The sequence below is a fragment of the Chenopodium album genome, chromosome 23 (genome assembly GCF_948465745.1).
Source record: "Chenopodium album chromosome 23, dcCheAlbu1.1, whole genome shotgun sequence".
Classification (NCBI taxonomy): Eukaryota; Viridiplantae; Streptophyta; class Magnoliopsida; order Caryophyllales; family Amaranthaceae; genus Chenopodium; species Chenopodium album.
Window position 1 is genome coordinate 24,303,410 of NC_137856.1, and position 144,179 is coordinate 24,447,588.

A 144,179-nucleotide genomic window follows, 5' to 3' on the forward strand; every position below is an offset into this window, starting at 1 on the left:
ATTATACCCAAAAAAAAAAAAAAAAAAAAAAAAAAAAAAAAAAAAACTTTGTTTAATAGGAAAAAAATTTGATTTTTAACACCACAAGAAAAACACAAATTTGAGTTTTAACACTACCATATATATATATATATATATATATATATATATATATATATATATATATATATATATATATATATATATAGGGGAGGGATCCGGTAAGAACCCCTAGATATATAAGAACCCTAGATATATAAGAACCCATCTTAACCGTAGGATCAAGTTGTTTTAGACGGCTAAGATTAAAACACCTGTCCAACTTTTTCAACCCCCTTACCCACCTCCCAACCTTTTCTCTCTCCTCTAACTTTCTCTCTCTACTTCCCGATTTTCTCATTTTCTCTCTCCTAAAACCCCCAAAAATCTGATAGAAGTTGCAATTTTGAATGATTTCGCTTCAGGTATGTTTTTGTTTTCGATTTTGTTCAAATTTTAATGAAATTAGCATGATGTTCAAGTGAATTTGAAGTTTTAATTGGTGATTTTTGCAATTTTTAGGGTTCGGATTTAGGGTTCTATTTTTGCAATTTTATGAGTCGATTTTTGCAGTTTATTTTGTGCGATTTTGAGTTGGATTTTTCTTATGGAGTTTGATTATTTTGAGTTCGGTTTAGCAAATTTAGGGTTCGGATTTTTGTGAATTATTTTGTTTGATTTTTGCGATTATTTCGATCGATTTTTGTTCGATTATTTCGATTTTTGTTCGATTATTTCGATTTTTGTTCGATCGATTTTTGTTCGATCGATTTTTGTTCGATTTTTGTTCGATTTTTGTTCGATTATTTCAAATTTAGGGTTCATTATTTCGATCGATTTTTGTTCGATTTTTGTTCATTATTTCGTTCGATTATTGTTCATTATTTTTTTATTCAACTTTTTAATGTCATGTGTAGAACTTAGAACAAAGTTACACTGTGTCTTTGGAGTTGCTAATGTGGTGTAGCAGGGAGATTGGTTAAAATTGTGTTGGTTCCAGGACAAATGAGTTATTTAGTGCCATAATTTTAAGCTGCAGTAGTAGGCGTCTAGGGTCCTGCCTTAATTAGAAAATTGACAATCTGTGTCATGGTTTTCGTTTGGCATAAGCTGGCCAGAATGCATATCTGGAAGATTGCTATACACACAGATCAACCAGATAAATATTATTGCCTAATGGCAGGATGCCCCTTCTTACTTGCTTACTTCTACCTCATTGATGCTGAATTGTGCTCCAACTTAGGAAACACAGTAAGGGCCTCTTATAAATTGCTATCCGATCCCATGTTTGGCTTGTTCATGTCCAAGATAAAACATAACATGTTGGCTGGTGTTGCTTGTTGAATGTGTCTTATCCGTGTAACTGTTGTACAATATCAGAAATCTTATTCTGAATCTAGGCACTTCGTAAAATCCTGTATTGCCTCAACTTTTCAGGAGCAGCACCCACCTTCCATGGAACATGATTATGAATCGATATGCTGGGGCTGTGGATTAGGAGAAAGGATTGGGTTGAGTTTAGACTAGATAATTGATTAATTATGGTACCCTTGTTCTTGTAAATAGAGTTGGTGGCAATGTAAACTTTTGGAATGATGAAATCGCCACTCTGAATGATGGCATCTGAACACTCACTTTTATGTTTACAAAGATTAGCGCTACCACTAGGTATGCTATGATAAGTTCTCAGTATCCAAGTTGGAAATAATTCTTATTCTTCGTTTCTTGGACCACTTCTTTGCAATCTGATAAATTGTTGGCCTTGTTGCTAGCCCATTTGTATCAGCTGATTCGGTTCCTTGATCAAATTGAGGATAGCCAGTGCGTCACAGTCTGAGGCTAAGTTGCCACATACTGGAGTTCCACTCTAAAATGAGATTCTGCCTTATTCTTGATTCGTTTTCAGCATGTTCTAAACTCGTTTTCAGCATGTTCTGAACTCCTTCCCAATGCAATTTCTGGCTTTTAATCTTTTGATCTGCTGACATGTGTAAGATAGTCCGAATATGTATGGTGCCTTAGCTATGGTGTTCCACTAATGAGGCTTGTAGCTGCATTCTCTTACTCTTGTTGTGTTCTTAATTGTTAGTGATATAATTATGATAACATGTTCTAAACTATTTTTCAGCATGTTCTAAACTATTCCTATGTTTAAAATATATTACTAATGTTGGAATGTTACTAATATTTTTTTATATTTTAAAATTGCAGCAAAATGCAAGGCCAAAATGAAGAAAATTCAGAAGAACTTACTATTACTATTATACCAGATGAAAAAATTACTTATGGAAGAAAAAGGTAATTAAAGTATTTTTATTATGTTCTAAGGTTTTCTACTATGTTCTAAAGTATTTCTATTATGATCTAAAGTTTTCTATTATGTTCTAAAGATTATCATATATGTTCTAAATTATTTATATTTGATTTTAAAGGAAAGTTGTTGAAAATGAAGCGGAAGTAATTGACAAAGATGAATTTGAGAAACATGTGCAAAGTCTAAAACGAAAAAGAGGTAGCAAGCTTCCAACAAGGATTCAACCACCTAGAAAAATGCAAAAAAAGGAAGAAGGAGATGATGACAAGGATGAGAATGATGATGGACAAAAGTTGGAGGAAAAAGATGATACTAATGAAGAGATGGATGGACCAAAGTTAGAGGAAAAAGATGATTCAAAAGAGGATGTGAAGGATGATAAGAAAAAGGTTCTAAATTATTTGTTGATGTTCTAAATTATATGCTAATGTTATAAATTGCATGTTTATATTCTATATTCATACTTATGTTCTAAAGTAAATAATATGTAACTTTATTTTTGTAAGTTACATTCTTTCATTTCCAAGTTTATGTTTTAAAGTATATACATGTGTTCTAAATAATCAGCTTATGTTCTAAAGTTCATGTTCTAATTTAAATTTTTTTTCTCCTAATTTGAATTATGTTCTAAACTATGTGATTATGTTCTAAAGTATATGCTTTTAACAAGTACTTGTATTCTAAATTATATGCTAATGTTCTATACTTTGTGCTAATGTTCTAAAGTTCATGTTTTTATTATGTTAAAATTCTTTCTAATGTTCTACTTTATTCAGGTGGTTCAGAAAAAAAATGTGAAAAGAAAGATTGAAAAAGAAAATGATGGTGAGGATGTCAAAGTAATCAAAGAGGAAAAAAATAAGCAAACAGCTTATCAAAGAGTTACAACTAAGGAATTGATGAAACAAGTGTTGGTAAATCTTTCTAAAAAGCATAAGCAAGCAATTAAGAACATTGGATTTGGAGCTTTTTTGAAATTGAATGCACCACATCATGCCGATTCTTGGTAAGCACTAGCACTAAGTTTTATTTTTATGATTTTAAGATCGACTCTTATGTTCTAAAATTAAATTATATTGTTTATTTTTATTTTTATTTCTATTCTAATTTATATGTATTTTGTATTCTAAACCTTTAATTTGAATCTAGGTTGACAAAACAACTTCTTACGAATTTTGATCCCAAAAGATGTTGCTTGATGCTACCGAGGAGAGAAGAAGAAATATTCTTTGATGAAATTGATGTTCACATGACATATGGATTGCCAATGGGAGATATTCCAATTGTTGATAGCTCGGAAAATAAGGAGAATGTGGAATGTGCAAATTTTATGCAAAAATGGAGAAAAAACTTAGACCTTAAAGTGGTATGAATATTTTTATGTGTGCTTGTATCCTAAACTTGTTATTTGGCTTATGTTCTAAATTACTTGTGTATGTTATAAAGTAATTCCGAATATGTTCTAAAAGTAATTCTTATTATGTTTTAAGTTCTAAAGTATTTCTAATGATATTCTAATGTATATATTTATGTTCTAAATTAAATGTCAATGTTCTAAAGTATTTCTAATCATGTTCTAAATTACTTTTATGATCTTCTAAAGTATTTCTGATTATGTTCTAAAGTATATAAGTTCATGTTCTAAAGTATTTCTGATTATGTTCTAAAGTATATAAGTTCATGTTCTAAAGTATTTCTGATTATGTTCTAAAGTATATAAGTTCATGTTCTAAAGTACTTGTCCATGTTCTAAATTACTTGTCCATGTTCTAAATTACTTACAGGGTGCTCCAACAAATGGACAATTGATTAGTAGGATCGAAAAGGTGAAAGCGATAGATAAAGAAAGAGATCAAGTTTCTGATGAATTCATTTACAACTTCATTGTATGTGTAGTTAATAGTTGCATTCGTTCAACGAATAGCAACCAACTATACGTAAAGTATTTGTATAGTTGCAAGGATATAAAGAATATAGTGAAGTTGGATTGGTGTAAATTTGTGAAGGAGCACTTGATTGAAACTTGTAAAAAATGGCAAGATGGAGAATCATACTTCGTGGGGCCTTTAATCTTTCTTATGGTAATTTTTAATTTTTTTAACATTCATTATATATGTTACTAATATTTTGATTATGTTGTAATGTACATATCTATGTTCTAAATTACTTGTCTATGTTCTAAAGTAATTTTGATTATGTTCTAAGTTACATGTCTATGTTCTAAAGTATTTATAATGATGTTCTAAATTATATATCTATGTTCTAATTTATATATCAATGTTCTAATTTATATATCAATGTTCTAAAGTAATTCTAATGATGTTCTTGTAGGTATCCTATTTTGATCGGGTACAAAGAAAGGGGTTAGAGATACCACGTGGTGTTCCACTACTTTCATTCTGGAACCAAGAAAGGTTTTATACAAGATTGAAGTTTGAGAAAGACCTAGGATTTGGAAAGGGAAAAGTACTAGAAAGAATGAAATTGAATTTGGTATGATTTTTGTATATACTTATGTTTTAAAGTTTATACTATATGTTTTAAACTTTATAATATATGTTCTAAAGTTTATTGTACATGTGTTTTTAAGAGTATTATGCATGTTTATTTTATGTTCTAAAGTTTATTATCGATGTTCTAAAGTTTATTACGGATGTTCTAAAGTTTGTAATCTATTCATATTATGATTTGTAGGGTCGAATCAAGAAGAAACAATCGGAGAATAAGGAAAAGAAAGAAAGTGAAGGTCCATCAATGGTAATTACCGTTTTATATTTATCTATCATTATGTTTATGCATGTATTCTAAAATTTGCAAGTTATATTTAAAAAGGAATTGGAAAAAAGGCAAGGGAAAGACAAAGGCAAGAAGAAAGTGCAACCCTTGACAATTGAAGAAAAGCAAGGGAAAGACAAAGGCGACAAGAAAGAGCAACCCTTGACAATTAGTGAAAATCAAGGGGAGAAGAAAGTAATGAAAAAAAAACTCATGCCATTGTCAAAGAAGCAAGGAAAAGACAAAAGAAAGGAGAAAGTTATGGAAAAAGAATCCATGCCTTGTAATTCTATCACATCTACAAATGACATGATGGTATAATGTTTTAATATTTTTTTCATATTTATTTAATAACTTTTCTATAATGTTTTAAATACTCATTACTTAATGTTTTAAATTGTTAGGGCTTTTTAAGCAAATTTGGAGATTTGGCAAAGAGTCTTGCATCGAATGTGAAAGAGATGTATAGCATGTTGGACCAAGCAAAAGATTTCTTTGTTGAAGAAGAAACAAGTGGGAAAATGCATCATCTGATAGACAACATTTGGGGCAAGTATACCACAAAGGTATTATAATCATGTTCTAAATTACTTATGATCTAAATTACTTATGTTCTAAACTATTTTCAGCCTATGTTCTAAAGTGTAATTTATATATATAAATGCCATATTGGACTCTAACTTATATATTCTTATATATATAGCCATTGGAAAATCAAGAAGAAAAAAACCAACCGAAGAAAAGTCCTTCTATGCTTAGTCAAGATCAACATTTCTTCGATGAGCCGGCATTCATAGAAGAATTGGATATGTTGATGAACATAGCATGGAAGAAATTCAATGATGAAAAGACATTGGGACATGGTAATTATATGCTTAATTTCTAAATTATACGTATGTTCTAAATGATGCTCTTAAATCAAGTGTTTATGTTCCAAATCAAATCTATATTATATAGTTATGTTCTAAAATTGTGTCTTATAATTATAATGAAGATTTGACATCAAATGAAGGAGAAAGAGAAAAGAACAACAATGAAAGAAAAAGCAATGACAAGAAAGATGATAGTATCTCCTCACCCATTGTTGGTAATTTCACATTATTTTCAAGCTCATTTCTTATTAATGTTCTTTGAATATAATGATTTGGATAAGAAAAAGTACTAAAAAAATGAAATAGAATATTCGTGTATGATTATGTTCTAAAGTTTAAGCTATATGTTCTAAAGTTTACGTTATATGTTCTAAAGTTTATACTATATGTTCTAAAGTTTATGTTTATGTTCCAAATCAAATCCTTATGATATTATCATGTTCTAATATTGTGTTTTATAATTATTTTGAAGACTTAACATCAAATGAAGGAGAAAAAGAAGAGAACAACAAAGAAGAGAACAACAAAGAAGAAAAAAGCAAGGAGAATGAAGAGAATAGCTTGTTGCTCTCTCCACAAATTGGTAACTTGTCATTTATTTAAATTACATGTTTTAGTTATAAGGTATTTTATACTTATTTTTCAAAGTTCTTATGTTCCATGTATTTCTTATATTCTTTTTCATTCACAATTGCTCTAGATGATCAAATCATTGAAGATGTTATTAAATGTGATTTTCTAAATCCCGAAAGTGATCACAAAGAGAAGCAACAAGAAGAGAAGGAGAAAAACCAAGAAGAACAAGAAAAGAAGAAAGAAGAAGAAGAAAAAGAAGAGAAGAAAGAAAAAGAAAAAGAAGAGAAGAAAGAAGAACAAAAAGAAGAGAAGAAAGAAGAAGAACAAGAGGAGAAGCAAGAAAAAAAACAAGAGGAGAAGCAAGATGAACCCAAAGAAAAAGAAAAGGAGGAAAAAATGTTGAACAAGAAAGTTGAAGCAAAGGAAGGGTAATCAATGTAACTTAGTAATAGGAATATTTAAACGATGGTTTTGGTTTAGAACATATGTTGGATAATTTAGTAAAACTTTAATATTTAAACTTTAATGGTTTGTGTGTTCTAGTTATATATATTTGTTTGTGTGTTACAAGTTTGTTTGGTGTGGTTTGATGTGTTTTTTACAACTTTGGTTAAAAACTAGGAATAGAATAACAAATACATAATTATTTGGTTATGAAGGTTTTGATGTTTGACTTAGATTAATTATTTTTATTTTTATAATGTTTTAAAGTATTTCTGATTATGTTCTAAACTATTTAAGCTTATGTTCTAAATTATTTCTGATTATGTTCTAAATTACTTGTCCATGTTCTAAAGTAATTTTGATTATGTTTAGACAAAAGAATAAGCTTAAAATTTTCTTGCGTACAACGAAGAAGAAAGAGAAAAGGAATGAGGACACACCAAAGACACCAATTCCTCCAAAAAAGACATGCAAAGATATTTCTCCTCCAAACTTCAATTTGTTGTCGCCCTCACCAATAGTTGGTAATTTCAACTTATTTAAATTTTATTTTTCTTATATGTATATTGGATATTAATACTATTTAATTTGTATATTTGTAATTTTTTATAATGTCAAAAATTGTTTTAATGTTCTAAATTTTGTTTTGTTATGTTCTAAATTAATTATGTGATGTTTTTTTTGAATTAAGCTCTTCCAGCTACATTGAATGAAGAAAAGGAGGATAAAACAACCAAAAAAGAAAAGAAGAAGCATGATGAAGAAAAGAACAACAAAGAAAATAAGCAACGGTAATCATTATGAAAACATTAGAAATTAGGTTTAAACTATGATGGTTGTTTGATTATTATTTGATTATAATTGTTCATTGTTTTTTTTTTTTGTTTTTTTTAATTCAATTATATAGGAAGCAAGAAGAAAAACAAGAAGAAGAAGAAGACGAAGCAAGAAAAAAAAGAGGAAAGGATAAGCTTCCAGTGTTCTTGCGTTCACCTTTTATGGTTAATCATGAAAAACTTTTCAACAATGTAGATCATAAAATGATAGCTGAGTATGCTTTTGCTCAAGGAGATAACGCGTAAGATTTCATCAATTTATATTTATATGCTTATAATAATTATATATGCTTATAATAATTATATATACTTATGTTCTAAACATTGTAGTTACCTTATAATAATTATATATTATAAGGTAGATACTTATGTTCTAAAGTACATGTTTCCCTAAATTTAAATGCGGTTTTTATTTAATATATTTTTTTTGTTCTCATTTTAGGGAGGTTTTGTATGCTGACAAAGCGGCAATTGTGATTAGGAGAGATGAGATGGATAGTCTTTCAGCATGTAGTCACATGTTCAACAACATTGCAGATGCTTTTGTTTCCATATTAAATTGTGAAAACAAAAGGCGGGGTGTAGACAAGAAGAGTAGATTTTTTTTCTCAACTGAATGCTATGTATGTTCTAATTATGTCTATTTTCTAAAGTAATTCTGATTATGTTCTAATATTCATATCAATGTTCTAAATTATTTCTAATAATGCTCTAAAGTAGTTCTAATTGAGTTCTAAATTACATGTCAATGTTCTAAAGTATTTTGAATTATGTTCTAAATCTAATTATGTTCTAATTACATGTCAAAATTTTAAAGTATTTTTAATTTTTTTTTCAGCTCATTCTTTGCACTGAAAAATACATCAAAAATACAGAAAGTTTGGAAGATAGAAAGAAAGCTTTGTTTCATCAAATGAGAAAAGAAATGACAAATGCCGAAATAACAACATTTAACAACTTCCAATTGGTAACAAATTTTTTTTTTCAATTTTTATTGTGTTCTAATTATTTTTATTTATGTTCTAAAGTATCTAATTATGTTTTAACACATGTTTGATTATGTTATAAATGTATGTTTGTTTATGTTCTAAAGTATCTGATTATGTTCTAAACACATGTTTGTTTATGTTCTAAAGTTTCTGATTATGTTCTAAACGTAGGTTTTCTTTCCGGCTGTTTTACCGGATCACTATTATTTGTTGTGCTTCAACTTTTTGGAAGGAACTCTCGATGTCATTGATAATAGATTTCTTCCACCGAATGTTTCTATCGAGGATAAATATGGAGATGATTTTACAAAGATGGTAAGGTTTAGAGTTTTGACTTGGTTAATTATTATTTTCTTATTATGTTCTAATGTACATATCTATGTTCTAAATTACTTGTATATGTTCTAAAGTAATTTCTGATTATGTTCTAAAGTACATATCATTAATTTTGTAGTTGAAGGCATTTGGTGAATTTTATGAAGAAATTGATAACAAGAGTGCCGTTTTCTCCACTTTCGAAACAAGAAATATTGAGATGAAATGGAAGAGCAATGCAAACAATCATGATTGTGGAGTATTTTTGTTGAAGCACATGGAAACCTATGAAGGACAATGTCAAAAACAATGGAACTCGGGGCTAGAGAAGGATAATGTAAGTGTCAAGACAGATGATTAGGTTCTAATTACATCTCCATATTCTGATTATGTTCTAAGCTAAATGTCTATGTTCCAAAGTTAATCTGATTATGTTCTAAAGTGTTCTAAGTTAAATGTCTATGTTCCAAAGTAAATCTGATTATGTTCTAAAGTAATTCTGATTATGTTCTAATTTTAATAACTATGTTCTAAATTACTTGATTATGTTCTAAAGTAATTCTGATTATGTTCTAAAGTAATTCTGATTATCTTCTAAAGTAATTCTGATTATGTTCTAAGTTAGATGTCTATGTTCTAAAGTTAATCTGATAATGTTCTAAAGTAATTCTGATTATGTTCTAAGTTAGATAGATTATGTTCTAAAGTAAATCTGATTATGTTCTAAAGTAATTGTGATTATGTTCTAAGTTTAATGTCTATGTTCTAAAGATTACTTGATAATGTTCTAAAGTAATTTTGATTATGTTCTAAGTTAGATAGATTATGTTCTAAAGTAAATCTGATTATGTTCTAAAGTAATTATGATTATGTTCTAAAGTAATTCTGATTATGTTCTAAAGTAATTCTGATTATGTTATAAGTTAGATTTCTATGTTCTAAAGTAATTCTTATTATGTTCTAAATTACATGGAAATGTTCTAAAGTATTTTTTATTATATTCTGAATTACATGTGTATTTTAAGTTTAATGCCTTTGTATTTTTTTTGTTTGCAGTTTGAGCAAATGAAAAAGTTACGAGTGGAGTATTGTGGGAAGATTATAACATCAGAAGTAAATGAAGAACGGAAAAGAGTGATGAAGATGGCTAGAAAGTGGTCAAAGTTGAACAAAAATTGATATATGATTGTGTAAATCTTAAGTTTATATCTTTAGACATATATTTAAAACAATATATAGTACATTTTTTGTATAAATATGGAGATGACTATTTTGAACATGGGTATCATTAGGAATATTAATATCATTTGAAACATTAACCTAATTTGAAACATTATTTTTATAATGTTCTAAAGTATTTCTAATTTGGAATAAGTTGAAGTTTTTCTTTTGTACAATAAAGAAGGAAGAGGATAGGAATGAGGTCACACTAAAGACACAAACTCCTCCAAAAACGACACAAAGATATTTCCACTCTAAGCTTCAATTAGTTGTCGCTCTCACCAACTTTTTTTTTGATATATATATATATATATACATTATACTACCTCCGGTCCACTTTAGTTGCAACTATTTCATTTTTTGGGCTGGTCCATATTACTTTCAACTTTCCTATTTTTTTCCTTTTTTAGTAACTTTTTAGTGATAAAATTACCATTTTAACTTTACTTTTTTTTAAACACCCTAAATACAAAACTGATGGGTTTCAAATCGGTGGGTTTCGGGGTTGATGTTTTGGTTTTGGTGGTTCCGGTGTCGGTGGTTTCGAGGGTAATTGGGTTTCTAGGGTCATTGGGTTCGAGGGTCGGTGGGTTTCTGATGGTCGTAGCTGGTGGAATCGATGAGTTGGGGTCGTTGGGTTTTTGGGGTCGGTGGTTAAGTGGTCGTAACTGGGTTGGTGGTGGTGGTGGGTTGGTAGTCATGGCTGGATTGGTGGTGGTTGATTAATTTGGTTGAATTTCTTTTTTTTATTCCTTATTAATACTTAATTTTATACCCTTATCTTTCATTAAACATGCTTAGGAAATTTTGCCAATGGTGATATGTTCACATCGTAGGTGTTTGTCAATGGTAGATTGGTGGGTTGAAATCGGTGGGTTCAAATTGGTGGTTTGTGGATCAATCTATGGGTTGCATACAATTTTTAAAGAATAATTGGACAAAAAAATAATATGATATTATGTTAATAAATTGAAGAATACAAAAAAAAATATATAAAAAAATTACACAAATTTTTTTTCATGTACAAGTAAATGTGATTATTTCTATAAATTAAATGTTTGAGGTGGTTGTACTTATAGCATATCCATCAACCTGCAAAAAAAATTTTAAAAAAAATTAGAACATAAACACATTAAAAAAAAGTTAGAACATATTTGATGAAGTTTAGAACATATAATAATTTTAATTTATCACTAATTAGAACATAAGAAAATTAAAAAATGTTTACTTACATATCACTTGACTTTCCCTGGACAATTACGACTATCATGATGACCAAGCTCTCCACATGCTCTACATAATCTTTTCTTCTTTTGACTTTGTTCAACAGCTTTTTCTCTGTCACTCTTCATTCTCTTGTCACTATTTGGAACATGGGTATCATTTGGAACATGGGTATCATTTGGAACATTGGTATCATTTGGAACATGGGTATCATTTGGAACATTGATATCATTTGGAACATTAACCTGATTTGGAACATGAACCCCCGTACCTTTGTTTTTTGAAATTTTAGGAGGTTTGATCAAAACTTCAGAAGGTAAACTAGCTCCAATAAGCATTTCAATGTCTTTAACTTTGCTAGAAAGATTGTTACTTCCATTTGTTGTTTTCTTATGTTCCAAATCTATTCTCATGGCTCGAAGTTTTTTGACAAGATCACTTAGTTCATCTTCATTGTTTTGCACTAAACTCACACAAGCATGAATTTCAGTCCACAAATCATTTAATAGCATCTTCTTATCTACTGCATTAAGACATTCCTCCAACACATTACCCTCTAAATCAAAAATGGGCTTCTTATAAGCCATTGTACACCATCTATTTAGAACATAGGTCTTGGGAATTTTCTCTAACATCCTTGCCTTCCACACCCAAATCATATGCCTACAAGGCACACCATCACGTTCAAATTTTTTACAAAAACACTTGGTATCTAAGGTAGTTGGATCAAAAACAACATCAAAAGTCCTCCTCCTAGATCCTTCCCTTAATTTAAAAATATAAATCTCATTGTCCTTCTTCATCTCCTCAACACCACAATTAAAACATCCAATTTCAAGCTCATATTGAAAATCATAGAAAATTGTTGTTGTAAACAACTCGGAAGCATCTTTTTCTAAAGGAATTGGTGTTTTACACTCTGGACGCTTATTCTTCGAATCATTATCCATTTTATTTTGAGTGTGCCTTTGAGCATCCAATGCACATTCAAACCTATAGAAAATATAAATTAACTTTAGAACATAGAAGATAACTTTAGAACATAAAGTGAACTACATTAGAACATATTAAAATAATACACATGAAATAATTATTGTGATCTAAATACTATTAAAACATTAAACTAAAAATTTTCAACATATAAGAAAAAATGTAGAACATAAAAGAGAGTCTAATAAAATAAAAATAAAACTATAAAACATAAATAGAAAAAACTTTAGAGCATTGAAGAAAAACTTTTGAACATAAAAGATTAACTTTAGAACATATTTAGGCATTTACATATTACCTCATGTAGAACTCAATCAAAGTGAGATGGGGATTTGTGAACATAGTGAAAAAATTATTTTCACTTTCTGATCTAGATGTGGTCCTCATGATGCCACCTAAAAATAAATCTCTGAAATACGCTGGAATCCACATATCACGTATGTCGTACATGTTTGCCAACCATCCATGATTGTTCAAATTGAATTCTGAAATAACTTTGTTCCACTTTTCTTCAAATTCTGCCGGCTCAATCTCTAAATGCCAAACACATGCACAAAGCTTTTTCAAAAAATCAGTTTCTTGGGTAATTGCTCGACCTACTTTTTCAGGCACCTTTTTCATAATATGCCACATACAAAACCTGTGTTCTGTAGTTTGAAAAACATTACGAACAGCAAGTTTCATTGCTGGATCTTGATCGGTTATCAAACACACAGGCTCATTATTTCCCATTGCTTTAAGAAAAGTTTTGAAAACCCATTCAAAAGATGATATATCTTCATGAGCTACAAAAGAAGCCGCAAAAGTAACACATTTCTTATGATGATCAACTCCAGTAAATGGACCAAAGATCATATTATATCTGTTACATACACAAATTATATATGCAGAAAATATTAGAACATAAGGGTAAACTTTAGAACATAACGGTAAACTTTAGAACATTAAAAATAAACATAGAGCGCAATAATTTATTTTAATTATTAGACTTGTCAATATTATACTTGTTTAAAAACATAACGAATTATCTAAAACTTAAATAATAAACTATAGACATAATGTTTAGAACATTAGAACATGATAGATATTAGTTTAGAAAACAAGACATAAAGTGTAAAACACAAAAGCATAATGTTTATTACATAAAAACATGATATACATATTGTAGAACATAAGGCATATATGTTCAAAACATCAGTATATTTAGAACATAAGGCATATATATATGTTCAGAACATCAGTATATTTAGAACATAAGGAATATATGTTTAGAACATCAAAACATGATAGATAGTAATATAAGAACATAAAAAATTCTACATTTAGAACATCACCTGTTTGTTTGGAATGTGGTATCAAAGGAAACCATATCGCCAAAAAGTGCATAATTTTTTCGACAAATAGGATCAGCCCATAAAGCTCTACAAAGTCTATCATCTTCATCAACATCATAGTCAAAAAAAAATGCAGTCCAAAGCAATTTCTTATTTTGAAAGTTATCCACAAACATTTGGGCATCTGATCCAGCAATATAAGCTTTCAAATCTCTATAAAAGTTTTTAAAATCTTGTTTAGATGCACCAACATTATCATGTGATCCGGCAAATTCTTTCATCATAGTATAAGACCTTACGGGACCAACATTTACCTGTGTACAAAAAAACAAAAAAATGCTACGATTAAGGATCAACTTTAGAACATAATAAATCATAACAATTAAAACAATATTTGACACATAAAAATAAATTACCTTTGAATTATCAACAATCAATTTTTTATGCATAATATGCATATTCCTATTATTCTTTTGAAATTTAGCACAACTTGGAGTATATAAACAATGATTATGTTCTTCTTTGAAATGACTAACAACATACTTTCCACCATCATATCTCATACATATGTGAGCATTGCATCCTACACGAGTGACTAAACGTTTCCTAGTAATACGAACTTTTCCTTTCTCATCAACGGTTTGTTGAGCAATAGGTTTTTTTGTTGCCCTGAAACCTTCCTTATTGCAAACTCCATATTGAAAAGCAATTATATCTTTGTTATTCTTCTTCCTTGAAGTAGTAGATTTCCTAGAAGTAAACCCAGCGGCATTTGCATATGCTTTGTAAAAACTAAGACCCTCTTCGGGATCTTTGAATACCATCCCCAAACGGGGTTTTAACTCCTCGGGAACACTTGGAATCCATTCCTTAGTGGTACCACCCGGGCTAAATGATCCAACAACATCAGGAGTACGATAAATAACGCCAACTGCATTAGAACATAAAAAGTAAAATTTAAAACTAGAAGGTAAACTTTAGAACTTACTATAGAAGTCATAGAATATGAAGAGAAAGATACATAGAAAACTTTAGAACATACAAAAAAATGTTTAGAACATTAAGAATAAACTTTAGAACATAGTGAATTACTTTATAACATACATAATAAAATTTAGAATAAAGTGAAAAAATTTAGAAAATAATGAATTACTTTAGAACATAACCAGAATTAATTTTGAACATTAAACAACTTTTGAACATAATCAACAAATTCACAAAATTACTTTAAAACATGTAAATAAGTAAAGTTTAGAACATGTAAGTAAAGTTTAGAACATGTAAGTAAAGTTTAGAACATGTAAGTAAATTGAAATTAAAGAATTAAAACAAGGGTTTAAACATATTAAATCACATACTTATAACATATTCCTTTAGAATATAGTGAATTACTATATATCATACATAATGAATTACTTTAGAACATAACCAGAAATAATTTAGAACATTAAAACAACTTTTGAACATAATCAACAAGTAAAGTTTAGAACATGTAAGTAAATTGAAATTAAAGTACTAAAACAATGAAAATTACCTGAATGAGTGATAGAGGAAGAAGGAGAATTATCTTCAACATCATCTAAATCCATGAATATGCAAAAACCTAATTATCAAAAATACAAATTGTAGCAAAAAAACAATTTGAAATTAAAATCCAAAAAACTTCAAGCAAATAGGAAAACTCAATCAAATAAAAAAGTCGAAAAAAAAATCTGGAAAAACAATTGAATAAAAAATGAAATCTGGAATTCGAACAAAAAAACTATGGAATTCGAAAATATGGAATTCGAAAAAACTATGGAATTCGAACAAAAAAAATAAAAAAATCATGGAATTCGAACAAAAAAACGAAAATATGGAATTCGAACAAAAAAAATAAAAAAACTATGGAATTCGAACAAAAAAAAATCAAAAAAATAGTTCTAAAAAATCGCACAAAAAAAACAAACAAATCTAATGAAAAATCAAATAAAAAATCTGGAAATACATCAAAGCAATCAAGTAATAAAGTTAAATCATAATTTTTTAACAATTGATAAACTTACCAATTCTTGAAGAAGCTCGTTGATGTAGAAGAGAGTGAGGAGAGAGAAAATGCTGAGGAGAGAGAAAGTGCTGAGGAGAGAGAAAGTGTTGAGGTGAGAGAAAGAATAACATAAGATTTAGGGTATTTTATCAAAAGTGTAAAAAAAAATTATAAAGAATTACAGAAATGCCATTACTAATGGAGTATTTTAGATGGTTAGATTAAAACCAATGAACGGCTGAGATGGGTTCTTATATAAGATTGGGTTCTTATATAGAGGAGGGTTCTTACATGAGCCTTCCTCTATATATATATATATATATATATATATATATATATATATATATATATATTAACACCAACGAAAGTTTAGAAAATTTTATATTACCACCACTTAATAGTTGCCGTCCAAAATTCCGTTAAGTGGGTCCATTATGCCACATGTCGTCATATTATTAGTTTAAAATAAAAAGAAAAAATAATAATTAAAGGAAAAATAGAAATAAATAATCCTACCTTTGCGTGGTCTAACAATAACAATCATGCATTTTGATTATTATGAGACAATCCCACATTTGCATGACATTTTCTTTTAACGGACCTTAACTTGTTAGTGACCGATTTTTGTAGGTAATATGCCACGTATCAAAATTTAATAGGTTTATTTCATTTTTTTTAATAAATAATTATAAATACAATAAAAATTAAAAAACCAGCCACCAACCCCTACCGTGAAACCCTAGCTCCTACCCCAACAACCACTAAAAACTGATCGGCCGCCCTCCTTAACCTTCAAAAATGGCCGCCCGGAACCAAGGATGTGTTTTCAAAGTGTTTAAGGGGGATTTTCAAGGCTAGGGTGAGGATTTTCGGGTTGGATATGGAGTTTGGGTAGGGTTTTTCGCGACCTGTTAGGGAGGTTGGAATGGAGTTGTCGGCGGTTTTCGGTGGGTATTCGGCGGCTGGGCGGGGTTTCGGCTGGTTTACAGCGGGTAGGTGGGGTTTTCAGGGTGGTGGCTTTGGCCTGTGATGGTTATGATGGTTCCAGGGGTGGGAATTAGGTTAGCGATGATTTACGGGTGGGTTTTGGTCGGCTTTAGTACTGGGGGATTATTCCAGCCGGCCGTGGGTTAAAAGAATATGACTAGGGGTGAGCAAAAATTCTGGGTACTCGATTCCAGAACTAGTTTAGAACCGCCAGGTCCAGATCCAGAACTGGTTAAACTGGTTCGGGTCTGGGTCCAAAAATAAGGACTCGGTTACAACCAGTTCCAATTCAGGGTCCCAAATTATTGGACCCTGTACCCGGTGGGTACTCAGTTAGGGGTTAGAATTAGCTTTTTTTTTTTTTTTTTTTTTTTTGTTAACTTCAATACTCTTATACTCTGCAGCCCAAGTAAAAGATAGGCCTAATATAAACCCTTTTTTTATTATGAACCCTAAAATAATTCACTTTCACTTTAACTTTCACTCTCTTAGCCTCCACTTCACACCTCTCTCTCTTAAAACTCTCTGACAAAACCTTTCTTTCAGTATCATCTCTCAACTCTCAAAAACTCTAATATTTCACATCCATTAATGGAGAAAGGAAAATATGGAGTATTTCTCGAGCAATTTGCAGGTTGAAGATGAAGACTTTGTAGTTACTAGTTGTATTTTATCAAATTTTGCTTTGAATTCTTGTGGTTTGTTAGATCTACATTTATCTATTTTATCCTTTGTATTTTATGCTAACTTCTCAACATTTAAATGTAATAATTTAATTCTTTTTAATTAATTTTTTTTTCTGTTTTTTCATGTTAATTTTGCATTTCAACTTTTCAAAAATTCGTACAAAAATTCATGAAAAAAAAAACCGGGTACCGAGTTTTGTACCGGTTCCGGGTCCAGTTCCGAAAATATAGGACCCGGTTATACCAGTTCCAGTTCCACTTTTTTTGGACCTGGTACTAACCGGTTTCGGTTCCGGGTCTACTTGTTCTAACCGGGTACCCGGTGTTGCTCACCCCTAAATATAACATATAAAGGTGGGATTGTCTCGTAATAATCAAAATGTTGGATTATTATTGTCAGACCACACAAGATGCGTGAGATTATTTATTTTCAATTTTACAAATTTAAAAAAAAATAAAAACAAAAACCCTAAAACTAACCTAGCCACCCCAGCCCCACTGCCGCCACCACAGCCCCACCCTTGACCTTTCCGTTCCCAGCCCCAGCCACTGGAAGTTAGAGAGAGAGAAGGTCGCTTCTTGTTGTTAGTGTCGCCACTAGAAGAAAACTCTGTTGCCGACGAACCCCAAACAACACAAAACGGCCCTAAATCAGCCACATACAGTCGCAATCAACCGATTTATGGTCAAAATCAACCATTTCAGCCCTATATCGGCTGATTTCGATCGTAAGTGGCCGTTTTCGGTGACCGTTTTAAAAGGGTATGAAAAACGGCGGCCGTTTTCGATGGCCATTGAAGATGGTTGCTGGTTTTGAGAGAGGGAAGGGGAGGGAAAGAAGTTTCCGCTGACTGGGGCTAGGAACGGAGCTATTAGGGTGATTGATTGGCGATGGCGCGCTGCAGGAGGTGGGGTTGATGGTGGGGGTGGGGTGGCTAGGTTAGTTTTACGGGTTTTTTTTTTTTTTTTTTTTTTTTAAAAAAAATATTTTAGACCAATAATATTCTAAAACATAGGTATTGTGGACCCCACTAACGGATTCCATCCTTGAATCATTTAAGTGGTGTTAAAATCAAAATTTTTAAACTTTTTCGATAGTGTTAAATAAAAGTGTTATTTTTTTGTAGTGTTAAAACTCAAATTCGTGTTTTTTTGTGGTGTTAAATTCAAAAATCTATACTATATATTAAAAAGCAGATCTAAGAACGTCAATGTGCCACGTAATCCCTTTTTTGTTACGCCACGTCATCTTTTCAATATCTTATGATGCCACAGGATAAGGAGGATCGAGACCTCAACCTCGCATAACAACAATAACCATTTCACCATCTTAGCCAATTATCAAGTATGTTATTAATATGTAAAAAAAAATTTATATAGGTGCAAACCACAAGGTTCAATTAAAATAAAATATACTAAAAAAAAATTTTAAAAAAAAAATCAATTTTAGTTTGACAATGACAACTACAATTTCAAAAAGACTTAAAAAAAAATTATCGATTGCATGTTTACAACAGTAGCAACCCGGGGCAACGCCCGGGCTACTCACTAGTTTTTATTTATTAGGAGTAACTACAAATCTTAATGCTCAATAGTCAACGGACTCTAGTGTAACTATGTATATGGTCATACCAAAAGATAAGATATTTACATATAGAAATAGAAATATACCACAAAATAAAGATATACAAATAAACAGAAAGTAATAGAAAGAGATTGTTTTAAGTATTTTAAGATGGTACAAACTCTTAAATGAACATGGTACACAGTAATATATTGTGAACCACTAATATTGTAGACACTATGGTTCGTTGTTTTATATTAACAAAATAATGGTTACTATATTAAAATAAAGGTTATTATGTAGAAATAAAATAAAAGTCATTATGATATTATGAAGGTTATACGATGTTATTTTATTTTAATTTATTTAATGAATTTCTTTAAATACTTTTCAATATAGATAATAAATGTTAATATGGTTAAATTAGGGCCACTGTGTTTAACATAACGTCATACTTCAAGTTCTCAATTAATAATGTTAAATGTCACATAAGTTTTAATAAAGGTTACTATGTTAAAAATTAAGTTACTATGTAAAAATTAAGGTCATTATGTTCCATATAACGTCAGTTGCGTGCGTATAAGCCTTAAGTTCACTATAATATTATTGTGTACCAGGTCCGCGCAAGATTTGTTTGTTAAGATGGAGAGAGAATTTCCTTTTTTTTTTCTCGGGACCTCGCCCATTGTTTGCACCAAAAACAAATAAAAATTTATTAGTCAAATCATAATTAGCATCCAAATTATTAATTGATATAATTTCGCTTAACATTGTTATTTATTTTGATCACTAAATGTGGTTTTGGAAAATCATTGCGAATAATTTATTTGAGGAAAAATTGGCCGCAACAACACCAACAATGACAAAAGTGCGTGTAGCAGCACAATCTTTTGTGGGTGCACTCAACATCATAAACTATGCACTTGGGTGCACATAACAACATAAATGACATTGGCAAAATTTAGATTTCTTATTATGAAAGGGAAATCTAAAATATTTTTAATGCCTTTTTGTTTAAATATATTTTTGTTTCATTCCATTCTACTTAATTATCTATCTCATGTAATTAAGTAACCACTAAATTGATTTATTTCAAAAAGTTTTCGCCATTATTTTCTATCATCTGTTTCTTCAATTACTTTTTTTTACATCTCATGTGTTAATTGACTTAGTTTCTCTTCCACTATTATTAACTTTTTCCCTTTAAATTATTCTCTCTCAACCTACACAATTGTAGACACCTAAAAATGTCTCCCCAAAACCAAACCCGATGATGAACAACCTTTCACCGCCATTATTGGTCGGGTTGAGTATGTAATCTTTAGAGTGCTTAAATCCATGTTCATTCCCAATACATTTCATAAACCAACCCAATTCCTAACCCATTTCACCAAACCATAACTTATGTTCCTCTTTTTCGTGCCTTTAAACCCAAAATAATTCATTTCGTGTCTATTAAAATCATTCATTTCGTGTCGTTTTTATAAAAACATTTAGACCAGTTTATTTTGGTCCATAATCTGGGTCCAATTGTTAAATGGTTGGATGGGGCTTGAAAAGAGCTTTTCAACGATATATTATAAGTCCAAATCCGAGTTATAACGAATAAGTTATGGCTAAAATACTAAACTGAGTCCAAACCGAACCTAAGCCCACCTTACCTACGACCCAATGATTATGTGGAGGGTCCAAATGATTTAATTCCACTCCTAATCCAATTAGGATTAATTGGAAGCTTCTATAAGTTTCTAAAATATCTTAATTATCCTTTTTGAAAAGATAAGATTAAAGAGTTTGAAATTGAATAAAACTTTTCTTTTTGAAAATCCTAATTCTATTCGAATTGAAAGACGTTCAAAGATAGACAGATATTATTATTGTGCTTCATAGTTTTTATCTGATTCTTATATTGTTGGATAGCTCTTGAAATTATCTTTCCAATGATATATTATAATATTAATTTCGAGCTATAACGAAAAAGATATAAAAGAAATACGAAACTCTATCCAAAACTGACACCGTCCCACTATTTCGGCCATATATTTTATTCTACATAATATTTGAATTCCAATTGGGTTAGAAAGTAGACTTCAAGAGCTTTCCAACGATATCTTATCCATCTTATTCCGATTTCTGGATCAAAAGATATGATAAAAACAAAAACCGCAAAAACTGCTGTCTATCGCAAGAGTTTTATCCGATTCGAATTCTTATCTTTTCTTGATTCGACCCCTATTTTTTCCTTATAAATAGAGTTCATATCTCCCCTTTTCAATCATCAACAAGCTTGATCATCAAATCATTCTCTCTTCCTCTCTTCTACACCAAAAATCATCCTCTCTCCCTACACCAAAAATATTCTCTCCTCTCTCTCTTGCTCTAGCCTAAACTCTAGCCACCCTATTCTTTCATTTTATATCCCTTAAGCACTCTAAGGAGTCCATGCGATACCCGAAGTTCTATACTTAAACCAAGGCGTGAAAGGTATAATTAACTGAGGGTTTGGACCAAATCAACTCAACCTTTTATTTAATTTAATTTTCATTTGATTTATTATTTATTGAAGTTACTAACAATTTATTCATGATGTAGCAATTTAAAGGAACACGCGGAATGTGAGTAATTAATTAATTTAATAACTTATTTTATTTTCTTATTGCTAGTATCATGATTAGGATTATTATTGTTTGATTTGATTAACGATATTATTGTTGAATTGCTTCCAATATTAATGTTTATTCTATTATTTATTTATGATCACCATATTGCATGTTAAAGGGAATATGTATTTGAAAATCACACCTAATAAGATAATTTGGACAACCGGTATAGGTTCCTTTAATCTTGTTATTTAATCAAGTGATCACAATATATTAGAATTATATGTTGCATTAATATTCAACCAATTTAGCTTAATAATAGTTTGGAGCAAATTGAATATTTTATTTGTATGCCTTTGAGATCGCAGGATCGGAATACTTTTCACAATAAGAATCGAGTAGAGGCCAATACGGGCGAATGTGACTCCATGACTCACTTCGTACCATCATCCCCGATCCTCCTTTCGTGGTTCCGAACCATATGGAGTTAGTAATCTCATGGATTATGAATGGGGTGTAACCTTCACGGGTCAATCGTTGTTGCCTATCGTTGTCCCTTTTCGTGGTTGCCTTTTATGATCCGTGAACGGTTTTCCCTACTTTCCTTGTCCCTAATCGTTGTCCCTAATCGTAATGTCAATTCCCACTTTCTATGAGTGCCAAGCATATTCACCACTATGCTTTTACGTAAGCGCACTTCGAACGACGCCTACAACAATTGTAAATCAAAAACAAGAAAATCAATTTGACATATCCTAAAATCCAATTCTAAAATTATTTTTTGAATTAAGTATTTAAAATCATTTTGTGGGGTTTGGTATTAGAAAGTTACCTATATATCCTGAAATCTTATAGAATAAAGGTATTCAAATGATTTTTTTTTTTAAATTTCTCAATTTACTATTTAACTAAGTGAAAAGGGAAAAGGAAACTAAGTCAATCATGTGAGATCGATATTAGGAAAAAGTAATTGGAGAAGCGAACAAAGGAATATAATAGCACAATTTTTTTTTTTTTTTGAAGGAATCCGCTTAATAAAATGGTGGATGTTTAGAAATGCTTAAATGAAAAAAATAGATAGAAAGTAAGGTTAATTTAGTCATGCATGATGGAAAATCATATAAGTTTAAATAATGTTTAAACAATTATATAAATAATAAAAATTCTACTTTTTTCCATGAAACCTTAGTTTATTAGTGTCATTTATGCTAATATGTGCACCCAATTACATAATTTGTGTTATAGACCGCACCCTTAAAAGGTTGTGCTGCTACACGCACCTTTATCATAGTTGGTGTTGCTGCGGCCAATTTTTCCTTTATTTGATTGATTGATGACTCAATTGTAGAATATCAAATTTAACTTTGCTAAATGTGTTTAAATAGTATAGTTTCAAAGTTTTAAATTTTGATTGTATTGTTGACAATTTCAAAATGTCATTGAATTTTTTCTCCTTGTTTGTTTTTTTTTAATACAGTATAAGTTATTGGATAATTATATGTCGAAAATACCCCAATATAATATACAGTAGTGTTTAATGATAATTATTTGTCTAAAATACCCCTTGGCTTATACTTCCATCATTTCTTTTTAGTTGACATCTTTTTTTAGTCACGTTTGTCAATGCACAAATTCAATCATCAATATCTTTAATTACCGATAAGCAAAAATTATAAAAAGTAGATATTGTGAAAGAAGTTACTAAGAGAAACCCGAACCCGACCCGACCCGAACACGAACAACTCGAATTCGACCCCATTTTACCCAAATTTCATATATTGTAATAATATTAAGTTTTACGCTACTTTTGATAGTTTCTAAGCACTACCCGAAAACGACCGGAAATTTGACCTGAACTCGACCTGTTGACCAAAATTCCTAACCCTAAATACAACTATATATCGTCACGAATCTATCAAGATCCCATATGATTATATTTTTCATTACGTATAAATCACAAAACACAGTCAAAGACTAGTGTGTGAATAGCGCTAAAGTCAAAACGTGTCAACTAAAAAAACAAAGGTAGTATAATAGAGTTATAAATAATATTCCCTCCACTATTTTTGGTTGCATTACTTTTGTAATTGCAGACTCGTAGACAATTTTTTTGAGTAGTGAGAGATTAAGAGATTAAGAAAAAAAGTATAGAGGGTATATGTGATAATTAAGAGAGAGACAGAGATAATTGATAGACTAAAAGGGACAGTGATGCATCTAGATTAAAGGTTCTATGCTTCTATTTTAAGATGTTTCTAAAAAAAAGCTTCTATTTTTAGAAAGTAGTGCATCAATCAATAACTTAATACTAAAACTGACACCGGGATTGACACGTGTCACATCCTAGTGTTGTTTTTTCCCTCCAAAACTCCTCTTCTCTTTTTAACTTTTTTTTTTAACATTTGATTTTATAATAATGCAACTCCAAATATTTTATGTTATCTTTATGACAAGGAAAATTGGCTTAAAATAATACCAACTATCAACGGTATGTGCAAAATAATACAAACTCAACTATTTGCTATTAGCGGTACCACCTTTTGTACTATATGTGCAAAATAGTATGACGTTCACCGGAGAAGTATTTCGAGCAATATTTCGTCTATTTTTATTAATATTTTATTTTAATTAATTTTCTGTTTTCTTTTCAAAATACATCATGTTAACAATTTTCTCTTTAAATTTTTGTTTGGCTTTTAATTTTTTTAACCTGTCAATATGTTTTTAATAGCTTTGGTAATTTAACTTAGGGCATGTACTGGAGTTTCAAAACTCTACTTTGCATTACGTACTTGTCCTCCTAGTACTTTTGAGGTGGCTCAGCGCACTTTTGATGGAGCTCTTCGATCTTCCTTGGAGCGTATTGTTACCGCTTCGGGGCCTGGGTTTGGTGATTGGCAGTGGCGGCTTGCCACCTTACCATTTGCGTTTGGAGGGCTTGGTGTTTATTCTGCAGGTGATGTTCGTCACTATGCTTTTCTTGCTTCTCGGTTGCAGTTTACTGGGTTGCAGACACAATTTCTTCGGCATGCTGGCATTATTGGTCTTGGACGAGCCTTTGAGGATGCGTTGTGTGTGTTTTATGGAACAGTGGTGTAGACACCCATTTGTGTCTCCCCAAAACCAAACCTAGTGATGAATACCTGTCACGTCGAAACATAATCGAATGAGGTGAAAGTGTGAAAAGTCAAGTGTTGCGGTTAGTTTTTATTAAAATCTCTCTTTCTGTTTTCGAAAACACCTCTATTTTATGAAAACGTCAAATTCAGTTTATTTTGGTCCATGATAAGGGTCCAATAATGGTGTAGTTGGATGGGGCTTGAAAAGACCTTTCCGACGATATATTATAAGCCCAATTCCGATGAATATTGAGGAAGTTATGGCCAAAATACTGAACTGGGCCCGGTGCTTTATTTTAATACGGCCCAATGATCTAGAGGAGGGTCCAATGTTAATTATCATTCCTAAAGTTATTAGGATTAATTATAGTTTTCTAGAAGTTTCTAGAAAGTTCTTTTTAATTCTAATATTGATAGGATTAATAATTAATTATCTTTAAAGGTTTTTTTTTTTATTATTTGGAATAAAATATTGTTTTATTATCTTAAATACGTATTTTATCTTCTGTACGGATTCCGTAGATCAAGTTGATTAAAGATCGGATTCCGTGTAAAGATAAAAACGCGCTTATACAGGCTGTCGCCAGACGACAAGTCTGTCGCCGCGCGACAGACCCTGTCGCCTCACGACAGACATTGTCGCGTCGCGACAGAGTCCAGTCCTGGCGATAGCGTGGAGTTTTATTCCTTATCAAATTCCGTGTTTTTCCGGATTATTTTCATTATAAATAGCGTCCGAATTCCTGTTTTCACAATCATCAACTCTCATCAATTCTCCCAATCAACTATCATCAACTCCTATCAATTCTCTCTATTCTCTCTCTAAGTAATATATGCTTTCTTTATTTCTCCCTCTTTTTCTAAACTAGCCTTTTTACAAACAATATTCCGCATTCACTAGACTTAGAGTCTCTTAGCCAAGTTCGAAGTTGCCTTCGCCCTAGACGTGCAAGGTTTGATATTTTCTGAGGGTTTGGTCCAAAACTAGTCTAAACTTTATTCAATTTGATTTCAATTTAATTCTTTGATTATTGTTTATTATTTTCATTGAAGTTTACTAACTTGTGTATTTTGTTATTAGAAAGAGGTACGAGGCTTCAAAGTATGTAATCCTATTACTCTCTTTCAATGTAGAAAGCATGTTTATTAATGTTTATGATTCCTAGTATCATGTTAGGATGTTTATGATTTCTAGTATCATGTTAGGATGTTATTTAATGCTTTCTAGTATCATGTTTAGGGTGCCTTTATTATTTCTAATATCATGTTAGTATCATGTTAGATTTAAAGCTTTGATCTTTATTGTTTAGTGACATGCTAGGATTTGTTATTAATCTTATTAGTATCATGCCTAGGATCTTGCTATCATTATCAAGCTTTATTATGTCTTACCATGCTATTATCGTCGTTATTACTTATTGTTTATTATTTATGCTGCTTGATATTTCTATTGTTATTGCTTGATCACGCCTTTTATGCAAGTTTAAAGGGAATTTGTACTTGAAATCACGCTTAATAAGATAATTTAATAATTTGGTTTAGGCTAATGTGATTTTAATTCAAGTGATCGCCAACAATAGATTTATTTGTGCATTAATTTCAACCAACATAGATAAACAGGGTAGGTTTAATATAATGTTTGTATGTTATTCGAAAAGCGCGCATGAATACGAGCAGAACAAAGTAGAGGCCTATTTTATAGGGCGGGTCCTTTCTTTTGTAGATTGGATTCGTACCCTCATCCCCGGACCCTGTTTGGTTCAAGACCTTATGGAGTAGTTGATGGTCCTTTTGGATTGTCTTTTGGGTACAAGTTCCTTAAAACTTGTTGGCGACTCTTCTTGCTCTTTGTCTTTCCCTTTGGAACGCCACCGTACTTTAGTGTATGATCACAGTGGGGTTCAAGTTTGGGGTTATCATAATGCTTGAAATATTCCCTACAAGTGGAGTCTGACATTTTGTGTAATCCTAGTGAGGTCGCTGCCCCTAAACTCATGAGGAAATTGGCAGATATGTATTTCACAAAGATTACCGCTTCTGCAGAATCTGCTTATTCTTTAACTCCTCAACAATCAGCATTATGGAAATCACAGCAGGGTGATCACACCTCTGCTTGGCTTTGGGCGGTTCCTATTTCGGGGTTGGGTCAGACGATGAACGCCAAGACTTATCGCTGTGTGTTGTCCTATCGGTTGGGTGTTCCATTGTTCTCTATCTCGACGTCGTGCTCTGCTTGTTCGAGGGTTTTTGCTGGAGATATTTTCGGTGATCACGCGGTGACTTGTGTTGCTATTGTGGCTATTAAACATCGGTATAATGTTGTTCGGGATACCCTTGTTGATGTTTGCTATCGTTCTGGGATTTCAGCGAGAAAAGAGGTTGACATTGGGTTGGCTGGAGGGAACGACGAGGCCCTCAGACCTGCGGATGTGTTACTTTATTCATGGGATCGTGGTCGCAATGTCTTTGTTGATTTGACAGGGTCTTTTCCTTTGACACAGTCAGGGCTATCTGACTTTATTCCTGAGCGGGTTGTGGCTGATGCTGCTCATCAGAAGCGGGTTAAGTGTGAAGCTCGATGTCAGGCGATTGTATATGGTTTCAATCCCTTCTCCTTTTCTTCGTTTGGGGAATTTGAGAAGGAGGCTGTTGCGTTACTGAAGCGGATTTAGAGGTTCTCGACGACGCAAGATATTGGGGCTCGTGCTGCAGCTCATATCTTCACTAGGGTAGGATTTGCTATAGCTAGAGGAGTGGGGGCCCAGATTGTATCTCAGCTTCCCACTAATTTATTGTAGGTTGTATGACTTTTTGTTTTTGAGATATGATAATAATAATAATAATAATAATAATAATAATAATAATAATAATAATAATAATAATGATAATGATAAAATATAGACAAATATTCCTCGCGATATTTTTCCAGTGACCAGTGTACTATTTTCCACATATATTAAGAAAGGTGGTACCGCTGGTAGTAAATAGTTGAGTTCGTATTATTTTGCACACACCGTTGATAGTTCGTATTATTTTAAGCCAATTTTTCTTATGAGAACTTTTTTCTTTTTTGTTAATATTTGATTTTGATTCTATAATAAAACCATTCCAAATATATTCTTTTATTTTATTTGGTGTTCATAATTTTTCTATACACATTTGCCTAAATAATTATTCCAAGTACTTTTTAATTGTCTTTCAAATGGAGTATTATTAAATTTTGTCAAAAAAAGTAATAATAAATTGATTCAAATAATAGATTTTATAAAAATTACTTTAAAAAACACTTTTTTCAATTAATTTCAATATCACTGTATACTCAAATTAATTATAATTTTGTTTCTAAAATTTTACTACTACATATATATTATTATAAATTAAGGACTTATAGAGTATAGTTTAACTATAAAATAAATGTTGTGTGTGTGTGTGTGTGTGTTTTTTTTGACACAATAAATGTTGTGTTTGACAATTATATCATATATCTAAATCTAAGAAAAGGTAAAACATCAATTAATTTGAGTATATTATTTGATTAATTTTTATGTTTATTAAATTCATTTATAAATAAGTATCTACTAATATGGCCACTAAACCTGATCAACGCAAGCCTGCCCGAAAAAATTCTCGGGTTTAGGAAGCCCAAAAAATCCATTTTTGTTTAATATTTTACTTACCTATTAATATAGATTATGACATTATAATTTCTATATTTGATGTGTATGTTTTGTCAAATTTTATTTGTTGGATATTCTTACAAAAATTAGACAAACCGTGCATGGCACAGAACTTAATAAGATAGTTTTATAAAAAAAACGGAGGACGTACTAAAAAATTGACAATTAACAACAAGAAAAAAATCAATTTATATTAATAAAACCAAATCACAATCATCTAAGAAAAGGTCTAAAAATCCAAATACAAAGAGTGTAGATATACGTATAATTTGGCACAATGATTTATTGCCTCATGCAACTTTTATTTTTAGAGGATATGTCGTCGCTTCATAATTTGTGGAGGAAGAGAATTCTTGTGATAACATTGAACCTAAATGCAAGCAATCAACATCAATTGTAGCCTCACATAACTTGAGGCTATACCAAGTGCAAAGAATACCTTGTCTTTCGAAGGATGTCGTAGAACCCTGTCTTTTAAATGATCGAAAAAACCTTATTATTTAAATGAGATCGAAACTCTTTCTTTAATTTTGAGGTAGACTATCTAGCTCTTCATAAACGGAAGAACTACTATTATGACCTAAAACAAATTTAAAGAAACAAAGATTGGGCTTCTATTGGCAAAATCCGATGAAAATCCCTTCAAAAATCATCAAAGGAGGCCATCATTTAGGAGAGAGGAGAAAAGAGAAAAAAGATAGGTTAGAGTGCTTTTTTTTTTTCCTTTTCTTTTTTTTCTCTTTCTTCTTGAGAATAAGACAAACATACAAAAAAGAAAATTGCAATACAAAAATAGTAAAAGAAGATAAAGTAAGACGACATTGATTCACTAACTAGTGTGACTGGTGAAATTATTCCATGCTATGATAATTTAGAGTAAGGAAAAACTATTTTGTGCTCTAGCCTTTGTCAATTTTTGTTTCTATTACTTAAATTAAACCAAATCATGCATTAAAATTATTTTCATTATACTTTAATTTGTGGAAAGCTACCAGGGAAAGCATCCGTATTCACATTTGCTACCCCTTTAAATTTTTATTTTAAATAACTACTACCTAAATCAGAGTTTTTTAAAAATCACTACCACTTGACAGACACCGTTACTATTTCCGTTACCACCACCCAACCACCGTCCAACCACCACTCCTTCCCACCCACCACTTCTTTTCATCCACCCGCTGTCAATCCACCGCCGCTGTTCAACATCAAACCAACGTAACCACCACTCAACGTCCAGCCAACCGTCCGTGACTCCCTGCCCGTGACTCTGACCAAACCAGCCACCAGCAAACCCCTTTCTTGCTACCGACCAGCCACCACAACGAACCCCCCTTCCCTTTCCCCGTTCTCGCAGCCCCGACCCGCGACTCCAACCGCCCACCCTATCGGCGCCGACGTCGCGTTCCCAACCCCCTCTCTCCCCTCGAAAACCCCCTCAATCCCAGCCCCTCTCCCCTTGAAAACCCTTTCGATCCCAGCCCCTGTCCCCTCGAAAACCCGATCCAAGCCCCTCCTCGCCCCCTGTTCCCTTTTTTGGTCGCGACGAAGGAATTCCCTGCCACCCAAAACCACCCTAAGCGAAACCCTAAAACTCGTTTAGGGTGGTTTTGGGCAGGGAAATAAAGGTTAGGGTTGTCGGTTTTGGGTGGGGAAGGGGAGGGGTTCAATTCCGACGCCAGCCGTCGCATTATTGGGCGCTCGCCGCCGGCAGGGGGAGGGTGGCTGACGGGGAGGGCTAGGTCTTTTATTTTTTGTTTTTTTATTTGTTTTTAATTTTTAATTTATTTACTTTTATTTTTTTTAATAAACTTAACGGAAATCCTAACGGATTCCGTTAAGTGGTAGTGATTTTAACAGTTAGTGTGTTTGTGTGGTAGTAATATAAAATAAAAAAATTAAAAGAGTAGCAAATGTGAACACGGGTGCTTTCCCTGGTAGCAAATGTGAAATTTTCCTTAATTTGTTTGATTTGTGTCATTGACTACTTTAATAATACGTATCAATTATTTGTAAAAACATATAGTCATATATAATACTTCCTCCGTTTTTTAATACTTGCTACACTTCTCTAAAATGGAAATGTCATAATACTTACAGCACACTATAAATGAAAAGTATTTTGGGAAAAAGTTATACTATTTCTCTTATTTAAAGCACATGGCCTATTAGATTGTACTCCAAAAAACCTCTCACCCCAAATTAAAGTGTATTACAACATGTAATCCCGTTTTTTTAAATAGCGTGAAAAAGTGTGTGTTCTAACTATTAAAAAACGGAGGAAATAAAAATTAAAAACAGAGAAAGCCAATAGGTGAGACTTGTCACACTAATGGCTCCGTGAGACAAGCCCAACAAAAAAAGGGGAAGCACAACCTTCAAAAAATGATAATTGAAACATATGACATACCATCTAGCTCAGACAATTAATTATGTCATCCTTTTCGCCAACTAAGGGCATGTTCAGATTTACTGAATTGAGTTAAACTAAACCAAATTGATTGGAGCTGAATTGAACTAAAATGAATAGAACTGAACTGAATTGAATAGAGGTTAATTGAAATGAATATTTTATGAGAGAAGGAAAGTAGGAGCTGAACAGAATTAAATTGAAATTAACTAAGGGCCTGTTCACATTTACTGAACTGAGTTGAACTGAACTGAACTGATTGGAGCTGAACTGAACTGAACTGAACTGAATAGAGCTAAACTGAAGTAAACTGAGCTGAAATGAATATTTTATGAGAGAAGGAAATTAGGAGCTAAACTGAACTGAACTGATTGGAGCTGAACTGAACTGAACTGATTAGAGTTGAACTGAACTGAACTGAAATTAAGTAAATATGAACAGGCACTAAATTGATTGGAGTTTGACTGAACTAAACTGATTGAAGCTGAACTGAACTGAAATAAACTGAGAAGTGAATTGAACTGAGCTGAAATTAAGCTGAAGAGAACAGACCCTAATTATATCATCCAGCCTATATATTTAAGTATATAGCATTCAGACAATTAATCATGTCATTCACACAATTAACCATGTTATTCAACCAATCAATCATATCAACCAGCCTAAACACTTCCAAGATATTATCAAGACAATTAACCTTGAACGCAAATGGTGGTGGGGAAAGGAAACTACCTCCTTTAGAGCGCATGCATTATGTAGTAAAGGGTGATTTCCTGATATTTGCAAAAACACAAGATAAGTTTGAACATTTTAATCGGAAAGGATCGGAGTTAATAAATCGAGAATGCTGAAACATCACATGTCATTATTCGTTTAATGGAATCATATAAATATAGAATCTTATTCCTCATAACATTTTTGGTGAAATTACTTAGATTACAATTATTCTTCTTGATATGGAATTAGATTCTTATTAATATAATAAACTGAAAACCCAACACAAGAATGGCATCTAATCAAATACTAATACATTTTGCTGAATTGAAATTATTTTTACTGAACTGAAATTATTTTTACTGAACTGAAATAATTTTTGCTGAAGTGAAATTATTTTTTATTGATTTTCTATTATAATTCTTCTTAAGAAAATTGAATTTTACTGAACTGAGCTTATTTTTACTGAACTGGAATTATTTTTACTGAACTGAAATTAATTTTACTGAAATGAACTTATTTTTACTAAACTGAAATTATTTTTACTTTATATCATTTTTTTAAGGTGAAGAGAAAAGGGCCTTAGAGTACGTCGTTTTCTCTTATATACTCCAAAATTCCAATTGAGCTAAGTTAGAAAACCAACTAAATCAAAAATTTTAGCTAATCGTTGAGGCCTGAAAATAGGTTTTATACTGTATCACTCTTCCTCATATGAAAGCATGTTGGGTTTGAATTATGGATGAGATATAATGGTCATCACTTAACATTTCACTTGAAAGGAAGGGTGAATAAGATTTGAATCTGTGATTATTAAATCATGCTGACTCATAACCTCCAACATTGCTTCGCAGGCTAAACACAACAGCAACACATGCAAGCCCAACACCAACCCACCCATCTCCTCACCAATTATAGCACCACCTCACCGCCACTTTCCTCCCTCAACTAACCTGCCACAGCTCTCGAATTTCGCACGTGGACGTCTGTCTAGTATGACCGAACCAAATAAAAAAGTGTAGTCTTTGTTTATCTTCTTTATTGTTTTTATCGTTCTTATTTTTATATTAATTTATTTGCCTCAATATAATTACACCCATATTTCCCAACAAGGAGCCCTTTGAAATTCAATGCGTGGTCCATACAGGCGCGTGTACGATGCGCGTACATGCATTTTGCGGAAAGAACATATTATACAAATGTAAACAATATACAGCTGTAGTGAAAAGAATGTACTATATATTAAAATGTAATGAATTTATACCTAGAGTAAAAAGAACATATTTGCACCAAAAAAGAATGATAAGGACATAAGTCCACGTTCTTTGATTGTCTGTGTAATGTACTTTTATTTGTGACATAATATTCATTGCTTATTGTGAAATGTTTTTTGAATTTTGTCTTTAAATTATGGTGGGTATATATAAATAATGTTCATTGACTAATATTATCATGTTCTTTTATTAATATTATAGATATATTCTTTAGATTTTATTTTTTTATAAAAAGAAAAACCCATAAAATTGGACGTTTTTTTACAAAACAGCTACATGTTCTTTCCGCGTTTTTCGCTTGATACACGCGCATGTACCTTAAAATTTTCGTTTGAAATTAGCTTGTTATAACATTTAGCCTTTTGGTTTACATACACTAAAATAGTTAACAATTAACAAATATTTTTTATACACTTTTACACGACTAGTCATTTGTACAAAAAAAATAATCAAACCAATTCATACAATCAGCTATATCGATTAGTTACCAGTTAATTACCAAATTAGATTATAATTTATATTTATCTTTAACATCAAATTATCGTTAATAATGTCCTTAACGATCCACTTAAATTTGTATGTTCTTATGTTTGTTCTTTGTTAATCAATAATGTATTTGCTACAAAAGAATTCATAAATATTTTTGGTAATGTTATATGTAGCCCTTAGCGTTATGAATAAGCATTAAATATATTTCCTTATTTGATACTCCGTAATACTCCCTCCGTCCCCAAATGATAGTCTCTTATGGGCAAAAATCACGGGAATTAAGAAACTTAAATAAAAGTAGTAAAATTACATTGAAAAGATAAATTTACATTGGGTATGTAAAATAGTAGAGAGAGAAAGTAATAAAAGTACATTGAAAAGTAAAATTTACATGGGAAAGTTAAATTTGCACAAATATTGTTGTAATTGGAGGAAATTTTGAAAAAAAAATTGATATTAATGGTACTTGAAAAAAGCAAATGGGGCTATCAATTTGGGACTAAAAATAGGCCATAAGGGACTATCATATGGGGACGGAGGGAGTAGTTAAAAAACATTATAAATCACACGCAAATCAGTGTTATTAATGAATTTATTTCATTAATACTTTTCTCTTTTAGTTTCTTATACTCCCTCCATTTTTTTATATGCATCACTTGGGAATGCACATAGTTTTAGGAGATAAATATAATATTGAGAGTGGATGAATAAATTATTATAATAAAAGTATAAAAAAAAACACTCATAAAAGAAAAGTAATGCATATAAAAAAAACGGAGGAAGTACAATTTTTTTATGGGGCAATGGAATTCATACTTATCCAATCATTTCACTCTACCTTTTCATCTTTCCTTAAATTGTACAAATATTAAATTTTTTCCCAATTCATAAAGACTTGCACTTAAAATGAAACATAAAAAACGTGTAAGATCAAGGAACAACGTGTGGGGCCAAAGGTTACTCGTTGCCTGATCGTCAATTGTTCTTGTAACATTCATCGTGCAATTGTAAAAAATCTCTTCCTGCAACTGTGTCGTTTTGTTAAACGCGAAATTACAATAATTACTACTCCTAATCCTTCTTTTTTCTTTCTTTTAATTTATTTTTTACAACAACTTATCTTGTGTGTGGTTAGTTATAGTGTTATACCATGTAGCCGTATATAAAAGAATAAAGTAACCTCCTTTAATAAGAACGGAGTAAACTCTATAACACTGACTGAGTAACTCCTAATCTCCTATAACACTACGAATATATCAATGATGTCTGGTCATACAGTGTGATCAGCCCTATAAAAAATTTATGTTTTAAGAATAAGTAAGATTCTTGAATCGCTAATCATATCATATTATCATATAATATTAAAAAATTTAAAAATTAAAAGTCTAGTCAGCAATCAATATCGTGTATTCGTCATCATCCTAATCCTTTTTTCTTTCTTTTATTTAATTAATTTTTAAGTATATTTTCTCTCCTCCTCCTTTCAACCCCTTCCTATAAATACCCTCTTCATTTTCCATCCTTTGAGCCTCTGCTTGTTCATTCTACTCTTTTCTTACAAAAATCAACCTCATTTTCTTCAAAAATTATTCCTACATTTAGCTTCATTGTATTTATTCCTCTATTTTATACGATGGATTTCGGAAATTTATCTCGTGCTTCTACCTCCTCTCCCTTTGATTGCCTTATGTTTGGTAATTAGCTCACTTTGGATACAATTTTGTTAAAGTTAATTTTTCTAAGCTTTTAATTATAAAATTGTTATATGAATTTGAGGTAGTCGGTAAAATCAGTCGCTAAAAGCACGGATTCTGCAACATATAAGAATTAAGTAGTAATTTAGGTGTACATCACAAAATTATGTGTCGATCAATGTTATTAATGCTTTTAGTTTAAGCTCGGATCATTTTAATTTCCATTGACTAATAATAAGATTACATTAGATAGAAATTGATCAATGATGTAAAATTTATATGATTTGAAATTTTGAATATGCAGACTTGGATGATACTCTGTATTCTTCTCACACTGGAATTGGTCTGGCTCTCAAGAAAAACATTGAAGGTTCTTGAACTTTTTATTTTGACAATATTTAAAATTAAACATATTATCATAAATTCATAATTATAATGTAAATATTAAAATTGTTGGCAGATTTTTTGGTGGAGAAATGTGGATTTACAAGTGATCAAGCTTCGACTCTTCGTGTTGAGCTCTTCAAATCTTATGGTAGCACTCTTGCTGGATTACGGGTAAGTTTTGACTAATATACTTCGTATCTTTTAAATTTTGCTACTTCTTCCTTCTTTTAAAATTACAACATGTTGACTTTTAAAGGTTTTTTTTTTTTTTTTTTTTTTTTTTTTTTTTTTTTTTTGAAATATATATACATTCCAAAATAGACGGTTAATATATTATAATTATTGTATTAACAAAATGATAATTTGTGTACAATAACATTATTTATGAGTAGATGTTTAACTAGTTTAGTTGACTAATGTTATGAAAAGTGTCTTGTGTGATACATAAAATTTGTAATCAAAATCTCATTGACAAACCTCAATTGTGCTCTTATAAAAATTTTAAAGAATAATAATAATAATCAACAACTATTATTGACAAGCAAACTTTATAGTACTCCGTATTACAATAAAAATATAATTTTAAATGTTATTATACCCCCATTTCCTAGAAGTTTCTTGGCTTATGTTCTAATTTTTCCCTTTTTCCTTTAGTACTCCCTCGTCTTTTTTATTAATGTCCACTTTCTATCATCTATTACTCACATAATAGAGAGAAAGTGGACATTAACAAAGAGACGGAGGGAGTGATAACTTTTCTCTTGCTTTCATGTTGTTATACGTAGTATATACATCAAAACATATGTAACCATACATGTTTTTGCTTTTTGATATACTTGTACGGCTTATTTTTGAATAATTTTGTTAAACTATACCATTGATTAAATCTTAGCAACTAAGCACAAAATTCTTTTTTTAATTTTATTTTAAAATATAGCTACAAAATACTCCATTAATAAACTACTAGAAATTTTTTTAAAAATAAAATGAAAAATAATGATAATGATGATGACGACGACGACGACAAGTACGTATAACAGCTGATTGATAATTCTAACAATAATTATTTGTATTATTGGACATACAGGCACTAGGGTATGATATTGATGCTGATGATTACCACAGGTTTGTAATTATATACGATGTATTTAATTTGATTAATTTTTTTAGAAATCCAGTTTAATTATTATATGTATATGTTATATAAATACGTAATTGCTGAGTCATTTGGTTCCTTAGTCTACCGAATTCTTTTAATATTATCAATTGTAAAGAGTAAGACGTCTAATAAATTTGGTTTAACAATTGACAGTTTCGTGCACGGGAGGTTGCCATACGCGCAGATCAAGCCAAATCCTAACCTACGCAACATCCTACTCAGCATCACCCAAAGAAAGATTGTAAGGCTTGATCAAAAAAATACTTAATTTGTTCGAAATTAATAGTCACGTTATTATTTTATGTTTCTCTATTTAATTAGTTCTATCCATGTGGTATTTGAACCTTTTGATCATTTATTGATATTCATTTTTCTTTTTTTTTTTTTTTAATTTGAGGGCAGATTTTTACAAATTCGGACCGAGTTCATGCTACAAAGGCTTTAAACAGGCTTGGAATAGGGGATTGTTTTGAGCAAATTATATGCTTTGAAACACTTAATCCAAACCTCTCAATGGCAACTCGTCCTGATGAAATTCCTGTTGTTCTAAAGCCTTCGATTGATGCTATGGAAATTGCGATTTCTGCTGCTAATATTGATCCTCATCGCACCGTAAGAAACACTATAATTTTTACATATATGTTTCAAGTTTTTACTTATATCCTATTCAATTAATTAAATAGTTAAGTTAAAAAGGTTTAATAATTGAGGTGATATGACAAAAAGAACTTGAGAACAAAAGCAAAATAATATATGTCAATCAATATATAGTGAAATGACAAAAATGTCCTTAAATTAATACCAATAAGTTAATTTAATGTGAGATAAAAATGTAGCTTTTAAAAATTAATTTTGTGTTACTTTACCTATCAAACATGCTACTCTTTTATTCGTTCTCTTAGGACTTGTTCTCTTCACCTGAAATAAGGAGATTTGATATGATTTTAATAAGATTTGATCTGGTTTGATTTGAATTTTTATTATCTGATATGGTCTGATCTGATTTAATAATTTGACTAAATTTTAACCGTATTTTAATACTAATCTATAAAGAAAAATAATATTAAAATGGATTTTATTAGATTCGTCTCATAAAGAACTTTTCAAATACGTAATTTTCATAATTTTTAGTAATATGCAATTAACAATATTTAGCATTAAGTAAATGATAATTAAAATTTCTGATCTGGACTGATCTGAATGTTTCTGATCTGGTATGATTTAATCTGAATTCATTAAGAAATAAGCAATAAGTATCTGAAATAAGTTGAAGAGAACATGTCCTTATAGTAACAAAAATGGACCAAACAAATTAAAATAAGTACATCATTATATAATTAAAATACTTGATCATGTCTATAACTTCGCTTCCGTATTTAGCTAGTTACAGAATAAAAATTACGGCATATTAAATTAAAGTATCTCAAATTATGCTCTCTCTGTTTTTAAAAATGTAGATTTTCTTTACGAGACAACTAGCATTTAAACAAAAAAGGTTATCAAGACATCTAATAAAGACAAAGCACTTATATTAGCAACACCTAAAAGCAAATTCTAGAACAAAAAAAAGTGAGACAGTATAACACGTTTGTTTGTAAGATTAGTAATTAAATACGATGTATACAAAATGAAAAGCTAAGGTGTCAAATATTTGACTGATTTTGCAGTTATTCTTGGATGACAATGTTAAAAACGTCGCCGCTGGAAAAGCTCTCGGTCTCAAAACTGTATTGGTAAGTTCACTTCCACCGACAAAACTATTTTTAACGCATTTGCCCGTAGTACTGCTCTATTTTTTTTTTTTTTTTTTTTTTTTTTTTTTTGCCGTAGTACTCGTATTTTATTTTGTTTTATCTCCAATTATTTTGTAACGGTGTCGTTTTCATGTGAGACGTGTGCCCATCTAAATAAATAAAATAACACGTGATTTGTACTAGGCTTTACACGGCCTCCTATTATCAGGAGTTTTTAAAAGTCTACACGTCAAGTTCTAATTGGTTATTACATTATCCTATCAACATTTAACAACTTCATAATGGATAAATGCGCAAGACCTAGTAAATGAAAAAAAGTTGGTTTTGGAATAAAGAACCTACTATGTGTAGTAATTGTATATATCACATTAATTGCCTTTCTTAAGATGCCACAATTTTACTACTACCCTAAACACAAGGTTATTTTCTATTTTTGTATAGAGAAAACTTATCCTTTTTACAATATTTATAAGTTACGGAATAATTTATGTTAGTTTTGTTAGTACGAAGTACAAGTTAAAGTTGTGTCTACTGTAAAATCTAGGCATGTTTTAAAATTTAAGTTTCAAATAAAGTTTTATGAATAGTATTACTAATACTATACTTTTTGTGAAAACTTTGAAGGTTGGACGAACAACAAAAACTCAAGATGCAGATTACGCTCTTGAGTCAGTGAATAACTTAGCACAAGCAATTCCAGAGATTTGGCAAATCAATGGATCGTCAAAGGATGATGAAAGGGCAATTGGACGGTCTAGGAGTGATCTTGAGAACCTTCTTATTGTCGGGGCTTAAAATACTTTGCAAATTTCCACTACCTCCTATACTTCGTCAAAATAATGGGTGAACTGATTTTAGCGCTCCTAAAATATAAAATTGCACTCTTCTAATGTGGGAAACTTACATAAACATGTGATCTCACCTAAGAAGCGCAGTTATATGTTGGAGTGCAAAGATTGCTACTCATAACCGATTTGTGTTGGAACTAAACCTAAATCTAGTTGATCAATGTAGCGTGTATATCTTTTCTTCTCCATTTGTATGTTTTGGAGTTTTGTAAATGCATGCACATAGATGTTGTGAACTTATGAGGGCATTGTTGTAAATTTCATGAATGTCATCTGATCTTGTTATGAATAATAATAATGTAAAGAATATCCAGAACATTCCTAAGCATCAACAACTCAGCATAGTGATCACAATCCATCATATACAAGCATATGGTTTCAATAATTGAAATTTGTTAAATGTTGTTTACTTGTAAGATGACTTTTAGTGGATGTATGATGCGATTTCTATGATAGCTACAACGTGGGCTCTACGTTGATTGTGGCTCATATAATCTTTACTATGTCTATGCAAGATATTAGATGTAGCCTTTGGCTTTCTCTAGCCCTCAATTCATCATCCACCTCACAAAAAAATATCTTCTTCATACAGATTGATCGATAATCTCTCAATTTCAATAAGATTGTTTTGATTGTTATTAATTTTACTGTTTTTAGGACACGTGATTGAATAACGATATAATTAATTAAATACATTGTTGTTTTAAGCTACACATAAAAAAAAAATTTAATATTGTGAACCACACATCATGATGAATTTAGGTATGACATCATGTGATATTATTCTAAATGAGACAATGTGATATTCTAAATTAAATGAGACAAAATTCTAGCAATGGAGAGAGTACTTGACACCCACTTATATACAATATACTTCGTATATGTTATGTAAAAATCTTATAGGAATAAGGCAATATTACGTTGCCACAAACTTTCACAATAGTTTTTCATTACTATATCATTTGTAAATGCCCCTAAAGATACAAGTCACTTTCATAATCATCATCAATTTCGCTTAGTTAATTTACAATCTTTTAATTAGTACATTATATTTGACAATCTGTCTTTAAATTAATCTAGATGTATAAAATATCATGCATATTGTATATCTTTACATCGAAATTTTAATTATAGTCACCCTTAAAATAATATAGCTTTTATAATATTTTATTTTAAGAATATGTTATTCTTTCGTCAGTTTAAGCTTTCTCTATCTCCATTTTTTTTAATATTAAATTGCTCCAAAATTTTCTTTAACCCAAGTTTTTTATACCATTGCATACAATTTCCACTTAAAAAAATTACTTATTTGAATTATTTGACAAATAAATTAAAAAAAAAACAAATTTTAAAAAATCACATAAAAATATAGAATTTGATATGATTGGTGTCATTTTCATTTGAAAGTGTTGTTGTCACTTCTTAATGATTATATACTGAGGTGGTTGAATGATTGCATTTTAAATCAATATATCTTTCAATTTGACATACCAAATGTGAACATCTCTACAAAAATCATTTGTTGTAAGTAATAGGTTAGTGGATTGCTAATCAACTTATGTATAGGTGTAGACACCCATTTGTGCCTCCCCAAAACCAATCCAGTGAGAATTCTTTTCACGTCGAATCATAATTGAATGAGGTGAAAGTATGGAGAGTCAAGTGTTGCGGTTTAGTTTTATTAAAATTTCTTCTCTCTGTTTTTGAAAATAACCTTGTTTTATTAAAAATAGCCAATCCAGTTTAGTTTGGTCCATGATAAGGGTCCAATAATAGTGTAATTGGATGGGGCTCGAAAAGACCTTTCCAACGATATATTATAAGCCCAATTCCGATGAATATTGAGGAAGTTATGGCCAAAATACTAAACTGGGCCCAGTTTATTATTTACATACGGCCCAATGATCTAGAAAAAGGCTCAATGCTAATTATTATTCCTAAAATTATTAGGATTAGTTATAATTTTCTAGAAGGTTTTTTTGAATTCTAATAGAGTTAGGATTAATGATTATTTTAAGATGGATTTTTATTTGGAATAAAATATTATTATTTTATTATTATATTATTATTTTTAATTATACGTTTTTAGCTTCTGTACGGATTCTGTAGATTAAATTTGGTTAAAGATCGGATTCCGCGTTGAAAGCGCGTGAAAGCTAGACTGTCGCCAAACGACAAGTTTGTCGCCTGGCGACATAATGTATTTCTGGCGACAACGTGTAGTTTTATTCCTTATCAAATTCTGTCAATTTTCGGACTATTTTTCTTATAAATAGGGTTCTCAACATCCGTTTTCAATCATCAATAATCAACTTTCAACAATCATCAATTCTCTCTATTATCTCTCTAAGCAATATTGCTTATTCTTTCTCTCTCTTCTTCTAAACTAGCATTTACAAACACAATACCGCATTCACAAGACTTAGAAGCATCTAGCCAAGTTTGAAGTTGCCTTCGCCCTAGACATGCAAGGTTGATAATTTCTGAGGGTTTGGTCCCAAATCTAGTTTAAACTTTATTTAATTTGATTCTTATTTAATTCTTTATATTTTCATAGTGTACTAACGCGTGTATTTTGTTATTAGAAAGAGGTACGAGGCTTCAAAGTAAGTAAATTAGTTTACTCCCTATTTTATTTGCAACGTAGAATGTATGCTTATATTGTTTAATTCCTAGTATCATGTTAGGATGTTTTTATTGCTTTCTAGTATCATATTTAGGGTGCCTTTTATTATTTCTAATAGCATGTTAGTACCATGCTAGGTTTAAAGCTTTAATTTTTATTGCTTAGTGACATGCTAGGATTTGGTATTAATCTTGTTAGTATCATGTCTAGGATCTTGTTATTATTATTAAGCTTTATTATTAACATGATTTTTATTGTTATTATTATTATTATGTTGCTTGATATTATTTATACATTATTGTTATTGCTTGATCACGCCTTTTATGCTTGTTAAAGGGAATTTGTACTTGAAATCACGCTTAATAAGATAATTAATAATTTGGTTTAGGCTAATATGATTTTAATTCAAGTGATCGCCAATAATAGATTTATTTGTGCATTAATATTCAACCAACATAGATTAAGCAGGTTTAGGATTAAATCTAATGTTTGCATGTTAGTCAAAAAGCGCACATGAATACGAGTAGAATAAAGTAGAGGCCTATTTTATAGGGCAAGTCCTCTCTTTTGTAGATTGGATTCGTACCCTCATCCCCGAACCCTATTTGGTTCAAGACCTTTTGGAGTTGACGATCTCATGGATCGTTAAGGGGTGTAACCTTCACCTCGTGAACGGTTTACAAGTTCTTAAAACTTGTTGGCGACTCTTTTGCTCTCTTTTCCTTCACTTTGGACGCCACCATACTTTAGTGTATGATCATCGTGGGGTTCAAGCTTTGGGTTATGAACGATTGAAATATTACCTACAATAGGCTAATCAGCTATACAAGAGTAAGCACTTCAAAATAATTAAATGAAATAAAGTTGTATTCAAGTGTATATTACTCCATATGAATAAGGGAGATGTAAGGGGGCCATTGTCTAGAATTATTTGGAGTATTAGGCTAAATAGATAAATGACTTAGGTAGTAAAATTTGTAGGACTGTCTTAATTATTCTAGAGGTCATATGATATAGTGATATACTTGTAAAATCTAGTCCCTTAAAAGGAAAAAAAATCGATCATACTCGTATGTACTAGCTAGAATAATTAACATAGTTAAATTTACCACATACTAATGTACTATTTTGACCTTATAAAAAATATACTTATTATAGTAAAACTTTCATATGAATAAGGAGGATCGGAGTGGATGAAATTTGAACTCGTGACCTTGTTGTCAAATGAGCTTTTGATACTATGTTAGAAGACCAGTTCAACCAAAAGCTAAATTTAGCTTAAGCTTTTGGTTGATGTTATCCTCTAACAGTTTCACTAAGTGGCATGAGCATGGATTTTTTTTTAATAGGTAAGAAAAAGGCCCTATTAAGCCAGAAGCTCTCACATGCGAATTGCAGGCTAGGCCACTGAGGGTCTGTTCACTTCAGCTTAATTTCATTTCAGTTCAGTTCAACTCAGCTCCAATCAGTTCAATTCACTTCATTTAAGTTCAGTTCAGTTTCTAATTTCCTTCTCTCATAAAATATTCATTTCACCTCTATTTAGTTCAGTTCAGTTCAGCTTCAACTTCAATCAGTTTAGTTCAGTTTAATAAATGTGAACAGAACCTTAGGAGTGGGGGAGAAGAATAAGGGAGTCCTCAACCTAATTAAAGTGTGTGGGCTTTGCTTCTCACAATCTTAAGTAATACTCCCTCCATTTTTAATTTTATTAAGTGCTCCATTTCTCTTTAACACACATGTCAATGCAAATCTTTGAATATTATCTTTAGTTATTAATAATAAGTGACATAACTAATTAACAAGTTCCAAGACTATACTTTTTTGTTACATATAAATCATAAACATTAGTTAAAGAAGATCAAGTGAATATTACAAAGAGTGCTAATAAAGCACTTATTAAAAAAAATGGAGGGAGTAGATAACTGGTTACACTTTTAAGCTATGTTCAACGGTTCGAAAGATCAAATTTGGTCAGGTCTTATCCGATTTTAAAATTTGACCAAAGTTAGACCTTATTTTTACACTAATCCGTAAAATAATAACATATCAAATGAGATTCATATTATTATGTACTTTCCAAATTTAAAATTTGCATAATGATTTTAAGGATATTTAATGAAACTAAACACAAATAAAAAGATAAGATTTGATCTAAATAGGTTTTCTTAAAAAAAAAAAACAAATTTATCAATTTAAATAAGTTAAATTGAACATATCCTTGTCATATTAATTGACTCCAACTTTCAACCAACCCATTACATTTTTTTCCTTGATAGCTTCTCTCAGAATTTCTTAAGAGAGACATAATTGAATTGTTAATATAGAGCCATTTAACCAGCCTTCTCCCACAAATAGAGCCTTGTAACAATCAATTAAAAGCAAGATGGCCTGGCCTTCATGTTCAATTGCCATAGGCCAACATTCACTTGCGCATCAAACAATGTTGCATTTTGTAAAAAAAAAAAAAAAAAAAAACAAGTTGCATTGCTATGGTTTATCAAACATACCTATCTATACTTTAGTATTTAAAAACTATAACCAAGAAACTAAGAAAGACATATGTCCTCATCCATTCTATTACACTTCTCTAACCATAGTGCCACATGTCATCTTACACTATTAATTTTTTATTGCACCATTTTTTTTAATTCTTTCATTAAGCTTATACTTAATCTTTCATACACACTTCATCTCTTCATCTTCATCTCTCCCCTTTAATTCAACCTTTTCCTATTCTGTCTTTAATTTTAGCCCTTCCACCTTCTATTTAAGCCTCTTTTTCGATTAAAGTTCCATAATTTTAATTTCTTTAATCATGTTTCCGATTACATATTATACCCTATAATGACAAACTGATATTTCTTCACTTATCTCTCAATACAATTTTATATGAATAACCCGTGCATTGCACGGGCCAGAAAGCTAGTTAACACCATAAAAGTCAAGACCTTAAAATCTAGTTCTTTATGTCAATTGTTTTACATAAAATGGTGGTGTTGCATTTAATTTGTGCTAAATAACAGTCATTGAGCAAATTAAAATTGAGAACGAAAACAATAAGGAAGATAATCAAAATACAATAATTTACACGATCAATATATATAATACTTGATGCTTTTTTTTTCCCTCCAAAATCCCCTCTCCGGTTTTTCTTGTTTAGCCAATGATATTAATTACCTAGTATAAGTTATACACAAAATTTTAACCAAATCATATAATATATTTGTGATTATATTGATTCATATACTTTCCGTTTTTGTAATTAATATTAATATAACTTAGATAAAAAAAAATTATACATATAAAAGTTAAAAAATATTTTTCAAGGAAAATTTATGCTAAATTTAATAATAATAATAATAGTAATAATAATAATAATAATAATTATAATTATAATTATAATAATTCTAATAATAATTATTAAAGATTTTTGTAAATATGACAGGTAAACCATGTACTTTGTATTAGATTATAACTACTGAAGCAGAAGCTATGACAAGAAAATTTTAGGGTCTGTTCACTTCAGCTTAATTTCTGTTCAGTTCAGCTCCAATCAGTTTAGTCCAATTTAGTTAAGTTCAGTTCTGTTCAGCTCTTAGTTTCCTTCTCTCATAAAATATTCATTTTAACTCTGTTCAGTCGGTTATGTTCAGCTCTAATCAGTTTAGTTCAGTTGTAATACCCCGTATTTTTATATGTATTTAATTTTAAATAAGTATTCGGTGAGGTATTTAAATAATTTGAAATGATATATTTATGGCATTTTACTTATTTATTTTAAATAAGTTTGGAAATATTTTATAAAAAGAAAGTTTGTTTAATTATTTATTTTATTAAAGTTGGGGTTTAATTTAGGAAAGGTTTATTTTAGTAAAGTTTTATTAGGAAAGGGATTAGGAAAGATAAAAAAAGTGAAGTTTAGGTAAGAAGGGTTTCTAGAGAAAGGGGTATAAATATTCAACACTTGGGCACATTAAACTTTGCCCAGAGTGGAGAAAACCCAAGGTAAACTTTCTCTCCCTTCTCCTTTATTTTCTTTTCTTTTTCTTTCTTTTTCCCCTTCCCCTTTGATATTGACCACCGCCGGCCACCAGCAGCAACAGTAGCGGTGCCACCAGCAGTCGGCTGTGGTGCCGTGGTTGCTGTCCGGTTTTTGAAAGTTCTTTTTTTAAATCTTTTGCTTTAATCCTAAATCTAATTATTAATTATGAGTTTTGTTGTTGATTTTATGATGTTTGATTATAGAATGTTAATTAATTTTCAGATTTTAATTTAATGAAAAAGCCCTAATTTTTGAAACCCTAGATTAATAAATAATTGTGTATTGAAGGAATATGATTTAGGGTGGGTTAAATCTTTAATTTGAAGGTTTCAAAGCATATTTACAGAAAGATTTCATGAATTAATATTGCTGGAATATTTGGTAGTATATTAAAAATTAAGTTTCTTGAAGGAATTTTGATTACCCATTAATTGGGATTAAAGTGTGAGGTTTTAAATTAATTTTCAGCTTGTTTTAATTAAAGTATGAGTGGTTTAATAAGAGTATATATTGCTATAAATTTGTGTAGAGTAGATATTAATGTCTCTTTATAATTTGATTTGTAAGAGATTTCCAATTCAGTGATTTTGCATAATCGTGGCGATTCTAAGATCGTATTCAAGGTACGTTCGCGTATTTATTAGCATATTTTTGATGATGTAGTAACATGTTAGGGTTGATCAATTAATCCTAAGTAGTATCTTGCTAAGATTATGATTGGAAATTGTGGATTAATTGATGTTGGTGATTGAATTATGAAGCATGAATTATTTGTGATGGTTTATTGATTGGAAATTATTGTTTGGCATATTATATATGAACCACACTTTTATTTGTAGCATGTTAGAATGCATGTTTAATTAAATTACTTGTTTAATTAAGTTTGGAATATTGAAAAGAAATTTATTATGGTTCATATAATTTTTATTGATGCTTAAAGCATGAGGAAAGAGCTATTAGAGCTATTTAAGTGTCTTTGTACTACACGAGAATTAAATTATATTTTGGTGCCTTAGTGAGTTAGTGCACTTAAGGTGTTTTTAACATTGAGGGATAGGAATTGTGGCGCTTTATGCGTTTAAGGTGTCTTTGACACCGAGGTAGATTTAAAAAAGGTTCAACATTATATTAAATATTATATGGTCACTAAATATTCAAGAATTAAATTGGTATGTTTGAATATTCTGATTGAATGGTTATGGTTTGAGAGTCATCACCAAGTCTAATAATATGTAAATAACATAAAGTGAAAAAGATTACGCACCAAAACTCTTGGAACGTATATACCTTGAGTATGAACATATGGGGGGGGGTAGTTATGCAACTTTATATTTGACCATAACTTCTACTGGGAGTACAGGATGCTGTATATTCATTTTATTATTATGCGCAAGAATTTTGCCACTTACGAGTGGTTCTTTTATATTGGCACGGTTAGCTCCCGTGTTAAATTAGTACCCCTTTATTGGGGCAAGTTAAGGGGAAGCCTGTCGATGCGTAATCAAGCTAGATAAATTATTTAGATATTTAGTCATGGAGTCATGTTGTATATTGAATGCTTGTAAACAGGTGCAACAAGGTAAGTTGTGTGATGATATGATGAAAGCATGTTAGTGTGTTTTATTTACGCTTACGTACTCAGCTTTGCTGATTGTGTGTTTGTATGTTTGTTTGGCCTTATCTTTACTTTGACCCTGTGATGACCCATCTTTAATGGAGAGAAGTGGGGACAAGTAAAGAGAAGCTTTTCAGGTGATGAAGCATATTATGATGGGCATGAGTGAAGAGCGAATCATACTTAGTTTCCATAAGTTTACGATGTGATTTAATGCTTAAATGAATTTGAATTCAAGTATGTGTATAAACCAATTTTAGAATAGTGAAATAATTTCCAAAGATCAAACTATAAAACATTTCACAATATTTATTTCATAAACATTCATAAATCTTTGTTCAACATTCAAACATATTTCATCATTCAAAACACAAAACACATTTGTATAAAATCACATATTTAAAGATCTAGCCACGAGTATGTACCTCGATCTTTACAACTATTCCACCTAGATTCACAACCATGAACTATCTCCTAAATAAACATTATATGGAGTATTTTAAATAAGCATCAAATACAAAACCTTATAAAAATCATAAAATTGAAAATAGATTTTAGTTTTGAAAGACTAACCGCAAAACAATATAAAGTAGCAAAGCTCACGGGAAAGTTCATGTTGAAAAGAAGAAGTCAGATCTAATTGCAGAAGCTATATATCATAGTATATAACTCCGAATTGGGTGATTCTTGAGCCTAACCTCAAGAATTTTTCGGGAGGAACAACTTTGTCTCAAACAGCAGAAGGCTAAAAATTATCAGAATTGGTTGAAAAATGGCCTGGAACTCATACGAGATGAAGTAGTACGAAAATGGGAGGAAGAAAGAAGAAAAGAAGGATGGACCTTTAAGAGCAAGAGACTCTTGGATTAAAATGGCTGAACTTTGGTTCTATTTATAGAGTTTGAGAACTTGGGGGTCGAGTATTCAAGCTTGTAGAGGAAGTTTATGAGGTCATGCTATTGACATCATGTATGATGTCAACAACTTGGAGATCAAGTATTCAAGCTTGTAAAAGAAGTTTGTGACTTTGGTCATGCTTTAAAAGTAAGAAATGGACTTATGTCCTTTGACTTGGAGCAAAAAAATACTCATCAAAGTACAAAAATCTTATTTTGGCCACTAAATTTCCGGCTTGCATATCAAAATCTTTTATAAAACATAATTTTAACCAAATGATTTTCGTAAATAAAACTAAATAAAATTCTTTTGAGTCACTTTAAAACATTATAATATGTATTATTAATAAACTATGACGTATTCAAGTTAAAACATAATTAATAGTTCATAAAATGGGTTTAAAAATACGGGGTATTACATACACATTATGAGATGCTTCCACAAAATCATGAATTACTAAACAAAAAAGAATTGTTACTTAAAATCCAAGCATTTTAAGTTTCTTAAAAATTTATATTGTTTGAGAGTATTTTGAGAAAAGAATAGAGCATAAATTTGATGCTTGATGTATGGGTGGGGTGGACTCCCAATTTATAGATAAATAAAAAATTACCAAATATATTTCGATTAATGAAATATATTTATATTAAGCAACTATTATCAAATCATACCAAATATCTTTTTTATCTACATTGACTTATCGGTATAAACTCTTTAATTTTATAGTAGAAAGAAAATTATAATATTGAAAACATACACTTTGATACGTATATATGTTAAAAAAATTTCATTTTTTTTTTCTAAAGATTTGATGTATAGATAAAATCAAAATATAATGTATAAAACTATTAAGGGCCTGTTTATTTCAGCTTAATTTCATTTCAGTTCAGTTCAGCTCCAGTCAGTTCAGTTCAATTTAGCTCTTAATTTCCTTCTCTCATAAATTATTCATTTCAGCTCTATTCAGTTCAGTTCAGTTTAGCTCCAATTAGTTTAATTAGTTCAGTTCAGTTTAGGTCCAATCAGTTTAGTTTAGCTCAGTAAATCTGAATAGGACCTTAGTTTTTTTTCTCTACGGGAGATAGGAAATGAATGAGTCAACTTCTCTTACATAGTTATGTAGAGCAATGTTCATTTATTTTTCAATTAAAGAATAACTTAATACTTTTCATATTACGTTCTTTTATTTTTGTATCGATCATTAGTAAAAGGGCCCATTATTACTAATTGAATTGTTAATGTTTTTTTTCCCTATGAGATTAGTTTAATTGATAAACCGTGCATCGCACGGGCACTATGCTAGTTTAGTCAATAAGACCTAGTCCGTAGGTGGGAAATTCGAATTTTTTTTTAATCGTCAATGGTGAAATACTCCCTTTATGTTTATATGAAATAAGTGTTACATTTTCCTTGTACAAGTATGTCAATAAAAGAAACTTTTTTTTTGGTGTTTAAAGAGCCACGAGGGCGGGGTGAGAATCGATCCCAGGATCTCCTGGAACCGGGAGGGAGCCCTAACCACTTGAGCTATCCCTCACTCTCAATGAAAAACTTTGACGGATAATAAATTATCAATAAGTAAAAATTATAATAATTGAACATAATTAGTTATTCATTGAGATGATTTTCCAAAAAGTACCCACAAAACTATATCTATTCTTATGTATAAGTCACAAACATTAGCTAAAATAAATTAGATGATTAGTGTAAAAGGTCAAAATATTTTACTTATTTAAACACGAAGGAAATAACAATATAATTACAAGAAATATTTCTAAAGGTAAGATCTACTTGAATGATCAGATTGATCACCCAATGGTTCAATAGGTCTTGGCTGCACTCTAGTGCAGCCAAGATGGCTGCAACAAGGGGAGGCCCAAAAGACAACATGTCCGCGATCCGCCCAAATCAACACCACGCTCCATAAAATGAACATTTAGTTACAAAAAAAAAAAAAAAAAAAAGAACATGAAAAAATGAACATTTAATAACAAAAATGAACACGTAAAAAAATAAACATTTAATACTAAAAAGTGAACATGTTATAAGGAAATGATCATTTATTAAAAATGAACATAAATTTTCTAGACCACAACCTTAAAAATGAATATTTAGTTAAAAAAATTAACACATAAAAAAAAAGAGAGAGAGAATATTCAGTAATAAAAATGAACACATAAAAAAAATGAACATTCAGTAACAAAAAGTGAACATACAGGGAAAAAAAAATTGGTATCACACAACCATAAAATTCGGATCAACATTGAAAATTCTCCAACTTAAAGGCAAATTCATTGTACATATCATATACTTCATCATCACTTCTTACTTGTTTTTTCACTAATTCAGAGTCTTTGTCTTCTACAAATAAAGTTAATTTGTACTCACTAAAAAATAATAAATAATCAGGATTTTCATAATCATCACGACATATGTTCATAATAATTATTTAGAATGTTCATAATATATAATCTTCAATACAATAGTTAAAATAATTATCACTCTATACGTCATATGTGTTCATAATCAATAACAAATATGTTCGTAACGAATAACGAAATATATATATTCATAATAAATTGTTCATAATTTCAACACTAAATGTTCAGAAAATTTAACTTTCAACGTATTATATTTTACTTTCAACCTAATAAAAATAGACATTTCATAAAAATATATGAACACTTCAAAAATGAACATTTAGTTTTAAAAAATGAACACTAATAAAATGAACATGTAACAAAAAGTTATGAACATTTAGGATATTAAAAATGAACATGATTTTCATACAAATTCAAATTCATTGTATATAATTATTAATGAAAAATAAAGATAAAATAAATTGTTGAAATATGTTCATTTTTTATGTATTTAATATTAATTTTTGGTGTACTAAATGCTCATTTTGTAAAAGATGTTCATTTTTAAATTCCTACGTGTTCATTTTTTTTAACAGAAATTATATTCAAGATCGATTGTAATTATTTAAACTCTAAAAAATTGAATATACACCTTAAATCTAATCTTGATTCATCATAGAGAAAATAATTATTAATTTGTAACATGATTAGAAATCAAAAGAAAAAAATCAAAAGTAAGAGTCTAAGAGAGAGAGAGAGAGAGAGAGAGAGAGAGAGAGAATGACTACAAATTAAGCAATACAATTGATATTCATTAACAATAAAGAAATTTAATTGATATTCATCACAAATTCATAATAATTTCAAATAATCAAACAATAATTCATCATGCATGATCAACGAAATCATACAAAATAGATAAAGCCAAATGATTAAATCTGAAACTCATAAATTTAGAAAGAAATGAGTATACCAATCAAAACAAGAATTACTAACTCAAAAATTTATATAAACGAAGAAAAAAAAACTTTAAAGATTGAATGAAAGTGAGGTAAAGAGGAAAGAGAAAATTTTAAATTGTGAAGAAAATTGAAGAGAGAGAAAAATAATAGAGCTAATGAAGAAGAAGAAAGAGAATTAAGATATAAGGAAGAAAAAAAATAACGTATGTTTATTTTAACATACTATATGTTCACATTTAATGCTGTTACAGCTAGCTTGGCTGCACTAGAATGCAGCCAAGAATTTGTGCCCAATGGTTCCTTTAATAATGCAAGTGTTAAGAGTACAACAATCTAATTTGGGCTGGCCAAATTAATGGGTCAAAAGCCTCAAAGTCTTTCAAGGGCTTCTCCATGCCTTATAAAGACCACATTGCCTAAAGTCCAAACCAATCCCATTTGCCGCTTGGTCCAAATAAGCCCATGGATGGGGCCCACATATCTGATTGGTATAAATACACCAAAATCTTATAAAATAAATTATACAATACAAAAACACTTCTACATTTGTTACACTAGTTTTTATTGAATTCTCTCCTTGAGGAATAATCATGCGTACTGACGTAGGCATTGGAGGGGTTTCCTCGGACACACCAGCGAAGCCACTTAACGTGTTATCTTGTACAGCTGTTCTTCAGCCCATTCTCATACGACCTTAGCCCAGTCTTCTACTCACGAATAAAGGTTAAAGTTTTGACCACATTATTTCACCCGAAACAACTAGAAAATCCTAATTTACTTTCAAAGCATAATTCTAGTAGCCATCTAAGCAAAACCTGAAAGAAACAAATGGGACAAAAATTGAAACTGAAAGTTTGGTTAAACTTTATGGCAAAGGCTTTTTAGCGTCGATAATTCTTTGTAAAACAGCCATAACACTTTCTCGTTTCTTCTTATGAATGGATATATCATCAATTGTTGGAAAGCTATTGAGACAAACTTTCACCTCCAACTTGAAATCATTTGTAGAGAGATATGTGCTTTAAGTCAGCTCATTGATACTTTTCATTAATTTCAAGACACAATTAACAAATGGAAACAAGTAAAAAAGAAATTCCACCAAAAAAAAAAAAATGTAAAGCCATAATCTTATACACAAGATTTCAATCACAATTATCAACCTTTACGGTTACTAATGCTTTCTGTGTTATTATAAATACCTTTAGGTATCACACAATAAATATTTGAAATTCAAAGACTAATGATATACAGGCTCAAACTCGAAATCAAATACTGTCCAACTTCATATTGAAATACTATTCGGAATTCCTTTGCCTGTAAGTCCCCCAACTTTGGTGTAATCTGATGTGTTTGGATACAGTAAAGTGTATGGAACTTTAACCGGTCCCTGTCGATTTTTCAATTTCTTGTCATTGTTCCTTTCTGTTATATTCTTTTCAATATCTGATAGCTTCATCTGAAATCTCTGAAATGCAGCTAGTGGTTCAGCATCAGAAGTCCACTCAGGGGTATCCCTCTGCCCAAGGTAGATCTCATCTGTGGAGTGACGCGACAAAATTTCAATCAATGAAACTCCGAGGAGTGTCTGAAACTGAGCTGTTATTGTTTTCAGAAAGGCTCTGTCAGGATCAGACTCGAGTTCAGCATATTCTGGAGTGCCTGGCTGAGGCATGAAGCGCCTGCTTACAGTAGGCCGGTTTGGGAGGTACCCTGCATAAGGATACTGTCCGAAATTGACAGCAGCATGGAGTGCAGAAGCAACCCATATGATGATGGTGCATGTCTTTGTAAGATCATTCCTGGTTTTCATTTCCGACCACCATGGTTCATCTTTCTTATCACCATGGCCTACATAGCGGATTTCTTTCCACCACGATTGCAGTTCAGGATCTTTTTCTACTAGGTCATCTGTTGGGTAGTAGCAAGAGCAGTAATCATTCACCCATGTCTCAATTGCAGACCAGATTTCTAGCCCGTCAACTGCAAATGGATAATCTTCGATCAATAACTTCAGACCATGGGGTTGGCTGGAATCCTCAACTGCTACCCCTCTGAAATAATACAAAAACAATGTGGTCAGACCGGAAAAAATGCAGTGCAAGCTGCACATTAGTTCTAAATAATATATCAGCATGGAAATACCGTTTAAGGAGATCAGCAGGAAGTGCTTCATCATTGAAAACCCAACTTTTGTATATGAATGAGGACATTTCCATTGCATATTTCGCTGGGAAGACTGTTCGTTCCAGCACTCCACCAGCATTGATGAGGATTTGCCTAGCCAAGGCATTAATGTTCATTGTGTCGCGGAAATGGGGTTGCAAAAGCTTATGAATTGGGTGAATAACACTCATCTGTCTATTAGTTGCAATTATAAATGGTTCTATTATAGCATGGGTGTACAACCTGCAACAACAATCGAGTGTTACTGTTAAAACTCTGAAGCCTGAAGTATCAATTTATGCATAAGGTCAATGTAGCCTTTGTATGTCATGAATATTACCAATGACAAATGAGCTGATGAGTGCCAGAATCATTGACAGCCGCGTAAGCTTTAGCTAACTGCCACACCGAGGCTTCAACACCCTCTTCGGCAGGAGTATAAACTTGACTAACAGCACCATGTTTTTCACCTTGTGGATGAGGCAAGCTGAGTTCAATTGCCAATGGCTTCAGTGTACCATCATACTTAAGAAAGAGGATTGTCCTTGTCGCGTATGTCTTTGTGGGGGTAGAGTTTATCCGCGTTAGGTATGGCATTAAAGTATCATGATGATCTAATATATACAACCTGTTGCTTTTAATCGCCTATGGTTCACCATCATAATAGAGAAGTCAAGAGAATTGGCAAAGGAAATTAAATAAACTGTACTTATCAACGGATTAATAAGATGCAGAGACATGTTAGAGATGACAGCCTTACTTGATCTGTGGAGTATCCATCCATGTTCTTTTCAATGTGCTCCCTGGTTATTTTACTGTTTTGATCGCCATAGAGTTTTGGATCCAGCTTGCTCTTCGGAGGAAACTCCTACAAAATATATAGGCGCGTTATTATATGAATGTAATAGGTAGAGTAATCATCAAACTACATTAGTTATAAGAAGCTTTTATATTACTTCAAGACGGCTGATGAGAACAGGATTCACTCCAGCTAACATTTCGCGACCAAACTCCTCATCAGTTCTCCAAGCAGAATTTTCCTCTAAGATATATAACAAAACAAAGCCAATTTTAAGACAGAAATTTTAGCATTCGTTCACTCAATATGTTGATTCATAACTCGTAAAATGATGATTTTCAATGCAAATTTAAGTTTTATGATACCTTTGATAACATCAGGTATAGGGAATTTGAGAAAATGTTCACCATCACTTCGGATAAGTTCCTTAAGCATTTCCCATGGGACCCTATCTTTAAGTTTCGTGAGTGCCCCATCTGGTAGCTTGAAGCCTCCCTTGTAAAGATTAATGACATCTTCGAATGAGTCAAACTCATTAGGCGTTTTATCACATATGGATTTCAGCTCTGGTAGTAGTATCTGAACAAGAGATTTCAAGGCGTAAGCCAGAAAATCTGAAAATTTGATGTGTCCAAACCGCTCATCTCTTGGAACGTATATATCAAGACTAAGAAGTGGCAATCGACTTTCTGTGTTTGGATCTGCAATAGACAGTAAACCAACTGTTGTTAATAAGATTATTGATTGCTGCAATGCAGCTAATACACTGAATTCTACTGATTGAAGACATGATGCTAACTTGTTATAAGAAAGTACTGAAAATCAGTTTACTGACCAGCTTTTGTTGGTTTACGGCCTGTTTTCCCTCTTCGTGGATAAGGGTATTCACTCGAGCCCCCAAGAACAGGACGCGCATACTCTTTTCCCTTGTCAGGCAATCCTAAGTCATTGTAGTAATCATAATCATATACTCTGTCCCATTCTTTAAGCGTGCCTTTTCCATCACCTCGTAGATTCATAAGCTCTTCTTCTCTATATTTGCGTAATGCTTCTGGTGTCTCATACGGAAGATAGGTCTGATGCAGCAAAACACATGATTATCAGCAAAAGTTTCAAATGATACTTGGAGCATATTTTTACTGAGAATTTTCGAGTAAGTTTAGTTGGATCTGTTTCATCCATTTTGCTTTTCCTTACCAGCCATTAGTCATTGTATCGTTTACTTACTGCTACTGGCTACTGCCATTCAACATACTCAGTTAACCAAATTTCAGGATAAAATCATCTTTTCATACAAAGTACACTTAGGGGGTGTTTGGTATAAACAGTGTTAATGAAACAAAAAGGATTCAAATAAATAATAGGGGAAAGGGTAATGATAAGCGTTACCCTTACTATAAGTTTGGTATTTTAGTGGAATGGAAACAAGTTGAGTAGATTGTGATTGAGTAAGGAAACGTATTTTGTTTCCACTACTTTGTCGAGGATAACAAATAGGGGGATTTTGTTACCCTTAGAAAACGATATCTGTTACTTTTATCCCATACCAAACAACTAGAAATGGAAACACTTAATTGAATCCGTTTCCTACATCTAAAATCATTAAACCAAACACCCCCTTACATGTATAATGTTATAATGTGCTTTTTCTTATGTTACAATGTGTTTTTAGGATGATGTTGTGTACTTTACATGTACTGTAGAACAACAATTGCATTCAACAAACCAGGTATAGTTTCTAAATTGCGTAGCCACCCACCCAATTCCAAGTTATGCTCTACCATTTTCTTTGTTCTTTAATTCTATACAAAACATCATATGTCAGATACGGGTCTGGGCCGCACCCGTCACGGGAGAGTGCAAGTCCACCACTTACAAGACCAAGGAGGTTCCACCTCAAAACCATATAGCAATGAGGGGAGTAGCCCTTTGGTATTATATATTGGTGCCCTTTAGTGTTTAGTGTTTTTATTGTGGGATAAGAGAATGCTCACATGCGGGTTGTTCATGGGCTCAACATCATATTTCGTCAATCTCTCTAGGAACGAACAGATCCATGGATGGTGTGAAGAAGATAAGGTGTAATAAACTAGCTTATTTGTCTATCGCATTATTGGGAATATAATCGGTCCATGGATGGTGGTTGTGCTAGTGTTGTTAATGCATTGACATTATTGTACAAGTAGTCAATGTTAGCTCTGTCTCCGTCTTTAAAATTGTTGTATGTATGAAGGTGGTGAGGCCGGTGATCAAGCATTTTACAGGAGGTAGCTAATATTATAAGATTGGTGATATGGTTTTAAAATCCCCTTGTATAACAGTAATAACACACTTGTATTAATGTATTAATCAAGTATAGTGTTATACAACTTCTTAAATTAATTGCACTATTGTAGATTAGTCAATAATGTTATAAGTATAAGTTGGCAAGTGATTATAAGATTGATGTATTTTTTTTATTTCTCGTATAGCACACCAATAATAATGTATTGGATACGGATATATCTACTATCACAAAATAAATAAAATAAAGATAAAATTATATCTTGTTCCTTTGACCAATATTTTTTTTTTTTTTTTTTTTTTTGACGAGACCAATATAAAATAATAGTAGTAGTAATTTGCATATATTTTTTTTTTTGACAGAATTTTTGCATATATTTTTATATAACAAAGAAAAAATTACTAAATTAAAATAGATAATCAACATATATCAAATTAAGTTAATTTTAATTTTTTTTTGAAACAAAATTAATTTAAATTATCAAAATTTGTTCAGATGAAATTGACCTAAATATAAACTAATAACCTTTCAAAAATATATATATATATATATATATATATATATATATATATATATATATATATATATATATATATATATATATATATATATATATATATATATATAAACTAATGCTACATAGAGTAATTATTAGGTTGTGATTATTATATTTACAGTACCTACACTAGTTTTTCGTAAAATAAGATGTAGGTGTATGGTATATATACCCAGGTGCATAATAAATGGTCGTCGATCAATGAAAATGTAATAAGCAAATTACTCCGTACCTTGTTGGAGAAGAAGACGCGATTGTATTTGTAACGATGAGCAGGGTAAACCCATGAATTGCAGACAAAATGTACAGGGCCATGTCCAGGAACATCTAGCTTTACAGTTTTGAGGTAAAATTGACTATGATGATGATTTTTTATGATAAAAGCACCAGGAACACCCAATTTGTCGTGCCACTCAAATGTAATATTGAATGTTGTTTCTCCAGCAGTAATTGGTGTTATTGTTGATACCCATTTTTCTACGTATGCTGATTTCCCCAACTTTCCTCGTAATCCCTTTCCTGTAACAAAAATTGCAATACGTCGGTACGGTATTGTACACATATTAGAGAATAAGTTTCCTTCATTAATTGCTACAAAACGTTATTTTATTTTGGTATGATTCTATGCAAGTGACGTGTGCTTTAATTTCAACAAATATACGAAGGTATATACATTTAATTTAAAATTATATCAAAAAAAGGGGTCAAAGTTAAGAAAAAATAAGTCAAATAAGTCACTTATTATGGGACGAATGGACTGAATACTATCTGTTATTCATTTTTTTTTTCCATCCGGTTCACCCTTTGGACTAATTCGGATTCGGGGATCAATTTTGAGTGGTTAGGTATCAGTCCCCTCCCAATTATTGTTGCGGGGATCGATTATTCAATATTTAGTTTAAGGGATATGTTAAATATTAAAGACTTAAAGTCATTGTATCAGTTAAATAAAAGTTATAAAAAAAATTTGAAATTCTAAATGTACTTGTATTATTATTATTTTATTAAGGGAATTAAAAAACGTTGAAGTATGTAGTCCTTTGGACTTTGGTTACAAAAAGTGAAACGATAGAAATTTAGAAACTCATTAGGATTATTTGTTTATTTAATTTAAATCAGGTAAAAAAGCTTAATACGGATTATAATACTTCTATATTTCTCTACGTCTTTACCATCCAAAAATGTAATCATAAATAATAATGATTTTTTCTATTTCAATAATAAAAAATAAAAAATCATAATGATTATATTTTATGAATATACCAATAATTTTTTCAAGAGACTAGAGACTTGTGGTATCCCTTGATAGTTGATATATGATGGAATTTCTTGTCAATTAAGTCATTTTCTTAATAAATCTCTATTACTCCGTATTACTCAAACAACGTTTTAAAGTAGATATACATAATGATATCTTATGAAGAAAAAATTTATGATGGTGGACGGGACATTAAGACACTTCTCACACAAGTTACAAATAAAATCATATAACTACTATGGAGTATTCCCTCCAACTCTTTATACAAATCTTTGATCAATAATTTTCCTTAAGAAATTAATTTTTTGAAAATATATATTTAAATGAGCGTATTGTCTTATGTATTGATAAATATTGATTCAAGTTACTCTTCAATCATATAATAACGACTACAAATGAGACAAGCATATAAACACAACTATACTACCAACCAAACGATTACTCTCTGTCTCCTAAAAATTGCCTCGTAACTTTTGTTCATTTTTTTAAGAGGAAGTGAAAGCTAAAGCATATGTAGTAAGTGTAGTGGGAAAGAAAATAAAGTTCGTCAAAATTAAATAATGGTTTCATATGTCTACTTAATATGAGTTTAACACTTAAACATAACAAGATTAGGAAATTGTGCAATTTTTAAGAGACGAGGGTAGTTGATTGTGAACCTTTTCCAAGATATAACGACATAAAATCACTAATCACCCATATGCATGTGAAGTTGAATTGGGTGGGGTGCAAAAAAAAATGAGCAATAATTTAAAATTGTATAGTCCAATTCTATATGTAACAATTAGGTCCACTAACATATTTTGCAGGCTAGAATACAGAACTCAGGTATTCATTCATTTCATTTTGAATCTATGAACCACAAATAATGAGTTTGTTTTTAAAATTATGGGTTTGGAAAGCCAGAGTAACCTTACCAGGGTCAGATTGATCGGCACTAATGAGTTGCAAGGAAACACCCTTGCCAACAAGCTCATGAATACGATCTAGAAGCGAGGCCGGGACATCGGTGAAGTCGAGCACATTCTTTTTCATCAAAACGACCGTCCCTCTAATCTTCTTAATGTTACTATTCTCATGTGTCTCGTTAATATTGTTGTTACGGGAATGGTGTTGGCTCTCTTCGGCCACGCCATTCCCGACTTTATAAACATTTTTTCGGCCGCAGATTAATATATCTGCGGCCTTATTAATGATGTTTGAGGTGGGGGAAGAACTCATCTTTAACTTCCACAGGGGAAGTTGGAAAGAGAGAGCTAGAAAAAAGGACAACGGGGATTGCTTAGTTGTAGCAAAAGTAAGATGTTTGATGTGAGGAGAACATAGATCCTTTGGCAGCTTTATTTATTTATACAAGTACATGTAAATTTTACATACTATACGGAGTACAAAGTACTTTTTTCTTTTTTAGTATATTGTTTGTATATCAATTTTTTTAATGAGAATAATGGACGGCGAATGTTCCCTTAATATTTATATTAAGGAAATTTTGCAAAAAAACCAACTTTTAAATTTTTTTTTTTTTTTTTTTTTTTTTTTTTTTTTGTGCATAAAACCACCTTTTAAAAAAAAATATTACAATAGACTATCAATTTTAAAAATTTTGTTGCAATTTACCACTTTTTAGCCAAATTTATCAATTTTTTTAAGCAACAAAATTTTTAAAATTGTATACATTCAATTTACAGTAATTTACTGTACATCAATCGGGGGGTCACTTTTATCAAATTTAGAGTTAATTTTACAATTTTTTTGAGTAACTTTAAGCATAAATATTTTATAACTTTTATTTATGTCAAGGTAACTTTTATTCATATTAGGGTAACTTTTGCTCATTTTAAATTAACTTTATAACGAAGGTACAATATTTATTGTATATCTGATTTTATTTAAAAGTTTGTCTTTACGGAGTACTACATACTAATATTCTCCTTATTAGTGATGTGCATATTATATTTTCTCTCCTCCCTACTTATATCCACTTTTACTTTTCAGATTTTTTTTTTCAATAAAAAAAAAAAATATTAAAAAAAAAATTCAACCTACCTCTTCATTTCCTCAACCATTGTTAAGATAATAATTGGAAAATATTGTATAATATCTTTGGGTTTCCTAGTTATGTTAATATTCTATCTTATTCCTATTATGTTAGGGTTAGGAATATCTTTGTAACTATATATATTCCTCTTAAGTGAATGAGAAAGTTAAGCCGTTCATATTATTTTGACAACCATAAATTAATGTTTTTGTAATATTTCTCCTAAAACTTTGTGTACATACACATTCCAATACTCTTCTTTACTTTTACACTTTTAATGTGGGACGACAACACTTTCACTCACATGTCCAGGGTTTGCTCATAGGCTCAACACTCCCCCTCACATGTGAATTGTTCATAATACTAACACAGATCACAACACAACCTAACTTGGTTCTGATACCAAGATAAACGGGCATGGGCCGCACCCGCCATGAGTGTCCACTATACGAGTCCAATGAGATTTCACCTCAAAACCATATGGAAATTAGGGTAGTAGCCCCTTAGGACCTGTTCTCATACGTTGAAATTCGGTTCAGTTCAGTTCAGCTCCTAATTCTCTTCTCTTATAAAATATTCATTTCAGTTCAGTTCAGTTCAGTCAATGAGAACAGACCCTTAACCTTATAAAGTGGACACAATTATCTACTTTACTTTTACACTTTTTAAATGTGGGAGAATACTTTCACTCACATGTGAGTTTGCTCATTGGCTCAACATAAGAGAGTATTAAACTATCAAATGTTGCAACTAGTAGTAAGTGAACGAAAGAAGTACGTATATGTTTAAACATTGAGGAGAATAGTTTTGGAATAGGCACAACAGTCAACATAATATTAGGGTAATGAGACGGAGGGATTACCATTTAACCCTCTAAACGTTTTTTTATTAGTGGTAAGTACTTGATGAATTGGAAAATTAAGCTGTAAAGTGTATGTGGAACACGTTGGATGTTGATTTGTGGGGTTAATGAAGAATAGTAACCTTTATCTCTTAATTAATTGAAAATTTAAGTATCGATTCCTTATTTGTAGATCGATATATCTTGATTCTTCCTTGAATATTTCTCATATTTTTTTTAGGTTACAACTTACTCCTGTACATGAATCACGTTTCATAATATTCTTTGCCATAAAATGGCTTGCGCTACTTTCCACCTTCCTTAACCTTTTCCCTACTTGCCTTTGATTATTATAAGGAATTAAATCACCATTGTTTAGAAAAAGAGAATAAAGCATGCATCTTTACGTTTTAGATTTGACATTATTTGTCTCTAATAACAAAAAAAGAAGATAAGAATGAAGTCGGGGAAGATTCAAGTCTATAATCTTGTAAACTTTGTGGAGCTTTATCAAGGGGTAATGACACAGCCGTGTTCGTGTGGGTAATTTTGTTAATCTGAGGTGTTACAAATCTTACAATACATAATAACTTTTTTCATGGATATATAAGAAATATGGTTAAATTTACCTTCAATAATCATAATTTATTCTATTATGCTTTTTTTACTAACTTCACCAATTCACTCCAAATGTATATATTCACTCCTTATGAGGGTGTTGGTGGGAGAAATGAAAGCATGAAAGACATCGTTTTGCATAGATTCTTTTTATTTGAGAATTAAAATATAATTAGATACAACTTGAGAAATTAATTAGTTTTATAACTTTTAATTATTGCAATTCATTTTCATAATTATTCAAATTCCACACATAGTATATAAAAATGGGAAAAAAAATCCCTACAAAAAGTTCCTAATTTTAAATAAAAAATTTTACCCCATTATTTTCTTTTATAATTTTTTTAATACTTCAATACTTTTTTAAAAATTCAAATTAATTCATTTGTCTAAATCTCTAAAACTATGTATTAATCAAAGTGTAACACTTTAAAAAATAACATAGAGCGAGTACATGTATACAACGTGCTTAATATTTTGTCCTATTTGACTTTTTACGGTCTTCAAGACGCGTTTTATAATGGCTTTATATACGTAGAGCGAGTACATGAATACAACGTGCTTAATATTTTGCCCTAATTGACTTTTTACGGTCTTCAAGACGCGTTTTATAATGGTTTTATATCCATCTTCATACATGTAATAATTATAAAAACTAGATATGAGTAACAAAATTTACAATGAGACGAATCCATTATATCCCTAATGACTAGCCAAATGGTGTCGACCACTCACTTCACATATAAGCACTTAATTTAGGTTATAAGGGGTTATGGCAATGAACAAATGAAGTTACCTTGACAGATAAATGATAAATAAAATGGAAAAAATGGAGTTAATCTCATTAAAAAGTAAAACTATTTAATAATCAAAATAATAATTTAAAAGAAGAGGAGTTACTCGAATGAACAAATAACGTTTATTAATTAATTTATGTTACTTGTGTACTAAATTGGGTTACTAACTTACTATTATGGGTAAATTAAGGTTATTTATACCAACAATTACTATTATTTTTATAAGCAAACATGTCTGTCAAAAAGTGAAAATATATTAGCAAGCATGATCACACCATATGACTAGCCACACATGATCGAAACTTATTTTCAGTTCAGTTCAATTCAGCTCCAATAAGTTCAGTTCCAATCAGTTCAATTCAGTTTAGCTCTAATAATTTCAGTTCAGTTCAGTTCTTATCTTTATCTCCCTCTCTCATAAAATATTCAGTTTAGTTCAGTTCAGTTCAGCTCAGCTCCAATAAGTTCAGTTCAGTTCAGCTCAATTCAGTCAATCAAAACAGGCTCTTACTACTAAAAAGAAAACTTGGGAAAAAAAAAGTATTGATGTCTTTGTTGACTACTCTAAACTAAATTATACGAAGTACCAATTGTACAATAGTTGTTCACAGTTCACCAATACTAAGAACTACGGGAGTACGAGCCTGTTCCGATTTACTGAATACAACTTAAATGAACTGAATTGAATTGATTAGGACTGAAGTAAACTGAACTGAATTTATGAGAAAATGAAATTAGGAACTAAACTAAACTGAGGGCCTATTTTCTCCTGCTTAATTTAAGTTTAGTTCAGTTCATAATTTCCTTCTCTCATAAACAATTAAGTTCAGTTCATAATTTCCTTCTCTCATAAACAATTAAGTTCTGTTCATTTCAGTTCAGCTCATTTCAGTTCAGTTCAGCTCAGTTCAATAAATGAGAACAGACCCTGATTAGAGCTGAACTGAACTAGTTTACTTTTAGAATTAAATGAATAATAGTCAACTATTAGTGTACTTACTACTCCGTACCTAATTAAACAGATCATATGTGCTCACATCTTTAGAATAAAAATTTTAAAAACAGATTTATTTAAATTCTTTGTAATAATTCAAATATTTGTATTAATATACTAAGCTACAAGAACGTGTTGGTATATAATAAGAATTTTTTTCCCTGAAATTGGTTGTGGGAATCACCTAATCACACTTGTTAAATTTTAATGTTTTAATGATTTTTTTTTTGGTTATGTTTTTATGAATTATAAAGGGATAATTATTAATTGTTGCATCTTTTTAATTATATTTTTGTGCTCGTAGATCCATTTATCCTAATCTTTGGTGATAAATAAATGTAGTTGTAATTTTCTATAATGAAATTGGTCATTTAAATAGATGTTCACATGCAAAAGGAATCCTCCAACAAAGATTTCATAAAGAAAAATTGTTTGGTATCATCTTATCATACAGTATACACGCCACCAAGGTTCCATTTGATAAGTCGTAGTCCGTTTTAATTTTCCTTTCCAATGAAGGTAAACATGATTTCTTGTTCCTTGTTCTTTCCGATTTCTTTCCTTAACTGTTTTGTCCCGCGGACCACTTCGCCATGCACAACTTGTACTCTTTCTATTTTCTTTAAAAATCGTAACATAATTTAATTTTTTAAAATTGAAAATTAAATTCAACATAATTTTAATTTGAAAATGATAATCTTTATTTCCCTTTTCATCGTATGAGTTACTTTTTTCTCCATCTAAAATAATCTGCATACTTTTCATATTACTATTAATAATAAACCGATGAAGCAATTAATATTTAAAATTATGATTAGCGCATAAATTTTTTAAAAAGTCTATGATATTTAGTAAAATAATTCCTTAGTTTTCTTTTTACTTGCAACATATGCAACCTCCAGACACACACTATTAGGAGGTCAATATGATTTTATCAAAATAAATTTAATACAAGGAATAAGAAAGGATACTTAAATATTTTGTGTGTGAAGATTATTTTCATTAATGTGTCTATTTACATCATTAGTTCATTATCTAAATTCTATTTCTAAAACATGTCATGAATCATGATGTGTTGCAGCAAGTAAAAGAAAACAAAGAAAATACTAGTTTGTAAAGCAATAATAATAATAATACTATCATATATATGTAGTAATTCATTCGTTACTGAAAGTTCAACTCACTAGCCTTTAATGAACATCTTTAACCATGAATAACTCCGACTGTGTATAAGTGAAAATTGTAAAAAGTTGGAATTTGGATTAATTATAATTAGCGAAATCTAATAAGATCTCACATGCTAATTTATTTATATTGTATAGCTCATAAGATGTACGTGTTCAAAGTTATTTTGTTTTGACCACATGAGTAGAAAGTGGGTCAAACTAATCTATAATTTATGAGAAAAGTGTTTAAGATTAATACATGGTTCCTTTATTATTATTTTTTTTTAAAGTTTGACACGCTTACTATAAAAGCAACAGGTGCATGAAAATTATGAATACATATAAGAGAGCGAGATGAAATATAAGGTGGGTGCCTGTAAGAAAATGTGATAAGTAAGATAAATTAAGGAGGGAGTATTACTTTAAGAAAAATGCCTAAGCTATTTGCTTTTCTTTCAAGGAAAAAATTGATATTAGTTTTCATTCTAGACTTGGTTCTTGTCGTGATTAAAACCTACTTTCAATTGCATGCCTCTACTTGTTGAATGTGAAAGATTCTATGACTAAGAAAAATACAACAAACTATCAAAATAAACTAAATTGAGTCATATGAGAGTGAGGGATAGCACAAATTAGAGCTCCCCTCTCGATTCCAGGTGATCATAAGATCGATTGTTACCATCCGTTCTTGTGGCTCTCTAAACTAAATTGGATAGTCATTATAGAAGGTCAATATGTTCTTTAAAACTACGGTGGCGACTCTTAAATATTAAATTATCAAATATTCCAATATAATTGTAGCGAGAGGCCCTCATGGCGTAAATCTCCTACACTATGCACTTTTTTTATTTCCTCCTTAGTTTTTTTATTGCACCATGAGTCCATGAGGGATTTCACGCTTGTCAATGCATTACTTTAGCTATTAATATCTTCAATTATATTTTTGTAAAAATTATAAAAATTTGATACTTGAAAAGAAGATTTAGAGACGAATGATCCCACATGACTATATTTTTCTTAATGGATAAATCACAAATGATGGTCATAATACGAAGGAAGTATAAATAGTTCTCTCTAGCTAGAAACTCAACTTGGAAGCTAAAAGAGGGAGAAATTAGTTAAATAAAGCTTTTACTATCACGAGTTTCATCATCTCGCATCATTGTCTACCACTTAAAGCGCATCATAGTTATCTTCCTTCCGTCTTTGTTTCTTTCTTTCTTCTTTCATCGATCTATAGTTTGTCAAACTTATCACTAAAGATACATACAATTATACAAACATACAAATGAATGATAATACATGTAACAATGACCGTTGTTCGTGAAATCAATCTTAATCATATAGATAAACAATTCAAGGAACTTACATATGTCTATCAACTCTTTGCATTTTAATTTCTTGGATAATCTGTTCAAGAAAAATGTTTGATTAAACAGATCATTTGTCAACATCAATCAACAAACTATATCCTTTATAGTCCCTTCTTAAGTAATCTATTTATTTGTACATGAATACATCATTCTACTTGTGGTAACTTTTACTACTACGTATTTCTCTTATAAGAGTTTTAACTTCTCCTACGCGCTCTCTTATTTGATGTGGTGTATCTTCTTGATTAATCAATTATAATCATGAACAGTCATAAACAATTTCACTCTTCTACTATGCAATAATACAAGGATCGGTCTAGTGGAAATGTTTACATCTTACAGTCATGATGTCTTTAGGAAAATCTTTCGATTTAGGGCCTGTTCACATTTACTTAATTTCAGTTCAGTTCAGTTCAGTTCAGCTCTAATCAGTTCAGTTCAGTTCAGTTCAGTTCAGCTCCAATCAGTTCAGTTTAGTTCAGATCTTAATTTTCCTCTCACATAAAATATTCATTTCAGCTCAATTCAGTTCAGTTCATTTCAGCTCAGCTCCAATCAGTTCAGTTTAGTTCAGTTCAGTTCAGCTACAATCAGTTCAGTTTAGCTCAGTTTAGTAAATGTGAACAGGCCCTTAGTCCCTCTTATAAGTTCAATTAGAGGTGTCAAAAGTACACCTGACCCGATCCGATCCGAAACCGATTCGAAAAATATCCGATTCAGATTTGAACTCGCGTGGACATAACAATTTAGTATGACTCAACTTTAAAATTTTACCCGACCCGACCCGACCCGATCATATCAAACCCGATCCGATTATCCGAATTAACACCACTAAGTTCAATATCTAAGCACAAAGTCTTCTACGTAAGGTTATGTTCAGTCCTCAAATGTGAGACAACTCACGCTTGTGTATCACACTTTATTTTGACTTTCAATATATATACTATTCAAATCATACTCTAGCAAGGGTGGTGGCCAATGTGTTATGCAATATGTATAGTGCTTGATCTAATGATGAAAAACTATATGTTTATTGTTTTTCAGCTTTGTTTCAACAATGTATGATGACAATATCATCCTCATAAAATCTGCCCTCAAACTAAAGTCAATGAAGCGTGCTACTTCATTACTAACACTGTGTTTGGATACAAAGTGAAATGGACGGAAGGAAGATAAGAGAAAAACAGGAATGCATCATCCTTTGTTTAGATATCTAACGCAAATAGAGGAGGAAATTGGAAAGATCCATTTTTCAACCCCTTTTAGTAAATCAAATTTCTTTATATTGGAGAGATTTGGAAGGAAAATGAAAGTTCACTTTCTCCCTTCCTTATTTTCCTTCCCCTCCATCTCTTTTCCTTCACTATTGTTATCCAAAGATAGAGTAAGGATGGGGATTTGAGGGACTAAAAGTGAGAGATACATATCTCTTATTCGGATAAGACATAGGGCAACATAAGGGAAACAAAAAGAAGGGATTCATTTTTCTTCCCCTTTTAATAAACCAAATAACTCGGCAGTTAATTAAAATAAGTAAGAGATATGAAATATCACTCTTTTTCTCCATTCACCTCCCTTTCTCTTCCTTTTTTCAATTCACTTCCCTTTTCTTATTCTTCACTAATGTCATGCAAACATAGGGGGTGTTTGGTTAGTGTATTTTTTGGATTAGAAACGGATTCGATTAAATCTATACCCTTGCGGTGTGTTTAATTTAGTTTGTAGGTATGGTAACAATTACCATTTACCTAAGGGTACTGGTAATCCTTATTTGTTACCTTTCAAAAACTTTGGATAACAAATACCCTTACTCTTCTCTTAACAAATACTATTTTCATGGTTAAACCAAACAAATGAAAAAGTAATAGCTAAATGATTCCTTTCCCCCTCTTATTTGTTTCATTTCCATTCTGTTTCCATTTTCTAAACCAAACGACCCCATAGTATATGAGCCCAATTAAATATGTATGACCTTTAGAAAGGGAAGGAAAAGATGGGGAAGGAAGGGAGAGGAGGAGGAAAACCATTCCTATGTTTGGATAACATAGAATGTGAAAAAGGCCGGAGATTGAGTGATGTGTAATTTATTTCTAATCTTGCAAAAGGGAAGGGTAATAGCAATATTTTACAAAGTTTTGATTTTTGACTGATGCATAAAGTAATATACTACGTATTGTACTTCATACTTGGTATGTCATTCTTCGTAAAAATATTTATATAAAAAAAAAAATAAAAATAAAAAAAAAAAAATAGATAATTTTGATTTCATGGAGGAAGAAACATGACTAAAGTGCTGCAGTTCAAGGGAAGAGCATAAGGTCTCTGTTTGTGCTGGTTCTTTTTGGTATAGTCTCTGATGAAATTGGAAGGGCTTAGCTTATACATGTATAATAGAGCTTTCAAATGACACAGACTATATCATCCAACTCATACCGGCAACCATCAACAGAAACTCAGTAGAACATTTCAATAGTGTGAATGCAAATTTATCTTGAGCAAATACATCAAATACTAATAGTGACTGCAGTGTAAAGATAGCAAAAGAAGAGATATGCAAGGAACTTCTTTGTCTCTTGCATTACGAAAGAATCGTGACATATCCCAATACCCAGTGTGAAGTTACAAACATCAGGCCGAGTTAAATTTTCAAAAACAAACACTATAAGAAATGTTAAACCGTTACTTCTCCTTGCCACCATCAATCCTATTTCTATGTCTATACAAGGCATCTAAGGCAGTGGCTCTTGCAGGAGGATGAATATGAGGTAGAATTCTAACTGTAAGAAGTCGTTATGCAAATTTTTAACCATCTCCCATAACTAGATCTTGTTATGAGATTAAAGCAGAAGAGGAACATATAGCAAAACCTTTGATTCAAGTTCCTCAACTGGTGTCCTCTCACTGTTTTGGAATCGAAGACTTCTTTGTGATTGAGGATAGTTCCTTTTCTTGCTCTTTCTTTAAAAAACTTTGAGCAGTGGAATTCACAATCTTGAAGAAAAAGTTCAGGAGGACAAGCCATACAATAGTATTCCAAATTGAATTAAAAGAAAGGCCCCACTTCTTTACCTGCAACAATGGTTTCAAACATGCTTTACTGACCTGATCTAAATGACAAACCAGAATAACCTTGGCTCAAACCCAACTGTACCAATTATAAGGTGACCCTTTTATGACCCAAACTAAATAGACCAGACCCCATCCCAAAAACGATGTGATCAAATATATTAATTTATTAATATCAACAAACGGAAAATAAACCCAAAAAGTGCCCCGACCCAAAATTAATGTAATTAAAGTTAATTGATTCATCATGATCAGCAAATTAAAATAAGACCTAAATTTGACCCTACCCCTGATGAACAACTAGCAAACCAAGTATAACCTGAACTGAATGGTCACAAATAAAACCTTATCTGAACAACCCTTTTTCCACCAGTAAGACTCATTAAATATTGAATTTTTAAGCATACGAAAGGAATAACTCCTACCTGGACATTAGTAGCCACCGGTGGAGCAGTAACAAGATACTTATCTTTAGCAGCGTGAAGTTTGGCAACTAATGTAGGCAGCACAGCTGCAACTCCAGGTATATGACTAAGCACCCATATTAATTCATTCTCCACCCAATTTAGGAGCTGATTGTTGCATACTGAGATGATAAAAATTGTCTGCAGCATGAAAAAAATAGGTGGATCAAGAACAATACAAATGTATACATACAAGCCTCAAGCTTGGAACAAGATGAGTCAGTACAGCATCAACCAACCTGAATATGCGTCTTTATAATTGCCTTCCCAACTAATGTAGCAAGGAAAAATTGCCAAAAAGGTATCCCAAATTGTCCACACATTATACCCGCCAGATCAAACAGAGGATTCGGCACCTAAAATACACATAGGTTGCTCGTCAGATTATATAACCCTTGCATGAAGAAACACTAACATGCATAAAATCAAACTCCACTCTTCACCAATAGTAATCATTTTAAAAGTAGCTATTTTCTAAAGGAAGCACATGAGACATTCCAAATTCTAATCATGTATCAATTCATAAACATTATTGCAAATAAGTAATATTATAATAATAATAATAATAATAATAAATTTCTATCAAGGTAAACTAAGTCTTAGGCTCTTATCCTAGAAGTGAATTTTGTAAATGAACACCTCTCTCTCCCCTTGTTGAAGCAAACTTCTGGGTCTCTGATTTTCTTACAGAAAATAAAGAGAGATAAAGAAAGCATCACTTTCTTTAATCTTCACTCAACACAAAGCCCACAAACCTGGCCCTGCTTTTATGTGAGTTTGTCAGATAATAATCGTTTCATTTACCCCTTTCGTAGTATCATAATAAAACGGAGGATAATGAATACCCCCATCTCAGCTGAAAATTCAAACTGTGTGTGGGCTGCAACAGAATGAATCTACTCCAAGGACCAACCCTCTATCTACCAAAAGCCTACCCCAAACCTTTAGACACCTCCCCAACCAAACTACCTCAAGATTAACACGGATGCCTCCTTCCTCCCCTCCACAAAAGAATCGGGTTGTGCCCTAATTTGTAGGGATTACAGAGGCCACTAGGTCAAAGGAGCATATACAATAACATTCTGATGCAGTGCCATTGAAGCTGAACTATATGCAGTTTACATAACCTTTACTCAGATTCAACACCATGCCTGGGGAAACTGCATTATCTCCACGGATTGCAAACAAGTGCTATACCTGATAAATGGGAATGAGAAAAGAGCGACCAGCAGACTAGCTACTTTATTGAAATAAAAAAAAAAGCACGGAACTTTGGGGCGAGCTAATAGGTACAAAGCTGAGGTTTGAACCAAGGACAACTAATGCTGCTACTGATGTTCTAGCTAAGGAAGCAAGGGCCTTGAACGATCTTTTGTACAAGACCATTATTTTGTGTACACCACCGACGGTCTGTAGTAAAATTGTGTCTGAAGACATTACTAGAATTGTAGCTACGGATGACTGTACTAACACTATTAAACCTCTCGAAGGGAAACTTGCTGTAACTGCTTCTACTTCCTTTAATTAGCTATGTGCTCCTTGCTTACCAAAAAATAAAAAAGAACAAGAGGACCCGGATACTTCTTCTTAGGCACGTAGCATAGCCGCTTTCCTAATAGTTTATTATAGACCCTCTAAAATAAACAAAAGGGTTAACACGATATAACTATTGAGATACAAAGAAACGACAGATGGATTTCGATTGTTTAACTAAACCAATCTACAAGATATTTGTGAATGTGTTTGTCTTTAGCATAACACTCTGACACTCATGACCAAATATTGTCAAAAAAATTAAAATAAAAAAAGGCAAGAGTAAATGATTTTCTGTATTATCATCTATTCACATTAGGAAAATCATCTCTTTTTTATAGAAAAATGAGGGATGTACATGAAAGAATCTCTTTTCCCTCAAGAAGCATGTTTTTCTGCCTAAAAGACATTAGCATAACTTAATTATATGAAATACCATAACTAACTAGTTGTATTACTAAGTACATGAAAAATTAGCAAAAGACATTTCTTTCACTCAAAAGACATCAACGTAATTTAATACTCCCTCCGTCCTGAAATTAAGTGCTCATTTCTTATTTTTCACAGGTTTTAATGCAAATAAATAAAGCAATTGGATTCCTTAAAACAGTGATTGGTGATTCCTTAAAAGTCAATAGGAGGAGTGAAATTAAATGTTATAAGTAAATTGTCACTTAATTTTGGGACGAAGGGAGTATACAATTACGTTCATTGCTATATTTCATTCACATGCATTCCTCTTGTAACAAAAACATATCACTAATTTCCTATTTTCCTCAACTCCCAATGATATAAATGTGAATACAAAAGGCAAATATATACATGTTCCAACATGTAGACCTGCACTGACTGACTGACCACCCTATCCCTCAAATTTAGATGTACCTTTCTAGTCTCTACTTCATGTCATAGATATACGATCCACATAAATGAAGACTTCAAGTCACCTTCCATATTATAAAGGCTGCATCACTGATTATACTACAGCAATATAACCTCAAGGTTCTACGGTTTTGGTATTAAAATTGCAAAATAGAGACCACAATTGATTCCATTTCTACATCATACTACTCTGATCTATTTGAGCATTCCATCATTCAAAACTAGCCCTCTATTAAATAAATATTGTATCAATACTTGGATTTTAAATTTGGCAGGTGAAAGTAAGATATTGGCGCAGGTGAAAGTGAGACATTGGCTTATAAACGATTTGGCAATTCTTATAGGATATACTCTTATAAAACATTCAAAAACCCTTGAGGAAAAAAATCAGAATCCCAAAATCTTCCCTGTTTCCAACTTCATTTGGAAGATGAATTATTAGAAAGTTAAGGTGTTTTTCGAGGACAATAAGGATAAGGTCTATTTTATGGACATATGTGTTGCATAGGTACAAATTCTGGCTTGATCCTTCAGCGTGAAATGGTTGTAGCTTTAATGTTGTATAGTGTAGAAATTTTCATTTTTTAAGGAGAACGAATCTTAATCATTCTCTACTCCAATGGGCCATAGCAGGTAGGTGAATTGGCTTGTTTTAATGGAAAGCAACATAAGGTGCATTGGAGGTGTGATGCCCAGCTTGATTGGCAGAGTTTCTATGTCCTCCATCCATATATTCATTAAATTTTCGGTAGTAAAAACTACTAAGGATGATAATTAGATAACGAAAAACAATAAATTGGTAGCTACCAATCACCATATGTTTGCAATTTATTTGTTGTTATTTTCTGGACCAAATATTACAGCAGTTTCTTTATAGCTATATGCTCTAAACCTCTTTTCTAAAGCTTCTAGTCTATTATTTAACAAAGAAAAAAAAAAAAGTAATATCAATTTAAGTGGTATGCTTCTTGGTGACAAGGCAAGCATCCCTCAAGTCTTAAAGATCCAGAAAGTAGCTTCCCTGAGAAGTTTTCAATTTTCGTGATTTAAAACTCTAGTTGATAAAATCCAGCCATGGAATTGGCATTCAGTTCTTTTGAAATAAGATTTATTCTACCCATACTGATTTTGAAAAGAGCACCAGAGGCTATTGTTTGTTTAAAAGGACTTGGGATATACTCCAAAAAGCTTTTGTCACTGTCATTCTAAGATAGGAGGTGGAAAAAACATCAGGCAATTGACCGTTTGGCTGTTTGGAATAAAGCAGCTATTTGCAAGCTCCTTGGGGCTTTGGAATACTAGAAATAAAAATTTGGGTCCGCAGGGTGGACAGTTACTACATTAAGGGGAGAGATCAATGTTCTATAGCTATCCAGGTTCTTCCAAGGTCCAAAACAAAGGTTTGGGCAGTAAAGCTCTGGTCTCGAACTATGGAGGCTGGTCTAATGTACTGCAGAAAGATGCTCTCTGAGAGGTTTTTCTGTGCTCTGATGCTACCGGCTAGTTTATGCTCAGAGGTTTATCTGTGCTGCTGCTAGCTTTAGTTTTATAGTTTGTTCTAGTGGTCTCCTAGCTCCTTGGTTTTAGAATTTTTCTTTGTTGCTTAGTGTTGGCCTGGTTCAAACCCTTCCATGAAGTTGAGGGGAGATGATTATTTTTGCATTTTAGAGGCTTTGAGGTGTTAAATTTATGTTTTGTACTGCTCTATTGCATTGGTAATTATCAAACATCTCCTAATTGCCAGAAAATATTGGCAGTTGAGACAAGTACAGAAAACTGTTAGGCTGAACACTAAAATGGGTTCATGTAATGCAGAGATAAAGGAAAAGTCAAATTTATTTCAGGGACGTGTTAAATTTAAAGTGTGAGGAATAACAAAGGGAGTAACTTTTCAGGAGATAACTGGTCCTACTACTCTACAGTTGATTTTTCAACAGTTCAAAAACAAAACTTTATAAATCTTAAAACAAAAATTCCAGAACTAAGAGAGTTTAAAATAGATTACATTTAATAAATACTTAAATGTCACATAAGCTGAGCAGTGATAGCCTGACAAGAGTGACAACAAACCCTAAAAATAAAACATACAAATAAAAATAAAAACAGCCTTGTGAAAAAAAGACTAGATTGGTCAAATAAGAAATAATCGTATCAGAATCCAGGAAAATAGCACAGTTCAAAATGGGTAGGCACTAACTTCTCCATATTCAAGAAACTCGAGAGGTACCCTCTTCCTCAGACCAAGCGTACTTAAGAGAAGTAGATGTATATAACTTAGATCTATATTCTGGATGCTCAAGCGTTCATATGGTGACAAATGCCAAAGATTGACAATGTTAAAAGATAAGGAGCAGAAAGCAAACTAACCGAAGCAAGTAGTAAGATTGTCCAACCATTTAGGTACTGAGAATGTGACAAGAACCAATATTTCAATTGCGTTAAGTGTTTGCCAATGAATCCATGGTCTTCAGGGGAAGACACATCCAATTCCTCCATTGCGTCCAATTTGCTTCCAGATAAGCTTGCTGAATAAAGATTTGGGTAAGTCTAACATAATGAGCTAGGTAAAAACATTCAGTAGGAATAAGACTGCTAATTTCATCCAAAATTGGTGCAGACTGCTAATTTCATTAAAAAGAAAATATGTTCAGAGAGTGCCAGCGTATAATAGGGAGAGAAGACAAAACAGGAAAAGAACAAAAATACAATAACATATTCAATGGGAAGAAAAAAAGAGAAGGCTGATAAAGAATAAACAAATCAAGAAAAATTACTTTTCAAGAGCATGCAAAATCAGTACCGCTGGCAAAAAATCTAACCATAACATCACAAGAAAAAGATTTTCAACAGTACTACCAAGAAAACACGAATACAGCAATTGCCGCTAAAAATTAATTTATATGTCTACACATTCTAGCCGATAACCTAACATTTAGAGCAAGGAAATCCTAAAATAAGTAGCAGCATCATACAGAAAGAAGACGACCAAAATAAGGATCAAATGCAGTTCAAAAAACCAGACAATGTCAGTATTATCACAGTATCATGAGCAGTAACAGATGGAGGGCAAAAATGGTACCCAACTGCATGGGTCACATTTGCTCCAAAACCAGGAAAGCATACTTTTTTCAGTGTTTGGAATATGTGAGAAGCAACGTACAAAAACTTTTGTTAACATATAAAAAAAAAAAAAAAAAAACAAAAAAAACATACAGCCTAGTACCCAAAAATCATTCAAGACTAGCCAAGAAAATGCTATAATCAAGCGGTTGATATACTAGCCAAGACTCGAGAGAATATTCTTAAGTACATCGATGATGATTTGGGGGACTGAGGGATAGATCAAATCATCGAAGATTGCATATATTTTGAGTTTGTTGCAATCAGAAACATAAAATTTAACTCAGTTTCAATAATGTGTATGAAGTTTAGGAATTAATGAAATGTGTATGAAATTTTGAATAATCAGATAGTAATAGAGATATAACCCTAAACTGCCTATTCAAATCATACCGTGAATACAAATCAGGTTGTGTCACTTAGTAGAGTTAAAAAAAAAAAAAGCCAAACATTCCAGAACAAGATTCCGACAACGTTGAAGATCAGCAAACCTTGTACCAAGAAGTCAGAATTCAGTAACAAACACAACCTTCAAACTTCAACGTACCATGTGAAAGAGATTAGGTTTTGAATACTTACCCAAACACAAAACTTATTGGATAAAAAAAGAAATAAAAAGTAAAAATAAATATAAAAAAAAAAAAAAAGTCATCACAGCAGTTCAGCATTGAAAAATAATTCAAATTAAAGTTTGGACATCATTATAAACAAGCATACTTAGTTGATTTCATTAGCTAATTAACATAAAAATCATATTGACACTTCAGGGTGAAAATGCATACTAACGTATGAAGTGAGGATCATACCTGCCCTAGAAATGAAATATGGTGGAAGTTCACCCAAAGCAGTTCCAACACCCCATAAAATAGCTTCTAACTGTACTTGTGGCAAAATGCTGCTAAGAGGAACTCTTATACCATCAACAGACTGAAATAATGGAGGTCCGAATTCAGAGCAGTCCTTGTCAAGCCATGATGGACCATGCTTCAACTGTATTGTATCATATGGAGCACTTTTCAAATCAACTCGACCACATTGCATTGCTTTTATGGTAAATAGGGCAATATGTGGCCCCAGATAGAGAACAAAAGTGTGCAAGCCAGATCCTGACAAATCGACAAGCAGTAACAAGAGATATATGTTACTGAGCTGAAATTTACATGCACTGCTGTTTTCAAGTTTCCAAATTAAAACAACTAATCTGATGCTTAAATTTAAGGGAAAGGTTTCTGGCTAAAATTGCATTATTTGCACGAAATATATATGTAGTTATAGTCAATTTGCAACTATGCAAGAGATGATCACAAAAAGATGTTTGAAACAGTACAAAAGAGAGATGGAAGCAAATTAATATGCTTTTCATATTCCCCTCTGACAGTACCCCCATTCAATTTCTTCATATAGCTGCTGCCATGTAATGCATACAACAATCACAAAAAAAAATCTTAAGAAGTGCATATTACGTCATTACCTAGTCCAATAGAAGATGCAACACCAAGAGCAGTCCACCATAATACAAACTGAAGGTATCGAAGCATCTCTTGAACATGCTGCAAGAGAAAGCAACACCAAAATTAACCTAGTCACTAACAATTAGAGTTGCTCTAGAATGAAACAATCCAAGATAAAATATATCCATCAAATAAACAATGCTCCATCTCAAACTTAACCTTACACCTTAAAAGCACGAAAAAAAAATAATAATAATAATTACCCATCATTGATAAATCTAAGCACCGATAACATTGCATCAATTTTGACCCAATTTTGACACTATTTTAAACCATATCTTCTCAATATGCACAGTATACCAAGAAAAACTTGTTTAGGTCTACATGAAAAATATGAGATATGAAATTAATAGAGAACACGGTACCTTTTCATGGGAACCTTCAATAGTTGCCAAGAGAAGTACACTTGACATTACCAAGGTACTCAAGACTAAAAGCCAACCACCTTTTGCCAAGAGATATCCAACTGATTGCTTCACATAATCAGAAATAGCAAAAACAAAATACTTCAAAGTTCTACCCGGTTGTGTAGTCAAAGTCAAAGTCTCGAGCTCATGTTGATGTTTCTCATGTAGTCCTGAATGTAAATTATATAAGTGTCAGAAAAATTCTTCAATTAACTTTTAGAGAGCAGAACAAGAATATGTCATCATTTTTAAATGCCACCTTGCATCCAATAGCTACAAAGAGCCAAAGACAGCCAGCTTGCTGCGGAACTAACTTGTTAATGGTTAAACAAGAAAAATGTAGTTTGCTCATAAACAGTAGATAAAGTTTCACATGGCTTCACCCTATAGCAGACAAACATTAGATATGATGTTCACTAGCCCACATAGTAGTTTCGAAAAAAAAAAGTTGTAAAGGGAGGTTAAGACTTTGAAAGTCGCAAATCATGATACAAGCAGGTAAAAAAAATATTTACATTGAATCTGGATAGTTATATAAACTCCAAGAAAAGCCAAAACGGCAAATCCAACTCCAACTTTTCTAACCACAGATCCTGACCCTTGATTCCCATGAAGCAACCATTAACAATTAATATTCAAAGATCTTTTACATTTAGATACATCTCATGTCATCTATGTGAACAAATTCAAGTTAAGCAATATTTAAACAGCTTGATTAACTGAGATAAACAGCAGATCATAAAGATTAGGCCTTGTTCTTATTATCTAAAAAAATGTTTCAGGTCTAATAAAGTACTAAGTTAATATGAGTTCAGATAAGATCTATAAGTACAAGTTTAAATTTTACACCACTCCCATCCCTTAACCTTCACCGCACAAAAATAGAACCACACCACCAGCCTACCTCATCTCCCTTGCATCACAGCTGCATTTACAAGAATCATCTAGCTGCTATCACAACCCGCAGCAGCAACCAAACGCCCACCAGTCATCAAACTACCAGCAATCCCTCACTGCAGCTTACCCACAACACTCTCACGCACCATCATTCACTCGGCAAAGCAGCAGCAACTGCTCACTGCCTCACAATAGCAGCAGCCACTACTCCCTTGATTCACTATTAATCTTTTATCGCCATCTTCCCAACCACAGCACTTCAACACTATAAGTCCCACGCTGCCCCTTCTCTGCTCCCCACTCAGGCACTCACTGCAGCTCGCATTTTCAATTTAAGCCACAAGGTAGCTTCAACATCAGCCACAAACCCACCAAGCATCACAGCAGCTCCAATTCTCAAGCAAATGCAGTGCAGCCCCCGTGATCGTATGAATTACATCCAAATTTAAGTTCAATCCAGCCTTATTAAATTCGAATATTCACTAGTACCTTTAGATAAGTATACAGTCTTCCAAGTGATCAGACATAGCCTTAAATGAAGTTTGAGGCTACTAAGGATTTCTATTGATCATCTAACTAATTGCTCCAAGTACATTGAACCCTAAAGTACAACCTCAATTTTACAACTAAATTTTTTTTTTCAGTAATTATATACATGTAAACAAATAAACATATAAAATATATAATAAAACATTACATTATTATGCAGTCAACTTAAAACTGGGTTTCCAATGCTAAAATCAATGAGGAAATCCATCATCCAATATCAATGGAGAAAATCATACTTCGTATTATATAATGGAAACTCCGAAAAACCTAAACTTTATTACCAATACTTACAAAGATCCCAACTTTGTGCTAAAAACAGCAGAAATAACCCAAACCCAGATTGAAATCAGAGTCAAATAAACAAATAACTTCACAATTATCAAGTACCAAATTTATAAAAATACCCAAATAAAATCAATCAATAACAATTAAAAATTAATCAATAAAAACAATAAATTTGAGTGAAAACAAAAGGGTAACCTGAGATTGAAGAATTAGGGTCTTGAGACGATGAAGCAGCAGAAGAATTAGACGAATTGCTTGATTTTTTCTTAGAGCCCATCTTCAAAAATGCGCCCTTTTTTTTATGAATAATCAAATTTTATACAATTATAATTAGAACATCACCTTTTTTTGGACCCAAAAAAAACAGTGCCCAGATGACGTTTGTGGGAGAATAATTTTGTTGGAAGTGAAATTGATAGGGAAAACCAAAAACACGAACAGATCTATGATTATATAATCAATAAGAATTATGTGATGATTTATTGGGTTTATTTTAATGTGTTTTTAGCCTTTCTTTTTTCTCTCTCTCTTCAACCAACAGAGTTTGCGTAAAGAGTGAGGGAGCTGCCCAATTTTATTGTTGTTTCAACTGCGCATGTTTACATGGGGAGCATCCTTTACTTTCATGGGCCTTTTATTAAGGACTTTGGATTATACTGTACTTCTTTCAACAATTGGACTCTATTTCTTTTTTCTATTTTTCTAACAAAGAGAACTTCATATATAAAAAGCAAATTACAAACTAAGAGAGTTAAAATAAGTAACTAAAAATACCCAAACACACTCAGCTAAACACACAAATACCAATTCCTCAAAAAAAAAAAAAAGTTTTGTACCATAGCTGAACCCACACATCCAAACAAACTCATAGACTGGGTTTGCCACTTACCAATAGAGGGAAAACGAAGTGAATGATTAAACCAAAGATGTCTTGTATCATACCAATAACCTTGGAGCCTAGATAACCAAAAGGTTCTTCCCAAACCTTTTCCTGGACCAATAGTTGTCAAACGAACCAAAGCAGTAGAAATGGACATAGAGTGCAAGCTAACACCAAAGAAGGAAATCGAAAATTGCAATGACATCTATGTAAATTTAAGATGGAAGTAGTGTAAAGACAAAACACTCTAAAGTCGAAAGCACCTTGTTGCCGAAAAAGGACCCATAACACGACTCCACTTCTAGGGATCGAAAAGCATAGCTACCTTCTAATAGTCTTAGAACCATACCAAGAGAGTCGTACTTTTTAACGACTCTGCCATTAAAAACCTTGCACCAAAATGCAGGTTCTTCCTTTCCTGCGATTCTACCTATGTGGAATGCAAGAAAATGGAGGACTTTGCTTACCCCAAACATTAAAGATGGGTAGCCTCCTTTAAGATTGAAATTTTCATTGATGAATGACTTTGTCATCTCCGACACCAACACTAGGATGATAATAACTTAATGAATACCCAAATCATCCCGCAACCAAGAAGCAACAAGCTAAGAAAAGCAAACAAACCTCTCCCCTTAAAATTATTATCTCCCTGCAATCTCCAAATGTAGGGAATACTTTATGCTTGCACAAATAACTCCAATCTCTGAAAAATAGCACAAACACAGAGGAAATCACTCAATCTACCATAAGGAGAGCCATACATACAATGTGACAACTCCTCAGCTCGCAACACAATCCCACCCCGAAAATGCATCTAAGCTAAAAGGACCACCATGTAGGACTTTAGATACTCTAAGCTGAATTGCATGAATCATATTCATAAGCATCTAATAACCAAGATCATTTCATAACACATAAAGAACAAGTAACTATACAATTGAAGCGTGATTACATGTTGTAGATACCTAAAAATGTCTCCCCAAAACCAAACCCGATGATGAACACCTTTCCCCGCCGTTATTGGTCGGGTTGAGTATTTAATCTTTGGAGTGCTTAAATCCATGTTTCTACCCAATACATTTCATAAACCAATCCATTTCCTAGCTCATTTCCCTAAACCATAACTTACTCTCCACTTTCCATATCCACATTACAAAACGAGCTGAACTGATTTCATGGCTATATAATTTTGATCTGATTATTATTTGGTTGTATAGGCCTTTCAATAAGCTTTCCAACCATATATAATAAGCACAATTCCGAGCTATAACGAAAAAGATATGAGCAAAACACTAAACTCGGCCCAAAACCGACACCCTTCTACTAAAACGGTCATATCTTAAAATATATAAATTATTTTTATCTTATTTTAATTGGGTTGGAAAGAAGACTTGATAAGCTTTCCAATGATATATTATATGCCTTATTCCAAGTTACGAATCAAAAGTTATGATGATTTTAAAAAGGGGTAAAAAACTGGAATCACCACGCACAGTGCAAAAGCACCGTGTCACGGGAACTTTCCCCTTCTGACGATGCTTTCTCCTATCTGAAGGTGCCTGGTACCGTGACACGATACTGTGCATCGTGTCGCAGTGCCATTTTTGAAGTTTTTTGGTGTCAAATTACACCGTGGCACGGTACCTGTTGCCGTGACACGGTACCTGCTGCCGTGACACGGTATTTCCCACCGTGTCACGGTGCTGTTTTCGTGTGAATTCCGCGTCTCCCATACCGTGACACGGTGTACTGTACCGTGACACGGTAGATACTGCCGTGTCACGGTACCTGTGCCGTGTAACGGAATCTTCTCGTGTCTTTTCCGCGTAAACCCTTCACGCGTTTTTACTAGGTCAAATATTTCCCGCGTCACTCTAAATTTCCCCGCGTCACACTAATTTTCCCCGTGACACAATATAACCTGCCGTGTCGCGTTAGCCTTTTTTAGGGTTTTTATCTTTTTAGGGTTCCGTGTGTTCCCTCTGCTCATTTTCCCTATAAATAGAACCCCCCTTTCTGCAGTTCGGGGCATCAAATCCTTCTCTCTTCCTCTCTTTTCCACCAAATATCATTCTCTCTCACCTTACACCTAAAATAATTCTCTTCTCCCTCTTTAACCTAATTTCTAGCTTCTTATTCTTCCATAATAATTCCCCTAAGCACTCCAAGGAGTCCATATAATACCCGAGTTCTATACTGAAACCAAGGCGTGAAAGGTATAATTAACTGAGGGTTTGGACCAAATCAACTCTAATTTTATTTAATTTAATTTCCATTTGATTTATTTTTATTGAAGTTACTAACAATTTATTCATGATGTAGCAATTTTAAAGAGCACGCGTAATGTGAGTAATTAATTAATTTAATTACTTATTATTATTTTATATTGCTAATATCATGATTATTATTATTATTTGATTTGACTAACGCTATTATTGTTGAATTGCTTCCATTATTAATGTTTATTCTATTATTTATGATCACCATATTGCATGTTAAAGGGAATATGTAATTGAAAATCACGACTAATAAGATAATTTGGACAACCGGTTTAGGTTCCTTTTAAATCTTGTTGTTTAATCAAGTGATCACTAATATTTTAGAATTATGTGTGCATTAATATTCAACCAATTTAGCTTAATAATAGTTTGGAGCAAATTGAATCTTTATTTGTATGCCTTTGAGATCACAGGAATTACTTTTCACAACAAGAATCGAGTAGAGGCCAATACGGGCGAATGTGACTCCATGACTCACTTCGTACCATCATCCCCGATCCTCCTTTCGTGGTTCCGAACCATATGGAGTTAGTAATCTCATGGATTATGAATGGGGTGTAACCTTCACGGGTCAATCGTTGTTGCTTATCGTTGTCCATTAATCGTGGTTGCCTTTAATGATCCGTGAACGGTTTACAAGTTCCTTAAAAGCTTGTTGGCGGCTCCCTACTTTTCTTGTCCCTAATCGTATATGTCAATTCCCACTTCCTATGAGTGCCAATCATATTCACACCATGCTTAACGTAGGCGCACTTCGAGCGACGCCTACACATGTGCGATCGAGCAAGAACAATAAGGAGAACAACAACCTCAAGTGTGATTTTTATACCTTGTCCACTGGCACAGATTAAACATCCACTAATGCTAGTTTGTTGGGATTGAACGCTTCAATTAACCTTCAACGGAGAAGAAAGACACAAACTAACCACAATCCACCACCACGAACACCACGCGCCACCAAGGGAGGTGGCCGGCTATACGGACAGGGAGAAAGAGGGTAGGACTGTGAGGAGAGAGAGGGATTAGGGTTTTGGGATTCTTGGTTGCCCTGTTACACAATTTACTGGATGTTAATTGTGTCTTACGTCAACCCTAGGCATGGATCTTATTTATAGATCATATCTCTAAGTAAGAGTCCATGTCAAGCCCAAAGTCCTAATCCTAATCAACTACTAGCCCATTACTTTTCATGACATGTCACAATCTCATGAGGCCCATTAATGGGCTTCTTACTTGTTTAACCCAATACCCTTGTGTGTGACCTCATAGGATCCATTCTATTGGACTTTGGACTATTTAAGTAGCCCCAAGATCGTTTGTCATATCTAGCACCAGACAATGACGACCCTATAGAAAGAACTAATTATCTCCATAATAGTGATCCTTAATGTATCTAGTAATTGCACTTATCGAAGACATAATTCCTTCAATCTCTCACTTGTTTGAGACAAAGTGCGCAATATTCAAATTCCTTAAGTCAATGTGTGTCGATTTGATAATATGATTGCATCTCATGTCGTGATCATATTAATCTACAAATCTTTTCTTGAAAACTGAGTTAGAATTACAAAACAAATGATTACTATGTAATCCATTTAAGCACGGCCATGCATTTTCTGAATTCTCCCTCTTTAAGGGGCCAAGACACATTCCTAATTAAATAGGTAGACTCAATCCAATCTTGTGGCAATCAAAGCTCCCACCCAACTTTCGATGTAACCGGGAAACATCCTTTATAGCCCCCTTATACGGCATGACGTTTGACTGTACCTATAAACACCTAAAAATGTCTCCCTTAAACCAAACCCGATGATGAACAACCTTTCACCGCCGTTATTGGTCAGGTTGAGTATTTAATCTTTGGAGTTCTTAATCCATATTTCAATTCAATACATTTCATAAACCAATTCAAATCTTCGCCCATGCCACACCATAACGTATTTTCCTCTTTTCGTGTCCACATCACAAAACCGAGCTAATCTGATTTTGTGGCTATATAATTTTGATCCAAATATTATTTGGTTGGATAGGCCTTGAAATAAGCTTTCTAATGGTACATCATAAAGCCCAATTCCAATTTAAAACGAAGAAGATGTGAGTGAAACACTAAACTCGGCCCAAAACCGACACCCTTTCACTAAAACGACCATATCTTAAAATCTACAAATGATTTTAACCTGATTCTAATTAGGTTGGAAATTCGATTTGATAAGATTTCCAACGATATATTATAGCCTTATTTAAAGTTTGGATCAAAAGTTATCATAATTTTAAAAACGTGTAAAAAACTAGAATTACCTCGCAACAGCTTAAACACTGCGTCACGGTACAAGCTGACGTGTCACAGTGTGTTTTCCTGGCGTGTCTATTCCGCATTTTCTCACGCGCTAAAATGAATTTTGACGCATTTTTTGGCAAAATTGTACACCGCGACACGGTGTGTTATAGCATGCCACACAGTGGACAGCACCGTGTCACGGTGCCCAGTACCGTGTCACGGTATACACACCGTGACACGGTGCCCAATTACGGTTTTTCAGCGGCTCTTATCTCTTCTATTGTTTCGTGGAATCTCATGTTCATTTCCTCTATAAATACAAACCTGACTTTCTCAATTTCAGGGCACCAAATCATTCTCTCTTCCTTTCTTATACATCAAAACCTTCTCTCTTCTCTCTCTCTTGTTTAAACCTAATTTCTAGTCTTCCCTATTCTTCCACCATACATCCCTTAAGCACTCCAAGGATTCCATACAACACCCGAGGTTCCATCCTTAAACCAAGGAGTGAAAGGTAGAATTAACTGAGGGTTTGGACCAAATCAACTCTACTTTTATTTAGTTTAATTTTAATTTGATTTATATTTTTATTGAAGTTACTAACAATTTATTCATGATGTAGCAATTCGAGGAACGCGAAAAGTGAGTAATTAATCACTTAATTACTCTTATTTTTATTCTTGTTGCTAGTATCATGATTAGGTTTATTTATATTTGATTTGACTAACAATTCATTGTTAAATTGCATCCAATATTGATGTTATTCTATTGTTTATTGTTGATTACCATATTGCATGTTAAAGGGAATATGTAATTGAAAATCATGCCTAATAAGATAATTTGGGACAACCGGTTTAGGTTCCTTTTTAATCTTGTTGTTTAATTGAAGTGATCACTAATAATTAGAAATGTGTGTTGCATTAATATTCAACCAATTTTGCATAATAATAGTTTGGAGCGAATTAAATCTTTGTTTGCATAACTTTGAGATCGCAGGAAATACTTTTCACTATAGGAATCGAGTAGAGGCAAATACGGGCGAATGTGACTCCATGGCTCACTTTGTACCATCATCCCCGATCCTTCTTTCGTGGTTCCGAACCGTATGGAGTTAGTAATCTCATGGATTATGGATGGGGTATAACCTTCACGTGTCAATGGTTGTTGCTTAAATTATCCGTGAACGGTTTACTAGTTCCTTAAAAACTTGTTGGCGGCTCCCTAGTTTTCTTGTCCCTAATCGTATATGTCAATGACCACTTCGTATATGAGTGCCAAGCATATTCACACATGCTTAACATAGGCGCGTTTTGAACGACGACTACAGTACCACAGTTAAATCAATCATTGAATGGAATCACTGTTCCACTCATGTCAAAGGAATTCACTAATATATCCGGAATCTCTATACTTGAACTTCAAAGTAGGCCTATAGTTCGATCATGCATCATTCATGCATATCCATGTGATTGACCAGGCATCACTACACTCCTAAAGCCCATGAAACAGTGATGTCCAATTAATCTTACATGCTAGTTCATTTATTGAAATCATTTATGTTTACTTTAATGATTTCAAACTAGTAACTAAATTCACCTGTGGGGTTTCATTCACCAGGTTATCAACCTGATGAGCCCATCAATCCATAATTATTTTGGAAATTTTATTTAAAATAAAAAACCATGATTAAATAAGAGAAATAATAAATTTCTGATTAAACATAATTCTGCAAGTTGATGTATTACTTATGTGATATGTTTTCTCAAAACATACACAACTTTAATTACATAACTTGCTTCAATCTAAGCACCTTAGTGTGACTCTCATACCTTGGTCATGGAAGGGGTTTAGTAAGTACAATTCATGAGACATTCTCATGAATATGAATTTTTCAACTTCTAAATTTTATAATAATCTTCATCTCCATATACTAAGAATCTTCCTTCGTCCTTTCGCAAGGAATTAGGAATTTCTAAAGTGTATTCCAACGTTACCTTGGTTTTCGATTGAAATCTATCACCACATATTCTCAAAACATGTGAATCAAATAGACGAGTATAGTCCATGACATGCATGATGCATCCTTTGCAAAATGCATAAGGAGCATCACTCAAAATCTTAATTTCATCAACCTTTCTCAAGCATTGTATCTTTAAGCAATGTGTCATGTTACATGGGATTGAAACTTCTTTCAATATAATGTTGAACCTCATAAGAATCTTATCAATATAAGTTTCTTAACTAAGTTCAAATATCCTTCGAGACCTATCTCTATAGATCTTGAATCCCAAATGTACTCATCATCCTCTTAAAGGTTTTTCATACAAAGTGCATTCACCATCACTTGACCCTTTAAGCAATGAATAATTGCTCTTAGTACTAGACCCGAAAACATTTTATAGCTCCCGCCAAACATCTTGTATACATAACACCTTCATCTATGAGAACATGAAACAATTTTGATTAACTCACAATACTTAAGAACATTAACTCCATGATGTTAACTCCATGATGTTAACTTCAATCCATTACAAGATCTTTTATGCAACCCTAAGATTATTGGTTTTTCAAATGCATTCTGATTGTATCATATACAAATTTTCCTTCATGAACAATTTCAAGAAAGTGTTTTGAAATTCATATACCAAATCTCATAAGGTAGAAATCACTAAAATATCTTTAATAGATCTTTGTAACATGACTAATATAAAGGTTTCATCGTAATCATAGTTGTTTAGGGTAAAAATACCCTAGACATGTGGACCAATGAGAGAGCCCATGTGTCAAGCCTAGCAGGTCACCATAGGCCACTCACCAGCTGACACGTGGCAACATCAGATATCAACCAGAATTGCGGCCTTCAAGGCCCAATTCCCAAGAAATCCGCAATTGTGTCGCGGCCCACCAAACCTAAGTCAGAGTGACCTAGGGAGGGGAACTTTTCCCTATGAACCTATAAATAGGGAGATATTCCCCCATTTTGGGGACAGATTTAATCATTTATTACACCCATTTTCTCTCTCATCAAAGAACACTTGATCTCGGAATCCGAGAAGATCTCACCTAATTTCCACACCTTTTTCTCTTATTTAAGTTCTAACTTGATCTTCGGAAGCGAAGCTCCAACCACCCGGAATCTCCGTTGTTTTTGCAGGTACAACTCGAGCCGGACCAGTCTTCGAGCCGTAACTCTCCCGAAGGACAAAAACACCCAAAACAATACTCATACTATGAATTAGTTGAATCCTTTAACAAGTCTTTGCTTTGTTTAGAAAACATTTTTTCTTTCTTGTCTGTTTTGCTTATAATGGGTCTTACCTAATTATGCAAACTAATTAAGTGTCATACACTTGCTTACAGACATAGAATCTATTCCAGGTTTCATTGTTTTTGAACCACTTGGAGTTATAACTTGTCAAGTCATCTTTATTAGTTGCATCATCATCATGTTCCAAAATAAATATTTTAGAACTCTTAGTCAATATGAAATCATATATATTAGGCTAAATTTTAGATATAATAGTCATCATTGAGGGACTTTATACAACAATTGAAACTTGTACAACAACTTTGTTTAATTTTCAATAGAAATGACAATAGAGGATGTGCACTTGGAATGTACTACCTTCGACACATGGTTATTATTCCCATTACACTTAATGAGGCCACACGTTGTCATTTATAGGTGAATCATGCTCATATTGTTGCTTTTATTCAATTACTTCTTGAATTTCTTCAAGATTTTCGAATTCACTTTTTCTTAAACTCTTTCAAGGCTCTCTAAATCTTTCGAGATTCTTATACTCCCACTTGCCTTTGAAGAGGCACATTTAGAGTAGGGTGAACCAACCATAGTTTGAACCATGTTTGTTTGTTGCTTTTCTCGAACTCTTTCGAGATTTACACTACTCCCACTTAACCTTTTAGAAATAACATCTTTTCCATAAGGGCATCTACTTGAGCAACAAACGTTTTGTGCTAAGTATGATTTGTGTAGTAGTACCCCGTGCTCTGTATAGGAATCGAACGTGTATCAAACGATTTGATACACCTTTTATTTTCTTACTTTGTAGAAAGACTTTATAAGAACTTTTCTTATCCATATCACATTTGAAGCCGTAGCTACATTTTTTTTTGACATATGTAGTTTTGTTTAGTTATGTATCTCATCTTAAAAGTATATCCCCTGAATTATGGTTGGAAGGTAGAGTATTTTCATCCATTATCAAAATATATTTCATATAGATTGATAGTTCCTTTATAAACACTTCACAAGGTTTTTCGGAGTGTTTGTTGTAAAACGATTTCACAACCCTTAGAAGTTTATCAAGGTCTTGGATCAAATTCTCATTATTACGATTATATCACAATACTTTGAAGATAGGAAACATTGGCCACAACACCCTGAAGTATGGCTTAGGTGCACTAAGCACCCTGAATTATGCATAGTAGTCAAAACACCGCCAACTATGATGTTAGGTGTGATGCATGCCTTAAATGAATATTTTCGGTCACTAATTTATTGTGCACCTAACACTATAGTTGGTGGTGCTTTGGCTACTACGTAAAGTTCAGGGTGCTCAGTGCACCTTAGCCATACTTTAGGGTGTTGCGGCCAATTTTTCCTTGAATATATTGCCAATTAAAAGTCTTGACTCAAATTTTCACCACTACAATCATATTGTAATGTATTTATTTGTCAAATTGATTTTGAACTTCATATTGGACCGTTTGAACTTTTCAAAATTTTCACACTTATGCTTCAACTAAGCACGGGTGATCATATCACGAATGAAGTTTCATTGTGTTGGGGTTTGGTGAGTCCGACTCACCGCGGAAACGACCCCGACCCAAGGAACCACTCGTAATCAATAAAACCATAAAGCATATTTAAAACACAAGAAAAGGAAGAACGAAATATACCCTTGAAGCGAGCTTCGCCCTCACAAAACGGGCTCTTACTTGAAAACCTTGAGCACCGCAAATGTCGTGCCTCCAACGGTATCCACCCACAAAGGACGAACACGATTTTTTAGGTCCGTTACCTTGGAGTTAGCAAGGTCCGACCAAAACCCAAGTGTTAATGGAATTTAAGAGTTTTTCCCAAAATATGGAATGCTCTTTTTAACTCTCACTCAAGCACTTTATTCCAAATCCCAAGGTTGGTATTTATAGAGGAAAGTATGAGTGGGAATTTCTATCCCATCAATGCGGGATTCATGAAATTCCACAAATTGATTTAAATCTAAATTAAATTAAATATATAAGCAAGTAATAAATCAACAAGTGTCCTAGTCATATGTAAAGAGGAGTATGGACCACTTGGAGAGGAGAGGACCATACTTGCTCCCCACTCATTCCTCTCCCTGTGACACTTGTCCACACCAAAAAGCAAGCATACTTACTAGCTTCCCCTTTCTACCCGACCTAGGCCCACGGCCCAGCTAGCCCCGCACCGTGCGGGCTGCTAGCTGCTACCAGCTCGGCCTAGCACGCCCACGCACATCAGTGCGGGCTGCTGATGCCGAGGGTGCTGCTAGCTAGCCACGCACTCGTAAATTGTTATTGATTAATTTGGGTCTAGTTGATTGGAAATTATGATTGATATTCTATGGATTTTTTAGCCCCCTCGATTTTGATTGCATGTTGTAGTTGATTTTATATATATGTTTTTATAATTTCTTTATTTTTTTATATATGGATTTGTTCATTTGGAACCTGTATGTAATAGTAATATGTTTTTTAATTGAATTTGTTATTTTTCTTGGTTTTTTTTGTTGTTGTACAGGAAGTTGAGGAGCTTGGAGCTGCCAAGTTAATTGAAGGGTTGAAGTTTCCATGTTTACAGTTATTAAATTTTAAGTCCTTTCTTATGTTTGTAACTTAATTTAAATGGCTGGACAATTATCTTTTTATTATGTTATTCTTAAATTTGGCCAATATCAAGCCTCAAGCCATATTGTATTATTATGGACTGAATTTTTTAAAAAGAAACTTATTATGGACTGCACTACTGAAGTTTGTAATTCATGACAATTATTAAGCTATTTCTTTTAAATTTCAAGGTACAAAATTTAGGACATAAAGGCCAAAACAATAAGTCCAATTATCAGGCCCAATCTTTAGGCCCAAAATAACAGGCCCAATAAAAATTCGGTTCGGTTTGGATTCAATTTCCAAAATCGAATTATTTCGGTTTGGATTGGATTGGATTGAATCCAAATTTGGTTTGGATTCGGTTTCAAAAATCCGAAACCGAATTAATTCGGTTTGGATTCGGTTTGGTGTAAAATCCAAACCGAATACCAAACTTTCACCCCTAGAATTACTAGTCTTAAGTGCGAGTATAATTTGCCCCACAGATGTGTTGATGGGTTTGTTTCTTTGGTCAATGACGCGATTCCTCACAACAACCACATGACCGACACATTCTATGACGTGAAGAAGATTGTGAAGGGGTTGGAGTTGCCTCATGAAAAGTTTCATGCATGCTCGAAAGGATGTATGTTGAGCTATCTACATGTAGGGTGTGTGGTAGCGACCGATACAAGAAGACTTCTAAAGGTAGCGTAGTGCCTTTGAATGTTTTATTACCTAGGTTGCAAAGGCTCTTTGCAACCAAGGACATTTCGGAAGAAATGACATGGCATTCGAAAAATCCTCAAGTTCAAGGCACAATGGCGCACCCTAGTGATAGTGAACCTTGGAAACACCTCGAGAGTTGCTTTCCTAAGTCTGCCTACGAGCCTCGTAATGTTTGACTTGGCTTGTGTACAGATGGTTTTGCTCCTCATGCTATATTTGGGGGACAATATTCTTGTTGGCCTATCATTTTGACCCCTTATACACTACAAGAAAACAGCGAAATCGCGACGGAAATATTCCGTCGGAAACTAATCAAAATCCGTTGGAATTAGAGTTTCCGACGGAAATCTGTCGTAAGATGTTGTCACAATACCCTTTGTCGCAAATTAGTGATCTTCCGACGGAAATTCCGTCGCAATGGTGTATTCAGATGGAAATTGCAACGGAAAAAGTTCTGTCGGACTATATTTTGGCCCAAACCTTAATTCCGTCGCAAATTTCCGACGGAATAATTTCCGTCGTAAATGGAATATTTGCGACGGAAAAATCTGTCGGAAGTTATGAATTGCGACGGAAAAATCTGCCGGAAATAATGAATTATGATGGAAAATTCCGTCGGTAATTATGTGTTGCGACGAAAAATTCCGTCGCAAAAATGCCGTTTACGACGGAAATATCTGTCGCAAATATTCCGACGAATAATATTTCTGTCGCAAACTTGTGAGGAAAAAATCCGTCGCAAATAGTATTTAGTTCCGACGGAATGTTTTTTCGTCGCAAAATGGCGACGAACATTTCCGTCGCAAATTTCAACGCCAGATTTGTAATTTTTTTTTTTTTTTTTAAAAATATAATTTAAACCTGAACAACCTGAACCTGTTTTCTGTTAAAAATAAATCAATAAACCTCCTAAAAAATTTTAATTTTTTTATTTACATTAATATATATATGAATAATGTCCTACTACAATTGATAATCGAAAGTAATATAATATCCAACTAAACAAAAGCTATGCTAGAGTGAAGCTAAGTAAACAATTGTCGGGGTACCCTGGCCTGCTCCGCCACTACCTGGGTTATCCCTAGGGTCTCGAGGCTGAGGACGAATGGTGGAACATGTGCTGTTGTTGGTGAAACGACTCATCATCTCATCCATACTCTCCTAGTATCTCTTCTCCATTTCAGCCATTTTGGCTTCAATTTGGCTTAGCATCTCGGCTTCCATTTGAGTTTGGAGATCTTGCACCCTATGCTCCATTTGATCTTGCATCTGAGAAATGATGGACGGAGTGTATTGTAGTGAAGAACTGGAAACTCGACCCATTCGATTGCCATAGTTCATCTCTGCACTTTAGCCAAGTCCCTTCACACGACCCTTCTTATTGCGCCCCCCCCCCCCCCACCGTCTCCCAATACAACTCATTCGGGCTCTTCTGAATCCCTTGACTCCTTGCTTCTTAGAGCTTCTTCTGGTAGGTCTCCTACAAAATATACATGATAAAAAAAATTGTTAGGTTACTACCAACAACGTAAGGTAACGGTTCTTATGCATTTCAAAAAAAAAAAAGATAACAGTTCTTATTCTTTAACATTCAAGGAAATGTAGCCAGCAAAGTTTTCTACCTTACCCATTTTCTATGTCTTTAATCAAATGACTTCATTCTTTCTTCTAACATGCCAATAATACATAGCTTTAGGTGCCTATGGCTTGAATTCAAATGATAGGAGCACTTAACACATTTTAGGAACCATATTCATCCAAATTCAACCAATTTTAACCTATGTGGCTTCTAACTTGCCCATTTTCTAGGTTTTTAATCAAATGACTTCATTCTTTCTTCTAACATGCCAATAATACATAGTTTTACGTGCCTATGGCTTGAAATCAAATGAAACGAGCACTTAACACATTTTAAGAACCATATTCTTCCAAATTCAACCAATTTAAACCTATGTGGCTTCTAACTTGCCCATTTTCTATGTTTTTAATCAAATGACTTCATTATTTCTTCTAACATGCCAATAATACAAAGTTTTATGTGCCTATGGCTTGAAATCAAATGAAACGAGCACTTAACACATTTTAGGAACCATATTCTTCCAAATTCAACCAATTTTAACCTATGTGGCTTCTAACTTGCCCATTTTCTATGTTTTTAACCAAATAACTTCATTCAAACATGCCAATAATACATAGTTTTAGGTTAATATGGCTTGAAATCAAATGAAATGAACCCTTAACACATTTTAGGAACCATATTCATCCAAATTCAACCAATTTTGACCTATGTGGCTTCTACCTTGTCAATTTTCTATGTCTTTAATCAAATGACTTCATTCTTTCTTCTAACATGCCAATAATACATAGTTTTAGGTGCCTATAGCTTGAAATTAAATGAAACAAGCACTTAACACATTTTAGGAACCATATTCTTCCAAATTCAACCAATTTTCCCTATTTGACTTCTACCTTGCCCATTTTCTACATTTTAAATCAAATGACTTCATTCTTTCTTCTAACATGCCAATAATACATAGTTTTAGATTCCTATGGCTTTAAATCAAATGAAACAAGCACTTAACACATTTTAGGAACCATATTCTGCCAAATTCAACCAATTTTAACCTATGTGGCTTCTAACTTACCCATTTTCTATGTTTTTAATCCAATGACTTCATTCTTTCTTCTAACATGCAAATAATACATAGTTTTAGGTGCCTATGGATTGAAATCAAATGAAACAAGCACTTAATGCATTTTAGGAACCATATTCTTCCAAATTCAACAAATTTTTCCCTATGTGGATTCTAACTTGCCCATTTTCTATGTTTTTAATCAAATGACTTCATTCTTTCTTCTAACATGCCAATAATACATAGTTTTAGGGGCCTATTGTTTGAAATCAAATGAAATGAACCCTTAACACATTTTAGGAACCATATTCATCCAAATTCAACGAATTTTTCCCTATGTGGCTTCTACCTTGCCCATTTTCTATGTCTCTAATCAAATGACTTCATACTTTCTTCTAACATGCCAATAATACATAGTTTTTAGGTGCTTATGGCTTGAAATTAAATAAAACAAGCACTTAACACATTTTAGGAACCATATTCTTCCAAATTCAACCAATTTTAACCTATGTGGCTTCTAACTTGCCCATTTTCTATGTTTTTAATCAAATGGCTTCATTCTTTCTTCTAACATGCCAATAATACATAGTTTTAGGTGCCCATGGCTTGAAATTAAATGACATGAGCACTTAACACAATTTTAGAAACCATATTTATCTAAATACAACGAATGTTTCCCTATGTGGCTTCTACCTTGCCCATTTTCTATGTTTTTAATCAAATGACTTCATTCTTTCTTCTAACATGCCAATAACACATAGTTTTAGGTGCCTATGGCTTGAATTCAAATGACATGAGCACTTAACACATTTTAGGAACCATATTCATCCAAATTCAACCAATTTTGCCCTATGTGGCTTCTACCTTGCCCATTTTCTATGTCTTTAATCAAATGACTTCATTCTTTCTTCTAAAATGCCAATAATACCTAATTTTAGGTGCCTATGGCTTGAAATCAAATGAAACGAGCACTTAACACATTTTAGGAACCATATTCTTCCAAATTCAACCAATTTTAACCTATGTGGCTTCTAACTTGCCCATTTTCTATGTTTTTAATCAAATGGCTTCATTCTTTCTTCTAACATGCCAATAATACATAGTTTTATGTGCCCATGGCTTGAAATCAAATGACATGAGCACTTAACACAATTTTAGAAACCATATTTATCTAAATACAACGAATGTTTCACTATGTGGCTTCTACCTTGCCCATTTTCTATGTTTTTAATCAAATGACTTCATTCTTTCTTCTAACATGCCAATAACACATAGTTTTAGGTGCCTATGGCTTGAATTCAAATGACATGAGCACTTAACACATTTTAGGAACCATATTCATCCAAATTCAACCAATTTTGCCCTATGTGGCTTCTACCTTGCCCATTTTCTATGTCTTTAATCAAATGACTTCATTCTTTCTTCTAAAATGCCAATAATACCTAATTTTAGGTGCCTATGGCTTGAAATCAAATGAAATGAGCACTTAACACATTTTAGGAACCTTTTTCATCCAAATTCAACCAATTTTTCCCTATGTGGTTTCTAAGTTGCCCAATTTCTATGTTTTTAATCAAATGACTTCATTCTTTCTTCTTACATGCTAATAATACATTGTTTTAGGTGCCTATGGCTTGAATTCAAATGACGTGAGCACTTAACACATTTTAGGAACCATATTTATCCATATTCAACCAATTTTGGTATAAGAGTAATAAAATATATAATTAAATTTTTACCGCAATCCTCTTGGCCTTGGTGTTGGCAGCCACTTGGCCTTGCCCGGGAACTTCCTTGAAGTGTGTCTTCTTGAAAAGGCCAGGGGCATTTGGAATCTGGCCTTGATTTTGTGCCGCCTTTAAAAGTACATGGAGAAAATAATGTGAAAACATGTCATTAAACTAGTTTAATAATACACAAATAACTTCAATAATACTACACATTTTAGTAAGCTTACCATCCTTTTTGCATGTTGCAAAGCTGACATGGAATTTTGAAAGACGGTTGGTTCAACGACATTTTCCATGGATCCGCCCCTTCTGTACTTCTTATTTTGTTCGACCGCTGCTTATATGTGGGATCATTGGCAATAATATGTAGCATCTGCTTGTGGACATCCTCATTAAGCCATCGTGGTTTGGCTCCATTCATCTTCTTTGTGATGTTGTAGAACGTATCACGTAGGCGATTTGCAAACCTGAATTCGAAGGTTCGCTTCACATGCTCATTCAACTGAGGTGCCCATTTGAATTTTTTCTACTATACATAAAAAGACTTATATTATAAACTAAAATCCATCAATATAGCCTATACAACATTTATTACGTTAGGTTTAGGTTATCATACGTTGAACAAATTCCAGAAGTGTTCTCTTGATCCTGCATCAACCTCTCCATAATTTCTCCAAGGCTCTCGATAGTAACCGGTGAGCGTGTCGGAGAGTACATTCTTCACCTTTTTTGCATCAAACCTATAATAAAGTAGAGATATCCATGTTAGTAGATTATGAACAATACGTGAACAGAACATGTTAGAAATAAAATCAGGAAATATTTCAATACAACCACAAACGTACCAAAGTGTGGTAGGGTCTAACTCCGGCAAATCATTAGGTTCTTCTTCCTGTTCCCCCTCAAGTTGTTGCCCCTCAAGTTGTTGCCCTTGATGCTGGTGATGTTGTTGCCCTTGATGCTGTTGTTGTGTCTGAATATGTCTCTGAGTGACGATTTCTCGAGGTGCCCCCAAATCGTGTGCATCCTCTTCCTCCATTGAGTCTTCCTCATCGTCGTGCACAACAACCTAAGTTTCCCCTTCCCCTTTGTCTTCTTCGATGTTTTTTCTTTTTTTCCTCCCGCCATGACAACCTGAAACAGTTTCAAATACAAAGACAATTAGAACAATGTTACTAATTAAATTAAATTTAACAAAAAAGTAATGCAACATTATAACCATGTTACTAATTAAATGAAATTTAACAAAAAGAGTAATGAAACATTAGAATCATGTTACAAAGAAAATTAAATGTAACAAAAAAAGAAATGAAACATTATAAGACCCAGTCATCATTAAACTACTAAAATTACATAGTAACTACATATTCTCCGCTTCATTACTCTTATCACTACTATCACTATCACTATTACTATCACTATCACCAGTGTCATCTAAAAATACATCAATGTCCTCATCCTCGTCACTGTCACTAGAGTCAATGCTAGATTATTCTTCATCTTCTTCACTGGAGATAACAAAGCCATCGTCATCATCGTCATCAATATCAAGATCATAGTCTCGAATGTCATTAGGAGGACAAAGCGTTGCATGAACTTGTAGGGAAGGTGCCTGCAAAAACTCTAAGTCCACTGGAGCATCAACCACCGACCTTGTTTGTGTTTTAAAAACAACCCACCATTGATCTCGATCTCGTTTAAGTCTAGGGTATGATGCGTAGTACACTTGAGAAACTTGGTAAGATAAGACAAATGGATCATACTTGGGATATTTCTTAGTATGATTTACTTCGACGAGCATGTATTGTTCATGTATGTTCATTCCTCTACTACAATCCATCCAATTACACTTGAACAAAATAGTCTTGCACTCACTTTCGGGACCGGTGTAGACAAGCTCAATTAAATTGCCTAAAATGCCGAAATACTCTCCACCGTCCTCACTGGACACACACACACCATAATTCATTGTAGATTTGTGTTTCCCATAGGACTGTGTATGGAAATTAAATCCACCGACGAATATCTGGTTCCAAGTTCGAACACACTTGAAAGGCCTCATCGACAATGCTCGTAACACATCAGAACTTGGTTTTTGTTCAACCACCTAAAACCGTTTCGAATAAAAATGTCAAAATTCTCCTCATTGAAATTTAGTGTACAATCACAAGTTAATCGATATGTGTTGTTAGAGTAGTATTATCACCTTGTGATGAAACCAATTAAGGAATTCACCCTCGCATTTCTCTATGACATCTTCTCTACGCAAATGAGTTCGTGTATGAAGAATATAGTCTCAAACTCCCTGGTAGATTAATGACAAGTGGTTTATCATTGTTTCAATTATTTTAATTATAAGGATTTTTGAAAACTATCATTCAATTATTTACCTTTCATATTCACCGAGTATGCCAGTATTTCTTAAAACGAACAAATGAGCACATTTGAGTTCCTTGTCATCTAAAAACCGAGTTTTACCCACATTTGACACACGACCGTTATCCACTGTGAACAACTCAGGGATTTCATCATTGTCAACCATAGAGTCCACATCGGCATTCACATTTCGACCTAGATCTCGTGTTTTTGTGTTAACTGAAGACTGAAAGTAATTGGAGCAAAAGTTTGCTAACTCTTCAGTGAGATAGGCGTTGCATATGGAACCTTCAACTCGAGCTTTATTACCAATTTTTCGTTTCAAGTGATTAAGGAACCTGCAATAGAGAAGTATAAGTAGGTCATGACACTGAATGGGATGTAAGAAAGAATTGAGAAAGGGTCTTTGATTTACCTTTCGAAAGGATACATCCACCGATACTGAATAGGTCCACATAACTTTGCCTCATATGGCAAATGAATTGATAAATGCTCCTTGGAGTTGAAGAATGCAGGAGGGAAAATCTTCTCAAGCTTGCAAAGGATCTCAGCTATGTTTTTTTCCAATCGCTCTATGTCACTAACTATAATTTTGTATCAACACAAATCGCGAAAGAATTGGCTTATCTCTGTAATTGCATTCCACACATGGTTAGGGAGCAATTCTTTCAAAGCGATGGGCAACAACCTCTCCATGAACACATGAAAATCATGGCTTTTCATTCCGTGAAGCTTACATGCTTGCAAATCAACGCATCTGCTCAAATTGGAGGCGTAACCGTCAGGAAACCGCAGTTGTTTAACCCATTCACACATAACCTTTCTCTGAGCCTTGTCAAGAGCGAAAGGAGCCTTTGGCATGAATTCTTTTCCTCTATCATTCTCTTGAAGATGAAGCTGAGGCCGTTTACAATATTTGGCAATGTCATTCCTTGCTGATGACATGTCACAAGATAACTTTTTCACATCCATTATAGTGTGAATCAACTGATCAAAGAAATTCTTTTCAACATGCATGACATCTAAGTTATGACAAATGAGCAGATGCTTCCAATACGGAAGCTCCTAGAGCACTACTAAAAAACAGCTAAATAACGACGGAAATTTTCCGTCGGAAACACCCTGTTTTCCGTCGAAAAACGTGTTTCCGACGGAATTCCGTCGGAAATAGTTGTCGGAAAACTGTTCGTAGGAAAATGGGCTTTCTCCGACGGAATTTCCGTCGGAAACGCGTTTTCCGACGGAATTTCCGACGGAATTCAGTCCCCCGGAAAATATTTCAGGCCCGAGAAAGTCCGTCGCAAGTTTCCGACGGACCGAGTTCTGTTGGTATGTTGCGACGGAATTTCCGTCGGAAAATTATTTTAAAAAAACAAAAAAAAAACGCCTCGCACCACCCCACCACCAGCCCACATCACCAGCAACCACCCTGCACCACCAGACGGCCAGACCCCACTGCAGACCCTTTTCCCACCTTCAAACATCACCACCAACACCCACAGCAACCGTTTTCCCACCTTCAAACACCACCACCGACACCACCGACACCCACACCAGCCACCAATCCACCTTCAAACACCACCACCGACACCCACCCTAGCCCCTTCCCACCTTCAAACACCACCACTCCAAAAATAAACCCCAAAAAACACAAAATTTAGCAAAAAAAAAACCGAAAATAACCCATAATCGAAAATCAACCCAAAAATACGAAAATTGAGACAATAAAATCGAAAAACACCACACAAATAAATCAAAACCAATAGATCTACAAATTTAGCACGAATTTCATAAAGAAAATTAAAAAAAACGATAATTAAACCACAAAAATTAAAGGAAATATATAATTATACAATCATCTAATAAAATTTATAAATTAAAATTACAATTACATAGAAAATTAACTAGATCTATGCGCATGTGGTAGTCCTTCTTTTGGTCGCCGTTGTTGTTGTGGTCGGCTGGTCGTCGGTGTTGTTGTAGTCGTCGTTGTATGTTGTGACGGTGGTTATGGTGTTGTTGTTGATGATGGTAGGGGGTGAAAGAGGAGTTGCGACGGTGATTATGGTGTTGTTGTTATTGATGGTGGTAGGGGGTGAAAGAGGAAAGGAGGGAGGAGGAGAGAGAAAGAGAGGAAAAAGAAGACGAGAGAATGGGAGGACGGAGGGGATGACAGAGAGAAAGAGAAGAAAGGAAAGGAGGAAGGTTGAGGAGAGAGAAAGAAGAGGAAACAAAAGTAAGGGGAAAAAAGGGGCGGAAAGGAGTTGTGTGTTTAGGGTTAGAATTAAATATATATTTTGCATTTCCTTTTTTTTATAAATTACATGTTCCGACGGAAATTTCCGTCGGAAATTTCCGACGGAATATTTTTCCGTCGGAAATGATCTTTTCCGACGGAATATTCCGTCGAAATGTCCAATTATTCCGACGGATTTATTTTCCGTCGGAAATTTCCGACAGAATTTTAGAATTCGTCGGAAATATCCGACGGAATAAAAATCCGTCGGAAATATCGAGTTTTGCGACGGATTTTCAGGTCCGTCGGAACGATTCCGTCGCTATTTGCCTGTTTTCTTGTAGTGGAGTGCTTTGCTTGAACCACCCTTTTCTGGCTTTTTTTTAGACGTTTGAGTGCCTCGGGGCCATCTGTTGCCTTTGGAAGGTCTTTCACACATTCCCAAAGTTCCTCTCCTAAAATGATGTGAGGTGGTGAACCTTTTTCAACTTTGTTTTTACAAAATGCAGTTTTACTATTTCGAAAAGGGTGATTCGTCGGAAGGAATTGGCGATGGCAATCAAACCAAGAAACTTTACCACCGTGTTCGAGCCAAAATGCTTTGCTTTTTCCATGCAATATGGACAAGCCTTCTTACCAGCTGTGGTCCAACCAGACAACATACCATAAGTCGGAAAGTCACTAACGGTCCATAAGATGGCTGCTCGTAGATTAAAATTCTGTTTTCTTGAAATATCGTAAGTACTTGCGCCAACTTCCCACAATTGTTTCAACTCGTCTATGAAAGGTTTCATGTAAACATCTAAGTTGCCCTTAGGGTTTTTAGGACCAGGAACGAGCAACGAAAGGAACATGAATTGTCTTTTCATACACATTGAGGGGGGCAAGTTATAAGGGGTCAAAATAACAGGCCAACAAGAATATTGTCCCCAAAGCTGACCATGTGGAACAAAGCCATCTGTACATAGGCCAAGAAAAACATTACGAGGTTCGGAGGCAAAGTCAGGAAAGCAACTATCAAGGTGTTTCCGAGCTTCACTATCACTAGGGTGAGCCATTGTGCCTTGAACTCGAGGATTTTTCGCATGCCATGTCATTTCCTCCGAAATGTTTTTAGTTGCAAATAGCCTTTGCAACCTAGGTGTGATAGGGAAATAAAATAGAACATTCAAAGGCACTAAGCTACCTTTAGAAGTCTCCTTGTATCGGTCACTACCACACACCCTACATGTAGATAACTGAGCATCATCCTTCCAAAACAACATACATCCTTTCGAGCATGCATGAATCTTTTCATGAGGCAACTCTAATCCCTTAACAATTTTCTTCACCTCATAGAATGTCTCGCCAATATTGTTGTTGTTAGGAATTGCTTCATTAACCAAACTAGCAAACCCATCAACACATCTGTGCGGCAAATTATACTCGCACTTCAGGGTTGTAATTCTAGAAGCCATCTCTAACACAGACAATGAACTCCCATCGTTGATGAGTGACATTTATGGCACTCATTTGGTCCCTTTTTGGATGAATTCTATTTCATTTTATCACTCTTTTCTTTAGTTTTTCCTTAGTTTTATCCTTGTTTTCTTCATTCTATGCTTTTTGTAGTTAGTTTCTCTATTTTATGCATTTTCTAGTTTACTTGTTATTTTTCTCTTTTACTTGCTTTTTATCATTTGTTTGTAGGTTGTGATTGATTGTCCAAGAATTCCCGAGCTTCCTCTCTATGATCTTTCATTGTTTTCATGCCTAAAGCTTGTGCAAGAAGTTTCAAGTCAAAGGCGGATCCAAGGGGCATGCTTCAAGGCTTTGTATATGCCTTTCTCATGGCTTATACTCTTCAAGATTTCCAAGAAAGTTTCTGCCTACCTTGTCCTCCATCATCATCATCTAGGATGTGTGCACCGCTTGAGCTAGGACGAAGAGAAGAAGGGGGAAAGACCCAGTTTGGTGCGGGCGCACCCAGATAGTGTGCGGCCGCACATTGGTCGGGTACGGCCGCACACCTGGTGCGTGCGGGCACACCAATCTGGGTGTGTTCCCGTGCGCGCCATTCTCTCTCCTCCATGGGCCCGCACCGACGTGGGTCTATTTTTGGGCGTCAATATCGAACTCCTCTTTGTATATATAGTTATTTCTTTCTATTTTTAGAAAAAGTTTTAGATTGGATTTCATATAGTTAGTTTTTTATTAGAATTTTAGAGAGAGAAACTCAAGGATTGAAGAGAGAGAAACTCATGGTTTTTGGTAATTGTTCAAGAATTCTTCATTGTAATTGATCTTTAGATCAAAGTTTTGTAAGGATCTTCTTCTTGATTTCAATACAAGTTTGATTCTAGTTGATTTCAATTTGTTTTTCATGTTATTGTTGATTTATTGAAGTTTGTTTGATGATTGATTGAAGTTTTATTGATTTTTGATTGATTGTTGATTTGATCTTTGATTTCAAATATGTTGATGATGAAATTGATGATTAGTGTAGTTTTGATCTTGATTTCCATGGCTAGTGAGTAGTTTTCTAGCTAGGGAAATGGTGAAGCATGTTTGAGTGATGGATTAGAGTAATTTGGGGATAATTGATGGAGTTGATGATATGATTAAATTTGGTTGATAATTCATGTGCATGTGTGTGATTGATTGAAGTTTGGCCATCTTTGATTATTACACTAGATTGCATTGTGAGCTTGCTATGATACGGACCATTGATTAGTAACTTGCAATTTCACGATTGAGGTGCTTTGTGACGTTCCCTAGGTAGTGTTTAGCGTAGTTGACGCTAGTTAGACCTCTAGGTGAACTATCTTGGTATGCTCTTTTGGATACATGATTGATCTTCCTTCATATCACTTGACTTAGTCGGTTTGACCTCCCAAATTACCCTTTTCCATTACAATTACATGTGGAACCATTGCCCTAGTGTCTTTTAGATTGATTTCATACAAGTTCTTGCATCATTTAGCTCTAGCTCTAGTTTCCTTCATAAACCCCTTTACTTGACTTCGAAATAGCTTGACCTTGGCAATATACACTCGACCTCCATTCCTTTGGGTTCGACCTTGACTTACCACTACACTTAATAGGGGTTTGTTGAGTTACAAATTTTGTTTGATTGGGTGGGGTGGTAGCCCAACGACCTACCGTTCTTCATCCCATCAATCGTATAATGGTTTTTCAGAAGCCCTCAACAAATCAAAAAAATGTTTAGCTTGTGCATTAGGCTCCTCCTCTGATAAAGCACTAGCCTCTTCGGAATGCCCATGATCTTGAGACTGACCAAATGCATCCAAAACCATTTCACGATATTCATTTGATTGCCCTTTAGGAGTTCCTGGAAACCCTTCCCCATGACACATCCACTCATAGTAATTAGGTACAAAACCGTTGCGATACAAATGAAGTTCAACCGTTTCTGCATCCCAGAGTCGTTTGTTCTTACATTTAACACATGGACACCTAACTTCATTTGGGTTGCTACTCTCGGGATGATCTTTGACGTATTTAAGGAATTCTTCCACCCCCTTCACGAACGCTGGATTAACAGAATTCCCAATCTTCCTTACATACATCCAGCTACGTTCTCTTCGTTTCATGGTTACAACTTCTACGCAACTCATGCATATGCATACTTTATTAGCCACAACGCACACTATATATTCATTATCTAACAGAATATTATGAAAATGCAAATGAGAAATGAAATGATTTCCAAGGTTCCTTATCACTCCAACCTAACCCATCCTTGGACGTTTAATCTCACTAGTGAATGTATGCCAAGTTTTCAATTCTATGGAAAATCCGGCAGTATTTCCCTACCGTTCTCCAAGTACACGATGTAGGCTATTAGATACACCTATATATGTACCCAGAGAACATTGTAGAGAAATGACGAGCAAGGATATTCCTTAGAATCAAAAAAAATGGAACACATTCACCACCTAAGTGAGAATAAACGTACAAGGACAGCCCCAACCAGGGACTATTCAAGACATACTCCTAATGTGTATGCCTTGAACGGGTATCTAGGCATATGATTATGTAAATGATTTATTTATAAATATATAAAATAAACTAACATACATAATATTAAACAAATATATCATAATTAAACCAAATCACACCAAACCAAAGTAAACTAACATATCTATGTAATATATAAAGAGAAGAGGTGTTTTTGGTTGGGAATTTTTGAACGGACCATTTTACCCTCTCTTAAATATATATTATAAATTAAAAAAAAATTAAAATTTATTTAAATTTTAACCTTAAATAACTTCCATTTTTAATGGCTCTATAATTTTTTTCTTTTTTAATTAAAAAAAATTAAAATTTATTTAAAAGTTAACCTTAAATAACTTCCATTTTTAACTACTTTATAAACTTAACTGCTCTATAAATTGAGAAAGGTAACTTCTCTTTTTTTTAAAAAAAAAATTTTATTTGATGATATAAATTTGTAATTTAATTTTGCATATTATATTTCAGTGTTTTAGTAGTCCGTGTTTGTAATTTTGCATATTATATTTCAGCGTTCATAAGTATAACGCAACATACTACGGAGTATAATTTAATTAGTAGTATGAATATTTTCTTAAAAAAACGTAGTATGAATATTTATATTTAACTAAACCAAACCAAACCAAACTACCGTTTTATTATATTAAACTAAACTAACACACTTACAAAAAAAAAAGTAAACTAAACTAAACTAAAACAATATTAGAATAAACTTAACTAAACTAAGTTATGTTAAACAAAACCAAACCAAGCTAACATACATACATTATATTAGGGTTTGTAATGTGATTAACCGTTAGATCTGCACTTCTTTTTGAGAATTAAACCATCTAATTGTATAAATCCTACAAAATATTAAAAAATAAAATTAAATAAATAAGGGTTTATTATTAAACAAAATTAAATTGAAAAAAAAAGTGGGGGAAAGGACAACTTACCAGAATTTTCTTCTTACTGCATGCCTAATGTGCTTCAGCCACGACGAGGGAAGGGAGGAAGACGGAGGCTGCGGTTGTGGTGGTCAGGGGTAAGTCAGATTTGAATGGAATTTAAAAAAAACGAAAATAAAAAAAATAAAAAAAAAAAAAAAAAACTGACCTAGACGCGGCGCCGGCAACAACCAGCAGCGGCGTCAAGGGAGGCTCGACGGAAACAAGGCGCCGCTGCTCTTCCTCCTTCTCTTTCTCTTCCTCCTTCTCGTCCTCTTTCTCTCTTACATTAACGGCGGTGGATGCGTGGTCGGCGGCGGTGGATGCGTGGTCTCCGCTTTTTCTCTCCTTCTCTTTCTTCTGTTATGTGAGCCCTAATTTCCACTTCTTTCCCCTTCTGAATTTTTAGGCAAAATTAATTTGGGCCTTTTTTTTAAAACTCATCTATTTTACGACGGAAATAATTCCGTCGTAAATTCCTTATTCCGACGGAAATATCCGTCGCAAAGATTTTTTCGACGGAAAATTCCGTCGTAATATAGAAAGTACGACGGAAAATATTTCTGTCGGAATATTTACGACGGAAAATTCGTCGGAATACATGAAATCCGTCGATAAATTGCGACGAAAAAAATTCCGTCGGAATACTCCTCCGTTTCTTATTTCTTGCAACAAAGGGGGTGTGCACATGTAATACCCCGTATTTTTAATGTATTTTATAAATTACTTATTTATTTATTTAGTTATAAAATCTATTTTGGGTCAAACTATTTTAATTATTGGATTATTAATAAAGCAAGTATTTATATTTAGGCCAATAAGTATTTAATCAAAATGTAGCCCATCTTCATTATAAACCCAACCATCCTATTTTTATATTTGGGCCAACTCTTTTATCATCTAAGTTTATTATTTTTATGAAGCCCAAACCTACACTAATTACCCTACACTACATATATCTACTAGATTCCCAAATTTTCCCACACAAAAAGGCTAGTCTTATTTTCTTCCCTTTTTCTCTTCTCTTTTCATTCTAGCTATTTTGATGATTTTATTTATGGGTTTTGGTTTTAATTATTCAAAGTATGTTTGATTAGTATCATAATTATGTTTTGATGATTAAAGATTGTAAATTTTAAATAATAAAGTGTTTTATTTTCAGATTTCATAAAATTATAAGTTAGGGTTTCAAAATTATTAAAGACTTGATTTTTAGGGTTTTTATGAACAATTGATTTAGGGCTTTTATAGTAATGATATTTTGGAAATTTTGGTGATTATAACTACTAATTAGTTTAACTTAATTCCAGATTATTTTGAACACATAAATTCGTGTTTTAATTTATAGATTCTCGTTCGTTAATATTAATCCCGTTTTAATCCCGATTAGGTTCTAAGCTCATCCGATTTGGACAAAAAAGTAGTGTTTTCCATGTGGAAACAACGTTTTAAGAAAGAATCACTACCTTTGGTAGTGAGTATTACCCTTTCGTGGCCAAATTCAGCCTCTAAGTATGATTTTCGGGCAGTTTTTGATTTTTAACGAAGTTTTTTTTAAATTTTATCCTTGAGTTTAAAGGGTAAGAGATAATTTAATTTTTCTATGGATAATTTAAGTATGAAAATATATTTTGATGAAGTTTTAAAGGGGTTTTTGATTAGTTTAAAATGCTGGAATTTTATTTAAAGTAGTATAATTGTGATTTTAATAAAAGGGTGTGATAACCTATTAAAAAGGAGTTTAATTAGGGGTTTTTAAATAATTTTCAGATTATTCTAAATAGTTTAAAGTGAGTTTAAGTTTCTGAAAATTGTGTATACAAGAGTAATTTATTTAGTATTATTGTCCCTTATTGTAGGAGACTTGATTCGGGAAATGTTGTAGTATTTTCGGCCACTTTATGGGCTTAATTGAGGTACGTTCGCGTACTTAGCATATTTTGATGATGTAGGATCATGCTAGGCTTAATTTCAATCAATTACAAGTAGTATCATGCTAAGGTTCATGTATTGAATTGTGAATTATTGGTGTTGGTGATTGAATTGTGAAGCATGAATTATTTGTGGTGATTTATGGATTAGAAAATTATATTTTGGCATGATTATATGGACTACATATTTATTTATGGCATGATAGAGAGCATGTTTAATCAAACTAATTGTTTAATTATGTTTGGATTATTGAAAAGGAATTTTTTTATGGTTCACATAATTTTTATTAATGCTTTAAGCATGAGGAAGGAGCTATATAAGTGTCTATGAACACAAGGAATAAATTGTATGTTGGTGCCTTTGTGCACTTAAGGTGTTTTTAACACCGAGGGATAGGATTGTTGGCGCTTTATGCGTTTAAGGTGTCTTTGACACTGAGGTAGAATTAAAAAGGGTTCAACATTAAATATTATGTGGTCACTAAATATTCAAGAATTAAATTGGTATGTTTGAGTGGTTGAATTACTATTGATGATTGAATTGTTGTGCTTTGAGAGTCATCACCAAGTCTAATAATATTAAACAACGTAAAGTGAAAGAGATTACGCACCAAAACTCTTGGAACGTATATACCTTGAGTATGAACATATGGGGGGAGTTATGGGGTTTTATATTTAACCATAACTTCTAATGGAGTATAGGACGCTGTATATTCCCTTTGATTATTATTATTATTATGCGCTGGAATTCCGCCACCAATGGGTGTGGCATAGGTGATGTTGGCACGGTTAGCTCCCGTGTCAGTGGGCCTCAATTTATTGAGGTAGGTTTGGTTTAGTTGGAAACCCGTTCGATGCGTAATCAACGCTGAATAAATTATTTAGTGTCCAGTTAAAAAGTCTTGTCGTTTGTTGTGTGTGCTTGTAAACAGGTGCAATGAGGTAAGTATATGAGATCCTAGGAGTTGCATGTTAGTGTGTTTAAATACGCTTATGTACTCAGCTTTGCTGATTGTGTGTGTTGTTTGTGTCTGGCTATGTCTTTATCTTGGCCCTACGATGATCCATTTTAATGGAGAGTAGTGGGGGCAAGTGGAGATAATCTTTTCAGGTGTTGAAACATATTCATGACGGGGCATGAGTGAAGAGCGAATCATGCTAGTTTCTATTAGTTGAGATGTGGTTTATTTATTTCAAATATTATATTATGTTATGCTTATGAGACTAACGCAAAGGTTTTCATAATTTAATTGGTTTTGATAAGGGCCTTCAATGGTTCCAAGTTGTAGGTTGATTTTATTTGACTTTGGTTTTAATTTTTACTTTCGTTTGGTTGACTTTTAAGTGACTCGTTTTGAATGGTTTTGAGTTAAGTCTTCCGCTGTGTGTCTTTGATAATTGCCTTAGTCGTTTTCACGGTGGCGGTAATATCTTAGATATTCCTAAATCGTATTTTTAAAAGAGTAAAGTGTGTATTTAAAGGAAAGGAATTTCTAGGGTGTTACAGCACAACTCCCAGGTCAAAACTTTTAAGGGAGTTAAGCATGGTTGTAATCCCATGTGATTAAAATTAAAAAAAGGGGGGAAGGGAAAGGGACCACCTTTTTTTAAGCATTCACATGGGCTGATTTTTTGGGAGGGTGTACTTTTCCCTCCCAAAATTTAAAAACAAGCAAATTGTCATCCAAATTTTCCCTCCACTTACTTTTCACAAGCAAGTGGGGGTATAAAAGTATCAAAACACAACCAGAAATTTTTGTTTCAACAATCATCATCAAAGTTCTCTCCCTCCCAATAAATACATATGAGCATGATTTTTCAAAAGTTAGCACTAACCTACACCTAATCCTACCATAATTACCCACATCCTACAACATCTAACCTAATTAGTGCTAAATTAGGGGCAGCATCTACGCTTTTTCTTCATCCAAAAGCAGGTTCAGTTCGAGTTGTCCAAAAAGTTGCATCCTCCACTTCATCATCATCCTAAGACCTAAAAAAAAACAAGGTTAGTATCCGCCCATGGATTATGAAGAGTTCTTTTCATTAGAACAATTACTTGGTGAAGAAAATCAGCCATATTCAAGTGAATCATCACAGACAAGCAGTGATTTAGAGGATGAATATGCTGCAGAATGGGCATATTCACAAATTGTAAACAACCAGCAACAAACAGAGGTAGGAGAGAAGAGGAGAGACCTCACCATGGAACAGAAAAGGCAGATTGTAGATGCAATACTGCTAAAGATGCAAGGGGGGAACTGCCAAGAGGGTTTCTATCACAACTTGCAAGGCAATTTGACATTCATAGATCAACAATGTCAAGGTTGAACGCTGACATTAAGAAGCAGATGGCACAGGGGAATGTCATTGATGTCAGGTCTAAGAAACTAGGCAGGACTGGGCCTAAACCAAAAGAGTACTCTGATGAGTGGCTTCAATCTGTGCCTCTGTACAAGAGGACCACAGAGAGAAGCTATGCTGGAGCACTTAATGTGTCTCATTCAACAATTCACAGATTAAGAAAGAAAGGAAGACTCAGAACACACACAAGCACAAATCATCCATCTTTAACATCCAATCACAAGGTGGCAAGAATGAAATGGGTGTTAAGTCATATTAACCCCATTCCAAGTCAAGGGAACCCAAAGTTTGTTGACATGCAAGACACAATTCATATTGATGAAAAATGGTTCTATTTGAACCCAAAAACAAGAAAATTCTACCTGCTGCCAAAAGAAGAAGACCCCTACAGATGTTAACAGCCAAAGAGGTTTAAGATTAAGGCCATGTTCATGGCAATGATTGGGAAACCCTTGTATGCAAGAGATGGGACTCTTTTGCATGATGGAAAGTATGTTATCTTTCCATTTGTCAAAAAACAGATGGCAAAGAAAAAGAGTAAAAACAGATAAGCTGGTACAATGGAAACAAAGGCTGTGCAGAATGTAGACAAAGATGCAATCAGGGAAATGCTAATGGACTACATCATCCCAGCAATACATCAACAGTGGCCAGAGGGACTCCCTAAAAATGTCAAAATTCAGTGGGACAATGCAAAACCTCATCAAGTGCTAAAAGATGAAGAGTTTGTTGCTGCATGTCATGTTAATGGCTTCAACATACAAATGGTCTACCAACCAGCACAGTCCCCTGACTTGAATGTGCTAGACCTAGGACTTTTCAAAGTCATACAATCCCTCCAATATCAAGCATTCCCAACTACTCTGGATGACTTAATCAAAGAGGTGGTCAATGCTTACAATGCATTTGAAGCTAAGGCCAACAAGTATATATGGCTAACACTTCAATCAGTCATGATAAATATATTAGAAAAACAAGGCAACAATAACTTTTCACCACCACACATGAAGAAGAAGAAGCTGGAAAGATTAGGTGTTTTACCCAAACACCTACATGTCCCGAAGGAGCTCATTCAACAAACTGTGACATTCCTAGACACAATGTTCATCCCAACACCACATGCAACAGAGGAAGAAGCATACATGGTAGTAGATGCTGACTAAAGTAAAGACATATCAAAAAAGGGACTCTGCCAATGCACAAGGACTGCCACACATAACCTTCATAGTATGTTTAAAATTCTGGTAAGAAATCTTAAGTTTAAGTTACCTATTACCACCTTTTGTTCAAGATCAATGTTTAATGCTTAGGTTATGTGTATTTTGTTGAATCATGGTGAACACATGTAAGGCAGTCATGTAATATAAGGCCTCATTATTTTGAAATGTAATGTGAACTTTGGCATCTTAAATTACTGTATTGCATGATCAATTGTTGGTGTATTATGCTCAAAACACTTAGTACCATCAGTAAGGGTATGCATATATCACAAAGCTGCTCTATGATGTTACCTCAACACCTAGGTCATAAGACCATTGATGGAGCAACACTATCACAGGCAACAATTAATCAAATGAGTCCCTTCATCATTTGGTGTTCACAACAAAGGGCATATTGGGACATGCAATATGGGGGGACCAACTCAAACATCAACCATAAGGCAAGTTATTATCCCTCACAATAAATGGCATACCCAACACACAAACAAATTGTTCTCTCATTACAATGTCATTGAGAACAATGTAGGGACTCAAAAATGTATAAGGCAACAAAATCCATAGGACAGTCCATGCAAATTGGTCATCATTCATCAACAACACATTCCCCTGGCCATATCACCCTTACAAACTCCAACAGCAACTAAGGACCAACAACATCAAGTAAATGAATCATAGCCTTAGGGCATACAATAATCAACATCATGTACTTTAGCATACACAACATCAAATCATCATACATCATCAACCCAGCATACATCATGAATAGCATCAATGTATCTTCAAAAGCATCAACATAGCATACATCATCAACAGTAGCAAGATATCATGAATTCAAGAGCAAAGCACACATAATGTTAACCACAACATCACTGTCACAGGGACTCAAACCCTAACAAACATACAAGGACTCATTTTCCCCCCAAAAACAGGCATTTAAATTAACATAAAATTTCAGGAAAAATAAATTAGAGGGAGAAGAAAGGTTATACGCTACATAGTTAGTTGCCAGAGAACCACTCAGGGTGAACATCCCGCAGAAAATCCATGTAGTCCTCATCAGCAAGCTGCTCAGGGTCAACAGGCAGCCCAGATTTCACCCTTTTCATCCCTGAGAGGGATCCCTTCTTCTGCTGCTTCTCAGAAAGAGACTGACCTCCAGCAACCACAGCCTTAGAACCACCAGATCAAGAAGCACATCCCTTCCCTTTCTTGCGGGACTCAGTCACAGCAGTTTTCCCCTTTCCAGAGCCTTCACCTTCACTCTCCTCTTCCAAATCTATGACCTCAACATGATTTTTAGGGTTTTTTGGAGCAGGATCTGGGTTCACCTCACTTTCTTCATCTAAGGAAATGTACTCAGTAAGTTTGGCACCGCGCTTGCAGCGAAAGTACAGAGGCCTCAACCTAGCCCTGCGCAGAGGTTTAATCTTCCCAGATTCCCTCTCACATATGTATCGAGTGGTTCCTGGAGGAATCTCGTCAATGGGTTTCTCAGGGGGTAGGTTTTCATAGAAGAAAAGTGAAGCGTTAGTGGTGGACTCAGAACTCATTTTTTTTTGGTTAATTTTGCACAGATCTGGAATCGCAGAAAGGAGAATTTAAAAGAAGATGAAGGAAACAGAGAAAGGGAGAAAATGAATTAGGGTTTCGAAAGATCAGGAGAGAGAAAGAGAGAATGTTATATAGAGAGGAGAGAGAAGGGAGAGTAAAGAGCCATGGAGTTATTGCAGGTAGTTGAAGACTGCAACCAATGGAGTAGTTGGGAAGATGAACTGATTTGTTCATCAATTTCTCAGAATATAAAGAGAGGAAATTTGGGGGGGAGGGGGTTAATTTTTTTTGGTGGGAATCATTAACTCTTGATTAGATATAACTAGGTTAAGTGTATCTAGATTAGTATAAATCAGCATAGTAATCCTGTTATAATAAGGGCAAATATGTAACTTTACCTTTAATTACTAAAAGAGGAAAAAAAAATTTGTTGCAAGAAATGTGAACCACCCAAATATGGTAAATGTTGCAAGAAATAAGAAACGGAGGGAGTACTTGAATTTTGCGACGGAAAATAGTGCCCGTCAGAAGCAATCTGTCGCTATTTAGCCTATTTCTAGTAGTGATAGCTTGTCTCCCTCAGTGTGTATGAAGAGACAATTCATGTTTCTTTCGTTGCTCGTTCCTGATCCTAAAAACCCTAAGGGCAACTTGGATGTGTATATGCAACTGTTGGTAGAAGAGTTGAAACAATTATGGGAAGTTGGCGCAAAAGCTTACAAAATTTCAAGGAAACAGAATTTCAATCTTAGAGAAAGTCACTTAAGCCATTTTTGGATGAGTTTGGATGAAAATGGTTCCTCAAACTTAAGTAATTGGTCTTTTATGTGATTTTAGATCATAGACACCCTAAACTACTAAATGTTGACATGTTTTGAGGAAGAATGAGTTCATTTGAAAAGAAATGAAGAAAACGGGTAAAGTAGAATTCATATATGCCTTACTTAGTTCTATTTTGATGAAAATGATCCCTAAAACTTGGTAAATTGCTTCTTTTAAGTGATTTCAAGATATAACCACCTATAACTATGTAATATTGAGATGTTAACGAGTTCAATTGATAAGAATTTAAGAAAATAGGCAAAGTAGAAGTCACTTAAGCCATTTTTGGATGAGTTTGGATGAAAATGGTTCCTCAAACTTAAGTAATTGGTTCTTTTTTGATGAAAATGATTCCTAAAACTTAGTAAATTGCTTCTTTTTTTGTTTTTTTTATGTGATTTAAGACCATAACTATGTAATATTGAGATGTTATTAGAAATAATGAGTTCATTTTGGCTAAATTTGCTTGAACATCTAAAAATATACATAAAACTTATGTTGTTGGTAGTTTTTTTAAACAATATATGTTTGTATAATGTATATCTTGTAGGAGGCCTACCAGAAAGATTAAAGAAGCAAGCACTCAAGGGATTCAGAAGAGTTCGAATGAGTTGTACTGGGAGACTGTGGGTGGTCGCAACAACAAGGGTCGTGTGAGGGGACTTGCCAAAGTGGAGAGTTATCCTATGGCAACCGGATGGGTTGAGTTTCCAGGCCTTCATATCATTACATGTCGCCCGTTATTTCTCAGATGTAGGATCATATGGACTATAGGGTGCAGGCTCTTCGCAGTGAAGTCCGAAGTGAAATGGAAGTCGAGATGCAAGCCTAAATTCAAGCTGAAGTGACCGAAATAGAGAGGAGAAACCAGGAGAGGTGGGATGAGTTGATGCGTCGATTCCCTAGCAACGACGCATGTTCCACCATTCAGCCTCAGCATCAAGACCCCAGGGACGGTGGAGGAGCAGGCCAGGGTACCCCGGCGAATGTTTAGCATAGCTTTTGTTTATGTAGTATGCACATGTACTTGATTCGGATTATGTATCATTTGATTATGTCTAGCATAGCTTTTATTTATATATATGTATTTTCTTAATTCGATCCTGGATTTAATTTTATCAGGAATTAGGTGTAGAAGGTATATGTTTCAAATGCTGCTAAAAAAATAAAACAAATTTTGTGGAAATTACTGTAAAATTTCCGACGGAAATTCTGAGGCCATAATCCGTAGCAAAATAGGAATTTGCGACAGAATTTCACATGAGAAAATCCGCTGGAAAAATGAATATTCCGATGGAATACGAAGCTGAGCACTCGGGGCATAAGGGCCCCATCGCAAATTTGCGACGGAAAATTAATCCTTTAGAATATTCATTTTTCCGAAACGATGCTTTTTATTTAGAAAAAAAAAGTCAATATTCTAACCTTTTGATTAGAGGTGTCAATTCGGGTAAACAAATCGGGTTAATCTGGATCAAGTTTGACTTGGGTTGGGTCAATTCGGGTAAATATCGTAACATATACGGGTCGAGTCCGGGTTGGGTCATGCTTGAGTCGGGTCTCGTTGAGTCATACATCTTGTCGGGTTTGGGTCGGGTTTAAGTCGGGTCAATAACAAGTCGGGTTACATTTGGGTCGGGTACTCGGGTGAATAATAGGTCGGAAATGATTCGGGTTTTAACGGGTTAAAATGAGTTAGGGTCATTATCGGGTTTGAGTCGGGTTCGTTCAAGTCAATAATTTGCGGGTTATAATCAGGTCGGGTCATTTTCAAGTCGGGTCATGTTCGGGTTTCAAATATATGGTTAATTTAGGTCTCGGGTTGATTTCAGTGTCGGGTCTTATCGGGTTCGGGTACATTTTTCGGGTAGGTTTGTTAACATATGTTTACATTTAATCATTATCTCTTTTTTTTTTTTTTTTTTTTTTGACAAGTACATTTAATCATTATCAATTTCTTCATTTATTACATTTTCACTTATTTTAGGATAAATAATTTCATTTAAGTTCAAATTTGAACTAATGAGATCATGTAAATTTAAGATAAGATATAATAAGTTCATATTAATTCCGATAATAACAAGTCTGGTTGAATTTGGGTTGGAATAATAACAAGTCGTGTTGATTTCGGGTCGGGTTAGTAACAGATCGGGTTGAATTTCGGGTCGGGTTAGTAACATGTCGGGTTAAATTTTGGTCGGGTCAGTTACAGGTTAGGTTGAATTTGAGTTGGGCTTAGTAACGGATCGGGTTAAATTCGAGTTTTGACGGATTAAAACGGGTTTGGGTCAATCTTGATTCAGGTCGGGTTCGGTTGAGGTCAATAATTTACGGGTTATTTTCATGTCGGTTCATGTTCGAGTTCAGGTCAAATACTCAGGTTGAATCGGGTCTAGGGTTGGTTTCAGGTCGGGTCATATCGAGTTTGGGTCACCATTTTTTCGGATTCAAACGGGTCGGTTAATATTCGGGTTCGGGTCGGTTTTTTAGGGTCGGATCAGCTTTTTACTGCTCTATTTTTGATTATCATTTAACAATCCAACTTTCTACCACTATTAACTTCTAATGATCCCTTAAAAAAATTACACATTGAGATCAATGTTCGTGACTTATTGATTATTCCACATCACCTCATTTTATTTTCCTTCCCAATAATTAAAGTATATAAATAAGGAATCAATAACAATCCCAACTTCCCAAGTCCAAGTCCATCACCAAAACCACCACTCTCACCGCCCTTGCCACCTTTCCCAACACGGCAACACCAAAACCACCACTCCGCCACCCTCGCCACCTCTCCATACCAAAACCATCAGTTATCTCCCTCGCCACCGCCTCTCTCATCTACAAAGTCAGAGCATCTCCAGTTGATCCAATCTAATCCACCCAATCATCAACACATTCCAATTCAACTGACCAAATTACTTTCAGGCATTTAATCTAACACCTTGTCTGCATGATCAAAAATTGAAAATAACCAAAATCTATGTACATGTTAATCAATTGCTCACCAATGTAGTCTGCAAATAAAAATCCGAATCAAATTCCTCAAATGTACTTGATCATCGTCATTCGATTTCACCGAAAAATCATCCCATCCCCCACTCACTGTTTTCGGCGGAGAAATTAAATGGGTTTTGAGAAAAAAGAAGAAGAAGAAAAACTGTTGAGCAATCTTTGATTAATTTGATAAATTCTGACTAATTTTCATAACTATTCATTCTAAAACCACTTTCAAAATTCAGATAACACAGGAATTACGAAAAGAAGGAAAAAGAGAAAATTCTTTTAACCCATGCTGTAACATTTTGACTTCTAAAGTTTTGATTAACACCAAAAAAGCACAACTAATTAATAAATAAATCTCATAATTATACACATACCATGAAAAATAGAAAACAAAAAAGAAAGAAAAGAAAGAAAGAAAAAGATGATTTTGGTTACACTTTCTTTCCACCTTTTCTTACTTTTGTAGTTGAAAAAACATTAATTAAAAAAAACACAAAGTGGGCCCCTAAAACACGTCATTTGAAGGCTGCCACATCCCACGAACGTGACAATAGGCCAACACACAAGTAAAATTATTCTTCAGATCGCCAAACTGCTCAAACACAAACACCGTCTCCTTTGTGGGTCCCACTTAGGGATGGCAGTGGATCTGGACCCGACCCGGATCCGTGGATCCAGATCCGTTTTTCACGGATATGGGTCCTCAAATTTTGGACCCGACGGATCCGGGTCGGATCTGGATCCTGTTGAAAAAAACGGATCTGGGTCCGGGTCTATCTCCTAGACCCGGATCCGTTTCAAAAATTTTAAAAAAATTCTAATGGTCATAACTTTCGGCCCAACTCATATTAGAAACCAAAGATACAATTTACAAACCCTAACTTTCTCTCTCTAGTTTCCATTCTCCAATCCCCACTACTCTCCACCCCGTACTCCCTGTCAAATCGGCGGCGAACAAAACGACACGGACTCACCGAGGATCTTCTCCATGTCAAAAATCAGTAGTAGTAGTTCATTTTTGTTTTTGATGTTTCTACTACTCTTGTTCACGTCGCCGACTACGGCGAGCGAAACTCCATCAATTCAGCGATCGAACCTCCATTACTAAGCACCAAGGAGCTTCTCCAAGCGCTTGCCAACCTCCATTTATTAAGTCCCTTCCCTTTCTTCTATGTTATCTTGATATAAATTATACCAAGTAATTCATTTTTTGTTTTTGATTTTTCTATACAAATTTGAAGAAATTCTAGCATAATTATATGTATGTATGTATGCTGCAATTTTGTGTTTTTGATTTAATTTGCTTTTATTTTTTTTAACTTTGTGTTGTTGTTTACTTATTGGTCCAAACAATTAGACAAGAAGTCCCACAAAAATTTTAACAGATTCAATGTCTTTGTCGATTCAACTAGCCTAATCGAAAAGAACTCAACAATAAGCCTTGCCTGCATATATAATTATATACTAAAGCTATAATAAATTTATTTCATTAAAAATTAAAAGTAAAGGAACAATTTAGGCCAAAACGTATAGAATCTATTTTGGACCCGTTTTGGACCCGTTTTGGACCCGGATCCGATGGACCCGTCGGATCTGGATCTGGGTCTTCATTTTCCAGACCCGACGGATCCGGGGCGGATCTGGATCCATGTTTAAAAAACGGATCTGGATCCGGGTCCACCTGGACCCGGTCCAGATCCGACCCGTTGCCATCCCTAGTCCCACTCTTCTCGGAACTTCCGTGACCATGACCCTCCCAGTTTTTCCCGCCGCTCTCTCTCTTCAATCTCCACCGTTCATTTACTTCCTAACATCAACGGTTTAGATTTAGTTTTAAATCTGCCAACTAGGATGCCTTGCCACGTCATTGTACCATCCGACGGTACAGAGCTTCCCTATTACTCCACTTCAGAAGATCTACTCCGTCCGAATTTCGTGGGACCATGCGCGTTAATTAAGGAAATATTTTAGTAGTACCTGTTACTGACTACAGCTACAGGTGGGGGTTCATTCTAACTGGGTACTCACATCTTAGTTATATATGGTAAATTTTATTTAAAACGTGGATTTTATTAGGTTTTTTACTTAATTAGATTTCCGAAATTGAGAAATTTTGACTTGATGGAAATTATACGGATTTTTACTGCTGTTAATTAGATTCTCTTTTTATACTCGTAAATCTTACACGATTTATCACTCGTACCTTTTTTAAACCTTACGATATTTATCTACTCGTGTTAATTCTTGTAAAAGACGGACTTATAACATTTATATTATGAGATTTCTTTTTACGAAATATGTTAGGAGTGTTATGAGATTATTACTCCGTTTAGTTCTCTACCAATGAAATCCTTACGTTTTACTTTTTATGGTTTTTTAAGTTTAAAATGTCCTATTTACGGGGTAGAAAAGTTTGAGTATGATTTAAATCTTATGGTTTGACAGTCTTAGCGAAAAAACACATTTACATGAGATTTTTGTAAATTTATTTTGATTTTCAAAACCAAACTTTTAATAATATTTGCAAATACGGATTATATAAGTAGATATACTTGCGTTTAAAATTTAAACTAAAAATTTTAGAAAAGTAAAGGGAAGAATTTAGGGTTTGGTTCCAAAAGGAGTAAAAAAACATGTTCAAAAGAATAGTTTGATCAACAATGTAATGTAAGATCAATTGTCTAACATGATCCTAGCTTTTATCAATTATTATTATATACTCGTATTATAGACTCCCATTTCAATCGAATTAAATAATGAGGAATGTAACTTTACAATATAATAGATAGATGGTGGGAAATATAATTAAAGATTTTGATTGATTAAGAAGGAGATCGGTTGTTAATAAATTAACATAATCAATTCAATACAATAATAGTATCAATAATAATAATAAATTAATACAGTAATAATAATAATTAAGTTTAAAAAAATTGGAAGCTTATGAGGGAAGAAAGATATTGGTGCCACGTGGAGGTAGGTTTAAAAAGGGTAGGAGCTACTGACATAGAAAATCGAACGGAGAGGATGATGCCATGTCAGTAAAGAGTAAGGATAGCCGTTAGATGGATGACAAAATGAAGGGCTGAGATTGAAGGATTGTACTAGATTGGGATAGATCCAGCCCTCCACGAGGCTATAGGGGTGGGTTAGGCAGATGAAATGAAATGAAATACCCCAAAAAGAAGATGAGATAGGAGAGAGAGAAAAATAGAGAGTAGGAAAAGAGGACAACACACACAGAAAAACCAAGAGAGAGAAAGTGAAGACTTAGAGAGAGAAGCAGAAGAAGAGGAAACGAAAGTGAACATCTTTCGATTTTTTTGATTTTTGGAAGATCTGAAGAAGAGGTAATCGATTTCACCGGAGTTGTTGATTTCGTCGGAGGAATTTCCGCCATTTTTTCCGGCGAAATTTGGTTGAGGAAGGAAAAGAGGTGAAGAGGTTTGGAGATATGAGATTGGTTACTTGTTATCTCTCTGAGTAAGGAAGATGATGGATAGGAATAGAGAAGCAAGAAGAGCGGCGGCGATGACTAATGGCTTGCCTAGAAGAAGGCATAGAACCACTACTGGCGGCGGGAGTTTAAGGGAGTCTCCAGGTTTAGATCTGTTAACTATTGATTTTCATTGTTTTTTTGTGTTTTTTGGGAGTTTTGATTTTGATTTTGACTTTGTTGTGGTTGTTGGTGCAGAGGACGATGGTCCGTTGGAATTACAGGAGACGGCGGCGAGATTACGAGATCGAACGGTGAAGAAGGAGAGAGATCGGGAGATTAGAGACCGAGACCGAGACCGGGACAGAGACCGCGACAGAGACCGGGAGAGGGAGCGAGATAGATTGAGGAGTAAACGACGGCGAGGGGATAAGTATATGCACGGGAGTAATAGAGAAGACGGCGGCGGAGGTGGTGGTGGTGTTGGTGGAGTAGATGATAGCTCAGAAGAAAGCGTAAATGATGAGGAGGATGATGATGGTCCGGTTCGATACGTTCCGCCATCGAATCCGGTTCCTATTTCATCGACATCGGGGGCATCTACTCTTACCAGTCACCGGAAAAGCTTTCCTCCGCCGAACAGGGTTCTTCCTACGTGGAAGGCTCCTGATGAAATGATCGGAGTTTCTATCCCCCGGAAAGCTCGCTCTGGTTAGACTCACTGTGATTTGGGTTTTTTGTTTTTTTTTTGAATTGTTGAATTAATTTAATTTAATTTAATTTAATTTGGATTTTTGATTGATTTTGGATTGATTTTGATGTAATTGCAGCTTCAACGAAGAGAGGACATGATTGTTGGAGTTCAGCTGGTGGTGTAGGAGGAAGCGGAGAGCAAATAAGCCGACAGCCGTCATCGTCACCGGTAAGGTCAACTATGACAGCTGCGCCGTCGCAAGCGGTGGCGGCACTACCAACTCCGTCACAAGCGCAACAACCAATGTCACCGTCATCGTCAAATATTTCAATAAAGAAGAAAATTGTCAGTGTTCTATTCATCCCAATATTCACCCCCTTGTTCCTCAGTGATGTTTGTATGTGTTTCTGTGGATTTGACTCTGTTCTATTCCGGTGTAGAAGGCGGCTAATGGACCGAAACAACAACGGCCCCCAAAATCGTCTTCGAAATCGTCGCCATCGACTCAGGACGCCATTGAAATTGAGGTCGCTGAAGTTCTATATGGGCTGATGAAGCAATCTCAAGCCCCATCGAAGCAAGACGGTGGGATGATAAATGATTCAGCTAAATTGGATTCTAGATCTGTTAATGATTCTAAATCCAGAGTTTCATCTCCTGTTACAAATTCCCCTTCAATTCATCATCATCATCTTACTAATTGTTCCAATCCTTCTACTTCATCTTCAACTGCCCCTCCTTTAACCACCGTTGGTAAGTTCAATCGCTTCTCACCCAAATTCATTTCTTAGTTCTTAATTGTTAGTAATTGGTAATGGGTGATTTTGTTATTGATAAATTTGTGATTGAAATATACAGCGCCAAAGCGAAAGCGGCCGAGGCCATACCCAGAAGACATCCCCACCGGTTTCGGCCCTCGCAGCAGCCCCATTACATCGACCCCAAAGCCAGAATCAGATCAAGCACCAAAGCAAGAAGCGGCGTCTCCAAGCATGGACAAGAACAACATAGGATCCGCCATTGAAAATGGGGGCGATTCGACAAGTTTACAGGATCTCACAGCCGAGACGCCGCTACCGCCGTCGGCAAAAGCGATAAACAATGGTATCCTCTCAGATGCAAAGCAAGGTATGGTGGAAGAATCATCAACTGGGATAAGAAATGGGATGGTGGTGAGAGCAGCAAAAGTAGAGGAAGCTTCGTCATCTTCACCAAAGTTGGAATCTCCTCATACTCAAAATCATGATCGTGTTGAATCCTCCACCACTACTTCCACTAAACCGTCAGTGTCAATCAAATTATTCCCCTCATTTTTTCACATTAATTTCCCACTTTTCTCATTTCATAATTTAATTCAATTTAATTTATTTCCCTTTTTTTCAAAAATCATGCAGCAATTCATCCTTCGTTGAACAAGATAATCACAGAGAAGATAAATATGAGATAGATCTCATGGTGGGTATTTTTTAATTTTAATTTTTGTTTCCATCAATTTTTCCAATTTTTTTTTATTTAATTTATGTATAAATTTAAATTAAATTAATGGGAAAATGAAAATGCAGGCGCCACCACCGCAATCAAGAACATCACCGGAAAGGGAGGAGGAGATGGCTTCGTACGGTGGAGGAGAAGAGAAGTCGATGGTCACGGAAAGGGAAGCGGTGAGTAGGGGAAAAGATGGGACCCACTTCTGTTTTTGTCGATCTAAATTTTTGTTTTTTGGTAGTTTGTACGATTTTAATTATTATATGGAAAACTGTGATGTGGTTGTGGGAGTAGTACTAGAACTACCTTTAATTAATTTTGATTTTCTTTCTTTCAATTTTTTTTTATTATAATTATTTTTTGACTTGGTCAATTTATTCGGTGGGTGGGTTTGTATTTAATCTTTACAGGAGGCAAAGCCGTGTGCAAAGCCGAAAGAGGAGGATGATGAAAAGGTTGTCAAAAGTAGAGATGCTGCTAGTGGTAGTGGTATTGGTATTGGTGGTGGGGCGGAATTAAATAAGAATGAGGCGGCGACGGGGGTGGACGGGTTGTCGATGGGCCGAAAGCCGAGGTTGGTGTCGTCGTCGCAACCGGTGCCGCAGCAGCTGAATCTGAATAGTAAGGATACTCAGTTTGATTTGGAGAGGTGTGGTAGTAGTGTGAATGAAGATAAATTGAATTTTCAAAAGCAGCAGCCTACACCGCCCAAAACCACCAGGGATGATGCTAATACAGACAAACCTGGTGAGTGTTTTTATTCCTTAATTTTAATTAACTTGGGAATTAATTTTTGATAAACTCGAGGTTTTTCAAAACTCGTAATTAGTCTGGGATTCTGGGTTGTTTTTATTTTAAAAAAAATATTTTATATTTTTAATAGTATAATTATTTTAATAAAATATTGAAAAATGCAGGAGGTCAATTGGGTTCAGCGCCGCTGCCAATGTCAGTACCTGGAGGATGGCATGGAGGGCTTCCACCCATGGGGTACGGTCGTTTTTTAATTTTCATGAAATCTCTTGATTTTATTTTTACTGTGATAAACTTAATTTATCCCCAAAAAAAGGAAAAAATGTATAAAAAATTAAAGTAACACAATTATTGATGAGCAGATATGTGGGACCATTGCAAGGAGTTGTTTCAATGGATGGGACCCCAATGGCTTCTCCACCAATTCAGGTAATGCTTTTAATTTAATGCCTTTTTTATTATTTTATTTATATTTAATCCAATTGCAATATACAAATGGTTGGTCTACTTTAATTGCTGATATAATAATTAGATATGGTGTGATGATGGTGACTATAACTTCAATTTTTTTATATAATTGTGTAGTCCCCTCATTTTCTGTTCTCACAACCAAGGCCAAAGAGATGTGCCACACATTGCTACATTGCAAGGAGTATATCAGTTCATCAGCAGATGATGAAGATGAATCCGTTCTGGCCGGCCGCAGCAGCGACTGCGGTTGCTGGGACTTCTCCTCTCTTTGGTGCCAAGCCTTACAACTTGAATATGGTGCCCCCAGCTGATTTGGCTGCTGCTGCTGGGAGGGGTATGGTGGTCAGTTCTTCACAGGACAATAAAGGCCAGCCTTTTACTTTCTTCCCGGGTCAGTCTGCTTCTTCGACGAAGGATAAGTCGTCTCCTCAGCCTCCCAATGCCCCTGATTCTGCTCAGAAAAAGCAGTATATGCTTCAGCCTGCATTGCCCCCTGGTGCTCCCAGTAATATGATGGTAAGTTTTCTGTCATTTATTCAATTCTGTTATAAATTTTCTTCTTTTTCTGGCATGAGTGGATTTTGAAACTTTGTTTGTTTGTTGGAATTTCAGCATGGCCCTGCATTGTTCTTCCCAATGGGCCAACAACAGGCGGCAGTGGCAAATGCACGTCCAAACTCCACAAAATCGCCATCAACAGGCGTGAATGCAGCTTCTGCTAGTGCAGCTACTTCATCTCCTATGGGTGCTGCTCCTCTAGCTAATTCGAATTCTGGGCCTGCCATGAGCTTTAGTTACCCGAACATGGGTGGGAATGAGGCTCAGTTTATGGCGATTCTAGGGAATGGACCATATCCTTTCCCAATTCCTGCACATGTTGGAGCAGCGCCTCCTTATAGAGGATCCCATCCACAACCAATGTCGTTCTACAACGGCTCTTTCTACTCTTCACAAATGCTTCATCCTTCACAAATGCAGCAACAGCAAGCTGTACAGCCATCTCAGTCCATGCAAATCCAACAGCAAAATCAGCAAAATGCTAGTCTCTCCACCGCTTCCTCATCCTCCCAGAAGCATTTGCAAAATCAACAACAGCGGCCCCAGGGAAGCAGTGCGCCTGGTGCTGGGAACCCGAATCAAGGCTTGCAGAATTTTCAAGCAGCCAAAGGTCGGATGTCGCAAACTCATCCTGACATGGGTGGTGAGGATAGCCCATCAACTGCTGATAGTCGTAACAGGCCAAACATGAATGTTTATGGTCAGAACTTTGCAATGCCCTTCCATTCGCCCAACTTTGCAATGATGACCCCACCTTCTTCAATGGGAAGCAATGCTGCCGGTGTTCCTAATGGTAATCTTGGTGATAAGAAGCAGCAACAACCCCAGCAGCCTCCTGCTTTTCCCATGTCTTTTGCTACTATGAATGGTGCTGCCACTCCTGGCCTTGATATGTCATCAATAGCGCACAATCACCCTCTTATGCAGGGTCTTCCAGATTCTGCCAGACAGAACTATCAAATTATGGCTGTTGCAGCTGCAGCCCAAGCTGCACAGCAGAAGAAGAATAATTATCGTGGTCCAGAGGATGGGAAAACTGGGGCAAACTCTGCCACTGATCCTTCTAATGCTGATGAGGAAAGGAAGGCCATGGCTGCAAGAGCTTCTGCAGCGTCAGCTGGCCAGTCCATTGCTTTTTCGAGGGAGTTTGCCGAGAATTCTATGGCAACAATGCCCGGGAACAACGTTGTTGATACCTCAGCTCGAAGCCTAAATATGATGCATGGGTCATCTGGTCGCCCAACTCGTTCTCCTGGACCTAATTCTGTGAGCAATTCTAGTGTTTCGAATTCTCAGCAACAGCAGCAGCAACAACAACAACAACAACAACAAATGCTCTTCCCTAAACAGCAGCAATATGCAGCTCCTAGTTCTGGCAGTGGCCGTAGCAAGACTCCCACCAGTAACGGAAATGTCTATCCTGATCATCTCAATTCATCATCTATCATGGCTGCCAAGTTTCCCAACTCTTTATCCGGCTTTCCCCCTCTTGTACAGACGAGTGGTGGCCCTGTTCAGTCTCAGCAGTGGAAGAACTCTGTTAGGCCGAATACGCCTCAAGTTTCTTCTCCATCTGTTGCTACGTCGACTGCTTCTAACATGAAGAACCTTTCCCAGCAGCAGCAGCAGCAGCAGCAAGGAAGGTCCCAACAAAACCACACACAAATCTCTTTTGGAGCAAATGCTGGTAACTCTAAAACATCCTCTGCATCACAAGGGCAGCAAAACCTGCATAATAACCAAGGCCCTTCTTCGCCAATGATGGTTGGGTCTCCCTCAAACTCCTCGGTATCGAAGGGTGCTAGCGGAAGCCCAAGGACAACTGCTAGTGCATCCACTGGGAACAAAGCGGGGGCCCAAGGAGCAACATTTTCGTCGCAGCAGGGGAAGAACTCTCCATCTTTAACTAGCCAAAAGCCATCCATTCTTGGCAGTCCCCATATCATGTCTAGCTCAGGCAACAAGCCCCAGATGCAGCAGTCTCAGCAGCAGCCTCAATTGTCAAAGCAAAGTATTCAGCAAGCTCAATTGTTCTTTTCAAATGCTTACATGCAGGCTTCTGCTAATACTTCTGCTGCTATGGCTAATAGTGGGTATTACATTCAAAGGCATAGGCCTGATAGTCAGCAGCATCAGCAGCAACAGCAACAACAACAACATCACCACCACCATCAGCAACAAGGATCAAAATCTCAAGGGTCAGGACCCCCCACTTCATCGAGTGGAATGTTGTCATTGTGTACTCCAGCTTCTCTAGCTAATACAAGCACGTCTGATCCAGCAAAAGCTGTGGCAGCGGCTGCATTTGCTAACAATATGAAGGGTGGTATACCATCACAGGGGATGTATCATGCTGCTCAGTTTGCTGCTCAATCTGCTGGGGGTGCCCATCAATTGATGCCCGCAGGCTTTCCGTATGTTCATGCTGTTTCTACAGCAGTCCAGGTGAAACCATCTGAGCAGAAGCAGCCTGCTGGTGAGTAAAAATTATGCCCTTTTTGGTGCTTGCATTTTCCATATCCCCGAATTATTTTGTAAGAACGAACAAAGAGTCTTGAATAATGCTTGAACAAAGAACGGGGGGAAACTGTGCATTTACAAAGGAATTTTGTGGGAGTCTCCAGCACAAATGAAATGACAATTTGAATGCATGCTGGCAGCCTGAGAAGAAATAACAGGAAGAAGTTGATGATGATGATGATATCGATGTTGCTTTGATGGAACCTGCAACAATCGAAATTTTGCACTTGGAAGAAGTGGCTGAAAGGTCATCCTTGCAAATTGCAATGGTGTTCTGGCGGCAATGCGATAGTGATGTTGGTCGATATAGACAGTGGTGGGGGGGTTGGTTAGATGGAGGGAGCTGTAGATTGGAAGTCATGGCCCTCTCCATTTCTGTAAACAGTGAAAGAGACGGTGGGAAGGTTACTTTGTAGGGAGTTAGGAAGAAATGGAAAAAATTTCATATAATTTCCCTGTCATCATGTGAATCCTATTTTGACAGGCTACAATAGTTTGATGTAAGAACAAAATTTCCTTACTTCACTTGCTTAAGAAAAAGAAAGATTTTGGTCCCTTTTTTCTTTCTTGTTTTTATATTGATTTTTTTGTTATGAAATATATAGAAATTAGAGGATTAAGAGAAGAAGGTAATAAGAGAAGTATTACTACTTTTATGTATTACTCTTGGTAATATTTTGTGTGTCATACAAGTGAAATTACATGGCTATTTATAGTAGTAAAAACCACTATTACATTGTGGGCTATAACCTTAGAGGGTGGCAATTAGGGTTGGCTACTACATTAAATGTAATGAAGAAATTGGAGTGTGGACATTCACACCTTGACTAAATTAATTAACTCTTAACACTCCCCCTTGAATGTCCATACAGAATAGGATATATGTTGCCTCGTTAAAACCTTGCTAGGTAAAACCCTTTAGGATAAAAGCCATAGCTAAGGGAAAAGAGTACAACAATATATTACTATATGCTTTAGTGTACTGCCTCATTAAAAACCTTGCCAGGAAAAACCCATTGGGATAAAAACCTGATCGAAGGGAAAAAGAGTGCAGTGCATATAATGCTCCCCCTGATTTTAACATAGTTTATGAAGACAACGCATCCCAATCTTGTGGACCAACCGCTCAACACTCTTCGAAGGTAGGGACTTTGTAAACAAGTCTGCAAGATTATCAGATGATTGGATCTGTTGGACATTTATCTTCCCTTCCTTCTGCAAATCGTGTGTAAAGAACAGTTTTGGGGATATATGTTTAGTCCTATCACCTTTAATATATCCTTCAGTTACTTGTGCGATACATGCAGTATTATCTTCGTAAATGATGGTTGGACTTTCAGTTACTTCTTTCATCCCACATTCTTCTTGGATATTGCCGATCATTGACCTTAGCCATACACACTCACGTCCTGCTTCATAAAGGGCAATCAACTCAGCATGATTTGATGATGTCGCAGTTAAGGTTTGCTTTGTTGATTTCCAAGAAATTGCAGTTCCACCATAGGTGAACAGATATCCAGTTTGTGACTTGGCGTTTTGTGGGTCTGATAGATATCCAGCATCTGCATATCCGATGAGGGTGGCATCTTGCCTTGATTGATAAAACAAACCAAGATCTTTTGTTCCTCGTAGATATCGTAGTAAGTGTCTTACTCCTTTCCAGTGTCTCTTCGTTGGTGCGTTGCTAAACCTGGCTAACAAATTCACAGAAAAAGCTATGTCTGGTCTAGTATTGTTAGCTAGATACATTAGAGCCCCAATTGCACTTAGATATGGTACTTCAGGACCAAGGACATCCTCGTTTTCCTCTCGAGGTCTAAATGGATCATATTTCATAGTCAAAGACCGAACAATCATCGGGGTGTTTGTTGGGGTCGCTTTGTCCATGAAAAAACGTTTTAACACTCTTTCGGTGTAGTTAGACTGATGGACGAATATACCATTATTTAAGTGCTCAATTTGCAATCCAAGGCAAAATTTAGTTTGTCCAAGGTCTTTCATCTCAAATTCTTTCATCAAGTATTTTGCAGTTCTTTCAAGTTCATTTGGGGTTCCAATGATATTCAAGTCATCAACATAAACTGCAACAATTGCAAACCCTGATTGTGATCTCTTAATGAAAACACAAGGACTGATTTGATTATTCTTGAACCCTTCTTTCATAAGGTATTCACTAAGACGATTATACCACATCCTCCCAGACTGTTTCAATCCATAAAGTGACCTTTTTAATTTTATGGAAAGTAAATGTCTAGGCTTGTGGTTTTCTGGTAATTTTAGTCCATCTGGGACTTTCATATAAATATCTGTATCGAGTGACCCATATAAATATGCGGTTACTACATCCATTAATCGCATCTTTAGTCCTTCTGAGACTGTCAAGCTTACCAGAAATCTTAACGTAGTTGCATCAACTACGGGAGAATATGTCTCCTCATAATCAATCCCTGGAATTTGAGAAAAACCTTGGGCTACAAGTCTTGCCTTGTATCTAACAATTTCATTTTTCTCATTTCGTTTTCTCACAAATACCCACTTATATCCAACCGGCTTTACACCTTCTGGTGTAAGGGTTATTTTTCCAAACACTTCTCGTTTTTCGAGTGACTTTAACTCTGTCTGCATTGCCTCTTTCCATTTTAGCCAATCATGCCTGCAACGACATTCTTCCACTGTTCTTGGTTCACTATCATTTTCGTCAGATGTCATTTCAATTGCAATGGAATATGCAAATATTTCATTTACGATAACATCATTTCTATTCCAATAATTCCTGGTAGAAACAAAATTTATTGAAGTTTCATTGTTATCGATGTCATGGTCATCTTGTTCATCCCCTTTCGGATTATCATCTTTTTCTCTATTCTCATCTGTACTTTGTCTTTCTTGACCTTCTGTAAGGGGAATATTGTTGATCTCATCAGGTCTTTTTAATTTTCTTGGTTTAGAGTCTTTTGAACCAAGTGGTCTTCCACGCTTTCGGCGTGCTAGAGATTCATTTTCAATGATCTTATCACCAGATGGAATTTCAATTCGTGCAGGGGCATTTTCAGCTGGTATATGTGATTTTGTCACTTTCTTTGCATCTATAAATGCATCAGGCAGCTGATTTGCAATGCTTTGTAAATGAATAATTTTCTGAACTTCTTGTTCACACATATTTGTTCGTGGATCAAACATTGGCAATTGTGTTGCATTCCAAATGATTTCTATTTCTTTCTTTCGTGGGTCCACTTTCTCTCCCCCTAAGGCTGGGAATACTGTCTCATTGAAATGACAGTCGGCAAATCTGGCCGTAAATAAATCACCGGTCATTGGTTCAAGATATTTAATTATGAAGGGTGATTCAAACCCAACATAAATTCCCAGCCTTCTTTGTGGACCCATCTTTGTTCGTTGGGGTGGAGCAATAGGAACATACACCGCACAACCAAAAATTTTTAGATGTGAGACATTAGGTTCTCGACCAAAAACTAATTGTAGTGGTGAGAACTTATGATATGCAGTTGGTCTCAACCTAATTAGAGTTGCCGCATATATTATGGCATGACCCCAAGCAGATGAAGGCAATTTTGATCTCATCAATAATGGCCTTGCAATCAATTGTAGTCTCTTAATTAATGACTCAGCAAGTCCATTTTGTGTATGAACATGAGCTACTGGATGTTCTACAACAATTCCAATCGACATACAATAATCATTAAATGTTTGGGATGTAAATTCCCCAGCATTGTCAAGCCTTATTCTTTTTATTGTATGGTCTAGAAATTGTGCTCTTAGTTTAATAATTTGAGCAAGGAGTTTTGCAAAAGCAACATTTCTACTGGATAAGAGACTTACATGTGACCATCGAGTTGAGGCATCAATTAATACCATAAAATATCGGAATGGTCCACATGCAGGATTAATTGGTCCACAAATGTCTCCTTGAATCCTCTCTAAAAATGTTGGAGATTCAGTAGCAATTTTGTTCATAGATGGTCTTATTATTAATTTGCCAAGTGAACATGCAGAGCATGTTAATTCATCTGATCGAGGGATTTTAACATTCCTAATTGAATGTCCTACTGAATTTGCTATAATCTTGTGCATCATTCCTGTACCAGGATGACCCAAACGATCATGCCATAAATTTAGCAGATTCTTATTATCTAACTTCTGGTTAGATATCGAATTTATTTCAACTGGTCGTATATCTATATGATATAACCCTGAAGAATATGCTGGCAATTTCTCATACACATGTTTCTTGCCATGTTTTTCTGCCGTGAGGCATAAATATTCCTTTTGATCCACTATCATTGTTTCTAAATGAAAACCATTTTGACGCACATCTTTAAAACTTATAAGATTTCTTCGAGATTTACTCGAATATAAAGCGTCAATAATGATTAATTTTGTTCCATTTGGGAGTATTATGCAAGCTTTTCCAGAACCTTCTATTAGCTTGGCTGACCCAGAAATGGTATTAACATTTGCTTGAAATAATTTTAACTTTAAAAAATATTTTCTATCCTTCAGAATAGTGTGTGTTGTTCCACTGTCCAAAAGGCATTGAAATTTGGAACCAACTTCGGGCAGATCCATATCTTCATAAAATAATAAGTATAAGATTAGTTTAAGATAATTTAACTGGACTTACTTTATTAATGATGAAAAATTAAGAGTACATAACTTGAACATGAAAAAAAAACATACAAGAAAAGTACATAATGAAAACATAATACATATCATAGTAATTGATGAATTATCTAAACATGATTATTCTCTCCAAAGATATATTCACCACCAGCTTCACCATTGTCTATGTGGAAATCAGACACATCAAGGCTAATTCCAGGGACATTTTCTTCATTAACATAATTTGTTTCGGCATGTTTTTCTTTCCCTTTAATGGAAGCCTGGTATAGTTCTACCAGATGTTTGGCCGTACGACAAGTACGTCCCCAATGTCCAGTCATGCCACATCTATAACATGTGTCTTTTCCTTTTGTGGTGGCTTGATTTTTGTTTCCTTGTTGATGCCCCCTTTGAGTGTTGTTTCTAGGGGGAAATTGGCCTCTACCACGGCCATAACCACGTCCACGGCCACGTCCGCGGAAATTTCCACGACCTCTGCCACGGTTATTATATTTTCCACGTCCACCTCTATGAGCAACATTTGTCTCGGGTGGATTTGAGCTTTCTACAGCATTTGTTTCATTGAATGCTTGAGACCCAGTTGGTCTTAGGTTGTGATTCTTCAACAGAAGATCATTATTCTTTTCAGCAACCAATAATGTAGAAATAAGCTCAGAATATTTTGCAAAGCCTCTTTCACGGTATTGCTGTTGCAATACAATGTTGTTAGCATGGAATGTAGAGAGTGTTTTCTCTATCATTTGCACTTCAGTGACTGGTTGATCACAATATCTCAATATTGATACGATTTTATATAGTGATGAATTATAATCACTGACAGATTTAAAGTCCTGAAATCTCAGGTTTGTCCACTCAAATTGTGCTGAAGGAAGGAGTACCCTTTTATGGTGGTCATATCTTCCTTTCAGGCTATCCCATAGTTCTCTGGGATTTTCCACCATTAAATACTCAGTTTTCAAACTGTTATGTAAATGATGCCTTAAGAGAACTATAGCTTTTGCTTTCTCTTGATCAGTTGGAACTTTAACTTGAGCAGGGGCATCTTTTTCGTTTCCTGGGATGGTAATTTCTTTGATTGTATGTTCCAATCCCTGAGCCTTCAAATTCATTTGGGCATCAACTGTCCATTCAAGATAATTATGTCCGGACAAGTCTAATATGTCAAATTGTCTTTTCATCAAGTCTCCCATTTTAACTACAATCAAATAGGTAATTATTATTAAGCCAATTAAGCAAGTGATAATTAAAGTAATCAAATTGTAATCATAATAATAATCCATTTAAAACATATTTGCTTCTCCCCCTTGGGTTATTATTATGATGTACATAAAGTTAAGCTAAAATTAAACATGATAATTACGTTAGTAACGACAACAACAATAATAACAATAACAATGATAATAATAACAATAACAATAAATACTACTACTATTACTACATCACCGACAACGACAACAACAACAACAATAATAATAATAATAATAATAATAATAATATTAATGACATACATTAATGATAAGACAAAAGAAACATTTATTATAACAAAATGCACTTATAATCTACCTAGAAGACAAAAAAAACTTGAAGTACTACGGAGATTACATGCATGAATTCCCTTTGTCGAAAAACCGAGCGCTACTTATGTAAAATGATGAAAATCATCATTGCCATTAATAAAACTACTAGGGCCATAATTAAAACTAAATATAGTTTTAATTTCCTTAAATCTTCTTCAAAGGTAAAGGGGTGTGGTGGTTGTTGGTTGTCGACGGGGAACATGGTGTGTGACCGGTGTAGATGGAGGAAGAAGAAGAGGAGATAATTTGGGTAAAGTTTAAGGGGGGGATAAGGTTTGTATGGTGAAATAAGGGGGTGTAATCCGCCTTTTATAGGGGGGTAAATTATCCGTTTCAGCTTTACACTACTGTAAAAATATCATACAATGTTCTAGTAGACTGGTAAAATAATCGTAATCAAACTATTAATATTTACAAACGTAAATAAGTATCACACTGGGATGCAAGCCGTAGTGGTCCGAGAACCCTAATCTATTCGTGAGGTCAAGGGTTCGAAAACTGAAAGAAACATAAAAGTGTGTAATCTAAAAATTAAATAAATATAAAGGCTGCATCATTTTTTTTTTCATTTTAGTAATTATGCACAAGTAAGTAAGTATAAACATGATTTGTGTGACCATGAAATTTACTCTATTAACATGCATACAACAAATATTTCCACATGCAAAAGTAATTATATATTACTTTCTATAACCATGCATGAGAGTTACCAAACTAAGTATCATAAATAAGGTATGTATTGATATCCTCATTTTTAATCAACATGGCTAATTATGTGGAGTAATTTTGTGGAGAAATATATTGTGAGTTTCTGGTATAGAGGATCCCATATGGGCAACTATAGAGCATACTCCTCAAAATATATTTTGTGAAAGAAATTGAATCTTTGTAAAAATTGGATAATCGGTATAAGTATACCTGATTGAAGATGGTGCTGATAACGTGTTATGAAATATATAGAAATTAGAGGATTAAGAGAAGAAGGTAATAAGAGAAGTATTACTACTTTTATGTATTACTCTTGGTAATATTTTGTGTGTCATACAAGTGAAATTACATGGCTATTTATAGTAGTAAAAACCACTATTACATTGTGGGCTATAACCTTAGAGGGTGGCAATTAGGGTTGGCTACTACATTAAATGTAATGAAGAAATTGGAGTGTGGACATTCACACCTTGACTAAATTAATTAACTCTTAACATTTTTGAATTTGTTACTACTTGCTTACTTTATTGTATTTTGTATTTTGAAGTAGGAAAGGTGTATAATGTATAGTCAGTCAATCATCTAGCTCAGCGTCATAATTCATAAATGTAAATCCCATCAAAATAAATAAATTAATTAAAAAAAAAAAAGGAAAGAAGAAAAAATAAAGATATTCATGGTATTTTGCGGTCCAAATGTACAAATGATAATGTTGTTAAATGTTTTTAATTGATAGTGTGATGTAGTGTAGTGGGTAATGCACCACAAACGGCACATGTTAGCCAAACAAATTTGATTTCTTGGCTTTATTTATGGTGGGGTCCCACTGCCTTTTTTTTTATTATTTTATTTTCTCTCTACCTACAATTTTTAATTAAATAAATATAATAATGGTGGGGTCCACTCTACCCTTTTGTTTTCATTAAGAGGTGATGTTGAAGTTGGATTACTCAAATATATTTAATGTGATTTGTTTAGCTTAGCTTAGCTTAACCGTGTGTGTATTGGCAGAGTAGTCGTTGACAAATACAGTAGCCATAAAATAAGATATTTTAATAATAGTAATACTGGAAAAAGGATTAATTGACCCCACTGCCAACTTAAATGACACGTGTCAAAGGTCGATTTCATGAAATATCATAAACTTTATCTTATGAGTAAAAAGTAAGGTTATGATATGATAATAAACAATAAATATGTTAATTTAATTTTATTTAATCCCCACTTGTGATTTGAATAATATTTTCCATCCTAAAAAAGTTATTACCAAAAAAAATTAAAATATCTTTTGGGGTTTTACTTGTCTACCTGTCAGATATTCACTGAAATTCCGAAAATGCCCCTATCGACAGTGGGGCCTAACGAAAGTAAAGCGGTTGGGCCACACAGTTCCACGAGTCATGCACAAGTGAGTAGGACATATGTCGCTGACATTGTATACTTGTACAAGATGATTCTCTTGCTATCGTCATTTTGCCACGTGTCCAATACTCGTTCACTCTCTCTCCTCCTTTTTCAATTACCAATTTCGATTTTTATTATGCGTTTTTTTTTTTTTTTTTTTCCTTAGTACTTGAATAGTTGAATGTTGATACCAAGGGTACATGCATTTAAAATTGACAATTAATAGATGTTGCCTAACTTGATAACTTGTCTAAGAGTATTAATTTATGTTTAAGGTAATTTGATTTGCATATTAAATTGCTATTTTTGTTCTATTTGTAAAATATTTGTAGTATGGTTGTTTTATTTGTTAAAATAGTAAGTATTTATCTATTTATACTAGTTTAATTGTTGGAGTTTAGAAATGGGTTTAGCTGTTGACAACTTATACAAGTTACAAGAAGGTTGCCTAATTTACGTTTCAAAATTATAATTGAAAATCCTTATCACTTACAATCCATATATTCTGTTGGTCCAGATTTAACAAATCATGACATAGGTTGAAGGCTTTTTTTTTATTATTATTTTTTTAAATTTTTTATTTTTTATTTTTATTATTATTTTTTTAATGCAGTTTTATATAAAATGTCAACTTTTCTAGAACCGTGAGTCTTAGGCCCTGTTTGATTCACCTTAATTTTGCTGAACTGAAATCATTTTTACTGAACTGAAATTAATTTTACTGAACTGAAATTATTTTTACTGAAATTAAATTATTTTTACTGAACTGAAATTATTTTTACTGATTTTCTATTATAATTATTCTTTAAGAAAACTGAATTTTACTGAACTGAACTTATTTTTACTGAACTGAAATTATTTTTACTGAACTGAAATTAATTTTACTGAACTGAACTTATTTTTACTGAACTGAAATTATTTTTACTTAATATTATTTTTTAAGGTGAAAAGAACAAGGCCTTACTATATTTTTATTTTATAAATTGAGGTGTGTTATATTCTATTCACCCGATTCACTTTTAACTTATCCAAACTTATAATTAAGGTATTATTAAAACTTACTTTAATTGTAATTTGAATTTGGATACATTTATCAAGTATTATCAGAAATTATTTTTCCTAGACTTATTTTATTTGGACCTATTTGAGTTTATGAGGATTGAAAATAAGATGAAGAAAAAAAGAACCTTAATTACTATTGTTTGTATATAAATGGAAAATACAGGAACACCCCATATACACAATAAGGGTTTGGCTCAGGATATCAACTTCCATTAAAGATTATATATATATATATAACAAAAAAAAAAAAACAAATATAAATAATACTTAATCTACTTATAAGTTATAAGACAGAACTTTATATACATATAGCAGTCATTAAGGCCCTGTTTTATTCATCTTTTTTTTTTATTAGGAAAATTAAGTTAAGTTTAGTTCAGATAAGAAACACAATATTAAGTTTTAATTAAGATTTCTCAATTTCAAATTACAAATAAAATAATTTTAATAATGTAGTAAAATTTAAATTTGTTTGAAGATATGTTCTAATAAGTGAAAATCAGGTTAATAGGTTTGTGAAACCTAAAAACTTCCATTTCTGGTTAAAATTTTGTCCCGAAAAGCCCACTATATTTGGCTCGAAATAGCAGGTGTAAGTACGACCTTTTTAGCCCTAAGTTAGGCCTAGACCAGCTCAAATTGAACTTTCTTTTACAAAACTTGGGCCGTGATCACCTCTAATAAAATAAGTAATAATGTTCTAATACTCCCTCTATGTTTTTAAGTGTTACACTTTGACTGACATATAGACATATAGTCTTAGACAATTTAATTGACAAAAATAAAATAAAAAAGTAAATAGGTAGTTGGAGTATTTTAAAAAATGTAATTGAAAGATAGTTGGGTTAATAATTCGTAGAAAAATAACGAATGTGAAATAAATAAAATAAAAAAAGTAATAATGGATTTCCAAACTTTTAACCACATCACTCCAAACTATCAATCCTCAAATTCTCTTAACTTTACTTTAAAAAAAAAAAACTTCATCATAGCTTCCTATTTTATAACTTCCACTAAGCAATAACTTCCACTATTATATTTACAAAAATAAATTAATAATATTATAGTAATAAAAAAATAATGAAACATACGATTAATATGGTACGCCCTAGTATATCAAATTGTTGGGAATCTGAAAACTAAATTTATAAAGTAAAGTTTTAGTCCGATCACAAGAGTAACACGTTACACTTTTTTGTAGGGTGTCACGTCACACAGACAATAGAGAGATATATAATATTAAAATGTTGATTTTGCAAAAAAAAAAAAAAAAAAAAAAAAGAAGGTCCAACACTTTAAAAAAACGTCCGCTTTTGATAAGTGTATCACTTAAAAAAACATGGAAGAAGTTAAAATTTTATTCATACTAAAAAATTTGAGATATACGAAGTCAGGATTATAAATTTAAAGAACGAGGTCTCATTTGCTTAAGCCCAATAGGCCGAAACCCAAAATGCTCGCTATTCCTAGTCCAACCGCTTCGAGGCCATCTAAGAAAAAGAAAAATCCTCGTGAATTGATTACATTATATCTAAAGCATGATTGCAAATTTGCAATGCCACAAAAACACACAATTATAAATTGAAAACTTGTACTATCATATATAGGGAAGAATTTCAAAAAAGTAAAGAAAAAAAAGTGTAGTACTACCTCCGGTCCAAATTACTCGCAACTTTGGGGTATTATTTGTGAGATATAAAATATTCCAAAATTACGAGTAATTTGGACCGGAGGTAGTATTATTATCAAAGTTTAACCATACTTAATCAACTATCAAGTTTGATTAGGTTTTGGTTGGAAGATTTATGTTCAAACTCACTACTAAAGTAGGACTTTTCATGTTGAGTTTTGATTTTTTTTTACCGACTTTTCAGCCGGTACTTTCACTAAGCTAGGTTGAGTTGAACCAATGATGTATCAAAACTCCCAAAAAATTATTAGACAAACAAAATGAGAGGTATCAGATGAGTTAAAAATATTTTGATCAATATGTTTGGGGTATTTTTACCCTTGACAAGTGGACCAATGAGGAGGTGCCACGTGTCAGAGGCTGACAGGTCACCCTTGACCAATCCCCAGCTGACACGTGGCCTCTCCAGATATTCCCTTAGAGTTGCGGCCTTCAAGGGCCCAATTCCCCAAAAATCCGCTATTTGGCGGCGCAGCCCATCAGTCCTAGGTTAAAATAACCTAGGAAGGGGCACCTTTCCCAAGGACCCTATAAATAGGGAGATATTCCCCCAAAATGGGGGACATTCAGAAATTTACTATCATTTATTACATCCTACTCTCTCTCATCAGAGAACACCTGAGCTTGGAATCCAAGCAGATCCCCACCTAAATTTCCGCACTTTTTATTCTCCTTCAAGTTACTAACTTGAGCGTTGGAGGCGGAGCACCACCCAACCGGTGTCTCCGTTGTTTTTGCAGGTACAGAGTCAACAGGACCAGTCTTCGAGTTGTAACTCTCCCAAGGGACAAAAACACCAAAAACATTTGGCGCCGTCTGTGGGGAGAGTACCTCAAGATGGTTCAAAATTCTGTACCAATTCTCAATTCTACCTCTCTACGTCCGGGTACTCAGACGGGTAACCCGGAAGACCTGCAACCGGTAGGGTTTGAAATCTCTCAGCCTCCACCCATGGGCGGATCTAGGGGGGGTTCAAGGGGGTTCATTGCACCCCCAGATTTTTTGAAAAAAAATTATAAGTTTTGATATTTTTTTTTTAAAAAAAAAAAAGAAAAAAAATAAGGTTAAAACAAATTTTTGTGAAGTAAATAAACAAATATGTAACTCTGGCACATTGGTAAGTGAGTGACTAACTGAGTAGTGAGGCTCCTCTTGATTATGGGTTCGAAACCAACCACCCTCATTTTTTTGCTTTGTTTTTTTTTTTTTTTTTTTTTTTTTTTCCCTTTCGATTTCTTCCGTTGTTCTTCATGAGTTAGTCCATAGTTGGTTCAATAATTTTAGGAGGAGTATGTTGGTCATTTTGTTAAGTTAGAGAGTCAAATGAATTTAGAAGTTAATGAGTTTATTTAGTGGGTTTAATCATGGCATTATACTTTCAGTTTTGTAGCTTATTATTTGATGTTTGTTAGCCTACATATATGACTCTTGTATTTAGTGAATTAAGCATGAAGAAATATTATGAGTTCTTTATTTTACTTGCTTCATACTTATCTAATATTATTATTGTTTTTATCCTTTAGTACGTATTAGTTTCAACAGTCTCCTTATTCCTCTACTCCTCTTAATTATTAATCTTTATTTGTTTGTAAATTAGTGATAATTAGATTATTTATTGATTTGTTTAATTAGTTTTGATATATTGTTGACATACAAATTGAATTTAGAAACTTAGAATTTAAAATTTTTACTTGGTCTTTTAATTGATAATTAGAAAAAAATTTCATTGTCAAATTTGTGTTTATTGGGGACTTGGGATTTTTGTTTTTCGTGTAATATTCATTTTTTGCAAAATAATTATAGATTTATCATTTATAGAAGTAGTAATGTTTTAGCACGCTTTCAAAGTATAAAACTCGAAGAATTCTTTTGTAGGGTTTTTTTTTTTATTAATAATTTTGTAACTGTTAAATCCATCCATTTGTAATAAAAAATTTGAACTTATATATTGAATATTTAATTAATATATGAGCATCGTTTGTTTTTTAAGATTCCGAACCCACAGTTCGGAATTCCTGGATACGCCACTGCCTCCACCTCAGCCTCAGCCAGAGGTATTCACAGAGGAGGAGGAAGAAGAAGAAGACAATGATGTGGAGACCTATATGACTAAAGATGGTTCTCTCATCTCTAAATCCATCCGTTCCAGAGACCAGCTGGAACGAAATCTGGATCAGGCGGGCCCAAGCCGGCCCCCTGGGAGGTCAGACGGGGAAACCCGGAAGACCAGAGGAGAAGCTCCAGTCACCCGGAACGAGCTCATGAAATTCATGAACTCCTTCAAGGGTGAAATCAAGAAGATGATCAACAACAAGGCAGACTCTTCCAAGAGTCAGCCGGCTAAAAAGACTCCCAATGATGGGAAGAAGAAGAAGCCGGTCAAGGACAGGCAGCCAACTCCCCATCCAAAGGAGAAGGCAGCCGCAACACTTGACTGGTCTAAGATTCTGATGCCCCGGCGACCCCAGCCGGAGGCTAGAAAAACGTCCACCTTCGATGCTAGAGAAGTCATCAATCGAAGGAGGCAGCAGCAGTCTGAGTCAGCTTCTACCTCAAGCTTTCCAGACAGCTTCAAGGAAGCTTCTACAAGGAACTCTGAGTCCTTGCATGAGAGTCGGATAGGCGGTAAATCCGTCAACACCGAACCTCAGCTGATGATAGGGTCTATGCCATACGCACCCCAGGCGCAGTATGGGCAATATGGCCTCCAATTCATGCAACCACCTCCATTCGGAGGTCAGCGACATATACTAATGTCCAGCCACTGGACTGGCAGCTCCGGCTGATGAGGCTAGGCGAACAGCCGTCTGCCTTTGCAGCCAATATAACCGAGGCGGCTCAGCCGGCCAAGGTTAAAAACATTTTGGTTGGTGCTTATGACGGCACCACCAATCCTGAAGATCACCTGATGGCATACACCAACCTAATGTGTTTACAAGGTTGGGACGATGCCACCTGGTGCCGTTGTTTTCCGGCTACATTGAAGGGCATTGCCCAGCAATGGTTTGGCAACTTGCCAGCCGGATCTGTTGACTGCTTCAAGAAGCTAGCTTTCTTGTTTGCCACCAACTTCTCAATGAACATCCCTGCTAAGAAAACAAGTTTAGACTTGAGCACCATTAAGCAGGGAGAGAGAGAAGGGCTAGGCTCATATGTCAGACGGTTCAACCTGGTCAGAATTCAGATCCAGGGGCTGTCTGACGAGGTAGCATTCACAGACTTTTTCAAAGGTCTGAGAGACGGGTCGACTTTTAAGTTCGACCTTGTCAGAAAAGGGGCATTTACGCTACAGGCGGCCCTGAGGGAGGCGGAAAGCTATATACAAGCAACCGACCTCTGTACGCCTGGTAGCCTGTCAGACTCCAAGAAGTCTGACAAGCAAAAAGAGAGCCGGTCTGCTCAGCCGGCGAAGAAAAAAGAAGAGAGCAAGAAAAGAAAAGAAGTCTGGGCGGTCAGTGATTCTGAGCAGCCGTCCCAGAAGAAGAAGAAAGAGTTTAAACCGTACGTTCCCCGGTACGAGTTTTACAAAGATTGTAACTCCATCCTCATGGAGGTGAAGGACCGGTTGTCCATTGAGAAGCCGAATCCACTGAAGAGTTCCGTCCAGTCACGGAACAAAAATAAATATTGCCAATTCCATGAGGAGGTTGGCCATGACACCAACGATTGCTTCAGTTTACAACGGACGTTGGACCGTCTGGCTGACAAAGGGCATCTGAAGTCATATATTTCCAAGTCCCCAGCCGGGACAAAGAAGAAGAACAAGGGTCAGTCCTCTAAGGCTACCCCCCAGCCTGCTAGTAGTTTGGAAACCGACAGGGATCCGGTCTTCACCATAGCAGGCGGATTTTCTTGTGGTGGCCCTACCATCCGGGGCACCAAAAGCCATCTTCGAAAGATGGATAAGGATGATGAGGAGCAGGCGTCTGCCAGCTCCACTTTTCCGGATGTCCTCATTACTGAGAAGGACAGGGGCAGCGTCCGCCGCCCGCATGACGACCCGGTTGTTATTGAATGCAAGGTCGCCAACCAGCTAGTTGGGCGCATCCTTATTGACACCGGCAGCTCGTCAGACATCATCAGCCTCCGGTGCTTGCAGAAGCTGAAATACAACTCCAGCAGCATGCATCCGGTCACCCACCCTTTAGTTGGTTTTGGGGGTGGGATGGTCTATCCAGCCGGAAGAATTGACCTACCCATCCGGCTGGGTGAGAAGGGCCAGGGACGACATATTGTCGTCAGATTCTTGGTCGTTGAGGAGTTGACTGCCTACAACATTATTCTTGGGAGGCCAACCCTCAACGAAGCCAAGGCTGTAATCATCCCTGCTCTCATGCTTATCAAGTATGAGAGGGATGATGGTTCGGTTGGTTCCTTGAACGGGGATCAGAAGACGGCCAGGGAGTGTTACCTCTCAGCCGTCAAAGATATTGTGGCCGCAGACGGCCAAGGGAAGGAACCAATAGACCTTGACAACGTCAAGGATGCTCCTTCACCTCCACCAGCAGCCGGAAAAAAGAGAAAAGCTGCAGAGCTGGTGGTGGTGAAGAAAGAAAAGAAATAGCAATCACTGACCGGTGAACGGTCAGAGGAGCTCCGTCCCCAACCGGCTGGTGAAAGTATTGATCTTGTTCTGGACGACAGCCGTCCAGAGCGAACTGTTAAGGTTGGGACGGTTGCTAATGCTATTCTGGGTGCAGACTTGCACCTTCTGCTGAAAGAATTCAAAGATGTGTTTGCCTTTGAAGTGGAAGATATGCCAGGCATCAGCCCGGATCTCGCTATCCACAAGCTCGCCGTGGATCCAAAAATGAAGCCCATCCGGCAAAAGAAGAGAAACCACGGTGAGGAAAGAAGTCAGGCGGCAGCTGCTGAAGTAAAAAAGCTGCTAGATGCCCGGTTCATTCGGCCTTGTAATTTCCACGACTGGGTGGCAAACGTTGTACTTGTAAAGAAGCCGAATGGTACTTGGCGGATGTGTGTAGATTACACAGATCTCAACAAGGCATGCCCAAAGGATAGTTATCCACTTCCTAAAATCGACAGCCTGGTTGATTCAACAGCCGGCCATGCCTTGATGAGTTTTATGGATGCCTATTCCGGCTTCCATCAGATACCTCTGTGGAAAAAAGATCAAGAAAAGACGACCTTCGTCACTGATCAGGGGTTATTCTGTTATACTGTGATGCCGTTTGGCTTGAAGAATGCGCCGGCTACGTTCCAACGGATGATTAATACAGTCTTCATTAATCAAATTGGGAGGAATGTAGAGGCGTATATTGATGACATGATAGTCAAATCCAAGCAGCAGGCGGATCACCTTGCTGATCTCCGAGAAACCTTCACCACACTCAGGCGGCATAAGGTTATGTTAAATCCTAAGAAATGCGTCTTTGGTGCTGAGTCTGGGAAGTTTCTCGGATTCCTGATTGATCAAAGGGGGATAGAGGCTAACCCTGAGAAGATACGGGCGGTAATTGACATGAAGTCACCCCGCACTGTCAAGGAAGTTCAGAGACTCACCGGTTGCCTGGCCGCCTTGGGGAGGTTCCTCAGCCGGTCAGGTGACAAATGTCTTTATTTCTTCCAAGCAATCAGGAAGAAGACTAGATTTGAATGGGGGGATGATGCTAAGGCGACATTCCAAAAATTGAAAGAGCACTTGCACTCTTTGCCAAGGCTTGTTAGTCCTTTGCCAAGAGAGAAGTTGTACATGTACCTAGCCGTCTCAGACCATGCTCTCAGTGCCGTTCTCCTTGCTGAACGAGACGGTACGCAGCTCCCGGTATATTTCATAAGCCATATGTTAAAAAATGCTGAACTCCGGTACCCCATGGTGGAGAAATTTGGTCTTGCTCTATATATGGCCTTCAAAAAATTGAAGCCATACTTTCTGGCACATCCGGTGGTAATCTACACCGGTCAGCCCCTCAAGCGGCCAATGTCCACTCTGGAGTCATCCGGTAGAATGTTGAAATGGGCTATTGAAATGCAAAGTCTTGAAATCTCTTATGAACCAAGGAAAGCAGTGAAAGGTCAGGCGTTTGCCGACTTCATTGTTGAAATGACCCGTCCGGTCCTCCCGGATAATGTTGATCAGGTTTGGAAGGTGTATGTAGATGGGAGCTCTACAAAGAACGGCTGTGGTGCAGGCATTGTTTGTGAATCTCCGGAAGGAGATAGATATGAGTATGCACTACGGTTCAAGTTTCAGGCCTCGAATAACGAGGCGGAGTATGAAGCCCTGCTAGCCGGAATCCGCATGTGTAAGGCAGCAGGGGCAACAAAGATTGACGCCCATTCTGATTCTCAGTTGGTTGTTAGCCAGTATGAGGGCACTTATGAAGCGACCCATCCGGCAATGATCAAATATCTTCAGGCTGTCAAAGATGAGGCCGGGACCCTTGAGGAATTCAGATTGAATCAAGTGCCCCGGTCAGATAACCACCCGGCGGATGCACTGTCAAAACTGGCATCATCCGCCTGCCATGATACGCCTCGGTCAGTCTTTTGGGAAGTTCTTGAAAAAAGAAGTATTTATGAAGAGCCCATTGGAATTCTGGATCGAAGTTCTACTTGGATGGATGGCATCCGGGCGTATCTTGCAGACGGCACGCTCCCTGATTCACCTCAGGAAGCAGCCGTCATGAAAAAGAGAGCAGCAAACTTCGAGTTGAGGAACGGAGAACTCTTCAAGGCTGGATTTCTCAAGCCCTTGTTGAAATGTGTTACCCCAGAAAAGGGGAAGGAGGTACTCGAAGAGCTGCATGCGGGATTTTGCGCCTCCCACATAGGCGGCAAGTCCCTAGCCGTCAGAGCCAGGCGGCATTATTTTTGGCCTACTCTTGAGGTAGACGCCAAGGAATTTGTGAAGAAAAGTGATAAATGCCAGAGGTTTGGCAAGCTAATACATCGCCCGGCTACTGCTCTGACGGCAATCC

The 144,179-nt window shown here is 34.2% G+C and overlaps 6 protein-coding genes across 7 annotated transcripts; 3 read left to right on the plus strand and 3 right to left on the minus strand.

Annotated features, from left to right (window-relative positions):
• Positions 1 to 11,410: 11,410 nt before the first annotated feature.
• LOC145607176 (protein FAR1-RELATED SEQUENCE 5-like) lies at positions 11,411 to 15,497 on the minus strand. Its single transcript, XM_081662917.1, has 6 exons — positions 15,443 to 15,497; positions 14,325 to 14,839; positions 13,909 to 14,222; positions 12,873 to 13,436; positions 11,830 to 12,577; positions 11,411 to 11,452 (listed from the first exon to the last, which is right to left on the minus strand). The coding sequence occupies exons 1-6, from the start codon at positions 15,495 to 15,497 to the stop codon at positions 11,411 to 11,413; spliced, it is 2,238 nt and encodes a 745-aa protein (XP_081519043.1).
• A 19,494-nt stretch (positions 15,498 to 34,991) lies between these two features.
• Positions 34,992 to 39,611, plus strand: LOC145608081 (uncharacterized protein C24B11.05-like). The gene is made up of 8 exons (XM_081663684.1): positions 34,992 to 35,145; positions 35,450 to 35,515; positions 35,606 to 35,703; positions 36,620 to 36,657; positions 36,845 to 36,932; positions 37,094 to 37,303; positions 38,359 to 38,424; positions 39,070 to 39,611. Exons 1-8 carry the CDS (start codon positions 35,085 to 35,087, stop codon positions 39,238 to 39,240), a joined length of 798 nt encoding a protein of 265 aa, XP_081519810.1. The 5' UTR covers positions 34,992 to 35,084; the 3' UTR covers positions 39,241 to 39,611.
• Positions 39,612 to 52,903: 13,292 nt separating this feature from the next.
• On the minus strand, positions 52,904 to 60,168 carry LOC145606791 (putative linoleate 9S-lipoxygenase 5). The gene is made up of 9 exons (XM_081662621.1): positions 59,776 to 60,168; positions 57,833 to 58,119; positions 55,596 to 55,836; positions 55,126 to 55,461; positions 54,918 to 55,003; positions 54,722 to 54,829; positions 54,302 to 54,606; positions 53,941 to 54,204; positions 52,904 to 53,849 (listed from the first exon to the last, which is right to left on the minus strand). The coding sequence occupies exons 1-9, from the start codon at positions 60,077 to 60,079 to the stop codon at positions 53,081 to 53,083; spliced, it is 2,700 nt and encodes an 899-aa protein (XP_081518747.1). The 5' UTR covers positions 60,080 to 60,168; the 3' UTR covers positions 52,904 to 53,080.
• An 8,959-nt stretch (positions 60,169 to 69,127) lies between these two features.
• Positions 69,128 to 79,951, minus strand: LOC145608022 (vacuole membrane protein KMS1-like). The gene is made up of 8 exons (XM_081663624.1): positions 79,595 to 79,951; positions 77,627 to 77,838; positions 77,222 to 77,300; positions 76,557 to 76,856; positions 74,998 to 75,155; positions 70,455 to 70,571; positions 70,177 to 70,356; positions 69,128 to 69,754 (listed from the first exon to the last, which is right to left on the minus strand). Exons 1-8 carry the CDS (start codon positions 79,674 to 79,676, stop codon positions 69,584 to 69,586), a joined length of 1,299 nt encoding a protein of 432 aa, XP_081519750.1. The 5' UTR covers positions 79,677 to 79,951; the 3' UTR covers positions 69,128 to 69,583.
• A 30,246-nt stretch (positions 79,952 to 110,197) lies between these two features.
• On the plus strand, positions 110,198 to 110,800 carry LOC145607177 (uncharacterized). Its single transcript, XM_081662918.1, has one exon. It carries the CDS (start codon positions 110,198 to 110,200, stop codon positions 110,798 to 110,800), a length of 603 nt encoding a protein of 200 aa, XP_081519044.1.
• Positions 110,801 to 119,389: 8,589 nt separating this feature from the next.
• On the plus strand, positions 119,390 to 126,711 carry LOC145609107 (protein TIME FOR COFFEE-like). 2 transcript variants are annotated; one of them, XM_081664665.1, is made up of 12 exons: positions 119,390 to 119,840; positions 119,934 to 120,386; positions 120,506 to 120,714; positions 120,810 to 121,122; positions 121,228 to 121,651; positions 121,764 to 121,824; positions 121,932 to 122,030; positions 122,265 to 122,601; positions 122,772 to 122,844; positions 122,970 to 123,036; positions 123,193 to 123,594; positions 123,691 to 126,711. In XM_081664665.1, the coding sequence occupies exons 1-12, from the start codon at positions 119,732 to 119,734 to the stop codon at positions 126,118 to 126,120; spliced, it is 4,977 nt and encodes a 1,658-aa protein (XP_081520791.1). In that variant the 5' UTR covers positions 119,390 to 119,731; the 3' UTR covers positions 126,121 to 126,711. The 2 variants fall into 2 exon arrangements, with proteins under 2 accessions (XP_081520791.1, XP_081520793.1); XM_081664667.1 differs by having other exon boundaries at positions 120,813 to 121,122.
• Positions 126,712 to 144,179: the final 17,468 nt, after the last annotated feature.

Bases quoted from the DNA above. Each gene is read 5' to 3' on its own strand.
- LOC145607176 (XM_081662917.1), bottom strand. From the start codon at position 15,497: ATGGATTTAGATGATGTTGAAGATAATTCTCCTTCTTCCTCTATCACT. The intron at 13,437-13,908 runs GTGATGTTCTAA...TGTATGTAACAG, and splicing joins ACCACATTCCAAACAAACAG to ATATAATATGATCTTTGGTC. The intron at 12,578-12,872 runs GTAATATGTAAA...TATTTTCTATAG, and splicing joins TTGATTGAGTTCTACATGAG to GTTTGAATGTGCATTGGATG.
- LOC145608081 (XM_081663684.1), top strand. From the start codon at position 35,085: ATGGATTTCGGAAATTTATCTCGTGCTTCTACCTCCTCTCCCTTTGAT. The intron at 35,704-36,619 runs GTAAGTTTTGAC...TTGGACATACAG, and splicing joins GCACTCTTGCTGGATTACGG to GCACTAGGGTATGATATTGA. The intron at 37,304-38,358 runs GTAAGAAACACT...CTGATTTTGCAG, and splicing joins ATATTGATCCTCATCGCACC to TTATTCTTGGATGACAATGT.
- LOC145606791 (XM_081662621.1), bottom strand. From the start codon at position 60,079: ATGAGTTCTTCCCCCACCTCAAACATCATTAATAAGGCCGCAGATATA. The intron at 55,462-55,595 runs GTCAGTAAACTG...TGTCTATTGCAG, and splicing joins CCGTAAACCAACAAAAGCTG to ATCCAAACACAGAAAGTCGA. The intron at 54,205-54,301 runs GTAATATTCATG...TTGTTGTTGCAG, and splicing joins CATCAGCTCATTTGTCATTG to GTTGTACACCCATGCTATAA.
- LOC145608022 (XM_081663624.1), bottom strand. From the start codon at position 79,676: ATGGGCTCTAAGAAAAAATCAAGCAATTCGTCTAATTCTTCTGCTGCT. The intron at 76,857-77,221 runs GTAATGACGTAA...TCGATTTGTCAG, and splicing joins TGCATCTTCTATTGGACTAG to GATCTGGCTTGCACACTTTT. The intron at 70,572-74,997 runs GTTAGTTTGCTT...TGTGTATTTTAG, and splicing joins CAATCTTACTACTTGCTTCG to GTGCCGAATCCTCTGTTTGA.
- LOC145607177 (XM_081662918.1), top strand. From the start codon at position 110,198: ATGGAAACAAAGGCTGTGCAGAATGTAGACAAAGATGCAATCAGGGAA.
- LOC145609107 (XM_081664665.1), top strand. From the start codon at position 119,732: ATGATGGATAGGAATAGAGAAGCAAGAAGAGCGGCGGCGATGACTAAT. The intron at 119,841-119,933 runs GTTTAGATCTGT...TTGTTGGTGCAG, and splicing joins GAGTTTAAGGGAGTCTCCAG to AGGACGATGGTCCGTTGGAA. The intron at 121,123-121,227 runs GTAAGTTCAATC...TGAAATATACAG, and splicing joins CCCTCCTTTAACCACCGTTG to CGCCAAAGCGAAAGCGGCCG.